Source organism: Topomyia yanbarensis, chromosome 2 (genome assembly GCF_030247195.1).
Source record: "Topomyia yanbarensis strain Yona2022 chromosome 2, ASM3024719v1, whole genome shotgun sequence".
Lineage (NCBI taxonomy): Eukaryota > Metazoa > Arthropoda > Insecta > Diptera > Culicidae > Topomyia > Topomyia yanbarensis.
In genome coordinates, this window is record NC_080671.1 from 462364225 (window position 1) to 462498510 (window position 134286).

At 40.4% G+C, this 134286-nt stretch overlaps 4 protein-coding genes, 1 long non-coding RNA gene and 1 pseudogene across 10 annotated transcripts in view; 4 read left to right on the top strand and 2 right to left on the bottom strand.

Moving 5' to 3' along the window:
* The first annotated feature begins 44163 nt into the window (after positions 1-44163).
* LOC131686034 (uncharacterized) lies at positions 44164-46404 on the top strand. The gene is made up of 3 exons (XM_058970151.1): positions 44164-44432; positions 44489-44575; positions 44642-46404. The coding sequence occupies exons 1-3, from the start codon at positions 44231-44233 to the stop codon at positions 45916-45918; spliced, it is 1566 nt and encodes a 521-aa protein (XP_058826134.1). The 5' UTR covers positions 44164-44230; the 3' UTR covers positions 45919-46404.
* LOC131686035 (uncharacterized) lies at positions 46391-47565 on the bottom strand. Its single transcript, XM_058970152.1, has one exon. The coding sequence runs from the start codon at positions 47496-47498 to the stop codon at positions 46464-46466; it is 1035 nt and encodes a 344-aa protein (XP_058826135.1). The 5' UTR covers positions 47499-47565; the 3' UTR covers positions 46391-46463.
* A 2850-nt stretch (positions 47566-50415) lies between these two features.
* On the top strand, positions 50416-113313 carry LOC131686033 (protein tramtrack, beta isoform). Of its 5 annotated transcripts, XM_058970146.1 has the most exons (6): positions 51213-51763; positions 51848-52020; positions 95687-95847; positions 95923-96240; positions 110016-111295; positions 111731-113313. In XM_058970146.1, exons 3-6 carry the CDS (start codon positions 95752-95754, stop codon positions 112326-112328), a joined length of 2292 nt encoding a protein of 763 aa, XP_058826129.1. In that variant the 5' UTR covers positions 51213-51763; positions 51848-52020; positions 95687-95751; the 3' UTR covers positions 112329-113313. The 5 variants fall into 5 exon arrangements, with proteins under 5 accessions (XP_058826128.1, XP_058826129.1, XP_058826132.1 ...); XM_058970145.1 differs by lacking the exons at positions 51213-51763; positions 51848-52020 and adding an exon at positions 50416-51144; XM_058970149.1 differs by lacking the exon at positions 51848-52020.
* A 4612-nt stretch (positions 113314-117925) lies between these two features.
* LOC131681186 (large ribosomal subunit protein uL1-like) lies at positions 117926-118941 on the top strand (annotated as a pseudogene).
* A 6444-nt stretch (positions 118942-125385) lies between these two features.
* LOC131686036 (probable DNA mismatch repair protein Msh6) lies at positions 125386-129183 on the top strand. The gene is made up of 4 exons (XM_058970153.1): positions 125386-126112; positions 126166-128640; positions 128708-128863; positions 128927-129183. The coding sequence occupies exons 1-4, from the start codon at positions 125504-125506 to the stop codon at positions 129044-129046; spliced, it is 3360 nt and encodes a 1119-aa protein (XP_058826136.1). The 5' UTR covers positions 125386-125503; the 3' UTR covers positions 129047-129183.
* Positions 129184-132892: 3709 nt separating this feature from the next.
* Positions 132893-134286, bottom strand: part of LOC131686037 (uncharacterized) — a 2657-nt gene continuing 1263 nt past the window's right edge. For both annotated transcript variants that reach the window (XR_009304913.1, XR_009304912.1), the window contains one exon: positions 132893-134286. This exon is cut by the window's right edge and continues 453 nt beyond it. This is a non-coding gene — a long non-coding RNA (uncharacterized LOC131686037).

Below are 134286 nucleotides of genomic sequence, written 5' to 3' on the forward strand. Positions count from 1 at the left end.
AACATCGTGTAACTGTCGTCTGCGTATTCCCTTCCAAAGATTAGAATGTAACGCCATGTATGTATTCGACGCGAACTAGTTTTTTGGAAACACAAATAGTTTCATGAATACGAAGTTTATTATTCATAATTTCAGCAACTTGATCACGGTTTTCGTAAATCCTTCAGTTCACGAAATCGTGATTTTGTTTTCATGAATTTATTAACGGATCTTTTTTCGTGTACCCTCAGGATGAGAATGCGCCAAATATCGCAGCAGTTAACCTTGAGTACACCAGGAGTACACAGTATGTCCGATATTCCAGGGTTCACAAATTTGCATGGTAGCGAAGTTTGAGTTCCCAAGGGTAACAAGAACGTTATTTTATATTCAAGTGCGGAGATAACCAACAGTACGATGGGCAATTAGATTCATCATACCAATTCGGACCGGTTTGATAGCCTCTCGAAGACCCCAGCTGGAAAAGAAGTTGTTCTAATGTGGAGAGATGCCAACGGAGATTAATTACAACTCAAGATGGACGTTGAACAAGGCCCCAGCGGTATCGCTGGCTAGCTAACGGTTATCAAGGGCGATGTGCACCAAGAACAAAAACCTAAAATTTGCACAATGCCATTTTTCTTCTTAGTGGAGAATAAATTAGGAAAAAACTACAAGGGGCAGCCCTATGGGGTTGCACGAACTGTAGACGTAGGACTATACTACTTAATGTAAAATATTTATTTTCTTAGTACTTAGTGTGTGGGAAAAAAAACACCCGGACCGGTGAAGAAAAATCAAATTTTAGACAATATAATCATATCTCATGTATAGAACAAGCTTTCTAGTTGCTCTCAAACAGATCCTAAAAGTTCAAACACCCATGGATAACCCCAAGCTTGTAGATGTGTTTCGATGCCACAGGATTGTAAAATGGTTAATATTACGTCATGAAAATTCGATTCTTCCGTGACAATTTTTTTTGCCTGCAAAATGACCTGTGTGTATACAAAGCTCATGATTTGTTGGGATATTAGCAATGATCGGAAAATGCTTTCCAACGCTGCGCATTGCATACATACAGGACATTTTGCAGGTCACCAGAAGCTGTTCATTTTAACACCGCCACATGTTCATTTTACCCACTCGCTATAAACATGAGTCAACGCTGATGATGATGGGTAGAACGAAAGAGACAACTAGTACCACCACTATTAGCGCATTTCACCAAAATTCTACGCGGCCTTTCCCGATTGAAAGGAACGGCCACGCTTAGCCCATCTGTCATAATATCGTAATTTTGCATAGCGAAGGGCTGAATGATAACACATAATTTTGTTCCAAAAAACAGCCTACGTTACGCAACACTTTGTGCAGGTTGATTATACCAGTTGCAAGTGGGGCCAAATTCACCAAGTTCCGTAAAATTCCTTTTAAATTACAGAAAAAAAAAATTGCTTAAAATTGCTTAGATGAACTAAACTAATTAATCAAATCCTGTTTTAAAAACTGTCCTTGCGTTTAAACCAAAATAGGAAGCTTATTACTACCACTACATTACTTAATTTCAAGCGCAAATAGCAAATACATGTGCTAGTTAAACCAAAAATTTACTGGCAACATTACAGCGGGATTTAGGAAGCAGTTTGAGCGGTCGCCTGTTGGACGACACAGGGTAGCGTCCTCCATACTAGACTTCTAGCTCAGCTACACTGGCTATAAAAAACACAGCGCAGTTATCTGCTTCGCCAGCTGTTCAACAAGGAACTGAGCGTGCCTGGCCAAGTCCGTTCTTTAAATAGTCGATGATGACGTCATTCATAGAAGCGTTGCGCGCTAGGTATACCAATCCGTCGTACAGGGCTTGGGAAGCGCTATCTTCTGTGTGTTGATGCGCGATATTTTGACAAGGTTGTATATTATTTAATTTTTTAATGCTATGATATCGAAAATCTTTGGGTTTATCTATTGGAATCTATTCTTAGAAGTATTTCGGGGCTATTTGTGCAAAAAAATTGAAAATTTATCGTGGGATGGCTGAATTATATGCGTTTAAAATTGGACCACTTTTCGTTACATACCATTTTTGTAGAATTTGCAGAGTGCACCCCCATATCGAAAACAAAGACGTAGTCCTACGTCAAAACTATTTTTTTTTCCAATAGTTAGGAGAAAATTGTTTAAAACCATCTTTGCGCGTTAAGAGCATAAAACCTATAACTAAATTAGTTATGGAATTTACGTTTCGACTTCGTCTCAGCAGAATCCGATACTAGCTTAGCGCCGGATTGATGCTAGCTCCAAAAAACGAAAACACTATTTGTGTTTCTGAGCAAACCCGTATCTTGCGTGATGTTCCGCAAAAAAAGGAGTTCTCATTAAGCAGATAAGAATTAATTAAATCGAAACTTGGTTTGGCTTAACAAGCCAATGCAACATGCACTATATCTTCTTAGCGGAGAAAAAATGGGTAAAAACTATTCCATAACTAATTTAGTTATAGGTTTTGTGCTCTTCACGCATAACGATGTTTTAGCGACAATCCGGCGCTAGCTTAGTCCTGCCACTAAGTTAGTGTCGAATTCTTCTAAGACGAAGTCGAAACGAAAATTTTATAACTAATTCTAAAACTTCCACTTTTCTGATTTTAGTTTTATTCATATGTAATTATAGTGTGCAACAAATATTATTCACAACAGAAACTTAATGGAACCTACTATTACAGATCCGTAAGCGAATGCAGCGCTCATCATAACCTAAAGATCAAAAGGCTGTTTCACGTTGCTCCGGTCACGGTCCGGTTAAACACATCAAGACCTTCACATTCCTCGAATATGGGTCGTTACTAACTTTAGTCGTCGTTACCGCATGAGCTGGAAACTGGAACCGTTATACCTCAAATGGATAGGTGGTGGATGGAAAGTGACTATGAAGCTGGACATCGAAGTTTTTGGAACAGTAGAGATGTAGAAGAAGCAATATTTGAAATTTTCGCACTAGTGAGTAGAAATTGGCGATTCCCACCTACTTCGACCAGCAAAAGAAAAGCAAGCATGTGACACAACGTTTTTTACTGTCTAACATTTGCGTTAAGGTGGCATCCGACCTCATCTTTTAGCGGTACAATATGAGAAAATATTTTCGAGACCAACACGGAACTACCAATGCTTGCGCATAAAACCACATAAATGCGTTTCAGTATTTATTCTCAGAATTAAAATACTGTTGAAATGTTGAAAAATAATTTCTATTATACAGTAAATTAATTGCTTTCCATGCATTTATTTGATCACACGATTTGGAGCCGCGAAATTATTACGCTCTAATACAGCATTGTCAGTAACATTTCGCAATTTCTTAAATAACGAAAAGTTGGGTCCCTGAGAATAAAAAAGTGCGATAAACTGTTTGTCGTTGAAATGAGTGTATATTTCAACCTTTGAGTAAAAGTATCACCTCACAGTAGCACTTAGGGACCATTCATAAATTACGTAACGCTTTTAGGAGGGGAGGTGGTTCGACAAGTTGTTACATATTGTGAGATAGGGGGGGGGGGGGGAATAAGCTGTATCGTTACGTAACATGTTTACACCGAAGAAAAAAAAATTTCAAGGAATTTGTTACGTAATAGGGGAGGGGGGGATAAAGAAATTTGTGACAATTTGTTACATGGGGGGAGGGGGAGTCAATTTTGGGCAATTTTTGCGTTACGTAATTTATGAATGGTCCCTTATTGCTGTCAGCTTGGATCTGTTTCATAAAACGGTGGACACGGAGTTGATGTGCGAAGAATATACTGATATACGAATTCCCATCCAAGCGTTCAGAAATGTGCAGTCTCTGATCCTGATCTGAATCAATAACTGGAACTGGATAGAACGGGAATTTATAAACCGACCTGAAACACGACTTTACTATATAGCATACAAGCATGCGCAGTCAGTGTCGCAGGTTGATATAGAGTAAGCCTGTTGTGAAAATTCGGCGCAAAAAACCGAAATTTTTACTCTCCGAAACATCCGGCGTTAACCCAAGAATGGCGAGCAAAGAACTAACAATATTGAAAGAAAGGGTATAACAGAAAACTGACGGACGAAATGCTGCAAGCTCCACAATAACGACTATGGTATCTCCCGTCGTATCCTGCATTTACCCCAAATTAACTCGGGAAGGTGACAATCGCGTGAGATGCGGCTACAGAATCCAACAGTGTATCGCTGAACTCGATGATGGTGACAGGGGCCATCCGAACTACGTGCTTTTCCGGTCCCGAGAGTTCCGAATGTGACTTAGTGCAAATGTCGCAAAAAGATCAGCACTGCCTCAGGGTGTGACAACACATCTGGAGAACCGAGCATCAACGTGCTGCAGGTTATGTCGTTCGCACAGTTTATCAAAAACTTTAACACAGGTGTGTTTGAAGGGCAGTATCCAGCAATCGCGCATGTCATAATCAAGCAAGACTTCGTAGGCGACAAACTGGTGAGTGTCTGAACAGGAGACAAATAGGCAAGCTACGAATGCGTAATTCTTGAACGCTCAGGATAGATCTGACGTACGATACTTTTTTTTGTTTCGATTATAGAGGTTTTAACCTTAAGGTCATTCGCCTCTTCGGGTTAGAAAAATCGCTTATGAAAAATTTCTACCCCTATGTGCGGGGTCGGGACTTAAACCCAGGTGCGCTGCGTACAAGGCAATCAATTTACCAACTACGCTACGCCCACCCCCACGTGCGATACTGGATTTCTAACAGTTATGAAAGCCACAACGAAAAAGAACACTGACTAGGATGGAGATAGCGTAGTTGGCAAATCGATTGCCTTGTACGCAGCACAACTTGGGTCTTATTTTTTGTTTTTAATAACGTAACTTTAAAGTAATTTTCATTAGTCACGTTCACCTAGGGTGACCATACGTCCTGGTTTCCCAGGACATGTCCTGGTTTTTCAATGACTGTCCTAATGTCCTGGGAAGTCGAGGAAAAAGCTTGATTTGTCCTGGTTTTTCTCCTGTAAGCCTAATAACAGGTGTTCAATAAAAATGAGAGTTTTTTCAGTCGTGTAGTTGAAAAACAAAAATCTTCAACGAATTCAGTATTTTTTATTATAAAACATAATGTTTATTCTTAAAAAAATGTCAATGAATATTAGAGAAGGGGCCCTGGTCAGCAGTACGACGCAACTTAGTCGCGATGTTCTCACAAGAGCACTGAACGGCACTGACGTCCATCTTCCGGATACAATTCCGGATCCTAGTAGTCAACTGCTTCGTATCCTCGCCAATTATTTTTATACACTAAAGCACTGAGGGAGCCGAAAAACCCCAATGGGACGGCACTGGGGCGAGTTAGTGGGGTTACTTTCTTTCGGCACGTACGGTATCTTTTTCTGCTCAAGATACTACAGAGTCTTCTTGGCGTAATGGGAAGACGTCTTGTCCGGCCAAAAGACGTACTTCCCAACCACATGATGCTCCTTTAAGAACGGCAGAAGAATACACTCAAGACACTCCTCCTGGTACACTTGTTGATTGATGGCCAGACCGCTCGACTTGAACCACGGTTTTGAAATTCCTCTGTCCGATATGGCGATGTACAGCACAACATTTCTTTTAAATTTATGGTTAAACTAATATTTTACTTCGGGGTGTGTGGCCAATTTGTCGCTGGAATAGTAGCTGTCATTTCCTGGAATGTGGGTGTTCGAGAGCGGCAATGTCTCGCGGTAGTTGTTCGTCATCCACCGGCACTACGATTTCCCGATCGCTATCTGCTCGTCCGTGTAGTCGGGGGACCGAGTCTTCTTCCGACAGATGATGTCCTCCATCTTGAGGACTCGGTGAATCAAGGCCGGCATCACGCAAACTCGTTTCGTCCTTATTGTCGAACAGCTTTTTCAACACTTCCTTCTTCTTCTTCGTCATTATCTTCGTTGGCGGCCGATACCGGCCTTTCGCTCCACGATCAGGGATGCCAGAATTTGGTAAACTGTGCTCATGGGCACGTTTTCGTCTCGAAAGTGGTCTACCGTAAACTTTTTTCCACAATGGCCAAGTGTTTCGTAAAACCGCACAACACGCTCGCGGAGTACTTGCTGTTTCGACGCCATCTTTGATTGAACTGACAGCACCCGAGCGAAGTGAACCATGTCTCCCATTTATACGAAGTTCAGAGAGTAATTGTCTTGGAGAGAAAAAAAATTACGCTCTTTTCTTTAATTACAGAAAGGTATTGAAATAATTCTCATTTTTTATTGAACACTCGTTATATTTCTAATTATTGAGTTTTCGCTTTATTCACTCTGCTCCAGAGTACGACAAACAAAACTTAATACACTCGAATCTCTCAATTGTACCATCCGATGCATTTTTTAATCTCTCGATAGTACCTCGTTGTTTCTTTTTCCAACTTACTTTTTACATGGAAATTGAAAAGAGAAAGAGGCGTTCGTATGTACGTACCATATGAATGAGCTGTAGACTGTTTGCAACAACATTTGGCAATCGAACAAATCGAACCGATTCCAGTTGTGGACTAAACTCTGGCCGCTAGCAATGTCGATGAAACAATGATTCCGGGATCCGAAAAATTTCCTCTAGTGCCTACCTCTAAGAAGACACATCGAAGTTTTGGCGATTCTGCTTCTTCTAGAGTTCTCTTGCAAGTGGCTGTTTTTCGTTTTACTGGAAATCCATTTCATAAAAAGGAAAATGGCGAAACAACAATAACTGTCGTGGAATAACCTTATTGAGCGCTCTCTCGAGCTGGTAATTATGGAATCCCTTTAGGATCAATATCAGTTCCTAATCAGTCTACTTTTCCATCTCAATCGGATCGGAAGCTACAATCGCTCTAAAAGTGCAGTGAATCATACGAATGCTTCTACATACAGTCTGCCGTCTATATGTACCGCGCCAGCAAAGCAATCGAAGAATAACAGTTGTCCCAAGCCAGTGTGGAAAATAATGCACCGTTACTTTCATTGATGCGGTATCGATCGTTTATTTAAAAATGATAGAAACTCAGCAGCAAAATTTGAACAATCTTCGACCCAATACAGTGGTCGTTTGTCCAATCCGCCCTTGTGTGCGCGAAGTGGAACAATTAATAAAGGCGCATACTCGTAATGCGGCACTGATAGCATTTAAAACTTTGGCCATGGCGAAAAGTTTGGCTATGGGAAACAACATGCAACACGTCGTTGCGCATGTCAATGTTAGAATCAAGATACCCGTTTAGATTGACGAAGATAAGACTGGTGTGAGTCTGCACGATCTATCCCCGCGTCCAACCAATAAATTCACTATTGATGTCGAAGTACGTAACGGTGAAAGTTTGAAACCGGGAGAAACTTTTTTCAAGGTATATCCAATGGTGTTCGTATCGTGAGAAGCAAATCTCAAATCACGCTGCGCACATATGAAGGACAGATCCCTATGTGCCAAACCATGTGTGAAAGCCTCTAATGAAACAACATCAACTGCGAGCAAACCCAACAACATTAAGTAAATCACCAACAACCGGAGTTGCAACTCAGCCACCAACGAATGCTGGAACAACAGAATCTACGCACAGCGTGTCCGATCATTGTGATACTGCTTACCAATGATTGTCATTCGAGATTGCCAGATATAGCGCAGGGAAGCTACTTGCGAACGTTGATGTTTCTGCTTTGCTTCAATGACGTGTATTTAGTGCTGAAAACTTCTCGTCTGTTCCTGCACAGACGATCTCATAATAATTCGTCTCATTTGCTCAATTCAGGATTTCCGATTTCTCCAACAACAGCATGAAACTCTCGCTGGTGGTGGTGTAGCAAGAACTTCGCGTGTGTATGTATATAAATCCTAAAAAGCACGGTGATCGAATTCTCACTAAAAATTGTCTGGTAGAGCTCTTCCTTTCACACCAACAGAACTTTTTTACCACCGAAGCTCTGCCCGACCCAAGATCTTTGTAACTGCCGAAAACCTGTGGAGAAAGCACGGTCGATTGATAGGTAACGGGGGAAGGCAGTCCCCTTTCGACGGTCCTGGTTTTTTACTAGCCTCATATGGTCACCCTACGTTCACCTGGGTTCGTTTCCCAACTTCGCCCAAAGGGTTAGAGATTTTTCTAACCAGAATAAAGCAGATGTCATAAGATTAAAACCTCTATAATAGAAAAGGAACACTGGCGAGACCATTTTCAACATCGGAGTACGACCGAGAAGGTTTTAGGAATGTGATGTTCGCCTACAAACTTCCAACAAAATATGATCGGAAGTTATTTGATAGAAAACGGAAACCTGCGAAGCGAGCTGCTGTTGTCGATCCTTTGGAATTGATATTCCTAGCAAAAACACCTGCACCGCAAAATATGGCACTCCGACATCGTCTCAACGAAAAGTGGAAGAAATAACTGGAGCTTCTACCCAAGGTGCAGAACAATATACCTCACTGTTATTAATTTGCCACGCGGTTGGGCCCGCAAAAGAACATTCAGCGATTCTGTCTGATTTCGTAACGGTTGTCAACCAACACTTTAAACAGGCCTGCACTATGAGGCTCCAGTCCAGATCCAGATCCAGAACCACTTTGATCTGGTCCACGTCGAGTGAACTTAAACTTTATGCAGTCATTTCGGTTACTACAAGCAAGCTGCAAACACACACGTAGCCAGAAAAAAAGTTTCGAGAGGGGCCCAAGAGTTTAGAAAATAATACTAGTTTTCAAAACATATGCCAGAAATGAGGTATCGATATACACGGAAATTGTTTATGCGACTTTTTATGCTGATTTTTCAAGTAATCTGTTTTTTATGCGGAATCATGTTGTTACCATCATTTGCAGCTAGCGTTTTGGATGTAACAGAGTTTTTACTCCGGAGCTATACTGCAAGACCGTTATTATAGGAAGACAGTATTGTGAGCTGTGTCCAGGTTGTATTGTATCCAAACCAGTAGCAGACTGAATTTGTAGGTGCTTGTTCCAACAGAATGAAATAGAAAGTAGCGAGCAAGCAAGCATGTGAAAATTTTTTAACTCCTGCGGCAGCTGCTAACTCTTAATCACAAAGCAGTCCAGTGCTCATTGATGCACCATGAATCTAATTTAATTTAGTTTTTATTAAAATTATGTTATTGGCGAAGTGCAGTAGAGGCAGCTCATACTAGGAACGCGATATAATGTTAGAATAACAGCACGAATATAAAAAAAAGTTTAAGGCTACAAATAATACTAGCAATTTCACGCGTGCGTCGTTTATTATTATCCTAACTACTAGAAAGAGAAGCACACAGCTTTTTTCGCATATATAAGAGGGATAATAAGAAATATACTAATTTAATACACAAAATTAAAAAAAAGTCTAAGACGCTTCTTACGACATGGGAGCAGAATCAAGCAAGATAATAGTGAAATCAATTTCCTAGTTGAAACAAGTTCCCCCTACGCTTATCGGATATTTATTGAACGATTATCCAAGTATGTATTGTATAGCGTGAAAATGATATCAAAATAGAATTGCTTGATGCAACATCGATGCAAACCACAAGCCATTCGAGAAGGGACATCCATGCTGCGAAGAGATTTGAACAAAAACTTACGTTTTCATTTGCTGTTGTGCCTTTGGCTCGGATTCTTGGGTTGTGCCAGGTTAATTTACTTCATTTTCTATGCAAGCAGAATGCTTCATAGGTAAGAAAGCTTTCTTTTAAATGGCAAACGGACCGTTCGAGATGATATTTTTCCATACCTGCGAGTATCGATAATGTTCCATCAATTCTCGAGTGTACACGAGAAGAAACGACTGGATTATTCTAACAGAACTGAGATTCGAGAGATTAACAAGTAGAATAAAACTCTATTAAAAGCCCGCAACTGCACTTTCCGAAGAGCCTAAGGTCATTCTGAAAATGAAGGTTGATCCCAACATCTTTGATAATAACTTGACTAAAAAACTGAATACTAACCGCTGCATGGTTGGCGAATCCGTCTCTGAAAAGTCTCCACATGTTATCGAGAACATAAACAACACAGCGAAAGAACATCTTGTAACTTTACATCTTGCCAGATGCAAATAAAAAGAGCGTCCGAGTTTACATAAATTTACATTTAATTACATGTAAAAATGTAAGTTGTTCGACTTTTCCTAGGTCATTCAGCCTGAATTTTACATCAAAAGAGTCACAATATTTAATTTTATATATCAGAACATGTAAAATCCTATTATCAGACAGAAAAATACATCGCTACGTTATTTACGTCAAATGTAATTTTTATTTTTTTCTGAGAGTGAACCCAATCAAAGCATCAAACAACAAATAGCGGTCAAAATCCTAACCTGTATGGTGAACGACCAGGTGCTGATAAAACTCAATAGATGTGTCTTGATCGACGATGAAAGCCAAGTTTAATCAAATGCTATTGCTCAAATTCTACAAGGCTCCTGCTCGCAGTAAGTTTCCTGGTAGATTCAAGTCCTATTCAAGAAAAAGAATTATGGTTTGGCAAGGTATCTGTTCATCGGACAATAAAACTAGCGTTTTTGTGACTGATAAGACTACGAATTTGGAAGCGTTAAATATGGGCTGCTATAACAAACAGATTTTATCCTTAATTAAGACCCTTACGTTTTGGACAAATCTGGCCAGTGATCATTGTAGCAAAAAATGAGTCGGGATACTTGTACATTAGAGTGGCTCGACATATGACATTTTTCAGCACAGTACTTTTTAAATTCCTTTTGTGGTCCCAAATGCAAAATTTGGGAGCGGTCGGTTGCTTCCCGGGTTTGCGAATTGCGTACAAAGTTTGTATGGGATTTTGTATGGGGAAATCAATTATTTTGCATTTACGTTAATATAGGTCACTATTTCACTCAATATGAAAAACCAGCTTTATAAAACTATAGTTTAAACCTTTGGTTAACAACTTTGTCGAAGACGGTAACTAGCTACGAGTTTTCAAAAAAAATAGTTATAACGATTTTAAAACTTATGGTTCAATCCAAATGCAGAAATTTATTATTTTTTCCAACACTGCCAGTGCACTTCCGACATAGACATTTAAAACTTAAATAAATGAGAATACACTCAGGTTTTTTTACGCGGGGGATACAGGCCGCGTAAATGAAAACCGCGTAAATGAAAACCACGTAAATTTCAAAATCCGCGTAAATGAAAACCGCGTAAATTTCAAAATCCGCGTAAAAAACCGCGTAAAAAATACCGCGCAAAAAACCGCGTAAAAAAACTTGAGTATTCATCGCAGAGACTTGGTAGCTTTGAATGAAATGTTCAGAATGAATTGCTGAATAATATACGCGTAGTCAGAAAATGAAAAGAAGAGGTGGGGGGCTTGTGTACTTTCCAGACCCCTTTTTAAATAGTTTAGTATATCATAAGGTATACATCTACAACGCAGGTTTATACCACCGAATTAAAAATTAATCTTATGTGTTTGAGTGCTACTATTTAAGGGCTCTACTGTTATCTCATTTAAAATGGTACAGCGATTTTTAAGTTTTACATATTTTAAAACCCTATTTTGTAGCCGTTCAGAGTCAGAATTTTTAAAAATGCATATTCTTTGATTCCTTGAAGTCTCGGAATTGTTTCTACTCACCTTTTCGTTTGAGAATCTAGCGATTTTTATTAACGTAAATGGAAAAATAATTGATTTTCCCACATAAAAACTTTGAACGCAATGCGCGAACCCGGGAAGCAACCGACCGCTCCCAAACTTTGCACAGGCATTTGGGACCACAAAAGGAACTCAAAAAGTGCTGTGTTGAAAAATGTCATTTTCGAGCCACTCTACTATATATTAGGATGCCAATGGCAAGGACGGGGAACAGGTGATCGTCGAATTTAATAACCGGCCGCACCACAACAGCACCTCGAAAAAATTCTCTTTGCAAAAGTTTAGTTTATTCGGACACTATTAAGAGGTTGCGCAAAACGGCCAAAGAGCAAAAAATTTCCCCAGTGAAAGAACACAAAAGGACCCTTATAATATACAAAAATTAAATTTTTGATGCTAATTGGCTTAGGATGTAGCTTTATGGAACTTGTAAAATTTTGGATTTGAGTAGATACTGGTATTTTGCTGCTTTTAATTTATTTTCTATACCAACTGTCTTAGAAATGCAAGAACGGATCCGCTATCTTCCCGTTAAAAATTGTTTTAACAAAAGTTACCTCACTGGTACTTTTAATCTTTAAACTGAGATTTTCAAATGAAATTTTTCGTTTTTTTCGAATTGACACCAGATTTTGACATTTCATGGATTTCTAAAACATTTGGCATACAAAAAAAAAATAAAAGATACATTTCCAAACTCAAGTCGCATCTTAATTCAAGAATTTTCTTTGTACCACAAATGCTTTTTTCCAACATTTCACCAGATCTCACCGCTTCAATGTTTTTCGATTGCGCTCAAATTTTGCATGGGGTCTTTTTTTTCGAGGTACCAATACTTTTGAAGTGTCTCCGGTTTCAAATTTCCATAAATGTGTGCACTCTGCCGTAAATCAAGTATACTGCGAAGACAATTTTAGGAACTTTGAACTGATTGGTGGATGTTTAATTACGGTGCACATTATTGGATTTGATTTACGAGTCCAAGGACCGTTACGGTGTTCTGGTTATATTCCTCACAGCACCCACCCATCGTTTTGTACAAGCACAAGGTGCTTTTATGATCTATTGTTGATTAAGTTTTTCACGTATGTTTCGTTCCAGTTTCTAATAAAATAGGTTGTATCCAGCCATATATCGTATGAAGATGGATAACCACGTAATTCCTTTACTATCAAATTCAGATTTATCTTTCGAATTATATTCATCAGTTTTCACTTTGCATCTAGATCCAGGTCCGCGCATAAATAAATTCTCCTGAATTGACCCAAGTGACCATAAAATAGACTCGTTTAACTAGATTCGTCGCCAAAGACAAAGGTTCCATCTAAAATCCAACAAATTAACCATATCCGAGTTTCTTTCGGGTCAAAGATAGTCCGCGACGGATTTTAATATTCCACAAGACGCAGAAATATTCAGCTGTACCGCATATCTCGAATGTTCGCCTAGATAAGCTCAGAATTGTGATGTTTTGTCTAAAGCATACAAATGACGTTACTGGCGACAAGACATTCAGGAAAAACTAACGCATTTACATGCTCGCTCACGAAGTTGAGATCGATGGTGTAGTTATCGATTCGCACTTGGCTTGCGTGGGTCTACTGAAGCACGGAAGTGGCTGTTTCAATGATCCCTTGCTGCAATGAACAAAGATTTGGAGTGACAATCGCACCGTATGGGAAAAAATGGTGTATCCCTTGAAACTAGTGTCGGGTGACCTTTGGCGAGACTACTTTGCGTCTTCTTCGACAAGGATCGTCTGCATGCTCGGTTGTTTGTGCCGCGCACCATGCATGCAGTATTGCACTAATTACAAGCAATTGGGTCATTGTAACCATATTTTTTTTCTCTCTTGAAAGGTTGCCAAATATATCAGCAAAGAGAAACCTCTGCCACAAATCTGAAGCAAACAACACCTGGTCTTAGACAATTGAGAAAAACAAAGAGTTATTTTATAAAGCACATCAAAATGTTAGCCCCCCGTGATGCCGGTTATGTCGATCGTAATGTTAATGCATAATTCTTGAACGCTCCGGATGGATCTGACATGCGATAGTGCATTTCTAACTCCTCTATTTACAGTTGTGATAGCCACAAAGAAGAATAACACTGACGAAATCATCCTCAACATTGAATGACGACCGAGAAGGTTTTAGGAATGTGATGACACACGGCTTCCTTCACCTACCAACTGTCAGCGAAATATGACCGTGTTATTGATCTGCGACGCAGTTGGGTCCGAAATAGAACAACCAGTTGGCCTGTCTGATTTGGAGGTAGTCATCTACTTACGCTGTGAACAGGTCAGCACTATGGAGCTGCAGTTCTGATAACGAACCACTTTCTTCCTGTTAATCAAGTGGACAGTCATTACGGTTACCACAAACAACCCAAGTAACCATAAGCATTAAGCCATTGCACTATATTGGCTATATATTTGAACTAATGTTGCATTGAAACTCCATTACAGCATTAACAATGTAATGAAGGTTTATATTAGCATCAATAATGCATAACTGCACAGCCGGCAAATAGCATTATCGCTTGCTCTATATGCGTATATAAAGCTGATATAACGCGTACATGCTTCAAGGATCTTTAAAGCAGGTAAGCTTTACAAGTGCATTTAGTGCTATTATAGAGCAAATAAAAATCCGATATAATGCTATTGTAATGCTGTGGGTTTATTTGTTATGCAACTCTTTTTGAAGATTATATTCGGCATATTTCATTTCAATCGAACATGTGCAATATAGTCTAGGGAGGATGAGGCAAGCTACCTCAGCTTGAGACTGACTAAAGGTAATTTTCGTAAAACATTCATATTATGTGAGAACGAAAACCGATTAAAGATATACATTACAATGCATTAGAAGAGAGACAATTACGGTTATAAACAGAACATCTTATTTTAAAATTTTTCCTTTTAATAGCATTAGTATTGCCAATATAAGGCTTTCAAATTTGACATTTGTGCGCTGGTGCTATATAATAGCATTAGTACTGTAGAAACGAGCTGTCAATCTCTGCACAGTAATTGCACTATATGTCGCCTTTTCTGGCATAATATCAGCATTATATCAGTATTTAGGGCTTCACGGCTCTTTAAGACAGCTTTATATATGGATCTAAAGTAGATATTAGGCTACGTTATAATGCTTATTGGTTCCTTGGGAAGGACACACAGGTAAGATCAGCTGCTGTCCAGACCCAAGCTGGAATCTCTGAGCGACCAGCGACAGGGTTCTAGATGTTTGATGCGATAAACAATATACCAGGGATGTGTTGCATCCGGGAACAGTGTTTCGACCCCTCGGTCGGTGCATCCTTCTTTTTTTAAACCGTTCGTTCAGTGACGTCTAGCTAGCTACGGCCTAACCTTAAAAACAAAATAGATTGTAAGCACGTTGGAAATGAGTCTAGTTCCAGAACACCATTCGCAGTTGGCAGAAAAAATCGAAAAGGGATTGCGAAGGAAACTAGGAATAATCATAAGGATTAGGGATAATAAACGTAAGTGGGATCCCGTATAAATAAATACCATTCCCGAAATCTTCGGAACGATTTCCAAACTATTCATATAATACTCACCATATTGGGAATACTACTGATATATTCCACCATTATAATTGAACTGTTATGCTACCATACCCATTATAGTTACCATTTGTTATACCTTCCGTGTATCCTATATTGGAGATTTGTATACTACATTGTACTTTTGTGCCAGAGGTTAATATTGCTCTGCTGGTCTTTGTTATCCGCATATCTGTTCACGCTGCTCTAAAAACCTGTAGCTTAACATGATCAAAAATCCTCGTCTTACAATATCACGGCGATAGCTCAATTGGATAAAGCGACAGTCCACTTAGCCTCAACGAAGCTCTCATCAGAAGATTGCGTGTAACAAAATAAAATTTCATCAATTGATAGAATTGAAATGTGGAATGGGAAGACGTTTTTTTTCTCCATCAATATTTTATGCATCGCTAGATCTAAAATATGCATGTCACCATAATCTGTATAGTTCTTGAATGGTATGTTGTCAAAATATATATGGAAAACCGCATATTTTGGTATGGTGACTGTTCTTAACTACCCGTTGTTTGTGTGGTCGAGCATGGAAAAACGACACTGGTTATGTTCGATATTATACCAGGCAATGGTTAATCTATTGTTGAACGTACCATATTGAAAATGGTTTTTCGACGTTTGATGCAATGGTTGGAATATGGTACAGATTTATGCGGGATAATGCCTTTAATAATGAAATAATTAAACAGACAATTGATACACTTATCTGGAAAATAGTAAGAAATTCTAGTCTAGTCTAGTCTACACATACACAGCCAATACATGCAGGGATCCTGGAAAATTGCAGACGTTCGTCCATAATTTTTCTTGTCATTATTAACCCTCAAAAAGGCAACCGGGTCCCAGAGGCCCGGCACGTTACAATTTTTTAGTTACAAAAAAATGTGTATGCAGTATAAGCTTGGGCATGGAAATTTTGATAAGTAGCTTTGAAATCTATAACAAAAATAAAGAATTGATAAATTTTCATCGATGGAGTGATGCGCAGCTATGTTTGAATTTTTTACATGCACAAAAAGGCAAGCCGGGCCTGGCAGGCCCGGTGTGCATGCAACATTTACTAGGAATACCACGGGTTTTATACATTAATATTTATCTGATAAAAACATTTTGATGAGTTCATCTTCATATAAGCAGGAATTTTTTTTATGTTTTGATTGATTTTATCTTTTTACCTTTTCTTATAAGAAAAAAATCTTGAAAGTTTGAGCGAATTCTATACATTTCTTTTATAAAAAATGTAAAAATAGCATACTGTAATGACGAGTGTCATATTTTTTTGGGTAAATACTTTTATGTCACCCGCTGTGGTCTACTTGACAATTATTTGGATACAACATAACCTAACTCTGCCGTTATTGTCTATTTTTGTTGTCTATTCTTTGTGTTATAGTTGTCGTAATTATTCAAATTGTAGGATCTAAAAGCAATAAAAAATTGAAATGGCTATAAGACGATATGCCCATGTTTTCAATCGTCTCAAAGAATCTGAAATAATGGAAGAAATTCGAGCAAATTCAACAGCAGACGATGCCGAAGCTGATATGCTAAGCGAGGAAGAAGATGCAAATGATATTGCTTTCGACAATGAATCTGATGCAGATTGGGAAGAAGAATCTAAGTATGTACTCCGGTTATGCATCAGAAGAAATTAATAGCAACACAGAAACATTTACTGGTCGTGTTCCAACGAAATGGAGCTCAGAACCAATCGACAGTCGACGTGATCTTCCGAGTACTCACCTTTTGGAAAAAAATTGACCTTTTTACATCCATCGCCTTATACGCTGAAATCGGGATTTGCTGCGTGTTCGTACTCATCATCCTGTAATTCCGGAACCGGAAGTCGGATCAATTAGAAATTCAACAGCAGCCAATGGGAATGCTGTACGTTTCATTTGAAACCAAGTTTGTAAAATTCGGTAAAGAATTCGCTGAGAAATAGGTATGACATTATCTTAGGAACTTGGTAAGTTCCCCCGGGGCATCAAGAACCGCCATAGCTGGCCAATGTGGTCGAAGTGCCTTCGGTGGGTCATTAATGATCTAGACATGCAAAGCCAAGGATTGTTGCACATATTTTAATATATATTGCATCATTTGGACATCATGGTAGTATCAGCTTCTATGGAAATTTGCTGTGTGATTGTACTCTTCAACACGTAACTCCAGAACCGAAAGTCGGATCAATAAAAAAATCAATAGCGACCGATGGGAAGGCTGCACCTTTCATTTGAGACTAAATTTGTACGAATCGGTCCAGCCACCTCAGAGAAAAATCGGTGAGATTGTTTGCCACATACATACATCCATACATACATACATACATACACACACACACACACACACATACAGACATTTTACGATCTCGACGAACTGAGTCGAATGGTATAAGAGATTTGGCCCTGCGGGTCTCGGTTAAAAAGTCGAAATTTCGACCGATTGCATAACCTTTCTATATGAGAACGGCAAAAAGGAGCTTGAATTTAGACGGGCCTGAGAGGCCCGGCTTGCCCTTTAATGTTAGGATTTTAGCTTGCCTTCACAAGGGTTAATGTTTGTGGCACATATTGAATATGACACAAGCATTAAAGCGGCCAGGCCAACTGTGCAGCGTACAAAATAAAGATGATTCAAAATTATACGGCAATCAAATTATTCATTCAATGAATAAGTTAATCAATGGATTATTTTGAACCTTGAATAAGGAAGAAACGTGGACAACCGTACACAACCGTTTCAATTTGATGGGGGTTTGATAAATCGTTGGGAGTGACTTTGCTAAGAGGGTTAATGTCACTCCTTTGGTCCTAGGTTCCTGGGATGGGACAGAAGTATTTAGCCCTGCCCTGGCTAATGAGCCAAGCGTATAGCGCCCTTACTCGCTCTATCTGAAAAATAGTAAGAAATTATATAAAAATGATAAATTTACAACAAAATCCCAAAGCCACTGCATCTCACGGTCCTAAGTGAAATATGCTTCCATTATTCCACCCGAGGTGTCAAAGAAGCTTGGTTCCTTGCTATGGGCTAATGTTTCCGAGTGCCAATTGCTTTCGACTTGAGGTACATTGCGAATGCATACCTCCATACTCCGTTGATTCTGGTGAAGACAAAAGTGCAACCCCTTTAGGACAAGTGACGTTTGCCTGAATGTTTCATTGTGTAAATACTTATCGGTGCGAGAGATGGTGGAATCTCTGTATCGAAGCTTTTCCTACCCCGATTCAACAGATGGTGGAGGGAGGTTGGCATTACCGATCCTGCCAGTTATAATAAGTGCAAATTTACATCCCATGAAAATCGTCCGTCGGAAACCGTTTTTTTTCTTCTTCTCTCGCTTGGCTATAGAAAATTTGGAAAACCCGGAAAGTCAATTGGTTCAGAGCCAGCTGCCAGTGTTGTTGGATTTTCATAGGAAAAGGGGTATAATTTATGCATAGCATTTCTAGACACTAGATGGTAGAATGTCAGTTTCCACATCTGTCAGCTTATATCCACACAATAATTTATTTAATTATGCAGCCCAGTTTTTCACCTGGACAAAAAATAACACGGAAACTGCATCAAGAGCCGGGTAGTACTTTAGGAATCAGGATCAGAACATCCACAGCATCCGGTCACCGTTTCGTCTTCGATATGCATGTCGAATGAACTAAATTGATATCATTCAAGCAATGGCGAGAAGGCAAACTCGACATGTCACTATTATCTGGCTATATATCTCCTATTCGTAGTACAGCATCCATCAGAAGCATAGATGCAAATCGGAAAACCGAAATGTGTCAAAAGGTTAGAGTGCAGGGTTGCGGAAGTGCAAGTGTTGAAAACGGTGCCGACAGGCGGTTCTCTAATTATACATTCAGAGTGGAAGTGGCTTTTAGTGGATAATTTGTGACATGACAGGGCAAATTTCGACAGTTGCATCATAAATCGAACCGTCTCAATGCATTGGTTGGATATGATATGATTCTAGGCGGGAACAATCATAACAACGTTTGGCAATCAGCGCAAATGGGTTAATTTTGTTCAATTAACTGGCATGATTGTACGCTGAAGTGGCACAAGTGGCACGTGTTTTTCTTCGATTTTTCATCGATATTCAAAGTAAATAATTAGTGATAAGCTCTAATGAAAATTTGTAAAGAATTGTCCATGATGATTAGAGCAGTGACAACAAATAAAGTCTTATGAACAGGAATATAAAAAATAAGTAAGCAATCTCAATTTAGGGTTGCCACCGCTCTGGGTTTTTGCGGGTATGGTGGGACGATGGCTAATTTTAACTTTTATGAATTTACTTTGCTTCCTTTGTTAGAACCTCCCTGGAACTCCTGGTGGTAAGAAGACACCGCAAAGTGCCTCTCAAGTGATGCCCCTGTGCGGCCTCATTCGCTCTCCTTCTCCTGTTAATCGCGGAGGAGAGTAATGCTTGTTCGACGTATCCTCCACAGCGAGAGTGGTTGGTGCTTTTGTTTTCCTTACACTTAGCTGGGGAAGAGAAATTATATACTTACAATCAAAAGGTGATTGTAGGATAATTTTAGTAATTTTTCGATCAACCAGTGCTAAATCACCTGACCAATTACAGAAGGAATGGAACACTACTCTTTTTAACTCATTCGGTAATAAAAAGCGGTTAAAGTTCTCTAAAAGAATGGATAATCGCTTTGATTCCAATTTACGTCTGGTTTCTCTTGAAGTCTACCCCCAGGTCAATAAAAATCTACGAGGCGAAGCCTCGCCAGGGGTGGTAACCCTAGCAACCAAAAATTCACAAAAATCGTAGCGTGCTATAAAACTTCAATTGTTACTTAACTATATATGGCCTACAATTTAATGTTTCGAAATAATTTCAGATGAATGTGTACCGTGACTACATTTTAAAAACCCCATTCGGTCAGTCCAATTTTGATCGGTTTTGGTACGCAACTGGTAAAATTTTGCTAGTTCATAGCCTATGACGACAAATCACCCCTATCAACATCATCGTTTTTCGACAGCATTCGTCCAGCGAACATCGTCTTCAATAAATCGATCCACTGGTGTAGCCAGGGGGGAGGCTTTGCAGCTTAATACTAAGAAAAATTCCTAAATGTCGTTTTACATCATGATATGGTGCATACATTTAGCCTTCGTATTTTTAACAAATTACAGTTTTCATGACATTTTCAACAACTTTACTGAAGACACCAAGTCTGTTACTATATTTTGAAGAGTTAATTCTCCATAATTACTGCTAGGATAATTAATCAATAAAATTATTATATGAAAAGATGCGCTGTTATACGTTGTAAAACTTCTTGAATTGTTAGTTGAAGTTGTTAAATCTTCAGAGCTGATGGTTTCGAAGTTATGTTATCTTCACCGTAAGCAAAGTTTTCGGGTATTCATTCCACTTTAAAAGTACATATTCATTAAAATACTTGTACTTGTTGAGATTCATACAAATCTTTCCAACCTTTATCCTGTTTTGTCTTGATGCAATAAAATTAAACGAGTTTAGGCTAGCAGGCCTTGGTTGCTGTGGCTTACAATCAAGCTTCAGTTTTTGGAAGGAAATAGATGAGAGCAGACGCAAAAGTCACGACAAGCAACTAATAGCGACAATCAAAGCTCCAGCGACGAAGACATGGACGCAAACACGAGCGAGGGAGAGGGCAGACAGAATGATCTGCAAGCAACAGAAGGTAAACCTGATTATTGCTCACCACCAAGAAAGAAAATCATTACAAGAGGCGGACAGCTAATTGCGAAAAGTTTGCTTGACCGAACTATCATTTTTGATTGAAAATCCCAATATTTGAAGCGTAAATTTTTGGTACGTTAAAACTGTAAAGAAAACAGGATAAATCAAAAAATTAAGTTGAAATGTCAACTTAGTCATCAATAAAAATTGCAATCGAAAAAAAATGCAGAAAAGCTCTCTTTATATCTGTTACTATGTTTTAATTGCCACAAAGTTCTACTGTATTGGTTTTGTTGACAATTTTCGGCAAATAATAGAGACGAAAGCAATAAAATTGAAAGACAAATAGGTATTCTAGAGCGCATCAGTTATAAACTTAGCACGGAAAACTAAGGCTAAGAGAGGCTCATATAGACATGGTTGAAAGGAGTTGTGAAGAAACTTTTGCCTTCTACTGGTAGCAGTTGGGCGTTCCACACACGTCGGCGATAGAGCGTAACAGTTAGAATTGTATGTATTTATTCTAATCAATCAGTAAACTGTTCATACATAAGTGAATTCTGACTAAATGCCTACCCACTACCCAATCCGTGGTACTTATGAGAGTGTCACTGATTTGGGGCCCTCCGTCAAGTAAATACCACATCAACACTTCCTTTCTAATATTCCAAGTTGCGCTAATGTTCTCGTTTGGACTGGGACAATTGGCGTTCTCACAAATTGTTTCGTAAGTAGTCTTTGTGGTAGTGAGAGTACTGTGCTTACACAACGCAACGCAACAAGTGCAACACATTCGTACCGTGACTCTCAGATAGTTCGAGTGTTTTTTTAGTCTCGGTGCGGTGTGTGATTAGACGCTTTGTCTTTGTTCGTTTTTTTTTCAAAACTACACTCCTCAGCCTTTTGTTCGTGTAGTGAGGATCAAACAATAGCCAGCAATATAAGCTGGAGCTGGATGCACGGGCGCTGACCCCGAGCGATGACGGTGTCGATGGCTTCCTCTCCTAATGGCGAAATGAAAATCAAATCGACTTCCAAGGCTCTCTCCCCCAGAAACCAAACAATATCCAGATCTCTCGACCGGTCACTTTGTGGTCTTCTTTCGGCCCAAAATGCTGAACCTCTTACAGATTTTGAATCTGAACGGTTCTAGGCTGTGACCGAGGCATCAAAGATCCGCTCAGACAAGATCGTGTCGTGTTGACTAATTCAAAGCAGGCAAGCAATATTGCTTGCTGCTAGCAGGACTATTATGTATATATTCCAGCAGTAAGGGTACAGATTGAAGGCGTCGCCAACGATAAGAGTTTGACATGCGAGGATCTGCTACAGTACGAGGTTGGATGTTATAGAGACTACTTAATTACAAGCGTTTCCATTCAGTATTAGTCGCGGGGGATGGTAAGAAAACATATCCCCAATGAAATTCCTATGGGATGACTTTCGCTAGAACCGTCTTACTGAACTACATCCTCTTGCAAAAGGTCCGTTTGCCTGTCCGTCTGCTAGTAACGCTGGCCATGAATTGCACTAAGTTTAAACAACTTGGTCACACAGCCGCCAATTATAATTTATAGCAATAAGGCCCGCTGTGAAAAATGCGGCGAAAATTATGTGGATGATTCGTGCAGTACGAATGCTGAAAAATGTCTCTACCATGCAGAGAGATCGTGGTATAACCGCGTACAAGCTACGCGGAGATAAACTAAAACGTTCCCTTGCGTAATGCCCGGACATTCTGGTATTACTGGGAATGAATGGGCTGACGTATTGGCCAGGGCAGGCTCAGCTATTCATTTCCTTGGTCCTGAGCCCGCCGTGCCAATTTCGACAAGTTGGATATAGGAAAAATACTGTTCTGGGCTTCGTCCGAGCACCGTAATTATTGGAGAAATCTACAAACGTGTCGCAAACAAAGGCGTTTCTAGAACAACCGTGCCCAGTGATTTCGAAAAATCTCCTACCCCGATCAGAAACACATAACTCATTCGTTATCGAGCACTCAGTCGAGATAGAAGACTTTTGTCATCGGTCCGTACACTCTATAGCGACAAATAGTGTTAATCCGCGTTCAAGGTTATTTACACACTCTGCGCCTATTTGAGGTTTCAGTATTTTTTCCCTTCTTTTGTGTTTCTGTTTCTGAGTACCGTTAGCCGGTCAGTGAAGTGAAACAGTGTTCTTCTAGTAAGCCGTCTGGATACCGTTACATACACAAGCTAAGTATTAGTTTTCGTTTCCCCTTCTTGGTTGTCTTAATAACGTGCACTGGGCAATAGGCCCGTGCAAAAATGACTTCCCCTGACGGCGGTTCATCTCAAGGTGAGATGGACGTCGAAATAAAATCGGCTCCCCGGCTCAAGGTATATCCGAGCTCGGCCACCGGGCCATTTGTGATCTTCTTTCGGACCAAAGAAAAAAAGTGTTTGAATTTGTTGCAGATTTCTCGAGTTCTGACGGATCGGTATTCGGCCGTGACAGAAATATCGAAAATTCGGCCTGATAAGCTTCGGGTGGTGGTTAACAGTTCAACTCAGGCAAACGATATTGCTGGCTACGAGCCCTTTACGAGGGAGTACAGGGTGTATATTCCAGCTAGCAGGGTTGAAGTCAGTGGGGTCGTTTCCGATTCGAGTCTGAATTGCGAGGACCTGCTAAAATATGGGACTGGCTGTTTCAAAGACCCCATGCTTAAGCCAGTGAAGATACTGGAATGCAAACGTTTGCATTCAGCATCAGTCGCAGCTGACGGGAAGAAAACATACGTCAACTCAGACTCTTATCGGGTGACCTTCGCCGGCTCTGCCCTGCCTAATTACCTCCTTTTTGACAAGGTTCGTCTACCTGTTCGCCTCTTTGTGCCGCGGGTCATGAACTGTACTAATTGCAAACAATTGGGACACACAGCCTCCCATTGTAGCAATAAAGCCCGCTGTGGGAAATGCGGTGGGAATCATGCGGATGATTCCTGTGGTAGAGATGTCGAAAAGTGCCTCTACTGTGGGGGAAACCCACATGATCTCCCTTCATGTCCCGCGTACAAACAGCGCGAGGAAAATCTTAAGCGTTCCCTTCAGGGACGCTCTAAGCGATCTTTTGCAGAAATGCTTAAGATAGCTACGCCACCTATCTCTACGAACATCTTTACCAACTTGTCTACTGACGAAGGCGACTGTGATGAACCCCAGGAGGGAACATCTTCTGCTGTGCCTAGAAGTAGTAGAAAAAGGAAGAACATTTCCTCTTCCAAGCTTCGTCGTAAAGGCCAGAAGGTGTCTCTTCATGGTCCCCCTAAAATAACTACTCAAGGAAGTACTGGTGCAAAACCGAAGCAAGTCGCTCCCGGTCTCAGTAACCTGAGCTCAGAAAAGGAGTTCCCAGCACTTCCAGGAACATCAAAAACCCCAAGTGTTCCCATATCTCAGCCAGAGAAAGAAAACAGTGCTGGCTTAATAAATTTCTCTGACATTGTGGACCGTATTCTTACAGCGTTAAACATTTCTGACCCCCTTAAAAGTATCTTGATAAGCTTTCTCCCCGCAGTAAAAACATTCTTGATGCAGTTTACTGCGAAATGGCCCCTCCTTTCAGCGATTGTATCCTTCGATGGCTAATTCATCGAACGAGGTCAAGGATTTAATCACTGTTCTACAGTGGAATTGCAGAAGCATTATCCCGAAAATCGATTCGTTTAAAATCTTATTAAATAATTTGAAATGCGATGCATTTGCCCTATGCGAGACATGGCTCACTTCAGAAATAACCCTACACTTCCACGATTTTAATATTATTCGCTTGGATCGAGAAGACTCTTACGGAGGAGTACTTTTGGGGATCAAAAAGTGCTATTCTTTCAATCGGATCGACCTCCCCTCGACACCAGGCATTGAAGTTGTCGCTTGCCAAACCAGAATTAAAGGCAAAGAACTTTGCATTGCTTCCACCTACATCCCCCCTAGAGCCTCAGTTAGCCACCGACGGCTTTGCGATATTGCGGAACTCCTCCCCGCACCGAGGCTAGTTTTAGGTGACTTTAACTCCCACGGCACGGCATGGGGTTGCCTTCATGACGATAATCGATCTACCCTACTCCATGAGCTTTGCGACAACTTCAATATGACCATTTTGAATACGGGTGAAATGACACGGATTCCTGTCCCTCCAGCGCGACCGAGCGCCTTAGATCTGTCCCTCTGCTCGACATCGCTGCGGTTAGATTGCATGTGGAAGGTAGTCTCTGATCCCCACGGCAGCGACCATCTGCCAATCGTAATTAATATTGCTAACGGTTCAGGGCCACCGAATACAATCAATGTTTCGTATGACCTCACACGAAATATTGATTGGAAGAGCTACGCGTCCGCGATATCCGAAAAAGTAGAATCGACACAAGAGCTTCCTCCGGAGGAAGAGTACGGGTTCCTGGCTGGCTTGATTCTCGATACCGCGATTCAAGCTCAGACTAAACGCGTACCAGACGCGAATTCACGCGGGCGTCCTCCCAATCCATGGTGGGACAAAGAGTGCTCAGACGTGTACGCGGAGAAGGCCGCTGCGTATAAGACCTTCCGGGACGACGGGCTGCCAGCTAGCTACCGACAGTACGCGATGGCGGAAACGCGCATGAAGAGTTTGATAAAAGCCAAAAAACGTAGCTACTGGCGCCGGTTCGTCGACGGACTAACGAGAGAAACATCGATGAGCACTCTTTGGAGTACGGCCCGGCGCTTACGAAACCGAAACAGTACCAATGAGAGCGTGGAATATTCAAACCGTTGGATATTCGATTTTGCCAAAAAGGTTTGTCCGGATTCCGTCCCGGCACAGAAGATCTACCGCGCCGCGTCCCCTCACAATAACGCGAACGAAACACCGTTTTCGATGGTGGAGTTCTCACTTGCTCTCTTATCATGTAACAATAAAGCCCCAGGGCCAGACAGAATCAAATTTAACTTGTTAAAGAATCTGCCAGACTCTGCCAAGAGACGCTTGTTGAATTTATTTAATAAGTTTCTTGAGGGTAATATTGTCCCTCATGACTGGAGGCAAGTGAAGGTCATTGCCATTCAAAAACCAGGAAAACCAGCCTCCGACCACAACTCGTATCGACCGATTGCGATGCTGTCCTGTATCCGAAAGTTGTTCGAGAAAATGATCTTGTTTCGCCTCGATAATTGGGTTGAAGCAAATGGCTTACTGTCAGATACACAATTTGGTTTCCGCAAAGGCAAAGGGACGAACGATTGTCTTGCGTTGCTCTCAACAGAAATTCAAATGGCTTATGCTAGCAAAGAGCAGATGGCATCAGTTTTCCTAGATATAAAGGGGGCTTTTGATTCAGTTTCTATCAAAATTCTTTCTGAGAAGCTGCACCAGCATGGTCTTTCACCGACTCTAAACAACTTTTTGCTAAACTTGCTGTCTGAAAAACATATGCATTTTTCGCATGGTGATTTATCGACATCACGAATTAGCTACATGGGTCTTCCCCAGGGCTCATGTCTAAGCCCCCTACTCTATAACTTTTACGTGAATGACATTGACGAATGTCTTGTCAATTCCTGCACGCTAAGGCAGCTTGCAGATGACGGTGTGGTCTCTATTACAGGTCCCAAAGCCGTCGATCTGCAAGGACCATTGCAAGATACCTTGGACAATTTGTCTGCTTGGGCCCTCCAGCTAGGTATCGAGTTCTCCACGGAGAAAACTGAGCTAGTCGTATTTTCAAGAAAGCGTGAACCAGCGCAACTACAGCTTCAATTAATGGGTCAAACTATTGCTCAGGTTTCAACTTTCAAATATCTCGGGGTCTGGTTCGACTCTAAAGGAACCTGGGGATGTCACATTAGGTATCTGAAACAGAAGTGCCAACAAAGGATCAACTTTCTCCGTACAATAACCGGAACATGGTGGGGTGCCCACCCAGGAGACCTGATCAGGCTGTACCAAACAACAATATTGTCGGTGATGGAGTACGGGAGTTTCTGTTTCCGCTCCGCTGCGAACATACATTTCATCAAACTAGAGCGAATCCAATATTGTTGTTTGCGTATTGCTTTGGGTTGCATGCACTCGACACATACGATGAGTTTAGAAGTGCTGGCGGGCGTCCTTCCGCTGAAAAATCGATTTTGGAAACTCTCATATCGATTGCTCATCCGATGCGATATCTTGAACCCGTTAGTAATTGCAAATTTCGAAAGGCTTATCGAGTTCAATTCTCAAACCCGATTTATGTCCTTGTACTTCGATTACATGGCACAAAATATCAATCCTTCTTCATACTATCCCAACCGTGTCAATCTCTTTCATGCTTCTGATTCAACTGTATTCTTCGACACATCCATGAAAGACGAGATTCGTGGAATCCCGGATCACATACGCCCGCAAGTGATCCCAAGCATCTTTCATAGTAAATTTCGAGAAGTCGACTGCAACAAGATGTTTTACACCGACGGGTCAAGCCTCGACGGCTCCACTGGCTTCGGTATATTCAATCAAAACCTCACCGCCTCATTCAAACTCAATGATCCTGCTTCAGTTTACGTCGCAGAACTTGCTGCTATTCAGTATACCCTTGGGATCATTGATACTTTGCCCACCGATCATTATTTTATTGTCTCGGATAGCCTCAGCTCAATCGAGGCTCTCCGTTCAATGAAACCTAGAAAGCACATTCCATATTTTCTGGGGAAAATCTGGGAGCGCCTGCGTGCTTTGTCTGCAAGATCGTACAAGATTACCTTAGTTTGGGTTCCCTCGCATTGCTCCATTCCAGGTAATGAAGAAGCGGACTCTTTAGCTAAGGCGGGCGCTTTGCAAGGTGACATATATGAAAGACCAATTAGCTTCAGCGAATTTTTCAGTATTACTCATCAGAGAACCCTCGAAAGTTGGCAAACATCATGGAGCAATGGTGAACTGGGAAGGTGGCTACATTCGATAATCCCTAAGGTATCGACGAAACCTTGGTTCAGAGGGATGGATGTGGGTCGGGATTTCATTCGCGTGATGTCTCGGCTCATGTCCAATCACTACACGCTGGACGCACATCTCCGGCGTATTGGGCTCGTGGATAGCGGTATCTGCGCTTGTGGCAACGGTTATCACGAAATCGAACATGTTGTCTGGGCATGCGCCGAGTACTGTTCTGCCAGATCTCAACTATTCGATTCCCTTCGGGCCCGAGGAAGATCACCCAATGTCCCGGTTCGAGATGTACTAGCAAGCCGCGATATTCTCTACATGTCCCTTATATACACGTTCCTTTTTTTTTTTTTTTTTTTTTTTTATTTCGATTATAGAGGTTTTAACCTTAAGGTCATTCGCCTCTTCGGGTTAGAAAAATCTCTTATGAAAAATTTCTAACCCTATGTGCGGGGTCGGGACTCGAACCCAGGTGCGCTGCGTACAAGGCAATCGATTTACCAATACGCTACGCCCACCCCCTACACGTTCCTCAAAACCATCAATATCCAAATTTAAATGCCCCTATCTTTTCTCTTATCATTCCCAGAAGTGCCCTCTTCCGCCTACCGTACCCCAACGATGGTTTGATACGACTCCAAGACGAGACAAAACATCTGTCGAATGAACCAACAACACGAGATCTACAGTACAACATCACACGCGCAGCGCGGTGTGTTCCCGATCCGTATCTGAGCCGTACTACGAAATCGTCTGGAGGAACCCCTGCCGGCTCGAGGAAAACCGCCCGGCGTCCCAATACTTGATACATCCGTTCGAATCTGTAATCCTGGCCGTTGATTCCTGATGCCGGAAACTGAAGTTTATATCCCCCCCCGTTCAGTCTTGTCCACCCTCTCTCCCATGTCTCTGATACACAGATGTATGTCTTCACCCCCTTCTCCCCTTGAATATCTTCCCAAAACTTATGTGCCCCCTATCTTCTAGTGTTAGTTGATCAATCCATTCGAATCTGTAATCCTGGCCGTTAATTCCTGATGCCGGAAACTGAAAGTTTATATCTCACCCCCCCCCCTTCAGCCTTGTCCACCCACCCTCCCATGTCTCTGATACACAGATGTATGACCTCACCCCCTTCTCCCCTTGAATATCCTCCCAAAATTTATGTGCCCCCCTATCTTCTAGTTTTAGTTGAACAATATTTAATCTCGTTAAGAAATGCGCAACAGTACCACTACTTTAAAATAGTCCTAATTAATTCCCCTTAATCTTGAACCACTCTTTCTAGTTATCTCTAGTTAATAAGCTTGTAAAATGTTCCGCTTAGTTAATAATTATTTTTTCTACAATCTCCCTTCTAAAAATCATAAAGTGAATTACTATACAAAGAACACACAAATGACCCGTCCCCCAAATCTTACGAATATTATATTATACCCTCTTTTATATGTATAAGTTAGCTGTAGTTTTTTTTTAGTTTTATTATATAAAACAAAATAATATTGAAATGTGTATCCCCCTAGTTTTAAGAAATTCAAAATGTAAAACAATGAAAAAATGGCACCTTTAAGCTAACGCATACGTGCCTTATCAAATAAACAAATTGAAAAAAAAAAAGAAACACATAACAAGAATATTTCAAAACTATATCTCCCGTTGTTACTTGTTATAATTTTCTGTTATTTTAACTACTAACGAGACCAAATTTATAACACGATATGTTACGAAAATTGCATTCTGTTATAATTTTGTTATTTCATTCTGATCGGGACACTTTTCGAAGCTCCACTGCGGCATGCTGACCAGGGCTTTAACCGGCCACTGCAAACTCAATTATCACATGGCAACTATTCAGCGCGCTGAGTTTTTTCATGTGATCTTTATGTATCCGACTATGGAACCTCGAGTTTTCGGCCGTCCTTACATAAACGACACCATGTTTGGACGACTGCAATTCAGAGACATACTAAAGTTTCTTATCCAATGTGGTAAAGAGCTTTAGGCTTACTCGCAGGCGAGTTGACCTACTTGTGAGATTAACTTTCCTGCTGTTTTTGTTTTTGGGCTGTTATTTTTCCCACCCTTCCCATTATATTTCCCCACACCTCCTTCTCCTATCCTCCGCTCGGGAAATGATGAAAACACACGGCAAGGTACAAATCCCCGACTACATACGGGGAACGTGCCATTTAAGCCAATATATTCTGATTCCTGATTCGCCCTTAGCAGGCAAATGATATTGCTAGTACGAAAGAGTACAGAGCTTACGTACCAACAAACAAGGTCGAAATCGAATGCGTGGTTTCTGATTCGAGTTTGTAAAGATACTTGCAAACGGATGCATTCAACATCAGTCACAGTTGACAGGAAGGGGACCTATGTCAACTCAGACTCATATCGGGCGATCTATGCTAGGTCTGCTTTACCGAACTATCTCCTCTTTGACAAGATGCGTCTATCTGTTCGCTTTTTAGTGCCACGAATCGTGAACTGCATTAATTGCAAAATTTGGGACACACAGTCACCCATTGGTAAGGCTCGTTGTGGAAAATGTGGCTGGAATCACGGGAATGTTTCCTGTAGAAGAGATGCGGAAAAGTGCTTCTATCATGAGGGAGTGATCTCTCAACATACCGTATATACTAACTTGTCTACTGACGAATGCGATTCTGATAACCCCCAGGACGAAATATTTCCTACTGTGATTAGAAACAATAGAAAGAGGAGGAACATTTCCTCCTTTAATTTTCTTATTGCGTTTCAAGTATTTTTAGCACTGCCCAATATGCAAAAACAAAATCAATTCCATTTTTAGATTCAAATGAGACTATTGACAGTCCTAGCGGCGAACGGAATCTATATCTGAGTGCAGGTTCACCTATAAACCCGTTTTTACACTGTAATTTCCAAAAAAAACAGAAATTCCTATATGCAAAAGCCTTAAGGGTCAAACAGAATGCTCCATCCCTGCCGCATCATCAAGCTCAATTTGAAAACTTTCAAAATTGTCGTAACAACAACGCCCCATCCGCAACAGAAAACAACCCATATTTCAAACATACGTCAGTAACGCGGCATTCTGTTTAGCTCGTTACGCGACGCGAATGTAAAGGCATGGATAACTAGATTTATGTAAACAATGTAATCAGTGCAATATATAAAGTTGACTTGTTACTATCAATAGCAATATGCTCACAAAATTGCAGTATCAATAACGCGCAACATCACATTAATCAAAGCTCGTTCTTTTCCATGTGCAGATTATTGTAGGCGGACCTCCAGCCAATCTGAAAGTGACGGAACCGGCATGCAGCGAAAAGGGACAAACAACCCCTTCCCCCTCCCGCAAATGCATTCCAGTAAGAATTGAGACGATTGTTGGTGGTCGGGCAGCGTTGCAGCGCTATATTACAACCCTCGTCCAAAAGCGGAAAAGAAAGGAGCAAGAACACGTGGCACAAATACTCCGCGAGACGAGCAAAATCTATGGCAGATTTGCACTTCTCGCGCAATACAATCACAATCACTACACAGGTAACTAACTGTCACTGTGCAACATGCGCCAACTTCTTGTGCTGTGCATCGTTTGACCATTTACCTATCTTATTTTTTTAGCGGCTGGATCAACTTGCTTGCAGTCAAAGCTGCAGCGCGATCGGTGAGCTTTTTCCTGTTTCCGGCTCGATGCAATCAGTTTGTGATCAGCTGTGATTGCGGAAGGGTTGCTTTCCGCGAATGTGGTGCGTCTCGGCAGTGGACGTCGTTTGTTTGACGATGAAGTGTGAAGAGTGCGTGCTGGTAGAGAGCGTGATGTCTGGACTTGGTGAGTAGTCGAAAGCTTAGTTGCATTAAATAATTGTTTGGTCTGAGGGCTTTTGTTATACCTTTTAATATTTGTGTCATGTGATCAAACTTTTGGAATGCTGCCTTTTTCCAATTTTATTGTAATCGGTACGTAAACCAAAATTTCATTTAAATGGAAGTATTTATCAATCCAGAAGGACTTCAATACATTGTCCTTACAGTGTACTAGTTGTTCGATACACGTTATTTTTTATTGCATTCGTAACATTTGGCACTATAAAACGATTAGTAGGTAAAAAAGGAAATGTATTTGATTCGTTAATATTTATGATAGTTTTTAGATTCATCTACTAAGATTCAAAATGATTCGTTAATTAAATTGTTCATTAAATGAATATGAATATGAAATATATGAATAAATTATAATTTTGAAACATCTTCAAACCCAACTCAGCACAGTAGGCCGTTTCAATATTTGCGTCTTATTAATATTGACAAAAGAAACACTATATAATAACTGTATTGTTTTCCAGGATGCTTTTCAATACAGGATGTGTAAAGGTTAGAATAAATATAGAATAGAATAGCTGAGAATACATGTCTCTCTAGTCATTTATAATGAATCGATATTATATTGGGTTTTTTTTTTATCGGAGTAAACGTGTGTTTACAATTAGACATTAAACATTGAGTACACGAGTTGAGTAGCACATTTTCAAAATAAATATACTTGCATTTTAGAGAGTAATATAAGTTGATAAATCCATACCACATTTGCAAATTACTGTAACGAATTCTACTACTCCGTATTGCGGTATGCATTTGCAATTTGCTCAGGAAGGGTACGTTGTGATAGATTATGCAGCGTTTCCTCTACATTGTAATTTCCCATTGCACGGGAATCTTAATTCCAAAGCTGCCATGTTCAACCACGCGTTTTAAGTTTTTCCTCTAAACTAAACTTTCTGTTTGGACTAAGATTTTGAATGATATCAGTGCTGCATAGCGGAAGTGATGATACTGAAGTTAGGTTACTTCCGTCCAAAGTCCCATTTTCACATTCATAAAATATTCTACCTCACGAAGACTCGGTCGTGTAGAACAAAACTTAAATAAATAAATGAAAAGTATAAAGAAATAAGTAAAAACCCGGCCTAAGCCTCAAGCATCAAACAGTGGCCATTATCCGGGACCGTAAGCTGAACGACCAGGTACTGACTAAAGGCACAAGTCTCCGAACATCATGGAGAACGTGCCAATCGAGCCAATATATTCTAATTGCTGATTCTTGAAGTACCGACGACGGATGGACGATGAATCCTATGCGAAAGTCGATTTCAAACAAGTCTCGGAGTTCAAATTCTACAAGGTTCTGGCTCGCGGCGAGGTTCCTGGCAGATTTAAATCTGTTCTTTGGCAAGGGATCATACCTTGACGAAGTCTGAAAAAGGTGGGACCCGGCTAATAAGGGGCGTCAACAGAAATGTTCAAGAATTTCTACGACATGATTTGAATGAACGAGTTGTAAAAGATATTTTCGTGAAATAAATTATTATTGTTGTTTCATCCTTAGAAAATTATTGGAACGAAAAAAAAGTGCCCTATTTCTCAATAATCTAACTTTTATACAATATAATTTTCCCTTAAAAATACGGTTCAATGTTTTTAAATCATATTGTGTACTTGTTGTTATTAATACTTAACTTGTCTACGCTGGAAGTCCTCGGCTGTTTTCGCTGCTAATAACTAAAAATTAGGAAAATGCCATTTTTCTTTCTCCAATTCTTCCAACTGTTATCTTTTGGTACGTCAAGAACTTTTCAATGGGAAAATCTTCAGCGATTACATATTTGATTCTTGAACGAAACATAGCAAACGTTCGAAACGACGTTAGGAAAATGTCTAAACCCCATGTGCTGGGTTGCGAATCGAACACAGGTTAACTGTATACAAGGTAATCGATTTCAGCGCTCTACTAAAGTTGGCGGAAGTCAGGTAGGTGTATTTTTTGGGGAAACTTTGTGAAATCAATTGTTCGGAGAGACTTACATGTAGATCGGTACTCGCTTCTATCATACAACAATCCCAAGAATGTATTCGAATTTAGGAAATGGTGAGTGAAGCTAAGCAATCATGTGAAAAAAATTCCCCCCCAGAGTCGAGATTCGAACTCGCAACCTTTGAGACTCCGGCCCAATGCACTAACCCTTATGCTATCCCTGGGTATGGTGACATCCCAGAAAGAACATATGATTATCCCACTGGCGACGGTGATCGTACCCTGCCTGCAAAGCGAGAATCACACACAACGGCAGCTGATCACCCCAACACATTTGATCTATTTAATTTCCCTGTTGTGTGTGATTCTCGCTTTGCAGGCAGGGTACGATCACCGTCGCCAGTGGGATAATCATATGTTCTTTCTGGGATGTCACCATACCCAGGGATAGCATAAGGGTTAGTGCATTGGGCCGGAGTCTCAAAGGTTGCGAGTTCGAATCTCGCCTCTGGGGGGAATTTTTTGCACATGATTGCTTAGCTTCGCTCACCATTTCCGATCGTTTTTCCCCGTTGGATACCACCAGTCCTAAATAAGGTATTGGCACTAAAGTCAAAAGACCAAAAATTGAATTATTAATTGTATTCTAATATTTGTTCTTGCACCAACCGTTATATCCGATGATTTAAAACGAAGATTCGACCGAAGTTCATTCAAGTTAGATAGTCGCTCATTTCTTGTAAATTCCTGTCATTAATCTTGAGTTTCATATTCGTGAAATCAGTTTACGCTTGGTATTTGAAGGCGACGGAGGTATCATCTATTCAGGAGACCGTGTACTAAAACCAGTATATTGAGGGTTGTTGATTACAGTGCATATCGTTAGATTAGAATTTTCAGTCCAACTTCCGTCACGATATTTTGGATCATATATTTTGCACATACGAATGAAACAAAGATGATTTTATGATTTATTGATTATCAAGATTTTTACACATTTTTCGTGCTAGTTCTATTTCTTCCTTCGCATTCCTGAAATTTTTATCTTGCGCTGGGTTCTGGCCCATGTATAAATAAATTCTCCTTAAAAAAATTAAACTGATGGGAAAAGGGTTATCGAACAAGAAACGTTGTCACAGATTCCGACTTCCCGTTTAAAGTCATACACATGGAACCTGATCTTCTTTGGGATCAAATAAAGTTTTCGAAATATTCAGAATTATGAATTATGATATTCTGTCCAAAGCAAGCAAATGACGTTGCTGGCGACAAGTCTTTTATGAAGAACAACCGCGTTCACATACCCGCTAGGATTGCCACCTCTGGAGAGGCTTTGACCCGGAGATTTTCACTGACCTGGGGGGTGGTGAATTTTGAGTGGAACGAGACAGAAATTGGAATCAAAGCGATTGCTCGGCATATTAGAACACTTTAACCGCTTTTTATAACTACGTTAAAGTAAAGCTGTAAATTTTTCACGTTTGAGAATGGTTTAGATGTCAAGAATACAAAAGCACCACCTAATCTCCCTGTGGAGGATAAGTCGCACGAGCATCGCTCTCCTCCACAACTAACAGGAAAATGAGAGCAAAGGAGGCAGGGCTGCGGCATCACATGGCACTATGTGGTGTCGGTTATTCATTACCAGAAGTCGCAACAAAAGGACAAAACGGGGGGCAACCCCCCTACATAGCACACAAGGGTCGTTGCAGGAGTAGCAACAACACCGGAATAACTCGTTTGATGCTGACCTAGTCAGTTGGATTAGAAGAAATTTGCCATACCTTGGTGCAGCTGGTTATTAGCACCACTAACCGGGAAGTGATTAGGTAAAATTTGCAGCAACATAACTTCTTTACACCATTTTAGGTGACTTAGTAGAATGGAACATTTCAGAATATAGCGAAATATTGCTTTCCTTAATTTGTAATAAATTTTATTTGTTTTTCATTTTCATTGCAATATTTGGTGAACTCATCTTCGCCACCTTGAAACGAAGGTTTAGTCGAGAAAAATAATTCTGAACCAGAGAATAGTTAACTTAGAATTTTTAAATATTTTGTAAAGAATCAATTAATTCCAAAAAAATGATACTATGCTTCTTCCCACCAAACTCGGAGAAATTGATGTAAAACCCGGAGGCCCGGAGATCGCTCCAGAAAACCGGAGTCTCCGGGTTAAACCCGGAAGGGTGGCAAAGCTAATACCCGCTCACAAAGTTGAGAGCGATGGTGTTGCTATTGATTCGAATTCATCATACGTAGATCTACTGAAGGACGGAATTGATTGTTGCAAGGACCCATTGCGAAGATTCTGAATTACTTGCATATTGAACGGGACTAAATTGTGAGTGTGTAAATGTTTGTAAAACCTATCCTATCTCCCACTGGCTGGCAGAGACTGACAGAAAAAATATGTTTGCATGCATTTATATACATGCATGCAAATAACTTGATTCCAATATTTAGGTAGATGCTAGAAGTAGCTAGATTGAATGGTAGTATGTCTTGCTAATCACGCTCACAGACGCTAAACCAGTTTTTCAACGGGACTAAATTTCCCTTAAAACTAGCGTTCGGTGACCTTTCAAGGGAAGTTCACGCTTGTCCAGGAGGGGGGGGGGGGGGGTTGGAAAATGTCCGCGTGCACTTTTCATTATATTGTTGTCTTTTAAAAATTAAAATGAAACAAATTTTTATTGTCATTGGTGTAAGCGTTTACCTTTATTTTTTCCAAGATTTTGAAATAGTCAAAGTGCTTATAATATCATAGTGTGTGAGTGTACATGGATCTGTGAAAATTGAAAACATCTATGGCAACTATCATTTTAAAAAATCAAAGGAAATGTACGAAACAAATTTTGAGAAACAAATTTCTGCCTAAATCACTTGATTCGTTTTTCTGTAACTTGGTCAAATCTCATTAATTTTGGATTTGAAAGCTTGAGTGAAAACTTATAATTTCAAACAAGCCAGTTCAAGAATCCATAGGTTACTTCAATTTTGTGTGTTTATGATGTGTTTGTGAAACGAATATAAAATATCATGATGTCGTTCAGAAATGAGATATTTCCATGGAAATTGCAGTAAATAACATTCTGTGGTTGAAGTTTGAACGATTGTCATTAAATCCGTCAGCACCATAGTAGTCAAATTGGAAAATTTTCTAAAAACCAATTTTTATGACCCTAGCCGACAAAAAATCTTAGTAAGTCCACATGGACATAATAGAGAGTTTCCCGGTGGACCGTACGAACAGTTTCAGAACGAGAAAAGAATGCAGTCACGTAGCCTGAGGGGGGTAGGAGGGTAAAGACCCTCCCGAAATTTTTCAGAAATAAATTTAAGAAAAAACATGACGCATGAAGCATTCGTGATGTGAAACATTTGCTGAAGGTGAAAATGGAAATTATGCTCATGGAAGTCGCCTTTATCGAGTTTTACCGTGTCAGGCATTCAGTGCTGATACAATTCAACACATTAGCCTAGGCGAAACCAATCATTTTGCATAATAACTTGTAACACGGGATTGATCCACATATATATGGACGATGAGAAAATCAATGTTCGGCTACAAGATCTGATACCACTCAGTTGCGCCGTGGCCATTAAAAGATTCATGTCATGTTTGGAAAAAACGGAATTCATTATAAAGGCCACATCTGCGAAGTAATCGAACAATGAGCAAGGGAAACGTGTAAAAGTAAACAAGCCATACGAACAGGCAAGGAGAGCGTCTAAAATGGTGTAACTGGTTGAATCTATAAATCAATAAGTTGGGATTATTGTTTCGATTTCATGTTTTCAGTATGAGACAGTCTTTCGTTCTATTTTTTTTTTTCGTTATGGAATAAAATGAGAGAGATGATCAAAAATCTCGGACAAAAAAGAAAAAAAGAGTCAATTGAAATCGACTGTGGGAACTGTGGAAAAAACCTGTTTAATCCACCTAGCGGTGCCTTTCTCAATCATGAACAGGAGAATTTTTGAGTTGTTCATATTCATTAAAAACTTTCAAATGTATATATTACATTTTTATTATACACGACATGACAACTATATACAAGAAAAAAAATCATTATTGGAGTTCTAAAATTTTGTAAAAAAAACCAGTCAAGGCAATATTAAATTGAAATATTGAGAAAGGCAAAAGGGTACAAAATCGACAAAGTCCCAAAAAGTCGATTTTTTATAAAATTTGTTTTTTTTCGAGATAACATAAAATCTCGACGTTTCATGCATTTTAAAGATGTTTGGCGTCAAAAATACGAATTCGATTTCTGAAATTTCATGGGGCCTCCCCTCTGAAAAAAATTTAAGTTCCGGCTTATATGGGAATTTCATATGTGTCCAGACGGTTCAGTCTATATTTCCGGAACCATATAAGCGTGCGAAAGACATCTGTGGGGATAATAGTTTGTGAAAATCGGCCCAACCATTTCCGAGAAACTGATATGAGTTTGCTAGTTTTGAAAAATGGCCGCTTTCAGGGTTCCACTTTTGTCCCGAGTGGGTAGTAAGATTCGAAGTGATTTCTACCCGTACTGACGAAAATTCAGACATGGCGTGTGTAAGTAAAAAAGAAAATTTTCTGATAATAGCTGGTGGCTATTTGAAAACATCCTTTGTTGTATGACCGACGGCGCAGCGAAAAAATGTTTGTCGATTACTAATACTACAAATGTTCTACAGCTAAGAACTAATTACTCCATTCTTTTAAACTTCGTTCCATTGCGATAAAACTTTCTTTTCGCGGGTACTGAAGCCTGTATGATAGTGTTGGATAATGGGAAGGTATCTTCGACGACCGACATCCTTTCAAGCTTAATGGAGGTCCGAAGGCTAAAATAATACCGATAAGTCTCCTTCTCGATACTAACTTTATCCATCTAATATAACCAGCCCTTGGATAGTCTACTTCCGGGCCGAAGATAAGCCATTTAACATCATCGATATATTTATCGCATGATCTAATTAAACAACACTCGATTATGTACGAAGAAGTATTTTGTCTACGTACCCGCTCGGGAAGTAGAGATTGATGGTGTAGTATCCAAGAGGGGCCTTCAGTACGAAATATGGAGTTGGCTTCTTCCAGGACCCTTTCCTTCAGCCAGTGAAAGTTATAGTATGCAAGAAATTACGTTAAGCAAAAATCGAGGAGTATAAGAAAACAATTTATTTTTCATCAGCCTCATTTCGAGCCTTTCGAAGGATCTGTTCTTCAAAACTTTGTTCTTTTGAACGGGTCCTTTCTACCAGTTTGCCTTTTTGTGCTGGGGGGCAAGAACTGTCGTCGCTGCAATCATTGAGCCACGGAATTACCCATTGTAGAAACAAGACATGGTATGGAAAATACGGAGAAAATCATGAAAAATTCTCCTTCTGTGGAGAGACTCCTAATGAACTGTCTACATATCCCTCATATAAATTATACAGGTAATAAGAAAAACATTATTTTTAAGATAACCTCCGAGAAGAAATACTGAAGAAGGCTACGCCACCTAATGTGCCTATAAATTTTCGAAAGAGGAGAATCATTTCCTCTCCTAAACTTCCTTGTAAAGGCTTGAGAGTGTCCCTTGATGGATGCTTTTACAAAACCGAAATAAGTTGCTTCTTGTCTCGGAAAGTCCACATGGGACATTCAAAACTCCAAGTGTCTTTATATTTCAGTCATATTATTGTCCTAGGACGAATATCTTCCACAATTTTAACATTATTCGCCAGGGTCGAGAAAACACGTTTTGGAGATCAAAATGTGCTATTATTTCAATCGGATTAGTCTTTGAAAAAAAGAAGATCGGATTAGCTTTTGCTCGGTACCAGGTATGGAAGTTGTCGCTTGTTAAATCCGAATCAAAGACACTGTTCCGATATACATCGCACCTCAGCTAGTTCTAGAAGACTTCAACTCCGTATTCCGTCGGGTTGTCTTCACGATGATCTATCTTACTGCATGATATTCGCGACAATTTCAATATAATCATCTGGAATACGGTGGAAATGACACAAATGCCTACTCCACTAGCGCGGTCAAATGCGTTAGATTTATCCTTATACTCGACCTCGCTACAATTAGTGTGCCTATTGATTGAAAAAGCTATGCGTCCAGTACATCCGAAACAATTGAATCAAAACAAGAAATTTCTCCAGGGGAAGCGCATAAGGTTTCGACTGGCTTGATTCTCTACACTGCGATTAAAGATCAGATGAAACGAGTACCCGGCGCAAACAACCGTGGACAGTCTCCCACTCCATGGTGGGCAAAGAGTGCTCAGAATTGTATGCGAAAAGGTCCAATTTAAACGTCAGATCGCCTGAATTTTTCCCGCTATATGCGACGTTAGAAACGCAAATGAAAAACTTGATGAAAGCTGAAAAACGCGGTTATTGGCACCGGTTTGTCGACGGATAACGAGAAAAACAACATTTCTTCTGTTGGCAGCCCTATGTTGTGTACTTGATTCAACCTTTGATTGGAATACACGGAACCAGGAATACTTTTTCGGCTACAAAAGATTCACATTCAAGCGTTAGACGTTCGCGATGAAATGATAATACTATATATAAACATCAGGGTTGTTCTTTAACCAAACAAATTTATCTGACAGCAAAGATGCTCATCCTAAGCATTGTAGTGCGAATATCACCGTAACGTTCGTCAGATGATGAGAGCTATGAATAGATCCTATGATAACTGTTATGACTGTTATATTTACTTGAGGATGCCTGTCATGCGGCACATTAACGATGATCTATAAGCAATGCAGACATGTAAAGTCATCCGGACACACGGGGAAACTTTACAATCAATTCTGTGAATCCGGATTCCTTTTCAACGGACGAAATTTTAAGTGAATATTCCTGTCACGCGGCACATCAAGGTACACCAGCTCGGTTTTCTACGAACAATGCTATCACATGTAAAATCACCCGGGATGAAACATTTTCGTTAAACATTTCTGTCATGCGACATATCAAATAATATCAACCCTACAATTTATGGACAATGCAAATTCAATGTCAAATATGGACACTTTATTATCAATTATGAAATATCAATGATGAATATGAAAGTTCGGACCCAACAATTCTAGTAATTATTTCTGTCATGTGGAACACCAAATTCTGTGTTCTGTGAAAAATACAATTTGAAGGTATTTTGATACAGTGTGCCACTTAACGACTGGTCCCGGTAATTACGGTTTCCCGCTTCTTTGGTAATTATTTTAGTGAATATTCCTGTTACACGGCACATTAAAATACATCATATCGGTTGTCTACAAACTATTCAAGCTCATTTGAAGTCTTCCTAGTATATTCTGGAGTTGGTTGTAATCTGCCCCGTGTGATCTGATGACTACATCTGATTGCATTTTTAGTAGATCGAATGTGTCGAATAACAGGTGTATTCAGGTACAAACGTTTCAAAGGTATCGGTTACTCATTATGAATCCACAACGTCTCTCAGATGGTTTTAAAATTGACTTAGAGCCTTTACAATTTATTAATGTTCATGTTATATTACTATCTTCATATTATACTTTGAAAAATTAATAAAACTTGCTTAAAATTGCCTCGGACTGACCCCATGAAATTTTCTTATAAATTTGGAGTCGGATACAGTTCTACTCATGGTTTATGAAACTTGAATAAATTCCAGATCATTTGCAGGTGTTTTGGCTGGAATTGGTTTTGAAATTAATTGATTCACGTTGAAAAAGGCTAAGCACGCTGCTTTAAAGAAGCATTCTAACTTGCACAGGAGACATCGTTATAAAAAAAATAAATGGTTCCAAAAAAAATATCGTGCTAATAAAAAGCTAATTTGAATACCACCCTAGCCTAATTATAATACCACCCTAGCCATTTACATCACAAAATGGCGCTTGTCTAGCTCCCAAGATTACTTATGATGCAACAGCTTAAGAATAAATGGTTTTACCTTGTTAAATTCACCTTCAATACTATATTGCACCGGTACGTCACTTTGGTAAAAAATGGCGCCTACGTCACTTTGTTTTTCTCGTTTTAAAAGGCCATTTTGCATAATTTTTTAAAGACAATTACACTGAAAGACGTGGATTTTTGTGGAGAACTCAGAAATATGAAAAAAATAAAATTTGATCAAAGTGGCGCTTACGTCACTTTTGCATATAAGGGCAGTATGATACCGTTCCACTTCATACCACCCTGAGACACTTCCACAAGCAAATGTCGTTGCCGATGTCCAAATGTCGTCATGGACTTATTAGCTGCGTTATAGCATTCTCAGACGGTGTAATCTGACCTTCATAGTTGGAAGGCGTCGTTTGAGAATGAAGGGTGACTTTAAAAAGAAGGAGAAATGGTGGTATAGGGTGTGTTGAACGTACATTATTGGAACGTTATCCAGTGCAGCAAAAATTTCATCATACATACTCCATAATGTGCAACCATGACGAAGCACACTGCGGTTAATAATTTCTGAATTACTTTATGTAGCTCGCACACGTTCAGTTGCATTGATTCGTGTGGTGTAGTTGCTGGTATGATAGCTTCTTGATGTTACTGATGTAATGAAACAAAGCGGAGTCGACTTCCGATTTTGGACAAAAGCCACATTTTGGAAACCGCGTGAATCGTCTTAGGATTTGCATTTCTTTCTGTCGAAATGAAAATATCAGTTCTTTGAAAAATTGTCTCTTTTTGCATGCTCACTATTCGATATAAGAAGTGTTCAATACCTTAGTTGTAACATAAAGTTTGTTTAAAATTGCTTTCAAAACGACTCAAAAGATTACTCGAATCTATCGATATGATCGGTACAATTCATTTCAATATCAGCAATGTAAAACGGTCGAAATATAAGATGCCGAGTGCACGTGGCCAGGACGCCTTTTGTCCAAAAACTGAGGTTTTGAATTTAGCTAGAAGAACTGCTTGTAGGAGGCACCATACAAGAATATTTATAAAAAAAATACGCTACCAAATGTCCGAAGTTCTTCAAATATCCTCAAACGCACGCACACTTGCCCTGACTCATTCATTGAAATCTAGGGGAAAGCCAGGGTTGATATGTGTAAACACTTCCAAAAGAGCATTTTTTGGATTTCATGACGTTTGTCTTCATGATGGTTTAAATTTTTTAGATAAGGTGGATACATTACAGAACAACATTACTGGTATTGTCTCAGTCCAAGACTGACCAGGCAAAATGAAACATGCCAAATCCGACCAAAAAGTGTCGATTGCTGTAGTTAAAAATAAATTGAAACTAAATTTGAATCGAAATGTTGGATTGATGTGGTTCGGTATAACTGGTTCAATAGTCATACAGTGCCTCGTTTTCTATCGCTCTCATGGCATTTATACAGCTTGATCACATGGGATACGGTGCAATATGCGATTCCAAGCTGCTACAGATTTATAGTTACCCCCACGCTAAAAAGTTACGAACAATTTTTTTTTTGAAAATTAGTGCATTTAATGGTTTTATATTCATCCTAAGTGCGGGGCCCCCAAAATCCCGGGCCCCCTTGCCCTGGCCCAGTGTGCCCATGCGTAAAGACGGTACTGCACAACCCGTAACCGTAATCGGGATAAAATTTAATAGCCATTTACGGGGACGCAACATATTTCATTTGAGACTAAGTTTGGTTTAATCGGTCTAGCCATCTCCGAGAAACTGATGTGACTGTTATTCTGAATTTGGATACTTCCGCCGGGGCTTCCGGAACCGATGATGGTGGTCAATGTGACCAAAGAGACTTTTAATGGCTGTTAGTGACCTAGTACTACAAATCGAAGCAGTTGTGGTCACATTTTGGTAAAAATGTCACCATTATACATTCATTGCAGAATTTATTAAAATCGACTGTAATTCCGGAACCGGAAGTTGGATCCATTACAAATTCAGTAGCAGCCTATGGGAACGTTGCACCTTTCATTTGGGACTAAGTTTGTGAAATTCGGTCAGCCATCTCTGAGAAAAGTGAGTGAGATTGTGTTCGCGTACACACACAGACGCACATACATACACACAGACATTTGCCGAACTCGACGAGCTGAATCAAATGGTATATGTCCCTCGGCCTCCGTTAAAAAGTCGGTTTTCAGAGCCATTGCAATAGGGATCTTTAATTTGGAAAAATTGTGCCAGTTTTTCATAAGTGTCCTTACAAGTGCACTCATATCATTCATAAACCTTAAATATTCTTTTCTGATTTTTAAATTTAAAAAACCAAATTAAATTCAACCAACAAACTGACAGTTGTCCCACTAAATGACGTATCTGCAAATATCTCGTTCGCCTCATTGTTAACCGGGACAGCACCCCACACAGCATGATCTGGTACTTTGTCAATCCGCTAGCAGCCTGCCATCCCAAGTTTCATCTGCAAACTATGGTAGATCTGATAAGGCAACCTATTCAGCTTTTTGTTGGTGGCTGCGTTCTCAAATGCGCACCCCACTTTGACAATTCCCTCGTCCACTGTCAATTTTATCAATCCTAGTATGCCCTGCTTAGATCTGTTTTCACGCCAAACAATTTACGTCATTTTTATTGATTTCACTGCGTTTTTTGTCGTTGTGAGTGGAGTGATTTTTTTTTAAATTGCTTTAAAAAACATGAGGCGGATACAAATGCCAAGACGTTGCATTGTGAATGGATGTGGTGCAGTGTATGGAAAGGTTAAAACGGGATTTCATCGTTTTCCTATGGGTAACATTGCGCGTGAGGAATTTCGGCGAACGCAGTGGCTCGTAGCTCTAAGCATGAATCCTCAAAATGTGGATAATTGCTACGTGTGTGGACAGCATTTTCATGGAGGTATGTTTCCAGTCGAAAACACAAAATGTTTAGTTCCAGTGAACATCCTCTTTCAGGAAAACCTGCTGCACCAAATGCTATGCAACATCCAGATTGGATCCCCACACTGAACATTATGCGAAATGACGACAATGATCAATCTAGTGAGTGACGGAACATAACATTATTTTAAATAATTATGAGGTTGTTCATTTTTTTTGTGTCGTCAGACTATTTCACATTATGCAATAATTTACCTGACATGAATAACAATGGAGATTGTGAACCTGCTGAGAATCAGATGTGCGACCCTTCAGAAGAAACAGTCCAAATTCTGACGACCCCTGAAGACTACGAAGAGGAATGGTTGGATAACCCCACCGAAAACATTACTGACGTACCCAACATAAATTTTACAGATGAGAGTATTTCAACTTGCACTTCAGAACACCCTTCTGTTCAGCGGAATGATAATGCAACGGATACAACAATATCACTTCACGAAAAAATACGTCGGTACGAGGAGGTAATGAGACAGCAGGCTGACGAAATAAATCAATTGAAGAGAATAATTTCTAAACAACAAACAATTCTCCAGTGCTTCAATTATGATCTAGATTCTTTCAAAAATAACGACAGCAAAGTTAAACATCTCACCGGCTTTACGAGTTTTGAGACTTTGGAATTGGTATTTCAATTTGTTGAACCGGGAATTTTGGTATTTTCCGATGTGTTGAGCAAAGCACAGGTGTTCATAATGGTGTTGATGTACCTACGGCTAGGGCTATGCTTCCAAACTCTAGCATATTTATTTAGAGTGTGTCCATCAACTATTGCTAAATACTTCTATTCAGGCATTTACTCATTGTTTAAACAACTAAAAGGATTAGTTAGATGGCCAACTGGAGAAATTATCAATTCCAACACTCCTCCAAAGTTTCACAAATTGTACAATGCTCCAATCGCTGTGATTCTGGATTGTTTTGAGGTGTTTACTGAGAAACCAGGTGTTAAAGATTCAATAGTTAAAATGTATAGCTCATACAAGCATCACTACACAGTCAAAGAAATGATTGGTATTACATCTTTTGGATCTATATCATTCATATCCAAACCATATTCAGGAAGATCTTCAGATAAATATATAACAGAAAATTGTGGTTTTCTTGACAAACTCATGGAGAATGACATAGTATTAGCTGATCGTGGATTTACTATAAGAGAGGCAGTAGAGCAGAGAGGAGCTGTTCTCAAGGTACCAGATTCTGCTAGCAAAAAGCAGCAAATGAGCTCAACTGCAGTTGAAAGGACAAGAGCTTTAGCCGCTGTTCGAATCGAAATTGAGCGTACAATTGGAGCTCTAAGACAGAAAACTGGAATACTAAGCACTCGGCTCCCAATAACACTTCTAAATCACGAACACAATGGAGAAAATGTATTGAACATGATTGTAACGGTTGCTTGTGCGATTTTTAATCTTTGCCCTTCAATTGTTTCGCAAAACTAGTGTATGTTTCCCATTTTTGTAGATCTAGTTCTTATCAATAAGTTATTTTTTTTATTTATGGAATAATTTGTAACTACCTTCAATATAGAGTACATAAACTAAACTATTCGACCATTTTAAGTTTTCGCATTTCTCCTATATAACGCCAAAACAAGACGCGGAGGGCTGAGTCTCAGATACGAAGATGTCAGTATGTGTATGTAACTAAAAGATCGTACCATTTTTTATGACCGAGTTATCTTCAGAAGAAAAGTTGGGAGTAGCCGTCGAATTCAGATCACACCGCGCGTTCGCTGGCTGTGTGCAATCGAGGAAGATGTGTAGGTGGCGGGCGTACAAGGAGACATTAGAATGGCGGCCCAAGATCGAACAAGCTAGAACTAAATTCGGTCATGATTCGGATCACCCGGATTACTCGACCACGAAAACGATGTTATCGAGCTTTATTGGAATTAAAAATCTGATTTCGGAGAAATGGGTTGATAATGCGTTATGTTGTTCCTTATATAATTAAATATCAGTGAAAGAAAAACCAACACTACATACTAAAACCGTGTAGAGTAGTATCGCCCAATAATTTCTGGTGCCAACACTTCTAGGAAAAAGGATTGTGCTTTAGGGACTTGAATATTCCAAAACTCTTCATTTCTGTCCACTTTCACAAAAACTGAAAATCTTGGTGCCCAAACTAGGAAAATCCCATAAGATGCTCCTGTTAAAAAAGTTTGCATCTGGACCTGGTAGTAGTATGGATGACTGTGGCACATTTCAAGATTTCCATTATTGTCCCGACGTATATAAGGCTGCTGTCGATGTAGTAGCATATTAATACCTTCTTCCTTGTTCAATAGATCAAAATTAAATGGACATTTAACTTCCACGACAACTACTCCACAGCAGTCACATTGAACAATTTGATCCGGCGAAGCAGCAAAATACGGATACTTTGGAGCAATGACTAATCCGCTTTTTCTGTTGGTAACATTGGTATGGCCTTGAAATTTGAAGATCCTGATGGCCTCGATAACACCCTTAGCCTCATTACGCCTTCCGTGAAGTAGTGCTGGTACGTTTTGTACTTGGTTTTCACCGAATATGGTTTTAAGTAGTGATTTTGATGGGTTCTCTATTGTGGTCCGTACACAACGAGCGAAGTTCGATGCTGTTATTCTTCCAAATCTTAGTTTAAACCACATCGGATCAGATGACTGCTCACGAGTCATACTCTCTATCAAGTCACAATCAGCTTGGCTTATATTCCAGTTGATTGTTTTCCCAATAACTCGCAGTTCACTTAGCGTTTTTCCCTTAAAACTTTCTTCATAATGGGTCATCATAGAAATCTTTTCAAGACGCTCTATACTTTCTAATGACTCTTGATTTACAATTCTATCACCAGGATTCAAGAAAAAAGCTCTACTTGCAGCAACATCCTGTCCTGTATCGAGAATGCTTTTTATAAGCATTTTATACTCCTCCTCTGTCCGTTCGAGATAAAAGTTTCTCAACTCACAGAACGTTTCTCTCTTTCTCCCAAAACTCATCTCATCAATCGTAGTATATAGATTTTGAGTGGCCATAGTACCTCCTGGCTGTGCCCAATAGGAAGGTAACTCAGTAACTGAAAGCTAAAATTTGGAAATGAAACAATGAATTGGGTAGAATTATTTCATTAACCTGTTTCCCAAGACAAATTTCTCTGACGTAGGAAAGAGCATATAGAACTGCTGCAACGTGAGTGCAAGTTTCGCCAGCACCTGCTGTACAGTTACAATGAGCAACTAAGATAGAACCGAGCTCTTCTTCGATCGATTCTTCGTTGTTGATTATAATCCAACAATCAGCTGGGGGATTATTTACGCTCATACTATGAAGCACCTAAAAAAAATGTTAGTAGTAGCATGACAAACAAAAGTTCGGCATACCTTTCCGGAAATAACGAAAACCTTGCCATGTATGCATCCTTTAACTTCCTTAACAAATCCAGTTTGAAAAGATTTGTAGGCATCGAGCGATTTGATATTTCGATGAGGTAATCCCGTTTGAAATGAATGCTTGTTGATCAAGTGGGTGTAAATTTTGTCATAATCTACTGTCAGCGGCAGAATAGTAGAATCATATTTCATTAAATATGGGTCTACTCCGTCTGTTATTAATATCTTCTGTTTGTATCTGAGATACAAATTAATATGTTAGAAATCAAAAACAATATTTAATAAAAGTGTTAAAATTTACCTAATGAGATCATCCGAACTCAACTTTTCAACCTTCGATGACAAAGATCGACAAGTGCAGGACTGTTCGCTCATTGCTATTGCAATAGTTCTGATATATGGTCCTGATCTCAGCTTTATGGACATAGATACTCACAGCTGCTTTAATGTGACCGGAAATACGATCATGCACCGATTAATTAGCACTTAAATTGATCTGCGAAGACTTGGAAAAGGCAAGCATAAGCAAACGTATCTACAGTTAACAATTTTGGAGCTTATTGTCACAATAACAGATCTAAGCAGAGCATGCTAGGATTGATAAAATTGACAGTGGACGAGGGAATTGTCAAAGTGGGGTGCGCATTTGAGAACGCAGCCACCAACAAAAAGCTGAATAGAGTCGTGCAAGTCGCATGGGTTTGGATGTGTTATTGCCCTAAAAGGAAACAAATTAAAAAATGTTTTTTTCAATAGTTTCGGGCCTAAAAATTGAAAAAGGACTGAGACATTAACTCACGTACTAATCTGTATCAGAATATGCCTTAACCCGCACACCCCTAAATATCCCTATACCTTTCTATTGAGAAAGGTAAAAAATAGAGCATATGAATTTTTATTAAAAACAAAACAATTTCTGATCAGATTAGTGTCAATCTATTTGTTTAACGAAGTGACGAATTGAGGAAGAAAGTGCACCCAAAATCTTCGTAGAAAGTTGGCCTTACAGCTATCCTACTCTTCGGCAAAGCAGAAGTAAGTGCGATGTATTCCTTTCCACCTGTCGTAAGCATTAAATGCTGAAGCTATTCAGCTTATTCATATTTATGGTTTCTAGTTTTTTTTGGTTGTGTCATCAATGGTACATTTAACAAATTTTACGTAAATTAGAAGATTAACTTAACTTAACTGATTTTCTTTCGATTTCTGGACATTTTCTAAGACAACCGGGCTATTTTCTTTAACATATTAAATTCTGGGCAATTTCCTTTTGAAATATGTACTTTGATCCTAATGATCACCAAGAATCCTGTTAAATATTCAAATATTAGAACTTTTAAATATGCGTTGCGTTGCGTTACGTTGTGACTATGATTTTGGCGGATTGCACACTGACTTCATCATGTTTGACTGCTGATTATCTAATAAGAGTTGCTTAGGAAGTGGTAAGTAGGAATTCATACCAATCCGACCCATATTAAAACCTCAGCAACATGATAGCCATCATTGCCGGCCGCCCTCATCTCCATCGTTCACGGCGAAGGATAAAGTATACGGGAAGTGTTGATGTTCCATCTACTTAACGGAAGGTAGACGACTCATCCGGCTCTTCCATAGGTATTACGGAGTTGGTCGTTTGGATGGGTATAGGGTCTAGGATTCGCTCCAAGCAAGCGATGTGACCTGTAAAGCATAGTTTATTAGGTAGTAGTTTAGTTGGTTTTCGAGTACACGATCACTCGAAAAAGAAAAGATTTTATTTAGTTTTTGGTTCTTTTTAAACTCTGGGTAGTCGGCTACCGAACCCGGTTGCAGGAATATTTAGCCGTTCCGGTCGAAGAATATGTAGCGACTATCAAGCTCTCTCTTCAAACATTGTGGCGCACCATGGATGTCTTATTCTTTTCTAAACCCAGGCAACTGGAGATAGCATAATGAGTAATAACATACTATTTCTATCCATGTTGTCTTTCTTAAAATGATTATTTTGCAATCTCACTTGAGCTTGCTCAACAACGGAACAGCAATACACGGGGGATCTAACACGGTTATGTTGAATTCTCCTCGTTTTTTCGAAATTTCATCCGTATCGATTCATTAGTTTAGTGGACCCAAAATTACTTCAAGCATTGATTTACACATGCTGCTCGCTTCGTACGTCTATTAAATCTCTTATTAAGTGTTGCATTAAAATCTCTACCAAGGAAAAACTGTAATAACACAATTAAAAGTGCAAACGCAAAGTGCATGTAAACACGACCACACAAAGTGTTTCTATAAAATTTTGATTGTTGCTCAGAAAGCCGTGCATTTGAAAGGACTCGCTTTCGTGCAGTAATCAAAGTCAAATAAAACACCGAGTCGACATGTGGTCTCACGGTCCAGGGTTGAATCATCTGCAATAGAGACAGCAACACAGTACATGCAGTGCAACATGTGTCCATTCTCGGCCGTATACCCACCCAGAAACGCGTTCTCTCTTCGCTAGTCGCGATTTTTCGGAATTTCTCAAAAGTCCGATCGCAGCAAACCTAGAGGAAAATCGTCAGTCAGTCTCGGTCAGTCGGCGAAGCTTGATCGTGTGTGAATCGCGTCGACTCCGTAAGTCATCATCCCGGTCTCTTGTGCAATAGTTGGTGGAAAACGCCACCCCGTGAGCGAGAAAAACTGCTGAACGCGACGAGGATCAAGCATGGCAAAATTGGAACGTGGGTGAGCGCGAAGCGTAAACAGCATCGTCATCACCATCATCATCTGTTGGCTATTTCTTCTTTTGTCAACGGCAACTACGACCACGATGAGAATGGTGTGGAAAAGCACTCTTGGATCGCGGTTTTAGTGTACGGTGTGGCGAGTTTCAGAACTTTTCGGCGGCGATTACGGAGCAGCGCGCAGATCTTCTTCTTCCGCGTCGTGCACAACTACACACCATTCGGCTTGGCAGATGAGCACGCGCGCGTTTCCACTGGCACTAGCAACAGCAGCAGCAAAAGCAGCGCCAACCATCGTAGTAGTGGTAGTAGTTCTCCAGGCCATCAGGGACTAAAAATAGTACAATACGGCCTGGATTTTTGGGAGATGTCATCGTAGCTCAGCGCGGTAGCGGTGTTTGGCGACTCAGCAGCAGTAGTAGCATTGGCACTTTTTCGGCAGATCTATTTATTGCAGAACGTGGTGATCGTCGCGACGGACCTACTTTGCTCGTAGAGCATTCCAAGGAAATTAATCTTCAATCAACTTGTACCCGTACATAATCACGTTTATTGGATCAGCTCCCGGATTTACAAAACAGGTGAAAAAAGGGTGCAAATAATCACTCAAGTGTTGCTACTATCAGCCCTATCCACATTCATTTTCGCTAGCTTCTGTCGCGTTTAATCCTCGTAGTGTGTTTCGTGTGTGAATCAAGATCCTCTTCAAAGTGAGAAACCGATCGTGTAGATTGACGAGTGCGAGGGAAGAAACGAAGCATGTGGATCCTGAGCTCATTGGTTAATTAGTCACCGAATAACTATGCTGTGATAAGTGCGTGTGTCTCACGTTGTGTTAAATTTCTCTCTTGCTTTTGATGGTCTTGTACCGATTCGAATCGTCAGTAAGCGCATTAAGTGAACAAACTACAAATTGATTTCCACCGAACAAAATACGGAACGAGCCAAGTAATTTTGTACCACCTCAAACCACCTTTCAAGTAACGTTTGTGGACCGAACAGGAAAAGGGTGAGAAATGTCAGATCTGCTCACGCCGTTCCAATCTCCAATCGAATCACAGTAGCCAGAGACAGAGTGTTTCGCGAACGCGTAACCATAGGTGCCAGCGTGCACGGTGCGGGGACCAACGAACGATAATCGAATTTCCCAGCCACGACCGGAGTGATTTGTTCGTGCTGGCCAGTCAAGAACAAGACGAGGTGACACTAGATTTTTGCTTTTAATCTTTCGATTCAATACGGGTTTATAAATAAATTTCTCCTTTACTCAATCAAAACTGACAGCGACAAGTCGCATCGTCATGCATCGCGAGTCGCAAAAGTACATTCCATCGGTGGAAAATAATAGTAAGAATAATAATATCAACAATATCTGTGGCCGAAGAAAAATAGCCATCAGAGTCGCAGGAGAGGTGGAAAATATCGCGCTGGCGAAGGAATCTTCGTATGTGTGTACAGTAGGTACCCTCTTATAGCTGGCGGTTGGATATTTTTGGGAACAATTGAAATTTCCTCCCATCAGGCAGCACAGTGGACAACGGTGTGAAGAGTGGACACCGCGGCAGAAGCGCTGCTTGGGTAGTATATCCACAGACACACGCAAACACGTTGGACACTGGACACCGTGGGGTGTGATTCTCTGGACAAAAGAAAAACGTATTTTCATTAACGGGATGCATGGAAGTTCAAACAAAGCATGCCATGTGGTATTCTTCTAGCGTTAGGGTAGTATGGTTGATGAATGTAAATGCGATGGAGAAGAACCGTTGTTTTTAACAAGTTTGATATATTTCAGAACAATCAGGTTAAGGAAAAATTGTGATTTTCGAAAAATAGTTTGGAAATTAACTTCGATTATCTTACATTGAAGGATTACCGGGAAGTTAAGGTGAAGAGTACAAAAACTCATTTGCGTAAAATGTAATTTGTTAAATTTGATAGTATCTGACCTAGGGCATTATTATTACTGCGCAAATGACAGCTCCACCAGGCACGTAGCTGGAAAGGCAGACAAGGGTCCTAAAATACGTGTAAAATCAAATAGAGCAAAACGTGAGAATGTACCGGCTTTACTAAGCTGCGGTTTCACTTAATTGTGAATTCAAATAGACACTTGTGTTTACTTTGCTGATATGATGTAATGTAATCGGTTCCGACAGCTTAAAGATTTTACGCTTGTCAAGGCATACCGTGGTGTCAGAAGATTCGCATTCGATCAAAATGCCAAAAACATACTGATTGCTGAGGTAGAATACAAAGAGTTAAGCCATCGGGAAACTCTAAGCTTGCTCATACGACCCTATTCCACGCTTTTCTAAACCTTCCTAATTCATCTCCTTGCCCTTCCTTGAGTACTATGGCTCTCAATATAAAAAAATACTTAATATCTGCCAGCCCCTTGTCCATGTCCATGTGTACACGCGGCATAACAAAACAGCAGAAGGATAAGAACAGGTAATCGTGGAGAGCAACTAACATGTTGCGACTGGTTGCATCTTCAAGATAGTAAGATAGTAAGAAATCAAAATTCAGTTCGTTTCAAATTAGTGAATGAATTGACTTCGAGTCAATTTCTTCAATAAAATCTACAGAATTGAACAAAACAAAGCAAAATCAGAACTCTCCATTTCATTTATTGGACCTATTTTCTAAGTTGTTGCGCAAATACCTGAACAGTTTAATCAAATCCCTATCTTTACTAACGATTAATTTGCTCCCATCACACTTTTTGAGTACACAGTAGTACAAACGGTCATCAATAGGTCGATATCCTGAATAAATAGTCAGATTTTGCACTGTGAGGAAGTTACGCATAAAACTCCATAAAACTATAATCAGATAATAACTAGAACCCCGAACGGATTCAATAATTCCACAAAAAAAAATAAAAATAAGAAAATTTTCAGATCATATGGCCTATAATGCGGTGAAAAGGTCAAGAGAAATTAACTTCACCTAAATATTAAAAACGATTCACATATTCTCTCGCTGAAGCCGGGCGTATGCTAAAATTGTATTTATTATAAGCATTGCACTACAAGCGACAACCCAATGGGGTTGTACGAACTGTTGACGTAGAACTACACTTCTGGTTTACTCAATGGGTCAGTCGTTTAGAACAATGTGCCATACACACTATATTAGCGGCAATAACACGAAACTACACTAATATACAATCATTTCACTCTTCACACAATGTGTGGAACATTGGAGCACACTTCTGTCCACTCAAAAACAGTCAACAAAGAGCAACAATAATCATAGCAACCCCTGAGTTTTTTTGTTGAACTATGAGCCACTTCGTGGCACATTGCAGTACAGTTTATTACGCCGCTTTTTTGCAAGCACAACCCGATTTGTGTAATATAGAATACTTTGACTTGTTAGTATATTTGTATGTATGATAATAATCGAAATTTTGTTCGTTTATTCCCTTGGCGCACACGGTCGGGTTATTCAACGCCAATGAAACGCATGCTGATTTTATGTGCTTTCACTTATACCTTGATGGAATGAGAATGTGTGCGTATAGAAAACTAAAGCCAAATCTAACTTCTACCGTCACTCTAACACAAGCACACATGGAGTGATTTCTACACGTACTGACGAAAGTTCAGACATGGCGTGCATAAGAAAAATTGAAAATTTCCTGGTAATAGCTGGTGACTATTTGGAAATCCCCTTTGTTGATGGGTTGCATGGCCGAAGGCTCAGCGAAAATGTGTTTATTACTGATACTACAAAGGTTCCACGAATAGTGATCAATACTTTTAAATTTCGTCGCATTAATTTTCATTTCCTTGCGATAAAACTTTTTTTTCACGGATAGTGTTGACTAATAGGATAGTATTTCTGACGACCGACATCCTTTCAAGCTTAATGGATGCCGTTTTAAATATTTCTCCGATGGCAAAAATAATGCCAATAAGTATCCTTTTCTATTCAAATTAAATCCATCTAATACAAACGGTCCCTGGATGGTCCACTTCCGGACTAAAGATAAGCCATTTAACATCATCGATATATCGCGTGATCTAACGAAACAACACTCGACTGAATACGAAAAAATATTTTGCCTATGTACTCGCTCGGGCAGTAGAGAATGATGGTGTAGTTTCCGAGAGGATATATGTGGTTGGCTCCTTCCAGAACCTATATATATATATATATATATATATATATATATATATATATATATATATATATATATATATATATATATATATATATATATATATATATATATATATATATATATATATATATATATATATATATATATATATATATATATATATATATATATATATATATATATATATATATATATATATATATATATATATATATATATATATATATACAGGGTGTTTGGTTCATGGTTAAGAACCTCTCGAGGGATGATTGACTGTCATATTTGGAGAAAAAAATCGTTCTACACATACCATTAAATCTCAACCGTTACTAAGTTATTGAACTTTTTGTGTTAAAAACTTAATTGTCTGAAAATAGCTCTAACTCAAAAAATATACTTTGTATTTCAAATCTTCTAGATCCAATTTTCCACTGAAAAATGTCCTCAAATGTTTCAGCTAATGAGGTTAAGTAAGTTCACAGTAATTTATTTAAAATTTAACAATTTTGATCGATTTTTCGTTCACTTCGCGAAAATCTTAATAGTTAACATCACTATTTTAATAATTCAAATTGTTAGTCTTGAACAGTTGTATAATTTGTTCTTTGACATGATACACTTATCTTGTCTTGTTTTCATGTGTTTGGGTTATTGAGCTTGGATATTTTTATCTCATATTCACTAATACTAGCTCTTATTGAAAAAATATGGCACTAATTGTACCTTTTCTTATTTTTATTAGAAAGCCAGGAAAATTTTGCAGAGAAAAATGTTTTAATACCTTACACTTAAGTGAAGTTAGTATTCTTTTAGAAGTTAATTAGTTTAAAGTTAGTGTTATTATTTGCATTTTCGTTATTTTCTTAAAATAGTAAATAATAAACTTCACCATTATTATCATGGAATTAATGCATCTCAGAAAGTTCTACAGTTCTTCCTTTGACTCCATTCAATTATCTCTTTTAGTTTCGAAGCAAAATCATTTTTACTCGTTTCATATGCAAAACAACAATTTCGAACCCACTGCATTTGTGATGAGGCCATGCTGTGTTAACTATTAAATTGCAGCGAAATGAAAAGCGATAGGGATAAAGTGTCAAATAACAAGTTGTAGAGAATATCAAGGGGAACCAAATGAACAATAGTGACGATAAATATAGTTGATTAATAATTAGAATAATTACAAAAATCACCAAAAAACGCAAATTTTGAGTTATTTTACTAGTAAAAAGTCATGTAGTACACTTAACTAAAAGATATCTGTACATAAATCGAAAGGAAATTTTCTCAGCTTTTCAATGAAGCCCTGATAATAGTGATATAAAGCATATTTTTTTTAGATTAGAGTCATTTAAGAACTTGGAAGTCAATTAAAGGAATAGTTTAGAAGTCAAATTACAAGGAAACGAGAAAAGATAGGAATATTATGCTGAAGAACAAATTATGAATCGTCCTCAAACCCAACTTTTGGATTATAAATATTGCTATAATCATAATTCATTATTTTGAGAAAATTAACAAAAACCTCATCAAAAACACTAACTTTTAACTACTTTACAACTAAAAGGTAACTTAAACTAATTATCTGAGAGATATGAGAACATTATTCAATAGAAAATTTTCTCACCTTTCCAATGGCACTAAAAGATTTAAAATACGAGATATACTTTTAGAGTTAGAGGTGTTTTAAGACAAACCAGTTTGTTACACAAAAAGTTCAATAACTCTGTAACGGTTGAGATTTGATGGTATGTATAGAACGATTTTTTGCTCCAATTATGACAGTAAATCAGTAAATCACCCCTCGAGAGACTTTTACTCATGAACCAAACACGCTGTATATATATATATATATATATATATATATATATATATATATATATATATATATATATATATATATATATATATATATATATATATATATATATATATATATATATATATATATATATATATATATATATATATATATATATATATATATATATATATATATATATATATATATATATATATATATATATATATATATATATATATATATATATATATATATATATATATATATATATATATATATATATATATATATACATCGTTCTCATCCGAAGATTATTCTTCGGAACTATTTCCACTCTCAGACTCCGAAACTTCTTTCAGTTCCTTCATTTTTCTACTGCTACTACTGCCCCATCTTCCTTGGGACTTCCGGGTGACCAAAGGGCGTTTCATTTTTGTCTCGACCGATCAGGAAACTTTCCGGTAGCGTCGGTGGACCTCCAACTAGCTTTCTTATATGCTTGTCTTCCACTTTCGGTGTTGAATGCTTACCGTACGCTCCACGAATATCAGCAAGAGTCGCGACTGCCAGATCTGCACCTCCAGGCTTTCCTTTTCCCGACTTTTTCTTCTCAGGCTCTGTTTTCCCTGGTTGTATGCTTTCCGACTTCGTCTTCTTTTGCTTCTTCTCCTTTGAGTCATTCTTATCCACACCTTGAGCATCGACTTCCGGCATTCTACTGCTACCGGTATCCTTGTTCCGCTTCAGCTTCAACTGCAGCAGCTTATCCTCCATTTCCGTCCAACCGAGGGCTTCAGTCATCTTTCGCATGATGCCTGTTACACTGTATAATAGAAATTGCACAGTGGATACGATCGCATTTTTGGATGAAGGATCATCGTACACGCTGGTGGAGAAATCACTAATGAACGTCGTGGGAGTTCAGGGTGTGACTCAACCGCTTCGCGTAACATGGACAGCCGGAGTTTCACGACTCGAGAAGGACTCGCAAAGAGTAGACCTTTGCATCTCGGCACGAGGATCAAAGCAACGTTTTCCGCTGAAAGGTGCACACACCGTGGAAAGTCTAAAGCTTCCACAACACACGTTAAATGTTTCGGAGCTGGTAAAGGAGTACTCTCAGCTTCGTGGCCTACCAGTGGCCGAATTTCAGCAAGCAGCTGCTAAGATTCTAATCGGGCTCAGGGATATACACTTGTATGCACCGATCGAATCACGAATAGGTCGATCAGAAGAACCAATAGCAGTTAGGTTGAAGCTTAGCTGGACTGTCTACGGGCCGACGGGCATACACCACTCGGACGCAGGATTAATCGGACATCATGAATGCAGTGCCGTGTCGAATTAAGAGCTTCATGACCTCCTGAAGAGCCACTATACGATGGAGGAGTCAGGGATCTCCGTAGCCTTGCTTCCTGAATCGGAAGAAGACAGGAGTGCGAACGAGATCTTGAAGAGTACGACGGTGAGGATAGGTGATCGTTTCGAAACGGGTCTTCTGTGGAAGGAGGATGACCCAAGCTTTCCCGACAGCTTCCCTATGGCGATGAAACGGTTACAGTGTTTGGTGAAGCGCCTGACTAGGAACCCCGAACTGTACGACAAAGTTCGTGGTATGATTGCCGAGTATTTATGGAAGGGATACACACATAAAGCTACGTCGGCGGAATTGCACGCGTTCGACAGCAGTAAGGTTTGGTACGTGCCTTTGAACATCGTGTACAATCCGAGGAAGAAGAAGTTTGTTTTTTTTTGTTTAGGAAGAAGAAGCATCGCTTGGTTTGGGACGCCAGAGCAGAAGTGAAAGGAGTATCGTTGTACTCGAAGCTGCTGAAGGGTCCGGATATGTTAACCGCATTACCGGCGGTGGTTTGTAGATTCCGCGAGAGAGTCATCGGATTTGGTACAGATATAAAGGAAATGTACCATCAGCTGAGGATCCGCGAGGCGGATAAGCGCGTGCAAAGATTCCTGTTCCGGAATACTCCCGAAGTGATCCCAGATGTCTACGTGATGGACGCAGCGACCTTCGGCTCTGTCAGCTTGCCGTGCTCTACACAATACGTGAAAAACGTGAACGCGAAGGAGTTCGCAAGGCAGTTTCCGTAAAAAACCACTACGTCGACGACTACTTCGATAGCGCAGATACAGTCGATGAAGCTGTAGGGCGAGCGAAAGAAGTTCGGTTCGTTCATTCCAAAGGCGTATTCGAACTGCGAAACTGGGTGTCGAACTCCGAAGAGTTCCTTCAGGCCATGGGGAAGCAGCAAACAGACCAGTGCGTACGTTTCAGTGAGGACAAGGAAACGGGTCTTGAGCGAGTACTAGGCATTATCTGGAGCTGTGCCAGCGACGAGTTCTCGTTTTCCATCGAGCTGAGAGATGATCTTCTGCCGTACATGTCAGGCAAGCAGTTGCCCACAAAGAGAATCGTGATGAGCTGCGTCATGAGCTTCTTCGATCCGCTAGGACTACTGTCTATTTTCACCTTTTACGGTAATCTTTTAATCCAGGAGCTGTGGCGCAGTGGATGCGATTGGGACCAACAAATAGCTGGAGAGACTGCGGAGAAATGGAATCAGTGGATTGCAAGGCTTCCGGAGGTTGAAAATGTCCGCATTCCCCGGTATTACTTTCGCGGCGGACGTGACTTGGACTTCAGTAGCGTTCAACTTCATGTCTTCGTCGATGCCAGCGAAGGCTGCAGCGTATCTGCGGATTGAGACAGTTGATGGTCCGATATTAGGATTTTTAAGAAATGAACGAAACATCGTTTAAAATTGTTTAATTTTCAAAAATCACTTAGAAAAGGATACTTAAACTCATTAGCTGAAACATGTGAGGGCATCCCTCAATGCTAAATTTTCTAATGGAACTAAAACATTTAAAATACAAAGTATACTTTTAAAGTTAGAGGCATTTTAAGACAAATAAGTTTTTTACACAAAAAGTTCAATAACTCTGTAACGGTTGAGATTTGATGATATGTGTAGAACAATTTTTTCTCTCCAAATATGGCAGTCTATGACCTCCCGAGAGATTCTTAACCATGAACCAAACACTCTATATATATATATATATATATATATATATATATATATATATATATATATATATATATATATATATATATATATATATATATATATATATATATATATATATATATATATATATATATATATATATATATATATATATATATATATATATATATATATATATATATATATATATATATATATATATATATATATATATATATATATATATATATATATATATATATATCTTTGCTGGCTACTTGGAAATTTGTTCCGTTGTCCGAAAATAACTCCAGCGGTTTGCCTCTGCGGCACACGAAACAGCGTATGGCCATCAAGCACGCTTGAGTCGTCAGGCTATGAGCAACTTCAAGGTGTATGGCTCTCGTTGTCAGGCAGATGAACAAAGAGACGTACCTCTTCTCTGATCTACGACCAACGGTTACGGTAAACGGTCCACAAAAATCTACGCCGGTATAACTGAACGGTGGCTGATTTGGCGTGATGCGTGACACTGGTAGTGGTGCCATTCTAGGGTTTTGCGGCTTGCACTTTTTTACTTTGCACCAGATGCACGGTTTCGCTATCCTTCTCATCTCCTCCCGCAGATGTTGTACGCGAAAACGTTGCCAAATTTCGTTAACGGCAGTTTCTATGTTGCCGTGTGCTTCTTGCTGATCGTAGTATTCGAGCAGTTTGTCGGTTACCGGATGCCTTTTTGGCAGAATGATCGGAAACTTAGTTTCGAATGGCAACTATGATCCTCGAGCGGCTCTTCCTTCCATCCTGAGCACATTCTGTTCGTCTAGAAAAGGACTCATGCTGTATAGATAGCTATCTTTATCCAGCCGATACCACTCTTCATACGGTAGCTCTCGGTTCTTCTTCAGCACCTTTATCTCGTCAGGAAATCTGTCTGCTTGCGCTGATCTCCAGAGGTACGCCTCCGCTGCCTGGTACTCCTCTCGAGTCAGCGACGACGTATTTGCCGGTACATTTCCCTTCACGTGCCTCTTCACTTTCGCGGTCGTCGGAATCGCTTCGATCTTCAGACCCTCTCGTTTTCTTCTGCAGTTTGACACAAATCTGTAGATGCACGCCACTGTCCGAACTAAAACCTTCCATCGAGAAAACCGCTGAGGGTCTACGACTTGTTCTGTTATTCTGATGTCGTGGAAAAGGAAGCATGCCCGCAATTCTTCCTGGTCGTTTGGCGTAATCTCACCATGCTCTGGCCATTTTTCTTCCGAAAAATACAAGAAACCTTGGCCTCGAAATCATGGCCCATCAGAACACACAGAGTGCTTTTTGTTCCACTTCGTCATAGTGTCTGCTACGTTGAGCTTAGTCGGAACCCATCGCCACTCCCTCAGCTTTGAAAGGCTGAGGATTTCTCCAATCCGGAAGGCGACGAATTGCTTGGTGGTCCGAATGAATCCACGACAGCACAGTCTTCGAATCGCACCAGAAATATCGCTGCTTTACGTCAAAGCACAACATTTCAACGACAGAATTTGCCAGTTTGGCTCCCAACACTGCTGCTTGCAGCTCCAGACGAGGAATTGAGAGATGCTTCAGTGGTGCGACCTTCGATTGACGGATGCCCTCACATGTTTCAGCTAATGAGTTTAAGTAGCCTTTTCAAAGTGATTTATTGAAAATTAAACAATTTTAAACGATTTTTCGTTCATTTCTTAAAAATCCTAATAGTTAACCTCATCATTTTAATAATTCAGATTGTTAGTCTTGATGAGCTGCTTAATTCGTTCTTTGACATGATACATTTACCTTTTCTTATTTTCACGATTTTGGGTTATTCAACTTGGATATTTTTATCTCATTTTCACTAGTACCAGCTCTAATTGAAAAATTATGGCACTTATTGTACTTTTTTTCTTTTTATTCGAAAGCCAGGAAAATTTTACAGTGAAAAATGTATTAATACCTTTCAGTTAAGTGAATTTAGTATTCTTTAAAAAGTAAATTAGTTTAAAGTTAGTGCTATTATTAGCATTTTCGTTAATTTTCTTTAAATAGTAAATAATAAACATCACCATTATTATCATGGAAATAATGCATCTCAGCAAGTTCTACAGTTCTTTCTTTGACTTCATTCAATTATTTCTTTTGGTTTCGACGCAAAATCGTTTTTATCACATCGTTTCATATGCAAAAATAACGATTTTGAACCCACTACATTTGTGACGAGCTCATGCTATGTTAACTGTTAAATAGCAGCAAAATGAAAAGAGATACAGACAAAATGTCAAATAAAAAGTTATAGAGAACATTAAGGGCATCAAATGAACAATAGTAACGATAAATTTTGTTGATTAATAATTGGAATGATTAAAAAACTCTCCAAAAAACACAAATTTTGAATTATTTCGTTAGTAAAAAATCATTTAGTACACTTAACTAAAAGATATTTGTACATACATGATAGAACATTTTCTCAGCTTTCCAATGAAATTTTGTAAATAACGATATAAAGCACATTTTTCAGAATTAGAGTCTTTTAAGCACTTGCAAGACGGTTACAGGAAAAGTATAGTAATGAAATTACAAAGAAATGAGAAGAGATAGAAATATGACGTTCAAGAACAAATTATGGATTGTCCTAAAACCAACTTTTGGATAATGGATATAATCATACTTCATTATTTCGAGAAAATTAGAAAAAACCTCCTCAAAACACTAACTTTTAACTACTTTACAGCTAAAAGGTAATTAAAACTAATTACTTAAAAGATACGAAAACACCATTCAATAGGAAATTTTCTCGCCTTTCGAATGAAACTGAAATACAAGTATACTTTTAAAGTTAGAGGTATTTTAAGACAAACAATTTTTTACACAAAAAGTTCAATAACTCTGTAACGGTTGAATTTGATGGTATGTGTAGAACAATTTTTTTCTACAAATATGGCAGTCTATCACCTCCCGAGAGATTCTTAACCATGAACCAAACACCCTGTATATATATATATATTATATATATATATATATATATATATATATATATATATATATATATATATATATATATATATATATAATATATATATATATATATATATATATATATATATATATATATATATATATACAGGGTGTTTGGTTCATGGTTAAGAATCTCTCGGGGGGTGATAGACTGCCATATTTGAGAAAAAAATTGTTGTATATATATATATATATATATATATTATATATATATATATATATATATATATATATATATATAATATATATTATATATATATAATATATATATATATATATATATATATATATATATATATATATATATATATATTATATATATATATATATATATATATATATATATATATATATATATATATACAGGGTGTTTGGTTCATGGTTAAGAATCTCTCGGGGGGTGATAGACTGCCATATTTGGAGAAAAAAATTGTTCTACACATACCATCAAATCTCAACCGTTACAGAGTTATTGAACTTTTAGTGCAAAAAACTTATTTGTCTTAAAATACCTTTAACTTTAAAAGTATACTTTGTATTTTAAATGTTTTAGTTCCATTCGAAAAGTGAGAAAATTTCGCATTGAGTGATGCCCTCACATGTTTCAGCTAATGAGTTTAAATAGCCTTTTCAAAGTAATTTATTGAAAATAAACAATTTCAGACGATTTTTCGTTCATTTCTTGAAAATTATAATAGTTAACCTCATCATTTTAATAATTCAGATTGTTAGTCTTGATGAGCTGCTTAATTTGTTCTTTGACATGATACACTTACCTTTTCTTATTTTCATGATTTTGGGTTATTCAACTTACTTATTTTTATGTTATTTTCACTAGTACCAGCTCTAATTGAAAATAACGGCACTTATTGTACTTTTTTTCTTTTAATTCGAAAGCCAGGAAAATTTTACAGTGAAAAATGTATTAATACCTTTCAGTTAAGTGAATTTAGTATTCTTTTAAAAGTAAATTAGTTTAAAGTTAGTGCTATTATTAGCATTTTCGTTAATTTTCTTTAAAATAGTAAATTATAAACATCACCATTATTATCATGAAATAATGCATCTCAGCAAGCTCTACAGTTCTTTCTTGACTCCATTCAATTATCTCTTTTGGTTATCGACGCAAAATCGTTTTTATCACATCGTTTCATATGCAAAAATAACGATTTCGAACCCACTACATTTGTGGCGAGCTCATGCTGTGTTAACTATTAAATAGCAGCAAAATGAAAAGAGATGTAGACAAAGTGTCAAATTAAAAGTTATAGAGAACATTAAGGGGCATCAAATGAACAATAGTAACCATTAAATTTTGTTGATTAATAATTAGAACAATTAAAAAACTCTCCAAAAAAAAACAAATTTTGAGTTATTTCATTAGTAAAAAATCATTTAGTACACTTAACTAAAAGACATTTGTACATACATTGATAGGAATTTTCTCAGCTTTCCAATGAAATCTTGTAAATAATGATATAAAGCATATTTTTTAGATTAGAGTCTTTTAAGCACTTGCAAGTCGGTTACGGGAAAAGTATAGTAATGAAATTACTAAGAAATGAGAAGAGATAGAAATATGACGTCCAAGAACAAATTATGAATCGTCCCAAAACTCTACTTTTGGATACTGGATATTGCTATAATCATACTTCATTATTTCGAGAAAATTAGCAAAAACCTCCTCAAAAACACTAACTTTTAACTACTTTACAGTTAAAAGGTAATTAAAACTAATTACTTAAAAGATATGAGAACACCATTCAATAGGAAATTTTCTCACCTTTCAAATGGAACTGAAACATTTAAAATACAAAGTATACTTTTAAAGTTAGAGGTATTTTAAGACAAATAAGTTTTTTACACAAAAAGTTCAATAACTCTGTAACGGTTGAGATTTGATGGCATGTGTAGAACAATTTTTTTCTCCAAATATGGCAGTCTATCACCCTCGAGAGATTCTTAACCATGAACCAAACACCCTGTATATATATATATATATATATAATATATATATATATATATATATATATATATATATATATATATATATATATATATATATATATATATATATATATATATATATATATATATATATATATATATATATAGCAATTGCGTAAAGCAAAAATCGAGGAGTGTAAGAAGACAATTTATTTTTCATCAGCCTCATTTCAAGCCTTTCGCCGGATCTGCTCTTCCAAACTTGGTGGTGGACAATGCCGAGAAAATCATAAAAAGTTTTCATTCTGTGGAGATCTTCTAATGTGCCTATAAATTTTCGAATGATGAAAATCAAGCTTCCTAATAATGCTCTGATAGTGTCCCTTGATAAATGCTTTTTCAAAACCGAAATAAGTGGCTCCTTGTCTCGGAAAGTCCACATGGGACATTCTGAACCCCAAGTGTTTCAGTTCTATTATTTTCCCAGGTTTTACACAATGAATTTGCATTGTGTAAAACCTGTTTTTTTCGACGTAAGTCTTCCACAATTTTAAGATTATTCGCCAGGGCTGAAAAAACACGATTATTTCAATCGGATTAGCCTTTGCTCGCTTTTCAAGTCCGAATCAAAGGGCAAAGGTTTATTGCCATTGTTTCCACATACATCACACTTCAGTTGGTTCTATAAGACTTCAACTCCCACGGTATGTCATGGGTTGTTTTCACGAAGATAACCTATCTATCTAAAAGCATGATATTCGCGACAATTTCAATATGATCATCTGGGATACGGTAGAAATGACACAAATGCCTACTCCACTAAATAGGCCAAACGCGTTAGATTTATCGTTGTACTCGAACTCGCTACAATAAGTGTGCTTATAGATTGAAAGAGCTACGCGTCCAGTATACCGAAACAATCGAATCAAAACAAGAAATTCCTTCAGTTTTGACGTGCTTGATTCTCTACGCTGCGATTAAAGATCAGACCAATCGGGTACTCGGCACAAACAACCCTTCATGGTAGCCAATCAGTGCTCAGAATTGTACGCGAAAAGGTCCTATAAGAAATTTTTAAACACCAAATCGCCTGAACTTTTCCAAATATACTTGACGTTAGAAACGTAAATGAAAAACTTGATGAAATCTGAAAAAACACGATTATTGGCAGTCCGTAAGGCATAATGGACGTTAGGCATAATGGACGATTGGCATAATATACGCTAGGCATAATGGACGATAGGCATAATTCACAAAAATATAAAAAATCGCAAGGCTTTCGTTAGAGATTTCGCTTGTTTTTGAGGTTAGGAAAAAATAACGCTTTGTTATACCATACCTTCGCATAACTCTAAAGAGAGACTCCAAAATGAAAAATACCATGCGAGATATTTAACCCTTAAAAGTTTAGAGCTTTTTTCTTTTTTTCTGTAGACGATATGAAGAAAATATCCCTTTAGTTTTGATACAAGCAAATTTTTAGTCTTTTGGATGTATTACCAATACAGTTGCATCCAAATATTTAAAAAAAGCTAAATAATGAATAGACTGTTGTAACGGCTTTTAATTGGGAGAGACTGGAAGGTGAAGCATATTTTTCAATATTAAGAGCCATAGTACTCAAGGAAGAGCAAGGAGTTGACGATCGGTTCCGACAGCATGAAATACAAAGTTACTTTACGCTCGTCCGGACATGCCGCAGACTCAGGTGATTCGCATTTCCAATGCCAAAAGATCCTGACTCCTGCGGTAGCAGACAAAGGGTTAAGTCGCCGGAAAACTCTAAGCTTGCTCATTTACTCTTTCCACGCTTTTCTAAACTTTCTTCCTTCAACTCCTTGCTCTCCCTACAACATTTAACAAATTGACTCAATATGTTAACAAAAAATGGGGAAAAAAATAAACAGACATTAAGTTTTGGATCCAATGGGAACTGGCAGTGTTATGTACAGGATCCACAATTGGCTACAGATTCTACGTTTGTGACGATACCTTTTTCGTTTCGGTAACTCATCACAGTACAGGAATAAACTCTCTCTCTCACACATCAAAGAGTTTCCGTAGTTATACTTGTGATGGCCTCGAGAATACACTGCTTAAGAATATGGGAGAAAATCAATATGGAACCAGCAATATTCGTATATTCGTTGAATGAATAAAAAAATGCATCATTCTTTCTTTCATGAGCTGTTTTTCTAGGTTATATATTTTCTTACACCTTGCATGCATGAAAAACTAATCTAAGTTAATCCTTACATGCCCAACTTTTTTCTAGCGTTCATAGGGTTCAGGAAACAGGAAAAACTTGCTTTGAAAGTTGCTTCTTTCGTAGTGCTGGAAGCTGCGCAATATTTACCTTTCAGTGCTCAACACAATTCTTTTCAATAATAATGGAAAATAATGAGGATATATCAAAGTTTTATTTATCAACGCCAACTGTCAATATCTCTAGTGGTACTGCTTCAGCAGAGTTATATCAGCAATAACCTCAGTTCTTAGTTCTAATAGTCCCAGTTATTGGTCTTTCTTATTTTTGGGAGTAAATTCTGCCTAAATCAAAAGTTTTAGCAGTTTAAAAACGTTGTTGTTTACAAACAACATGGGCATGAAGGGGTTGATGTGCTTTATTCATACCTTAATTCAAAATAGACTGATTTTAAACAAAAGTATTTAGCCTATTTTACAGATGTGCAATTCGTTCAATCGATGTTCATTCGTTCTGCATCTTTTATTTGAGTGAAGATTTCTTGAGGTATACATAATAGAATAAAATGTTGATCGAGTTTAATCATCTTCTAGAGTAATTCAAAAAATTTCAAACATTTGCGCTCTTACCACCCGAGGCTGTCACCACCAAAAAGTTATTTCCTTAAATGATTCTTCAATATGATAATTTATGCCTAACATCCATTATACCAATCGTCCATTATGCCTAATGTCCATTATGCCTAACGTATTTATGCCTAATGGGGTACACCCCGATTATCATATTGCCTATAGGTAATTCAACTCATCTTGCTTGTGATCGGGAATGAACTTTATCTCTTTTGAGTTCTGTAAGCCAATAACGCGATAAGGGACCATTCATAAATTACATAACGCAAAAATTGCACAAAATTGACTTCCCTCATGTAACAAATTGTCACAAATGTTTCTATCCCCCTCCCCTATTACGTAACAAATTCTAGATAAAAAACTTTCTTCAGTAAAAACATGTTACGTTCTAGCTTACATCACTCCCCCCCCCACCCACTTGTGACAATATGTCACAACTTGTTGAACTCCCCCCCCCCCCCCTAAACGCGTTGCGTAACTTATGAATGGTCTCTAATCGTCATTGCCGGCCACAACCATCTTCACCGCTAGTAAGGATAGGGCAGGAAATGTTTATGTAATACCTACTTAAAGAAGGCCACCGACTCATCGACGCTTCCATAGGCATTACCGAGAGCTGGATTGAAGGATAGGCATAGGTCTAGGATTCACCACAGGCAGGCAATGCGACCACGAAATTAATATGTTTTTATGCAGTGGGATGGTTAGTCTCCGAGTACATGTACACTGAGAGCAAAGAGATATTTAGTGGTATATTTTTCTTGTGTTTAAACTCTCGATAGCCGGCCATCGAGAGTGATTTACTTTTTCCCAAAACTACAGAAATTTGAACTCCGAATAGCCGACCGTGGGAGCATTGATAAAATTGTGAGCTAGTGCAATATCTATAATCGTTTGAGAAGAGAGTAGCAGGACCACAAGATAAGAGTATTTTTTAACACTCTCCAATCAACTCGCAACTTAGTGTTTCCATACTCGATAAACCATCTGTTCTCTGCGCAATAAGAAAAAAAAAATCGCTTTGCGTACGATACGAATTAACTTTATCCAGAACTAAAGAATGTTGGAAACGGTCTCACCGGCTTCCAGTATGATGAGTTTGTATATCCTCCGGTGCAGTCAAACCTTTACTGGGGACGGTCTCATATAAAATTTTCAATAAAAACGATTTATTTTGCTCGATTACGTATACATTCAAAAGTATGTGTGTGAACTTTGAACTTGAAATTGGGTAAAATAACGGAAGATATAATTATTGCATCTTATAGTGCGTGTTAGCGGAATATATTTTACTCGGGTTCCCACTGTGAAATGAAGGAAGATGAAATGAAATGTCATTATGGTTATTGGTTACGTATAGGAGAAAGAAGAAGTTAGTAATGTAAGAAAGCATTGAAAGGTTTACACGTGAATTTCTAAATTGAAATTAAATTAAGGTTTGAATATTAATAACTATGTTGAATTTCAGATCTTAAATTGGAATTGTTGTCAATAGAGTTGTTGTCGATAGGAAAGGGAATTTGGAGACTTAAATGTAGGGATATAAAATTGAAACCAGAATGAAATAATAAAATTTACTCCTTACAGCTTTGAGCTGACTCAATCGTTAAAGCTGAGTTTGCTATCCAGGACTCCGAAAGACTATTGGCAACAAACTCAAAGATTTAACAGACGTAAGGAGGTTGAAACACATCAGTTGATAGGATTCAGCAATCGTTAAGTATGTTGCAAGGATTGAACACCCGTCAGACACGTTCCAGGACGAGAGCGCTCGCAGCAACCGTAAAACCTAACCTACAAATGTCGGACGGTGTAGAGGTTAGAGGCATACCAGCGGATGCGGTTTTTAAACCGTCGGAGATTGATACAACTGGAGGCGAGCAAAATGATTGCGGTGCATGTGGTCGGCCAAACAAAGCTGAACCTTATATGGTACAGTGCGAGAAGTGTGAAATTTGGTACCACTTCTCGTGTGCAAATGTAAGCTTTACAACGGTTCAGGAAGCAGCATACACATGTGCAAAATGCATCACAACTGTTCCATTTCACCTTGGTTCTAGAAGCGACAGGTCAAGCACGGCTAGCTCACGACAAGCACGAGTCGCTTTAGAGCTGCAGCGGCTAGAAGAAGAAATGAACCTTCAGAAACAGCGACAGCAGGAACGTCTGGCGAAAGAGAAAGCCCTGATGGAGAAGTCCCAACGTGATCAGTTGGAACTAGATAAAATATACATGGACAAGAAATACGAACTGCTAAACCAGCAGAACGAAGAGATGATGAGTGTACGAAGCCATCGTAGTAACCGTATAAGCAACAGAGTCAAGGAGTGGGTCGAGAAATCGATAGGAGAGACTGGAAATGTCGGTCCAGGCGTCGTTGAAAAGATGTCCGACTTCGAAAATTCGAGTCCTGCTCAGCTGCCAGTTGTGATTCCGGTCGAGAAGCTTGGTACGAAGGTCACATCGACACCGTTGACAAAGCAGCATATTTCTACGGACATGAGTATGATTTCTATGCAGAAGATAGCCGGAAGTATTACTATCGGCGAACCTGCGGAAGAGGAGTTAAATGATCCAGCAGGAGCAGGTGCTGTGATAAATTCACCCCAGAAACTAATTTCGCCAACCATTCCGCCTGTCAACGTTCAAAAGTTTATTGATCTGCTTAACGTGTCTGTGCCAACCAATGAAGCGAAGTTAGTACGAAGTGTGCCTTACGATCAATGACAAAAGGAAACATTGGCAGTTCGTAGACAACGTGAGATCGAACAACAGCATCAAAGGGAAGCCGTGGTAAGACGGAATCGTGAATTAGAGCTTGTAAATCTGGTGAAGCGAATGGAAATCCAGCGAGAAGAAGAATTGCAGAAGCAACATCAGAGAGAAAATGAGATCAAGATTCGAACAGAAATGCAACTAGCAGAAAGAGATGATGAGCTCAAACGTCTGCGCAGTTTAGAACACGAATTGAGGGCGCAATTGGCAATAAGCAGTTCGCACGAAAGGGTGCGGTTGGTTGGTTTAAGGCAGGAACTGGAGCAAACACAAAGCCGTCCGCCGGATATTTTGACACAGAGACAACAGTCTGAAGGCGAAATAAGGAACCAATCTTGCAATGCGGTTGATCATGGAAGCATGTCGTCTAGAGTAAGTTTGCAAGGCCCACAGGAGCTTGTAGGCCAAAAGAACTATAAACAACAGTTCGTCGGAGAGATAGACATAAATAACTGGCTTCGAAATAGTTGTGCGCTGCTGCCACCGAATATTCAACCGCATAACTGCGATTCTAATATGCAGAGGTCTCAGATCAGCAGTCATGACCCATATCAATTCACTACAGGTTCTACCAGCAGGAATTCTTTCGGAAATACGGAAAAGGAACCCCAACCAGCAATGAGTTTTCCGGAAAATTGCAGGGCTTCCAGGAACCTTTTAGTGAACAGTGCACCACCTATATCTTACGTTGGTCCAACTTCCCAGCAGGTAGCGGCTAGACAGGTTGTTTCAAAGGAACTACCAATATTCACGGGTGATCCAGTTGATTGGCCGATATTCAGTAGTAGCTACTTCCATTCAACTGAGATTTGCGGTTATTCTGATTCAGAAAATTTGTTACGTTTACAACGAAGTCTCAGAGGCAGTGCAAGGGAATCAGTGAGCAGTTTTCTTTTACATCCAGCGACGGTGCCCCAAGTTGTGGCTACATTGCAAATGCTATATGGTAGGCCAGAGCAGATCGTCCATTCCATGATAAACAAAATCCGAACAATCGTGCCTCCGAAGGCCGAGAAATTGGATACATTGGTGACATTCGGCTTGACGGTACAAAACTTGTGTGGACATTTGAAGGCAGTGGGTATGGTATCACACTTATCTAATCCTATTCTACTTCAGGAGCTCGTTGATAAACTGCCACCAACCGTAAAGTTTAATTGGGCGTTGTACCAACAACAGCTACCTATTGTCGATCTCGACAGTTTTGGAAATTACATGGCGAAGGTAGCTTCTGCTACTGTAGGTGTCACAGCTTGTGCGGTAGTCCCAACAAAAATGGTCAAAGAAGAGCGAGCCAAGGGTAAGGAGAAAGTTTTTGTAAATACACACGCTGCTTCCGGGGAAGCCGAGTTGAAAAACAGGTGTGACATTGCTACGGGGAAGAACGGAGAAAATTACAGGCAATATAATGCAACAGGAGAGCAGAAAACAGAAGTGCGTAGTTCTTGTCCTGCATGTAATTTCGTTGGGCATCAGACTGGAAGCTGCCAGAAGTTCAAAAGACTTTGTGTGGACGATCGCTGGAAGCTGGTTAAGGAGCGTAAACTGTGTCGGCGATGTTTAACACCGCACACTCGATGGCCGTGCAAAGGGGAAATTTGTGGAGTAAATGGTTGTCAACGACGTCATCACCGTCTTCTACATTATGATCATCCCCCATCCGACCGAAAAATGGGCGAACCGACGACATCAGCCACGGTAACCATTCACAGGCAACCAACTTCCTCCACATTATTTAGAGTTCTTCCTGTCACGCTCTACGGGACCAAGGGAAAAGTGGATACCTATGCCTTCCTCGATGACGGTTCGTCAGTTACATTGGTAGAAAAGGAGATTGCAGAAGCAATTGGAGTGGCCGGAAAAGCGGAGTCGTTATGCATCCAATGGACCAGTGGCATAAATAAAACAATATGCAGCACACGTGTCTCGGAGCTGAAAATATCTGGAGCCAACAGTAATAGTAAGTTTGATGTATCCGACGCTTATACGGTCGACAGCCTTGGTTTACCCGAACAAACGTTGCGTTTTGTTGAGATGGAGAAAAGGTTTGCTCATCTACGGAAGTTACCAGTAAAAAGCTTCTCATCTGCGTGCCCAGGAATATTAATAGGTTTAAGCAATTCACATTTGCTAGCGTCATTGAAGCTTCGAGAAGGTCGTATACATGAGCCGATTGCCACGAAGACTCGAATTGGATGGGCTGTTTACGGAAGCGTACAAGGGGGAGACGCCCAATTTCAGCACAGACAAATGCATATCTGCGACACTCCAGCGGATGCAAGTCTGCATGAGTATGTACGGGAGTTTTTTTCCGTGGAAAGTCTTGGAGTTACTGTAGCTCCGAAGGTGGAAGGCACTGACGATAAACGAGCTCGCGAAATTCTGGATACGACGACAGTTCGCACGAGCTGTGGAAAATTTAAAACTGGACTTTTGTGGAAACATGACGTTATCAAATTTCCAGATAGCCGCCCGATGGCAGAAAAGCGACTGAAATGTCTGGAAAGACGGTTAGTCAAGGAACCAGCATTATACGAGAACGTCCGAATGCAGATAGCAGATTTTGAACGCAAAGGATATGCACACCGTGCCACGACCGAAGAAATTGTTAAGTTTCAACCAGAGCGAACCTGGTATTTACCTCTTGGAATAGTATTGAACCCCAAGAAGCCTGGTAAAGTGAGAGTTATCTGGGATGCGGCTACCAAAGTCAACGGTATATCATTAAATACAATGTTAATGAAAGGTCCAGACTTGCTGACTCCGCTACTATCCGTACTATTCCAGTATCGCGAAAGGTCTGTGGCAATATGCGCTGACATTCAGGAAATGTTCCATCAGGTCTTGATACAGGAAAAGGACAGAAGCGCTCAACTATTTCTTTGGCGAGATTCACCAGAGAGGCCGATGGTTACAATGGTGACAGATGTAGCAATCTTCGGAGCCACATGCTCACCTGCTCATTCCCAGTACGTAAAAAACCTCAATGCGACGGAGAATGAAGCAGATAGTCCCAGAGCAGCGTTGGCTATAAAAAATAAACACTACGTTGATGACTACTTAGACAGTGTTGATACTGTAGAGGAAGCTGTCGATATTGCAATGGATGTAGCAAAGATACATGCCAAAGCAGGATTTCACATTCGTAATTGGCAATCAAATAGTACAAGGGTATTGGAAAAAATTGGCGGAACAAACCTGAGTAAGGAAAAGCGATTCGTGTTGGACAAAGAGAGTTGCTATGAGCGCCTGTTAGGGATGATATGGCTACCAGAAGAAGACATGTTCTCATTCTCAGTGATATTCAGCAATGACGTGCAACAAATAGTCGAAGGTGATAGTATACCTACGAAAAGGGAATTGCTGAAAGTGGTGATGAGCATCTACGATCCGCTCGGTTTAGTCACGGCGTTTATTATTCATGGAAAAATTCTTGTCCAAGATGTATGGCGTACAAATACTGGTTGGGACGAGAAGATACCGCATGACCTAATACACCGATGGACTGAATGGTTGACGATGCTTCAAAAGCTGAACACTGTTATGATCCCTCGGTGTTACTTTCCTGGTTACAACCCCGCAAGCTATGATTCCTTGGAGCTGCACATTTTCGTGGATGCCAGTGAGCAAGCATTTGCAGCAGTAGCGTACTTCCGTATTGTTGATCATGGATGTACAAGATGTGTTTTGGTTTCTTCTAAAACAAAGGTTGCTCCACTCCAACCACTCACTATACCCCGTTTAGAACTACAGGCTGCGGTGCTAGGAGCTCGCCTAAGGAAAACTGTCGAGGAAGGACATTCACTGCAAATTAAACGAACGTATTTCTGGAGTGATTCAAGCACAGTGAATTCTTGGATCAAGTCTGACCTACGCCGTTATCGTCAGTACGTAGCGTTTCGCGTTAACGAAATTCTAAGTTTGTCAAATCCAACAGAGTGGCGTTGGCTGCCTTCCAAACTTAATGTCGCTGACGAGGCAACTAAGGTCCATCATTTGACTCAAACAGTCGTTGGTATCAAGGCCCCGCGTTCCTGGGTGATGAAAAGGAAGAGTGGCCGAAAGATTGTCGAGTAACTGTAGTGGAAACAACCGAAGAACTGCGTCCAGCATTCGTCTGCAACCACTTTGTTGTAAAACCCGCCATACAAATCGATAGATTCTCGAAGTGGGAGCGGCTGTTGCGGTGTATCGCTTATGTCCATCGTTTCATTGATGTTCAGACCCGACGAGATAAAGAGGATGTTTTGCCAGCAGGAGGACTTACTAGAGAGGAGTTACGAAAAGCTGAACGGAGTCTATGGCGATTGGCGCAGTCCGAAGCATACCCGGATGAAGTAGTTATACTGAAAACCAACTTGCTTGTCCCCCCAGAGAAACAAAGAAACTTGGAAAGGTCAAGTGAGATTGCCAACTTACCACCAGCACTAGATGAATTTGGAGTTCTCAGAGTTGATAGCCGCAGTGCAAAATCCGACTTTCTTTCATTTGATACAAAATTCCCTATTATTCTACCCAAAAAACATCGAATTACGGAGTTGTTAATTGACTGGTACCATAGAGAATGGCGACATGCCAACGACGAAACTGTGGTAAACGAGATAAAGCAACGATTCTACATTTTTAGATTACGGGTCTTAGTACGTTTAGCGAGAAGAAATTGTATGTGGTGCCGTGTTTACAAGTCTATTCCACTAGCACCGAAGATGGGACCTCTGCCGAAAATAAGGTTGACACCATTTCTCCGTCCATTTACCTTTGTAGGAATCGATTATTTCGGACCGTATTTCATTAAAATCGGACGAACGACTGTGAAGCGTTGGGTGGCTCTTTTTACCTGCCTTACAATCAGAGCTGTTCATCTCGAGGTTGTGTCTAGTTTGTCCACGGATTCCTGTAAAAAAGCTATACGCCGTTTCATTGCTCGGCGTGGTGCTCCTCAGGAGATCTACAGTGATAATGGTACGAACTTCCTTGGTGCGAGCAGAGAGTTGGCGGCTGAAATTACGAGAATAAACAGTACATTGAGCAGCACATTTACGGATGCTCATACGAGGTGGCGTTTCAATCCTCCAGGAGCACCTCATATGGGTGGCTGTTGGGAAAGGATGGTCCGATCGGTGAAGACTGCATTAGGATTTTTGCCAAATGAACGGAAGTTAGATGAAGAATCTCTGGTGACGTTGTTAACTGAAGCTGAACATATAGTTAACTCCCGTCCTCTGACTTTCGTACCATTAGAAAACGCAGATCAGGAGTCGTTGTGCCCAAATCATTTCTTGATAATGAGTTCAACTGGGGTCAGGCAGCCTATCAAAGATCCAGTAGATGAACGCGCTGCACTAAGAGGAAGCTGGAATATGATCCAGCATATTTTGGATAAATTCTGGCATAGATGGATCAAAGAATATTTACCGACAATCACGAGACGGACGAAATGGTTTCACAGCATCCAACCGATCAGGGAAGGCGAGCTCGTGATGATAGCCGATGAGAAAATAAGGAACAGATGGTTAAGGGGACGGGTGGTTCGAACGTACCCGGGCAGCGATGGCACTGTTCGGCGAGCAGATGTGCTAACTGCCAGCGGAATTCTTCAGAGACCTGCCGTAAAGTTAGCGGTGTTAGATGTGGGAAGCGATGACACCGAAGGAGAGGTTCTAGTGTCATAAGGGGGAGAATGTTAGCGGAATATATTTTACTCGGGTTCCCACTGTGAAATGAAGGAAGATGAAATGAAATGTCATTATGGTTATTGGTTACGTATAGGAGAAAGAAGAAGTTAGTAATGTAAGAAAGCATTGAAAGGTTTACACGTGAATTTCTAAATTGAAATTAAATTAAGGTTTGAATATTAATAACTATGTTGAATTTCAGATCTTAAATTGGAATTGTTGTCAATAGAGTTGTTGTCGATAGGAAAGGGAATTTGGAGACTTAAATGTAGGGATATAAAATTGAAACCAGAATGAAATAATAAAATTTACTCCTTACAGCTTTGAGCTGACTCAATCGTTAAAGCTGAGTTTGCTATCCAGGACTCCGAAAGACTATTGGCAACAGTGCGAGACAATACCTCGTTAACCCCTTAAGAGTTCATGCGGGCAGGTTTTTAATTTGGAAAAAAATTGATAACTCAGCCATTTTTCAACCGATTTTGATCATAAATAGGTCATTGGATGCGGAATTAAATGTTCTCCTTAAAATTTTAATAAACCAAAGACTTTTCCTAACAAAAATGTTGAGCAATTTTCATATCTTTAATAAAAAAAATAGCAAAATAATGGTAACTTTCATATCGTTGTCCCAAAACCAAACTTTTAATAGAAGAACATAACATAGCATACTAATGGAAAGGTAATTAAACAGATTTCTGATTTTATAAGAAATTTTATAGGAAATTTATCAAGGAAACAAAGTCTAGAAGACCGCAAAATGATCTGATGCTTCTGGCAAAAGTTATTAAGAAAAAACCGATTGATGCCCTGAAGATTGATGAAAATTTCGCAGCATCACTGCTGCTGACGGTCGAATTATAAATAAAATTTATAACTTTCTGGTATTATGTACAAATGAAGCCTCAATTTATCCCTCAAAACTCTTGCGAAGTGGCCAAACAGTATAGATAATTGATTTAGACACAATAAGAGAAGATAAAAACAAAATTTCGTATAATTTGACAACCAACAGCAGTGGTGCTAGAAAAAATGAATATTTTATCAATCGTCAGAGCATCAATTGGTTTCTGCTTAATAACTTTTTTCTCAAGCGTCAGATCGTTTCGTAGTTTTCGAAACTTTGTTTCTTTGTTAAATTTCCTATAAAAGCTACTTAACGATTTATTTTTAGGAAGTAATGGGCGACTCCTGGAGGAATTATTTTGTTAAAGTATATTTCCCCATACAAAACCCCATGTAAACTTTAAACAGTGTGCGCAAAAATATAGTTTCAGGGATCGAGCTAAGAATTTGCACAGTTGTTCTAGGACCCAAATGGTACCTAAAAAGTTGCTCGTATATACAAAAACCTAGCTTTACTTCGCTGCCAGACGAAAGCGGGATTGAACTCAGACCCACTGGATTCACACTTTGTCGGAAAATGATACATTTCCGTATATCTTTATGTATTCCCGCATTTGCTGGATTTCATGGCAAATTAATGTTTGTTTGCCAAAACATAACTAAACTCTTAGAAATTCTTGTTCTAAGAAACATTCTTCTCGCAAGAGAATGTAAAAAAAATCTCTTCAAAGTCAGCCAAAGTGTCAAAATCTAGAGCACCTAGTGAGATGATAAACTCGTTGTTTCCATTTATACGAAGAGCAGCTGTTAGTAAGAAGAACTTTTTTTTCGTCCGGATCAAAAATTGCATTGAACAGTTACATACTAGTTATACCACATGTCCAAAGAATTGTAACCCACGGTGCGTCCATACAACACTCCTCCGTTGCCAATTAGAAATGGTCCCCCGCTGAATGCTGGTCAAACTACTACGCTTATTTTGTCCACCTCGTTCTTATTCTAAAATTCCCAGTACAGTCCAAGCGACGCTAACCGCACCGCGGAACGGAGATTTCCGACACAATATCTGACACCGCTTTTCATTGTGTAAATCCCATCGCCTCCACTTTGTACGATCATCAATCTTCGCCGTTTAAAGCGAAAAATAAAACCAAAGTGTCGAAGTTGATCACCTTTTCCTGCACTACTGGCTAGCGAGTGGTTGCGATTGGAAGTCCCTAAAAATACCAGCCAAGAAAGACAACTTCCTCGATTGTGGAGAGCTCGGTGTATCTGTATTCTATAGAACCGGGAGCTCGGCGGACCATCCACATACCATCAGTTATCACCATCTTTTGTCTGAAATGGTTTATTTTAAGAAATTCTATCAGCAGTGGTACCGATGGTTTTTACAGTAACCAGCAGTGAGAGTATGGAAAATTTAAAAATACTATTCGCGCTATACTGGTGAGCGACACAGCAGAGCCAAGGAGAGATACCGAATGTTTTCGTTCCGCTGTCCGTGTTTTTTCGTCAACTGGTCGTCGTTGTCTCACCACTGTCACAAAACGGTGCTGTGTGCCTATCGTAAAGGGAAAAGCAACACATTACATACACCAAACACCACAGACACAATATGCCATCAGCGGTGTAGCGATCGTTAACATACTTTTGGCCAGCAGCTAAGTTATTTGATCCACTAGTTGGGTGACTAAATTGTGCGCATCGGTACTGTGGCCGACTATCATCGTCGCCCTGTCCGAAAGAGCAGTCACATGACACATGATCGAGGATCGCCATTGCCACAGTCGATGGATCATTAGCAAATCACATTTTCCACGATCGAGTCGCCGCCGCCGACGTTGCGAGGAGACAACACACGAACAAAATGACTCTGAGATGATCTGGACGCCTTACTGCAGGATGAGCTTAACGCGATATATTCATTCACATTTCAACAACCAACACGAGACCTGCTCGCAATCACCGCGAAAAATACGAACACATTCACACTCACACACTGTCGGTGCGATCGACGAGAGAGGTATGTTTTTATTTACACTTGTTTAGTCGGCTTGAATTGAGTAGAAAAAAAACCTATCGGAAGCCGCAAACACCCACTACAAACATCAACACAACAAATCCCAGAAACGCGTTTACACGACCCCCTCCTTCTCACAGAAAAAAACTTTGACTGAATGACGACGAAGACGCGAGTTTTCCACCGACTTCCTTCTTCCTAAACAACCGCATGTAGTCAGCGCTCGAACGAAACATGGGTATCCTATAACATAACTCAATGACACCACCTCCCATAACCAAAACGACAAAATTGTAAACAGAAAGGTGTGACACTTGTTAGATGCCATATAGTTTATTTATTCATTGTATACCTACGTATAAATAGCAGGCCTCCTTCCTCTAATCAGGCGCGGTGCATTGATCTTGAATATGAAGCGGGTCACCGTGCGTCTCCACCATGGCATGACGCGTTGCTGCGCTAGATGACTGACTAACTGAATGACAGATTGCGTGCATCTAGTTGGCTGTTGTGAAATTAGTCGATCGCATGAATGTTTAACATGTTGTGATTGTTATCGTGTCCACTTGTTGAACACGGGTCCTTCATTTCTCTCATGTCAAATGTGGGGAACTTGTTCGCTCGCGATTATGTGAAGGATCTAAACTTCGAGTGATTTATCGATTTCTTCTTGCTTCTAACTTTAAATTTTTTAAACAAACATTATTTACCACGATCCACCAATTGGTGTGATTAGGTCATTTCCATTTAATGTATAATAACCTAGAACCTTCCATTGTTTTTCTCGCAAATGGTATCTATTCTGGCAACTTAGCAGTCATAACGGATGAAAAATATGAATAATTTTTTTAGCCCTATTTTCGGCTTTGGTACGAATTGTCCTACATTACTTAACAAAAAGTTATTCGATCAGCTCTTTTTATTATATATCCAAAAAGCCTCTCGGAAGTGAAACAATCGGTCGGACTGGCGTTGATCTTGAGAGAGTTATGTACGCTTCAAACAGGTTACACATCTCTTTATCTAAACCTTTTAATTCTACAGTCCAATGAAAAATTACGTTGCAGTGCTATATACGCCACCTGTAATATTATTTATTTGAAGCGTGCAATTAAAGTTTTTCACTCTAGGTGTTGCTTTAGACTGTTGAACTACACTAAAAGTAAAAATCTAACTCACAATTTCATTGTCTTAAACTTTATTAAAAACAATAAATCGATCCAGAAAAGCTAGCAAAATAGTATTTATTTTTTGCGTTAAGAATGTTTTTGAAAGTGGAAATATAGAGAATGGTCAAAATTTCAACGAAACTAGAAATCTTTTTCAGAACACTGGATAATTAAATACGCGAAAATAGTTTTTCCTTTTCTTCTCCCTTTTTTTCTCTTGTTCTCCAGGAAGGATAATAATCAAATTTTGGATGACCTTAATTCCCCTTCATCTCCTATCTTGTAAAATACTTTTGTCATAGATAGGTTGGACCTATTTATTTTTTTTATGACACGACTCAATGTTGATGACCTTACCTTAAATTTCTACTGTATTGAAAATACACGAAAACTTTATAGTTGTCAAAACAAATCATGGCATCCTTTGCCGAGCGCCTCGCATCGAAAGTATACCCGGGCATACACTTTTTTCATAGATTTCATAGTCATCTAAGCGTAAAACATCGCCCCTATTGGTTGGTTCTGTCCATAATCAGTATTCTAATAGTGAAGTCTTAAAAAATACCACGATCTCAAACTTCTAGGGGCACATTTACTTGGTAGTTGTTTGAGAGCATAACGAAGACACCTTGCTTGTATAGATTCAATCCTGTTAATCCAGATTCCCACATAAGGACACTAGATGACTGCTGAAGTTTCGCTCCGGTCCGTCGTACTTAAACAAATTTAAGCCCCTATGGTGCTTGCAATAGTTTGCATGCACAATGTGAACTCGGATAAAATATGGTCAAAAGCAAATATCGAATTTTTTAAAACGCACAAATTAGAATATAATCGCATATCCATATAAAATAAGCTACAAACAGTGTGTTTCATAGTGATTATCAATATTGATATGCATTTTTGGCATGTTATAATGAAGAAAGTTATGAAAACGTGGCCATACATAGTGGTATATTTGTTACATTGTGAAAACATTTTGCATAAAATGATATTCCATGGCCAACTAGCTTCAGTTTGACTTGACTCAAATGACATGACTTCCATTGACGTCAATCTTTTTATCTAGCATGCTAATTGAAAAGGGTTTAAGAAAACCAATGCTGCGAATAATAAATGCGAGTTCTACTTATGAATCAGCTCAGACAGGTATATAAGCAAAAAAAAAAATCCGTAAAACCTGTGTGAGCATTTGAATAAAAATTCGTTCCATATCACCAACTCCCTCAATTTCGCATATGTACTAGAATAATCATTGTATGCATCCTTGCATACTACCCAGCAAACAACGAAAGCTGAACGCGCTAATATAACGAGGGAATGAGCTGAACAAAAACCACTATACAGCTAAATTGTTTATTGGGAAGGTCCATATACCGACTGCTGAAAGTTTGCTAGCCAACCATAGCGCCTGTTAGTGGTATGTTGATACTTACTGATGTCATTCAAAAACGACAGATATATTTGTTACACATGTTGAAATCTTGACACAGATGTCAGTTATCAGTATTTCAGGTATCTGGTCCCGGATTTACACTGAAATGCTGTGGGGTTTGTGTCCAAGCGTCTCTTGAGCCATATTAGTGTTTTTTTTCCAACGTAGGCACTTAGTGAAATTATAACATGATTATAATCAAATCTTATATGTAAACATTCTGATTTCATTTAGAGCCATATTGACCAGTTTCCAACAATCTAGAACCAGTTTTGGAGCCCTTGTAGAATACATGCATTCAGCTGAGCGCTCACTACTCCGTGGAAAATGGTAAATTTCACTGCCGTGAAAATCTCAAGCTGTGAATGCCAACGTATATACACCATGGCATTGCAGATAAATAACAGTAAAAAACTACATGAGCAGGAGACCAGGAAGTGGTGGTGTATCAGCAGATAAATTTCAATGCAATTTAACATACATTGCCTAAGAAAACAACGATTTCGTATTCAGTGGTGTGAACGAAACTCGAAATAATATTCATTCATATCACGTAAACTGATACAATCAGTCACGATTCACCATTCGTATTCGTAAATCAAATCACAAAATCAGAAAATTCGTTTTCACTTTCATGATATAGTTAATAAAATATGTAGTTTTGTGCATGATATTGCCATTTTCACGTGAGCAATTTCACACAACTCAAATTTGCTCATGGATCCGTGAACTGGTGCTTGCATGCTGGTGAATAAGTTCACAAATTTAGAAGATCATTTTCACTTTCATGCAACTCTGCACATAGCCTTGAAATTTTCACGCGAACTAAAATTTTAATATACTATTTCATTTCATTTCGTGAACTGTTCATGAAAAATTACATAGTTGTATCCAGCTGCTAGTGACCAGTCAGAGGTACAAGTAGATCTAAGAAAACTATAAGGTTCTCGAACGTCGTTATTTATTTGATAAGGTTCAGTGTGATGACCGATAAGAAAACGAAAACTACGCTGAGCTCCAAAAATACATCACAGAGTCACAATTTGTGTCACTGAACCCCCCCGAAATATTTTGGAGAAATTTGAAAAAATTGAATATGTTAAACAAAAATATGCCTAATATTTTAAATGAAATTGTCAAAGTTTCATTTGCAATTTCATCTTGTGAAAATATTTCCTTGTAGTGAAAATTGGCTGCAGACTCGACACCTACCTGTGGGCACGTTATGGAGGCTAGCTCAACCGCCAAGGACTATAACGAGTAGATCGCGGCGAAGCGAGGAGCTAGGAGCTTAATGGTTCACGAAACGGATATTGGTACCGAGAGAAATTTCGCCACATTCTGTAGTCCTTGACTGATGGCGAACATGGACTGGAGAGTGTGAGAGAAGTATCCCCATAGAGACCACCAGGCGATTCGCTACCGCATCGGCCAATGGAACCCTGTTGCAGCACGAAGAAGGACGGGCGACAAGCTAAAGTGGAAGACGAAAGCCTTTATCGAAAACCTCTTTGTTGCGTTACTTCGGCGATCAACGGAATCAAGTACGTTGAAACGGATGACGGCTAACAAGAAGGATTGTGACGGCTTGTGACGTTACAATGTCACGAAAAATAGGGCCATGCAGTAGACGGCGTGCAGCTTACTGGTTAAATCTTGAGCGTTTTTTTTCAAAAAGTCATATCTGCAATAAATTACTCTCTTTGTTTACTTTCTCTTTCGATTTTTACGGCGTCACTTGTAACCCGTCAGGGTAACAATTTAGCACTGGGTGAAAATATACCTATTTGTACGTACTCTCTCCGTAGAGTGCATTGTTTATGTAACATAATGCTCACCACTGTTCCTTATGATCGTTCACTTTTTCTCGTAAATTTTGTTTGTTTTAGCTTTTGTGAACGATTCTGTTGGTCTAGATAGGTGTAGAAAATTTTGTTTCATATTTATGTATAAATAACATAGGGCTTAGATAGGCCACCGCTCTCCTGCTGCTGAAATAAGGGTACTGGCTATGCTGCGCATAGGTGATGACAGCTATGCGGCGGTACGTTTTTTTGGTGCTGGTTTTGGTGTTTGTTTTGGGTCGAATGAGGAAGGCGGCCATCGAGTTTTTTTGAGAAAGTGACGGACCACGGCAACGAAAAGACGTCCAGAAAATTATTGTTTTTATTTCGGGACAGTTTCCCGCCACCGTAACGAACGTTCAGTGCGCGTGTGCGACGGTCGATTTCCGTCGAAAGTGCCGGTCCGTGGTCCGGGTGCTCAATTGTTTAGTGGTGCTGGATCGCCGTCGGGGGAAGCTAATTCCCAAGGAGCTTTCGCTTCCCCGGCTAACCGTTAAGGATCCGACGCACCCGCCCCTCTCGCTGCAGAGGATAAGTCGAACGAGCCTTGCTCTCCTCTGCAGCTAACAGCCAAGGAGAGGGAAGCAGGTAGGACAACGGCTCCACCTGGGAAGAACACTGCGGTGTCTTCTGGGATTCCTTGCTGGGAGCAAGTGAATCCGGTGATTAGTCACCAACGTCGCTAGGGAGGTTCCGACAAAGGAGCCAAGCTCACCTCCCTAGCTAAACGCCAAGGACCGCTGCCGGAGCAGCCAACGCCATTCCGGGAGAACTCGGCCGTTGTAGTCCCGGTCGGTCGGAAGAAACCGCCCGTCTTTCCCGCCAACAGCAGTAGCAGATCACCAGCAGCAGCAGCAGTTGAGAGAGTAGCGGAGAATAAAAATCGGTAAATTTAATAATTTATTTTGTTTGTTTACACTTTTTTTCTTGTGAAACGAAAATCCGAAATTCTGTAGAAGCACTTAGGCCGCCCTGAAAAGAAGGGTACGCCGGGCAAACAAGAACCCGAGTAGTGGGCAAACCCCTACTTACACACTATAACACTTTTCACTTATTTTATAGTACAGATCGAAAGACAGTGGTTTCAACTAGCATATTATGTAAAGAGTTGAGGGATAAATGTTAAATTGACCGAATTATTAACAGAAGAGAAAGTAAACAAAGAGAGTAACTCATTGCAGATATGACGTTTTGAAAAAACGCTCAAGAAATGAGTAACTCAGTACGCTACACGCTGCTTGTCTTAGAGCCATAAGGCGGGCTCAGAGCGTAAGATCGGAGAGTGAGAGAGGAGCGCAAGCGACGTATCTAGAAGGTAGGGACTCTTTAAAACGGGGGATCAAGCTTAGCAAGCCAATTGCCATAAGTAGCTGTGCTGAGAAATAAACGCCAATCCCTGGGGGACGCGTACTGAGTCGTCATGACGAAGACGAGGGTCCGTCGACACCAGCTGAAATATGCCCAGGTAAGCTAAAGATAATCGTTGAGGGTCTCTTCCCGAATCACGATTCAACTACCTGGTCACCGACACCGTACGGCGAAGAAGAAGGAGGTAACACAGTCAAGTGGCAAGTGACTAACGACGAGCTCAAAGACGCGTCGATGTGACTAAAATCAAAGAAAACCCCCGGTCCGGATGGAATACCAACCGCGATCCTGGCATATCCGGACATATTCAGGATGCTACTGCTGAAGTCTTTAGACGATGGTAATCCCCGAAATGAGGAAGGTGCAGAAACTGATGTTGCTGCCAAAGTCAGGGAAGTCAACGGGCCATCCAGCCTCGAATAGACCAATGCCGCAGCGGCGCATAAAAGAATGAGCCGGATCCTGAAGAGCTACTTCCAGAGTACAGCACTGCTGTACCAGACCAACAAAAGGGCAGAAGCCAATGCGAGTCGCAGCGGGCGTTACTCAGGGCTCCATTCTCTGTCCAACACTTTGGAATGGGAGGTACGATGCACTGATAATATAAATTCGTGAATATAATGAATCATGCAATGCACGAATTCATTCGTCGTTTTCTGCAACGAAGTATTTTCGTGCATTGTGAATAGTAAGTTTCGTTCATTTCATTAACAAGAATGGCCGTATGGTGTACGAAAGCTTTCGTAAATTTTACACATTTAATGTACACTGCACCCAATGTTATCGTTGATAACGTCATTATTTTTCGTGAATGAAATGAAATGTTTTGTTTATTTTAATAAACGTTTGTGTATATTACGAACGATTTCGTTGGTCGCACAAAATCTTTTCGTTTATCTTAGAAAAGTTTTCGTATTTATTAGCCTCTTATTGTTTTCAGTCGATCTTTTGGGATCGATGTTTGACAACATCGTTTTTTTTATTTAAAAAAAATCGATGTGGCCAAATCGATTTTATTGTGGTACGAAGAAATGGCCGCTTGATGAATGAAAGTTTTCGTAAACTTTACTTATTTAGTTTACATTGCACGAAAGTTATCGACATTATTTTTCGTGAAAGAAACGAAATGTTTCGTTTATTTTAATAAACGTTTATGTATATTACAAACGATTTCGTTGGTCGCATTCGATCTTTTAGGATCGATGTTTGACAGAGAAAAACTCAAAATTATTCATACAAAATCAACGAGCAGTTCGCGACGGCTCAACTGATTCTGTACTGTTCCAGATTCTGAATCAACTGGAAGCGAAAGAGGTTCAGGAAATCTTCCTGCAACCAGCGGACACGGATACGACTACTAAATAGTCAGACAACAACAATTATCTGACGAACAGCAACAATGGCTCCATATTGCTCTTTTGACGTGGATGGTTTGACGAATGGTGCTCGTAAATATTATAAAGATATTCGTATATAACAGCGAACGACTCGTTTGCTGAATTGTTGTTTGCTGTTTCGTAATAAGCCAACGACTAATAAGCCAATAACTTCATTTTGTGGTTTTCACGAAAAACTCGTAATAAAAAATAAAAGTGTTTCGATAGAACTACAAACGATTCATCATATGTACGAAAAATTCGTATATGTTATGAACGTTGTTTGTACGAAATTAATTCCTAGCGATTTACGAATATATTCTATCAGTGTGGGGTCTTAATCAGTGTAGGGTCTTGCGGCTGCCCAGGAAAGTGAAAATCGTTGGTTTCGTGGACTATGTGTCAATAACGGTGAGACGCTTGAAGAAATGGAGGTGTCGGTGACGGAGACAATAGATACGATCGAGAGCTGGATGAACGGGTCAAGCTGCAAATAGCTCACTACAAGACGGATTTGTTGTTGGACAGCAACTGCAAAGCGGTTCAGCGGATACAGATCACCATCGAGTGATAATCGACGACTGATTGAGCTTAAACAACCACCTTGATTACACATGTGAAATGTCGAGTCTTTATCTAGTGTTTCGTTATCGTTATCGTTACTGCGATATGGGGCTCCTGCTTGGGGTGCGGCGCTGAAAACCAAGTGAAACCGCGAAAAGCTGAACAGGACGCTTCGACTGCTGGTCGTACGAGTTGCGATTGCGTGCCTTGACGCCGAGATGATTCCCATCTGCATTACCCTGACGGAGGATATCAAGTGATACAATCAATGAAACGTGAGGAAGATGATGATAATCGATTCGATGGTGACGTAGCAGCAGGAATGGGATAATGCGGAGAAAGGAAAGTGGACCTACCGAGTCATCTAAACCTGTCGCGTGGGTCAATAGAAACCACGGAGAGATGACCTTCCACCTGAAACAGCTCCTACCGAGCCACGGCTGCTTAAGGAGTATTTTCATCGGTGTGGGTACGCAACGTCAACACTATGCCTGGAGCGTCTTTGAATGTCCGAGGTTTGAAGTCTTTGAATGTCCGAGGAAAGTCTTTGAATGTCCGAGGTTTGAAGTGACGTGCAGGGGGCTACTTAAAACGGGAGGATCGGACATCAACCCGGATAATGTAGCCTACAGAATGACAAGCGACGTAGAGACGTGGAACGCAGTAAACAGAGATATGATGTAGACCAGTGATTCTCAACCTGGGGTCCGCGGGCCCCTAGGGGGCCGCGAAGTCATTGCTGGGAGTCCGCGAAGAAAAATATATTTTCCAAGTGCATATTGAAATTTCAAATCTTGTTTCCTAATAAATTGAAAATAACATATTGATAGCATACAAAATTGATGTTTATTATTATGGGGGTCCGCAGCAACCCAGTGTGATATCGAAGGGGTCCGTGGTACGAAAAAGGTTGAGAACCGCTTATGTAGATCATGAACGTCTTACATCGGAAAAGACATCGAACAACGCAATCCCCGCCAGGGAACTCTCCGCAGGTATAAGCTAGATCCACCGCCGAGGACTAGTCAAATAGATTGCAACAGAGCAGCGAGTATGAGTCGTCGAAACGCCAGCGAACCGGACGTCACGCTCCATGCGGATTCGCCAGACCGACCACTGCACCCCACCGGTTGTTCCGATAGAAAAATAGCGAAAACCAAAGAAGAATCGATATTGGGAAAACTTTTTTCGCCAGGGGCCTCTCCGTTAGCGTAAGCTAGATTCACCGCTGGGGACAAGACTGAGTAGACAGCGACGAGACACCACTATTCGCGGGTCATCGGCGCACCAGTGCATCGGATACACTACTTCACCATAATCGCCTTGAAATTCTCTGTCGGAGTAGGTCAGGTCCATCGTCGGGGACTAGACCAAGTTGTTCAGGAACAAGTCGAGGACTGAATGGACCATCAAGGAAGTAGTGCTAAATGGTCCAAGAAGAGAACTAAATGGCTTAAAGGAGTTGCGGTGCTAAATGGCACCGGTTACGGAGTCAAATGGCTCAAGAAGTTGTGGTACTGAAACCAAATAAGAATCGGTATCGGGAGAACTTCTTTCGTCTGGGACCTCTCCGTCAGCTTACAGTCAGATTTACCGCCGGGAACGAGACCGCGTAGACCGCGACGATACACCACCAGTCGCGCCGGGGCACCGCAGCACCTGGCTGGTTGGCTCGAGCTTCTCTCGCCGGGGAACTTTTCGTCGGAGTAGGCTAGATCTATCGTTGATGACTAGACCGAATAGTTCGCGCACCAGTCGGAAGCTCAACGACGAAGTGGTACTGAATGGCGCAAGGGAACTGAAGGGCTCAGTAAATTAGACAGTCTGAAGTTTGCCGCCCAGATTGTCTTCGTAGGGGAAGAGCATTTATTCTATACCAACAGCTAGCTTTCCTTCCTTGACTATCCAAACTCATTCCCTGAGTTGTTGGTTTTTGAACATTTTTTTCCTGCTCAGAATGTGTTTTTTCATCTAAATAAAAAAAATTTCATATCCCCCCCCCCCGAAAAATTTTCTTACTACGCCACTGAACAAAACAAATGTAATTAGAAATTGCGAAAATCGTGACTAACCTCCTGGCACCACTTCGTTCAATTCTTGGTTCTTTTAGTGGATTTGGTTAATACAAACCAATGTTTCTTCAAATTACACTCGACATTCGAGTGTAACACCCTGTGGTATTTCGCGTAATTTTATGAATTTTGTGATTTTTTTCCCTAGGGTAGAAAAATATACAGTTCGAAACAGATGTCAAAGTAGTTATAAAATAGAGATTACATTCCTTAGAGAAAACAAAACGTCATTTGTCTCTATGCATTCATTGATTGCATCATCTGTCTCACGGCAGTATACTGTTAACCATTTCATTGACGTGTTTATGCTCGTAAAAATTACTAATTGCACCAGTTGATGCTTCGACAAGTGCTAGCGATGCTGTACTCTCTGTCTGTAGAGGTTGTGGTCTTTTTTACAAACCATGTTTTTGTAGCACATAATATAATAAATTGTAGAAAGCGACTTTTTGAAATGACGCGCTAGATTTTTGCTTGGCATGTCTTGTCAAAACCATCAAAGTAACTAACAGTGTTCCTAGAATATTTTCGCTGTCAACGTATTTTTTTACATTGAAGTGGTCCCTTAAGCCAAACTGACTTTTTTATTTTAATTTTCTTTTTGATTATCTATGCTTTTTTTAAATGGGATTTTATTTTTAAATATCAATCATTGGATATATACTTTGGGGTTGATTTTCTAGTGAACGGTATATTCTGAGAAATTTTTTCCGGATATTGATATTATAATTAGAATGGTTTTGTTTGGTAATTGTATTTTCTAGGGAAAGTTTAGCTAAAATTTATAGAACCCCGTTGGACTCCATCTGATTGCAGTTAACAACTAGTGGGTATTTATATTTTATTTCGGGAATGATTGCTACAAAAGCAATAATCTAATCATCAATTGCTTAGGTATTAATTTTTTTAAGGACTTCGCGGATTCGTTTATTCGTCTGAGCGTATTCATTCCTCTGTGCGGCTTTTCCTCCAACAAGGAACACATTCGCCCACACACTACCAGCTTTCTGTTCGAAACGAAGCTCGCCAATCGTCTTCCATGTTCCCACATGTGGTGCTCCAACATGTTTCGACAACTGGCTACGCCACGATTCGACCTGGTTTGTTGTTCTTGGTCATTCACTTCATTGGAAAATACAGATCAAAAAGTCGGAAGGAACATAGGAAGACTGCGCTGCGGAGACTAACTGGCTAACGATCAGAGATTAATCGAGACTACCAACTCACGAAGAAGTACTCCAATTTCCATGGTACATCGTAGACTAGATCTTTTGAGTTAAAGAAAAAGAACGGTTCCTTCAGTTTTGGCGACCTTGAATACGTATTGATATCCTCAATCAACAAATTTAGAAAAAAAATTTCTAAATATAATACATATAAATAAACCCATCACAACCGATGTTTAGGAATATACAACACACTCCAAAGAAAAGCAAAGCACCTTCGATTATCAACGCGTTTTCTGTTTGACATTTCGAGGGACCCTCTAGTACAACATGAGTTAGTAACTTTCGAGCCATGGGAAACTCGAATTGATTAAAAACATAGTCTCTGTAACGATGTTTTTAATCAATTAACATTCAGCGCAATGGTACATACGGTCTAATGAGCCATTCGGCCCTACTGCTCCATTCAGCATAATGACCCGTTCGGCCTAATGACCCATTTGACCTAATAACATTCGGCTTTATGACCCATTCGGCCTAATGGCGTTCGGCCTTGCAGCATTCGGCCTAACGGCTTTCGGCCTAATGGCCCGACATCGTTTGAACCATTCCTCTTTCATGGTACTGATTTGTATAGGACTAATTAATCCATATCTCCGGATCGAGAAATCCAAACGAAACAATTTGCGGGCTATAGGTAGCTCTGGAAAGAGACTTCACGGCCATTGTGGTATCGACAACAATATAATCGCCAACATAGCCGAGACACTACACATTTTATTCATTTTTTACAGTTCATACATGGTCGGTGTTAAGTCAGACCGGACTAAGTCGCAAAACATCAAAAAATGAGGTAACGATAACCCCGGATAAAGAATTTCTTCAGCCACATTCGACTTTTGCCAAATTTGAAATTTGTAACCATAAACAAAATCTATTGCAAAAAATAATTTTCAATTATAACGTAGAGGATGCTACGATTCAAACTTTAAACCCGTTTTTCTCGAAATCAATATTTTGTCACTTAGTCCGGTCTGACTTAACACCGACCACATTTTATTCAATTTATTCATTGTAATAATCTGACAAATATTTTCGGTCATTCATTTTTTTCATTTCATTCTTTTTTGGCACCGTTTAAAGTTTTAGTTTATTTTTTTGACGTAGGACTACGTCTTTGTTTTCGATATGGGGGTGCACTCTGCAAATTCTACAAAAATGGTATGTAACGAAAAGTGGTCCAATTTTAAACGCATATAATTCAGCCATCTCACGATAAATTTTCAATTTTTTTGCACAAATCGCCCCGAAATACTTCTAAGAATAGATTCCAATAGATAAACCCAAAGATTTTTGATATCATAGCATTAAAAAATTAAATAATATACAACCTTGTCAAAATATCGCTCATTAACATACAGAAGATAGCGCTTCCCAAGCCCTGTACGACGGATTGGTGTACCTAGCGCGCAACGGTTCTATGAATGACGTCATCATCGACTATTTAAAGAACGGACTTGGCCAGACACGCTCAGTTCCCTGTTGAACGGCTGGCGAAGCAGATCACTGCGTTGTGTTTTTTACAGCCAGTGTAGCTGAGTTTGAAGTCCGTTACACTGGCTGTGGAGGGACGCTACCCTGTGTCGTCCAACAGGCGACCGCTCAAACTGCTTCCTAAATGCCGCTGTAATGTTGCCAGTAAATTTTTGGTTTAACTAGCACATGTATTTGCTCGCTTGAAATTCAGTAATGTAGTGGTAGTAATAAGCTTCCCATTTTGGTTTAAACGCAAGGACAGTTTTTAAAACAGGATTTGATTAATTAGTTTAGCTCATCTAAGCAATTTTATCAATTTTGTAATTTAAAAGAAATTTTACGGAACTTGGTGAATTTGGCCCCACTTGCAACTGGTATAATCAACCTGCACAAAGTGTTGCATAACGCAGGGCTGTTTTTTGGAACAAAATCATTCAGCCCTTTGTTATGCAAAATCACGATATTATGACAGAGGTAAAGGCCGCGTGGAATTTTGGTGAAACGCGCTAATAGTGTCGTGGTGGTACTAGTTGTCTTTTTCGCTCTACCCATCATCATCAGCGTTGACTCATTTTGCATTGTACGCTTGGGTTTAATGTTTGGGGCGAATGTGTTGGTAGGTAGGGGAACTGGCGGTAAAATGAACACGTTAAGCAAAGTCATTATTTTCTAACTAATAAGTGAATGAGATATTACAATCACCTTATATTTCTTGTTAGACATGTTTGTACATATCTGGTAAAAATACTTCGTCACAAACACATTTTTTCAAACATGATTCTTGATTTCTAAGCATGTCCAAAAATGAGACATGTTTATAGCGAGTGGGTAAAATGAACATGTGGCGGTGATAAAATGAACAACTTCTGGTGACCTGCAAAATATCCTGTATGTATGCAATGCGCAGCGTTGGAAAGCATTTTCCGATCAATGCTTATATCCCAACAAATCCTGAGCTTTGCATACACACAGAGCATTTTGCAGGCAAAGAAAATTGTCACGGAAGAATTGAATTTTCATGACGAAACACATCTACAAACTTGGGGTTATCCATGGGTGTTTGAACTTTTAGGATCTGTTTGAGAGCAACTAGAAAGCTTGTTCTATACATGAGATGTGATTATATTGTCTAAAATTTGATTTTTCTTCACCGGTCCGGGTGTTTTTTCCCACACACTAAGTACTAAGAAAATAAATATTTTACATTAAGTAGTATAGTCCTACGTCTACAGTTCGTGCGACCTCATAGGGCTGCCCCTTGTAGTTTTTAGGATTTTCGGCTTTTGCGGTCTGAATTATTAGAACGGGTGATTCATGCTGCCCGATGTTTCGGCCACTGCTTATGGCGTTTTTCAAGGGAAACTGTAATTTATTCACGGTTACAAATAACATGTTTAAAAAAACGGAAATACAATTAATTACTCACTACGTTATCGTTTTTCGTTTGAGCGTCGTTTTCCGACGATCGGAGGTTTTTTTTAAATATGCTTCAAATATGCCGTTACTAAGCAATTGCAAGTTAGTGGGTTAAAATTGAAATAAATGAATATTATTTTGCTAAACATACTGGTGGGTAGAATTGTTCAGTTATCCCATTATTCTTTTTTAACCATTGTGCACTACTTAAAGACACTTTACAAGATGGTTGGGGTAATCAATTTTGGCTGAGTACGTTTAGGAGTGAGCTTTGAGATGTCGGCTTGTCTGTGTGTTGTCTCTGCAATCTGACGGATTTTTAGGCTTTGGCTGTGTGGAGCATTCCAGCGTAAGTAGTACTCAAGCCATCTACATCTCTGCGGTAGCTTACGGTGTTGGATATGTTGGTAATATGACACATCTCCAACATTGGTAGAGCCGTGGTACGATAGCTACGATCAATAATTTTCGTTTTGGTCAGATCGAAGTTATGTTGTTTCTGTATGCTGTGATCAATGAGAGCTATTTTTTCACCTGAGTGTGTTGTTGGAATATTTTCCCTGTCGAATCCTGTGCTGGATATTTTGTTGATGTTGGATTTGTGTTCATTGAGCCGTATTTGTAACGGGTTATTTGTCATCCCAATGTAAACCATTGGACATCCCTTACACGGAATGCTGTAGACGACCCGTGACTGTTGGAGCGGTGGTACAAGGTCCTTGATTGATCGGAGCAGGCTGTTGGTGGATAGAAGAGATTTTTGTGCCAGTTTTATGGATGGATAGTCTTCTTTCAAAATCCCGATTATTGCGGGAGTAAGCCTTTGGAATGTGAGGAAAATACCTGTACATGATGCTGTTGCGTGATGGACTGGAGCTAGTGGTTTGTGTTGAATGTTAGACTATGTTTGACAATGTATCAGGATCATCGTTGTGCGGGTTTTCGCTAGGTGTTATACTGGTGGGCGGCTTTGATACATTGGAGTGTATTCGGTTTATCAAGCGGTTAATTAGAGCTGATGGGTAATTATTTTGACGAAGATGCTGGAATGCTGGTTTCTGTTGGTCTATTGGTTTGTGGGTGGTAATTTGCGTAACTCGGTTGATGAAGTTTGCTGCTACGTTTATTTTCATTGACAACGGGTGGAAGGAATGATAATTTAGAAGTCGTCCGGATGATATAGGTTTTGAGTACCATTGTGTGGTGATTGGTTGGTTTGCGTTTCGAATGACAAGTGTGTCCAGGAAGGGTAACTTGTCGGTTCCCACGGTAAAGCTGGACAAGTCTGTCTATGTCAGGGGACATGCTGGTGAACTCGAGTGATTCGTAATTATGCTGCATATGCTCGACCCTCATAAGCAGAAGAGAAAAGTTAACCCCGTAAGCTATTAAGTCTGCTCTAATGACCCTGCCACTTCTAGTTTTCCGTTTATTTTGATCATTTGATTATTTTATTCGGCTTATATGAAAAATTTCTATGTAACCGTAGTAACTCCGGAACCAAAATTCAGATCTGAATGAAATTCAATAGCAGTTCATGGATGTATTGTATCGTTCATTTAAAATAGGTTTGTAAAAATCGGTCAAGGCTTAGAAAATATGTTTGACAATAACTTTGGAACTTGGCAAGTATCCCAGGGGCATCAAGGACTGTCATAGGTGGCCAATGTAGTCAAAGCGACTTTGATTGGCCATTACTGATCTAAACCCGCAAATCCAAGAAATGATACTATACCGTTCATTTGAGCCAACAATAAAATACTACAATATTCACGCAAGTAAATATTTGAAAAAGATTAGCTTTCATCGCTGTTGTCCCAGAATCGGCCAATCCAATGGTACAGTATTTGTCAAATTTGTAAAACCGGCGGAACGATTAACACTACTCTCTGCCAGACATTTCATAACCCATCAAAAGAGAATAAAAATTTCCTCGCTTCATTACCGTCTCGAATGATCGTTAGCTCTATCATCATTTTCCGGCATATTTCACTCGGTGGTGTCATCCTTCTCACCTGGTCTAATTGTTTTGCTTCTCGTATCGTAATTTCTCCTAGTGTCCAATTGACCGCACGATCGTCGGAGCTCTCCTTTTTAGACTGCGATGGCCTCAACTAGTACATATAATTAAATCTTCTAATAATAGCGCAATCCGCGCTTACAGTACAATGCGTATAAAATATAATGCCTTGGTTTTAGCTTGGATCGACTTTCTCTATTTTCTAGTTGCTTTTCTCCGCCCTGGCATAGGGCGCTTAATACTACTAGTTAGCGATCGCTATTTTTCCACCAGCAGTGAAGCGCGCACTTTCTAAATTTTCTCTCTGATCGCGGCCAAAGTGGTTGCCGCCGCCACCTCTGATGAACACCAAGGCAAGCATAGAGGGAAAAAAACGATAGCCGGCAGTGGTATTGTGTCGCTCACACTTTCCTTCCCGATGACGATTCTGTACGTGTGACAACAATTTTCCGTCGTTCGTGTGGAGAATTTTCATTGCTTCTTATTATTGTTTGCTCAATCGCGCTCGATCTTCCTTTTGTCTTTGGTCTGGCCTAGCCAGGCCTGGCCAGCTTTGACCGGGGATAAGATCAGACTACTAGATATGCGTTTATTTTTATTTTTCCTGAAACCCAATTCGTCGTCGTCGTCGTCTTCGTCTTCGTCGTTCCTACTGATGGATGGATTGGCAACGACACGACGCGGAGGAAAACCACTCGATCAAACCCAAATGCCTCTGACCTCACTCTCTCTCTCACCTCAGTCAACGGCAGCAGATCACTTCGCCAGAAAACCGATCGCTATAATGATGATGGGTGTGTAACAAGTGGTCGGACTGATTTTATTGCTTTTCTTATTTCTCTTCCTCGCGGATCTCGGAAACGGACTGCATGTGCAAAGATAAATAAGTACCTCTGCTGTAAAGTGATGGTTGATCTTTTGCGCGGTGCGTGTGGGTGGTGTGGAAATAGTGGGCAGGACGCTCGGCTCCCATTTGTTTTCTACAGCCGGATCAAGGACGAAGGATCATGATCGAAAACGGATAAAAATGTGTTTTTTTTGCGCACATCAATTGGTTCTCTTTTCTATTTCAGTTTGACCCGAAGACAACCGCTGTCCCAGTCAGTCGAGCAGCACCAGCAGCAGTAGCATCATCAACATGGACACACATTCGCACGGTGGTGGAACGACGACCAATGGCGGTACTGGCGGTAGTAGTAGTCAGCAATTTTGTCTTCGATGGCATAATCATCAGGTGAGAAAATGGATTAAATCAAAATTCCACACTTGATCGTCCAAATGATTCATTTGTTTGTTTCTTCTCACGCAGGCAAGTTTGTTAAGCTCGTTACCGATTCTGTTGGACCAGTCACACCTGACCGATGTGACGCTTATTGCGGAAGGTCGCAACATAAAAGCACACCGAGTGGTACTCAGTGCTTGTAGTACCTTCTTCTCGGAACTTTTTCGAACCCTTGATGGGCCACTGTATCCGGTGGTTGTACTGCCGGGCGCATCCTTCCACGCCGTCGTAGCGCTGCTCACCTTCATGTACTCCGGGGAAGTCAACGTGTACGAGGAGCAAATCTCAACATTACTCTCGCTGGCCGAGACACTAGGCATTAAGGGATTAGCCGACTTTAGTGGAGTAAGTATGAGCGTGAATCATTTGTTGTTTGGCTTGCTACAGTGTAGAGAAAAAGTTCGAAAATATTAGCAGGTTTTGGGTTTTCTCGTTGGAACATTGGCAAAATGCGAAAGGTTGAAGAAGAAATCATATTTAGTTATTGCGCTAATCATAGAGATTTTTTTCGAGAGTTGTCCTACTGGAGCTGTATAGTTAGGTTCTCGGGCTCCCCGTCAGAATCAATGTCGCCCACTAAAACACTGCTTAAGGTCAATTGCAGCGGGCCGTGATTCTGAATGTGATATTCACACCGTACAGGTTCAGATATGTGCGGAGGTAGAGACTTCGCAATTGCATGTATCATCGCGAAGGGCTCGAGCATTTGTACATTAATGTGTTCGGTCTCGTGTGCGTTTGTGTGTCATCTGTGTTAATGTGTATGTAACTTCGCGTGTATAACTTCTATTTTATAACCGTGTGCCTTTCGCATATTCGCGTGTGTTCTTGGATGATCGCGCGCAGACCGTGGATCTAATACTCAATTTTTGCCATACGGCTCAGATACTAGAAGTGAAGTGAGATCTTCTATATAGAATTCCCGATCATGTCGCCATGGAACGTGCTGTCCTGTGGATATGAGAGCTTTCTTTTTTTAATTGGTCCAATTGAAAGAATGTACCTAGTCTGCTGATACCAAGGATAGAGGCTTCCGGAAGTGACCGATTCATGATCGTGCGAACGCGGGAGTTTTTAGGTTCACGCTCGCTTGAGACCGCGTTTAAAAATTTATATGCGCTAAGATCATATTTGCGAGATCGCGGGTATGAGTGCCGTGGACGGTCGCGAAGGGATCACCCATTTGTATGTTAACGTGTTTGTCACCTGTATGTGACTTCGCGTGTATAATTTTGATTTGATAATCATGTGGTGTGTATTCTTGAATGATCTCGCGCGGACCGTGAATCTGATGCTTAATTTTTAGTTAATGGTACAAATGGTAGATGAGAGTCAGTTTCCTCATATCACCAGAGTTCCAGATCATGTCGCCATGGAACGTGTTGTCTAGTGAATATGAGCGCCTTTTTTATTGGTCCAACTGAAAGCATTAGTCTTGGCTGCTAGAACCGAAGTTAGACTTCCGACCGTGACAATTTCATGATCGCGCGAGTGGTGGGTTAATGCTTGAGACCGCGTTTGAAAGTTTATAGTTGCTACGTTTACTTGAGTCTAGTAGTTAACTACCGGGGTGTTTTAATGTTGGTGAAATCGCGTACGTAAGTATGTGTAGATGATTGCAATCGCATGGTCGCGCCTGTGGCCAGGTTTGTGTTATCGCGAAGGCCACGAGCGTTTGTACGTTTGCGCCTATATGAGTATAGATAGAGTATAGTATGGAGATATACTGCCGTTACACGAACATCTGTCCCATGTTCTATGGGATTCCCTATATACATGGGACAATCATGCGTATAACGGCAGTATAGTATTAAAAGGAAACATGATATGCAAAATGATGTAAAGAGATTGATTAGAAGTGTAGAAATTGACCGATACTATTTTGGTAAACATGAGTAATAGTAGAATTGAAAGACAAATGCAATCAAACTACTTTAACTCGTCTAAATGCAGCAAATGTTGTTTATTTACCATTAACGACAATTGCATTCTGTTAGACTTTCATCATGCTATGCTGACCGGGATGGATGATTCACGTGCGTCGGTAACTTAAATGTACCTAAAATTATCCAATCCGATCTTCCCGAACGAATAGAATCGAATTCACAAATTGAGCACCGGAAGTATTAGCCACTATCCTATCATATACGCCAGCTCTGCATCCATTCCCTGACCCAACTGTCACAAATACTCAGACGAACACATACACAGATAGACATACGACTAGCACATAACAATGATACACTAGTACTAAAAGCTACAATTATTACAAAAAGACAACTAATTATGTATTTATTACATTAATTTAATTATTAAATTAATTTAATTAGCCTGTGTACGATGACGAAGTTGACCGATAAATGAACACACAATGACCCCTACTGTGTGCCCCATCTACCTACCATGGCCCACTGCAAACGTCAATCCACGTCGATCCACCAGCCGGCCACTCCAGTGCGCACAGCATGCACTAGTATGGGCAGTAGACTGGCAACAATTTTGGCTTTGTTTTCTGAACACTCTTAAATCAAACGGTAATTGGCATCACATGTCATTTATCAAATATGAGCTTTTTCCGAAAACTCTAATTCAATCACAAGAGTATGAAAAATATATGAAAAATAGGCCATAGAAACAATAAATTCAGTACAAAACGCCAGTGTCATCTTGTGTATCTCAAAATCTGGAGATATATAGCTTAAGGTGCAAGAATCAACATTGCCGAAGACTGCAAATTGATCTGATTTTGCAGTGAAAAGATATTATCATATAAAGGTATGTGTTGCCTTTCTCTCTCGCACGTGCTCAGAATCGGAATTTTCAAAAAAAAAATCGGTCTTCAAAGTTAAATAACTTTGTCGGGGAACCTCCAATCCAATATGCAATCTTCAACAAAGCTGGTCGTTATAAAGTAGGGCTACGCGATCATAAGTTTTAAGGTATGCAGAGTTACTGTGAATTTTTTATTGCATTTTAAGCTTTTATTTCCATATATATTACTAAAGAAATATACTAAAGGATATCGCTTTTTTAAAAAAAAACCTCAATCAAAAGTGCAACTTCACTTCACCGACGTTACAGACTGAATGAAATTTATTTTATTAATCGATAACTTGAAGGCCCTGGCTTAGTCCCTAAAACTGCTGCTCTTACACGTGGTGACGGTGGCTCACACGATGGTCCGATGTCCGGGCGTTCGCGACGCTAGCTCAGCGATTCCAGAACTTACATTTGTGTCTTCCGTGGGTTTGTTCAAGTCATCATTTTTGCTGCTAGAGGCGGGCTCATATTTAGCATATGATCTGTGCATCTAATTACCATTCGAATTAACAGTGTTCCGAAAAAAGTCAAAATTGTTGCCGGTCTAAATGGGCAGGTGCAGAGTATGAAAAAAAACACAAAACATAAAAAGGTCCATAAGCCCTCTCGGTCTCCTCGATGCACCACTATCGAGGCGTAATGCAATAACCATCTGAAAGCAATTGTCTGTCAAAGGTTCTTTAGCACTGATGCACGCAATATGCTTTATGATGTTTGCATTACCGTCAAACCCCTCAACCTCGGGGAGGGTTATTGCAAATCGTTTCAACGGTAAACATATCACTGAAAATTAGTTAACGGTTTGTAAGGGGAAAGCAGTCGTTGGAAATACTCGAAACATTTTTACATAGTTTGTCGATACCTAGAAATATTTGTTTTTTCGTTAAATTTCATTTGGAACTAAGTTTGAGAATATCGGTTCCGCCATCTCTGAGAAAAGTGAGTGATATTTTTGGTAACGTGCACGCACAGACACACATACACGCACATACATACAGGGGAAAGCAGCGACAAGAAGGACAGGAGTTCGGGGGCTTAACGATCCCCCCTCCTTCGGACTTTCTCAAACATACCGAGTTGAGTTGAAGTTTCTTGCTAGGATATGGTGGGTTTTACCCAAATAACCATAAGCATTAAGCCTATGCACTATATTGGCTATACATTTGCACTAATGTTGCATTGAAACTTCATTTCAGCATTAAAAATGCAATAAAACTCTATATTAGCTTCAATGATGCATAAATTCACAGCCGAAATATAGCATTATCGCTTGCTCTATATGCGTATATAAAGCTGATATAAGGCGTACAAGTATCTTCAAAGCATGTAAGCTTTACATTAGGGTGTCCCAAAATGGCATCATGTTAAAAAAAAGTCATCGGGTTCACTTCTTAAAGGAAAGGTTAGGGTATTAGGGCCACTTTCTTCTTCGGAGTGAATTTGCTAAAACGCTTCCTACTGGTAGCGAATTTTGATTTTTTGAAAAATGGACCGATTTTGGACAAAATTTCCAATTTATGCCTATTGAAGTGGTCCTGAACTGTCTTAGATTTTTTTCAGCATTTTTTAATTTTATGGAGATCCAAATGAAGAAGTTTGGTTAGTTAGTTTGCACAAATCAAATTTTGAATCGTAAGAGCGGCAGAGCCATTAAAACTTAGTAAAAAGTGAAATTTTTGGTGTTTTTCAGTATTTTTTCTTCAAAACTGGGTATCAAAATTTTAAAAGTATAGAAAACACTTTATATAGTTGAGCCGAATACAGGGGCATAATTTTGGTGAAGAATGTATATAGCTACGGCTAATGGGGTATGAGTTATTTAAGTTTTTGTTAGATAACCTTTGACATTTTTAGCAATTCATCAAAAATAACGCTGTTCCAAAAAGTAAATCAGTTCAAATGTGCTTTGACCACACATTGTTTTTCGGAAAATAGAAGAAAAATGATGAAAAATGACGTTTTCTGTACGTCTTTAGTATATCAGGACGAGGTTTAATGAGCATCTGATGTTTTTTTGTAGCTTAAATTTTTAAAAATAATGATAACTTTGCTAATGACGCCAAGTCTCTAATTATTTTTGAAGAGTTGATTCTCCATAATTACTTCTAGGAGACATCTTCAACAAAATAATTGTGTCAGAAGATACGCTGTATTCTATTTTGGAATTATGTGATCTAAACAGTAAATATCAGTTTTTCAACACTCACCTCACTCTTCTGCATTTTTCTCCACTTTAAAGTTCCTGACATGGAAATAAGACCTTATATACAAAATGTGAATACGCCAATCAATTCAGCCTACAAATATGCGCCATAATTTGCCATTAATTCGACATATTTGTTTAATTTTAGTGATTTTCAAACCCGCTAGGTGGCTATTAGTATACAAAATAATTTTAAAAAAATCGTCAAATGCTCATAAAAACCGATTCTGATGTACTAGAGACAAGCGAAAAAAGCCATTTTTCATAATTTTCCTTCTATTTTACGAAACATAATATGCGGACTAAGCACACTTAAGTTGTTTTATTTTGTAGAACAGTGTTACTTTCGATGAATATCATAAAATGTCAAAAGGTTATCTAACAAAAACTTAAATAAATCATACCCCATTGGCCGCAGCTATACATTTTCTTCAGCAAAATTACACCCCTGTATTCGACTCAACTATAAAAAGTGTTTTCTTTACTTTTAAAATTTTGTAGATACCCAGTTTTGAAGAAAAACTACTGAAAAAGACCAAAAATTTCACTTTTTACTCAGTTTTAATGGCTCTGCCGCTCTTACGATTCAAAATTTGTACAAACTAACTAACCAAACTTCTCCATTAGGACCTTCAGAAAATAAAAAAAATGCTGAAAAAAATCTAAGGTCGTTCAGGAGCACTTCAAGAGGCATGCATTTGAAACTTTACCCAAAATCGGCCAATTTTTCAAAAAATCAAAATTTGCCACCAGTAGGGAGCATTTTAGCAAGTTCACTCCGAAGAAGAAAGTGCTCCTAATACCCTAACCTTTCATTTAAGAAGTGAGCCCGATGACTTTTTTCACATGATGTCATTTTGGGACACCCTGCTTTACATGTGTATTTAGTGCCATTATAGAGCAAATAGAAGCCGATGTGATGCTATTGTAATGCTGTAAGTTTATTCGTTATGCAACTCATCTTGAAGATTCTATTCGGCGTATTTCATTTCAATCGAACAAGGTTTCTGCGAGCAAAAAAAAACAATTCTTTTCGGTTTTTTTAGAAGTTTGCGTGAAGCAAAGGCAGAATTTTTCGTGAAAAATAGTAATTTTTATTTAAAATGAGTAGAAAACCCCCTTAATTGAAAATTTATCTCAAAAACTCGACGTAGGGGTTAGGTATTTTTTACATAGAATATGTATGCAAACTTTGAAATAAATCGGTTGAGTAGTTTTGGAATGGCAGGAAACAGCGCAAATCATGTTTTCTAGAGATGTTCTACAAAAAGCTTCGTCGCCGAGTCGTTCGTCGATATTTTTGCATAGAAAAATTACAGAATGTTGTCGAAATGCTATACTATAATGTACAAAAGTTTTGATTAATTCACTTCACGCAAAACTAAAAAAATCGCAAAAAGTGTTTTTTTCACGCTGAAACCCTTAATCTCCCTTAAGACTGCCCTATATGTGAATCTAAAGCAGATATTAGGCTACGTTATAATGCTTATTGGTTACTTGGGTAGACAGCATTGGGCTCTGTAAAGCCTCTATAAACAGCCGTAATTCCTAAACCAGCTACGTCAATGTGAGTCTGTGCTGCGTCCGCTAAGATTCTATCAAAGATTTTAGTATAAAAGCACCCTTGCCCAACCGGAGTGCCAACCGGCACATCAGGATCGACGCCAATAACATCTTTATTACGGCTCACTGGCTATGGCGAATGTAAACTGACAGGCATGCTGTTGTACTTCCTGAGTAAGAAAGGATGACACCGACTTAAAACGGCGAGTGGGCTAACAGCACGACTACCTCCGTCCCAACAAAGCCTTGGCAGGTCTTCAGGTACGTTTAAAACTCGTCACCATTTAGTTGGTGGTACTAGCTTCAAATGGACCATTCCAGATTTCACGTCGATCCGGCTCTGAACACTACTCCCCATGAAGGATAGTGACCTCCCTTCTCGTATAAATAACTATGACATCACAAGAGGCATCTAGGTGCTATGAGTGCAGATAAAGCTAAATCAGCCGAAAAAGATTTGAACACGCGATGGCAGTAACTGAGGTGACGCCAAAGAATCACCACAATACTCGTTCGGAGAGAAGACTGAGTGACATGCCGGGAGAGCAAGAGAGCCCGAAAAAGCAGAAGAGCGAGTTAAAGGACACAAGCGAGCAGATGAACGTTGGGAAAGACCGTGGCTGGTGCATCGTGGGAAGCCATCAAGCGAAGCGTAGGGAACGAAAAGAAAAAAAAGAAAAGAAGAAGAACCAATAGTAGAAAGAGAAACGTAAACCTCCTCGTGAGAGGTACAAGGGCGATGTACTGCTCCTACGCCGCCCTCCTCAAGAAAATAAGAAGGAACCCAGAGCTGAAGGAGTTGACAGAGAATGTTGTTAAAACGAGGTGCACTCAGAAAGGCGAGATGATCTTTGAGCTGAAGAAGGACCCTTCCGTCAAAAGCTTGACCTACCGCGAGCGCGTTGCTAAATCCTTGGGCAGCGAAGCGAATGTAAGAACTCTGTCACAGGAAACTGTAGTCGAGTGCAAGGGTCTAAACGAGATAACGACCGTAGAAGAACTGAGGTTACCTACAAGCTGGCGGAGACCGGCAAGATACATAGAAAATACAGAGGAAAGGGGCACGTTGCTAGAGACTGCACGAAGCAACCAAAAGTGCATGATCTGCAAACCGGAGGACGGAAACGACCACCCGACGTGCGGCTTCAAATGCCCTGTATACAAAAAGGCGAAAGCAGGCCAACAATGATGGGGATAAGCCAGATCAATATCAATCAATCAATCATTGCGACATTACACGCAACTTTTTTTGCAGACGACAACAGACACGAAATGCGACGTTGCAATTATTGCAGAACCCTATCGTGTTCCTCCTGATAACGGTAACTGGATGGTGTATAATGCAAGTGATGGGCGGTTTCCGTATCCATGGAACGAAAGGTTCAGCATCCTCCGGACTGTCTAAAATCCAACGTCAAAGAGCAAGATCTGAGGCAGTCGGCGAAGATTGTAAGGTTGCATTACGGGCGGCTAGGGCAACTTTTAAACGCTAGATAGTGCCAAGTCCACCTGCTACAAGGAGCTGTGTTGAGAAGTAGATGCTAACTCCTGGGGTGTCGTGTTGGCCAGGATCAAGGGTCCAACGATGCCAGTCGAAATGTGCGCTGACAAAATGAAGATTATAGTGGAGGGTTCTTTCCCGAAGCACGACTCCACCGGATTGCCATCTACACCAGACGTCGATGTAGACGGTGGAAATACTGGTGACAAACGAGTCACCTTACAGTGGCGAAATGGCAGAAAGCTCCCGAAGCCAACGGTATCACCAACGTGGAACTGAATACCGCGCTCCTGGCGTTTCCGGACATGTTCAGGATAGTCCTACAAAAATGGCTAGACGATGGCTACTTCCCGGATAGATTGAATATCTAGAAGCTGGTGTTGCTGCTAAAACCAGGGAAACCACCAGTAGATCTCATCGTATTGGCCCATATGTCTGCTTTTGATAAACTTCTGGAAGGGATCATCCTTAACAGGTTAACGACCAACGCTGAAAGTGAGATTTTCGCAAAGGCAGTTTGGATCCCGGAAAGGAATCTCGAAGGTGGACGCCATCCGCACAGTCACCCCGCGCGGAGAAGGAATCGAAGCAAAAGAGAAAGGATAATCGCTACTGCACCATGGTAACGATCAAAGTAAAGATCGCGTGCTAGCTAGGTGGCGATCGCTGTGGCGCTGCACAGCATGCAGGTTCCGGACTATCTATGCAAGGTTTTGAAAAGTTACTTTCAGAACCGAGTACTGGTCTATGAAACGAATATGGGGCAGAGGTCGATTTGGATCACGTCGGGAGTACCTCAGGGCTGCACAGGCATTTTAACACAGGACCTACTCAAGGGAGTTGAGATCGTCGGCTTTATGGATGACCGGTGAGACCCTTGAGCAAGTGGACACTGGCAATAGATACTAGTGGAGTCGCTAAAACGTCGATGTGTCTTTTCAAAACTACTGAAGTGAAGTCATCGGGTCCCGGATTGAAAGACGATTTTAACCGAGAACAAGCTCTGGTAATCATCGTTTCATTGACATCGATAGCGCTTAGAGTTTGGCTCGCAACCGGAACTTGACTAACAGCGACTTCAATTTGATCTACTGTTAAGGCCCCATCTGTGAACACATTCGCGAATTTTTCCGAAAAAAGTCTGCACATATCTTGGGATGGGGTAGCTGTGCGGCCGTTGAAAATCATAGAAGACGGCAGTCCGGATTCCTTGCGCTGCTCATTCACATATTTCCAGAAACGTTTTGGGTGCGACTTAAGATTACGCTGAATGTTTTGCTGATATCGAAAGAAACAATCCTGGCTAGCTCGGTATAAGCCGCATCAACATCTTCGGGGTCCAGAATATTTAGCCAATCGAGAGTGGAGAGGAGGTCTGCGATACTGCGATGATCAGCTTTGTAAAAGTCATATGAGACGAGGACCGGAGGAACATAGTAATCGTGCGCCAGGGTGCGATCGATCGTGGCGATCAATGGTGGGTGATGTGCTACTGGTTTCACTAGAGTACAGGGAGCCATCACTAGTCTTCTCAACAACTCGTGCCTTCAAGCTACGATTAACTGCTACTAATACATCACCTCCGGTAGGTTTACGGCTATTTCTAGGGTTCCGGTCGCAACGAAAAACCTCATATCCAGTACCGAACACCTGACTGGAGAGCGTGTCATCGTTTAACCACGTTTCGACGAAGACGATGATATCAAAACTGTTATCGGAGACTGCAAGGCGATATTCCTCAACGGTTGAATTGATACCACCAACGTTTTGGTAGTATAGTAGCAGCTTGTCTCGTCGTTGTTCAAGGCTGGAAATCGAAGAGTTTTGAAGCAAAAAAGAGCTCACAGATGCTTCATACTTGCCTGCTGTAGGTTTGCGGAAGACCCCTCGTCCCAACTCCACCACAGGACCGGGACGGCTGCTGGTCGTTGGCTGGAGGGGCTCAACTGTGATGGGGGGACTAAAGGCTTCTTCAGGACTGGTGGCAAGTGTGCGTTCCGGTGACCGGTTGTACTCGATGCAGTTGGGCTAGGTACCACTCCTGGACGGCTGCGGATCGCTGGCATGAAAGGCGGCGACGGTGAGCTGGAATCGAAGAACATTTCGGTGCTAGAAAGCTTCGAAATAGATGGATACTTGCCGCAATATGAAGCTTGGAAGACCCTTTTTCCACTCCCGCACACAGGACCGGGACGACTGGTGAACGTTGGCTGCTATAGCTGGGCTGTGGAGGCGGGGATCGAGGGCTTCCATAGTACAAGCAGCGGTGCATCCCGGAGTCCGATGTAACCTATTGACGAAATCTATCCTGTTACTGCTGGTCGAAGTTAAATTCGCGAATCAGCGCTCCAGTTGGCCAAGTAGACGCTCTGAGTTCCACGTCCTTCAGTTCACTCGGAAGGAACAAAATTGAGCTTTGTCAGATCAGCATCCTTCTTAACCAACAAGATTGCTTTGGGTGTATTGCTTATTCCCAGGCATTCTTAGGTCATGGCGACGATATCATCCACTGTATGGCTCGGATCAAGGCGGCTAAGGTAGACCCAGAACTGTCCCCGCTCATCAGCAACTGTTCTGATTTCCCGCTGAATTTCTCGAGTACCACAGACAGCGGTTGTAGTGACGCGAATTTTAGCGTAATTCTCGCGACTTCTTTTTGGAGTAGGTAGATCCCCCGGAAGTCACTTGATAGACAGCCGAAATTAGCCGAAAAATGTGTCTCAATGCGATTGGAGAGATTAGACACGACTGCGTTCAGGTTATCTATTGCCTCGCACAATTTTTACAGCGGAATCGGTTTGCTCCATCCACTTGTTGAAACTGCAAGCACAATTGTCGCACAGCCAGTACAAGTTCTTATCAAATTCAGACAACAAGATCAGAGCAGATCGCTGCATACCAGGATTGCAAGTGCGGTGAAAAACCGATCCACAATTGTCACGACATGTACTCGATCTCATTAACATGTTTTGCAAGCAGAATTCATTGATACTTTCTATCCGCCTTTTTGACGTGTGGGAAGCACTTTTCGCTAGTCGCCTGCGTCGGGTATAAAATTTACTGGGTCAATCCACAGTGTTGTAAACAAAATCACGAGATAAACGAAGAATCAGTACAGAAAATCTTTGGTTTTTCGCTTCAAATACACAAACCAACACAAAACTATGCAGGAGATTGGCACGGTGAACAAATATTTTCGACTACAACGGTAATTTGATGAGTTATTCACACAAATAAAACACGATAAATTAAAACAGTACAGCACGTCTGCTTCGTACACTGTTAAAATAATGTCATTCACCTTTCACCCCCATCATACGATATTTTGATAGTGTGTGCAGGGTGGCCAGACCTACCGATTTATCGGTAGTCCTACCGATTTTGGTCTTCCCTACCGATTCACAGACGACCGAGGTAAAACTACCGATATTTTCTTGTCCCTACCGAAAACTACCGATTTTTATTGATTTTGGATACATCCTACTCAACATTCATTTTTGAGTTGGATTTGGTCTGAGATCTGTGTTTTCAGTATTTTACAATTCTATGTGATCACTACGTTTTTGGGACAATAACCCGGCCTACCGATAACTACCGATAAACTTTTAGTGACCCTACCGATATTAAGGAATTCTATCTGGCCACCCTGAGTGTTTGTAATGGGTTCAACCCGTGAAAAGACCATCAGAATTGTCCGCAGATCCCATGTAAAAATCATATTGTGGTGTATCTATGGGTTATTGAGACCATTTTATGGTGTTTTCATGGTTATGGAATTTGAAACCGATCATATTCATAGTCTTTTTGAGGTGTTCTATGGTGTTTGGACCCATAAGAATCTACTCGGGCTGAGCTGCTGCGCTGAACTCAAAGCGGAACCGGCCGAAGTTGACAAGCACGTTTCGCCTAATGGCTGTTCGTGTTGCGAGTGCGTACAGAACGATATCGTCGGAGGCGGTATGCGTAATTGCCGGGATGATTCCCATCTGCATCACTCTGGCTGAGGACGTGTACTGCTACCAGCGGAGAAATGCACGTAATGCAAGGAGACTGGTCAGAGCGGACTCGTTGGCTAAGTGGCAGCAAAAGTGGACCAGGGCGGAGAATTAAAGGTGGACCCATCAACTCATCCCAAGCGTGTCGGTGTGAGTGCATAGGAACCATGGAGAGGTGAACTTCCATTTGACGCAGTTTTTGTCCGGGCACGGATGCTAACGGAAGTACTTGCATCAGTTTGGACATGCTTCGTCGCTCCTTTTTCCGGAGTCTGCAAACGACGAGCATATCTGGGACGCAGAGTGGTTACGAGCATACTCTTCGAGCTGCAGAGGAAGTTACGAAGGGACCAACAAAGTAACGCCATTGGCTAGAAAGTCGCTGTGAAGCCACATATCGGGTTTCGAGAGAAATTCCGTCACCGAGGAACTCTCCAACGGTGTAGACCACGTCCACCGCCGGGAACCAGTTGAGTAGTACGTGACGTAGCACTGGATTTGGGTTGTCGGGGCGCCAGTGAACCGGACATCAGGCTTAACCGGAATCGCCAGACCGACCTCGACACCCTACCGAGTATCTCGTGAGTAGGCTAGATCCACCGCAGGAGATTATACCGAGTAGACCGTGTCGAATAGCCAGCAGTGGGTTGTTGTGGCACCAGTGAACCGGAAGCTACGCTCCACCCGGTACCGCTAGATGGACTTCAGCACCTACTGGCTGGCCCGTTGAAGAGGCTAGGTCCACCGCAGGGGACTAGATCGAATATATCGGGAGCAAATGGGGAGCTAAATGGCTCACGGAAACGCAACATCGGTATCAGGAGCAATCTACCGCTCGGTTTCGGGAGAACCTCTCTCGCTGGGGAATTCTCCATCGGAGTAGACTAGATCCATACCCGAGGACTAGACCGAGTAGTTCGCGAACAATTAAGGGCAGAAGCTGGATGGATCATCGGGGAAGTGGAGCGAAATAGAACGAGAGGGGAACCAAAAGGCTCAAAGGAGTTGCGGTGCGAAATGGCACCGGACAGGGAGCCAAAAGGCTGAAGAAGTTTAAGAATCGGTATCGGGAGAACTTCCTTCGCCGGGGAACTCTCCGTCGGCGTAAGCTAGATTCACCTCCGGGGACTAGACTGAGTAGACCGCGACGAGACACCACCAGTCGCGGGTCGTCGAGGCACCAGCGAACCGGACGCCCTTCTCTATCGGTATCGCCGAACTGACCTCGACACCTGGTTGGTTGGTTCAGTTTCGGAGGAACTTCTCTCGCCTGGGAATTCTCTGTCGGAGAAGGCTAGGTCCATCGTCGGTTTTTTTACTGAATTTTTTGTTTGCATTGCCAATTTTCATATATTTTCGAATACAAACTTAAAAATTCTTTTGAATAAACTTTCGAATAAGCGGTGTTCGCCGTAAACGATCCCGGCAGTCACCGCAGTTCTCATTGACAATTAGCTATAGAGGAGAGCTTGGCTCGTTTGACCTATCCTCTATAGCGAGAACGGCCGATGTCGTGGTTCTTTATTGTTTAGCCGGGGAAGCGAAAGCACTCCTTTACACTTTGCTTACCCCTATTGGCGAACCGACACCGTACACCTCACTAGTGCTTAAACCACGGGCCGGCACTTTTGTCGGTTTTAGCTTGCCGTCACAGGCGCATGAAATAATTTCCTAGTGGCGGAAAACTGTCCCGAGAAAACTTATTCACGGACGTCTGTTGATCAAAATCTGTGTAGGATAGGTTCTTTCCATTATTTTGAATTCAATGGTTTGAAAAGACGATAATGGAACCAGTGCATTATCATAAAAGTAGGTAATTTAAAAAAAAGGAATTTTCTATCTCTTCACTTTACATCGCAACTGCAATTTTTTTGATCGAATTTTACCGGCTGATTAAATAGAAATCGAGGTCTCTAGTGGTTTTAGACAAATCGCATTATTTACATGAACACTTTGAACCATACAATTTTCGAATTTATTATCTACAATTGCACCAAAACAAATTCCGCAATCTTCTAAAATATGCATATATTTGCAGAACTCACACAAATCCAGCACCCCAACGACTGAGGCTTCTTCGCGGGAATCGGAAATTCCATCACCCTACCAAGGCATCAAGATGGAATCCCCGGGAGAACAGTTTTTTCCGCGTCCGTTTAATTTTCACTCGCCACTTTTCCCACAGGCGCTCAATCTAGCGACAAATAACAATTGCAACAATAGTGGCAACAACAGCAACAACAATAACAGCACCTGCTCAAGCGCAAATAAATCGACAGACCTTTTCTCGAGATTCCTTCCGCAAAAGTGTGATATGATGCCAAACGAAACACTTTGGAAGATGAATGAGGAAAGTGAGGCTATAAATAGAGACAACAAAAGTGTCAACAGCAGCAACAACGGTCCCAGCGGCCTCGGCTCGGAGGATCGACAGTCTGTCAATGCTAATAATAAGAATGTTGCTGCCGGCCACCAGCAGCCGATTGAGAAACAAAGCCCAGTCCGAAACGACACGGAAGCTATCACTGGGGGGATATCTAAATTTAATCTCGACAGTAACCATCTTCATCACCACTTACAGCAACCACAGCAGCACCATGATTCCGCACCGTCGACACCCTCCAGCAATCCCGACGAGCAGCTTCGACCAATGTCCCAGAACACTTGTTCTGCAAAGAAATCAATCAGTCAGGAAAACAAACGGAAAAAAATCGACAAGATAGCGGAGAACCTTCGAACACAGAACACAGCAACGGCAGCTGCAGCGGCGGCCGCTGTTGCTGCAGCATCCTTCAACAAGCACTTGCTGCAGTCACTGAAATTCCCACCGAACTCTCAATCTCTCTCACCGCTGCATCTCTTCAGCAAGCCACCCACCGTCACCCCGGTTAGCAACCAGCAGCCGTCCTTTCTGTCGCACCACTTTCTCACCAATGAAACTGCATCTAAAACACCGGAAAATCTGATCCTCGAATCATCCCACCCGAGTCCGGGAGCGGGAGCTCTGAACCACTCCAACTCATCACCGACACCGTCAACTGCTGCTTGTAGCTCGTCCGCATCACAACTGACATCCTCGATGGCAATGGACATGGCATCGTCGTTCAGTGCCAACAGTATGCTAAAAGCAGCCGCGGCAGCACATTACCTCAGTCCATGCGGCCCCATTGGATCACAACAGCAGCAACAACAGCAACAGCAGCAGCAGTCGCTACAGAAGCCACCGACGAAACTTTTTGCTACATGTTCCATATGCAACAAACAGCTCAGCAATCAGTACAATCTGCGGGTACACCTGGAAACGCATCAGAATGTTCGGTAAGATTTTTCACTTTATACTTATTTCAATGGAGACGCTTGGTTTTCCTCACTCGGTTGGGGAATCAATCAATCATGTGGGTTCGAAAATCCATGTCTCGTTTTTGGTCTATCCTCGTATATTTTGTTTCACTGATATCGGCGATATAGCTTTCGAAATTCGTAAGAACTACGTGTTTTGAAGTTTGACACTTTTGTTCATATTATTTCCCTTTTTCAAGGAGCACTAGACCAAACGTCGTGTGCTATATCAATGATTAATATATTGAAATAGTTACTGTCAACTATATGTCACGAGTCCTTTTCTCAGTACCGATTTTCACCGCTAGCTTAGATTTTATTGACGTGTTGCAAGATTTTTATACTTTTGAATGGTTTTCCCGTGGAGATTTCTACTAGTGAAAACAATAAAACAAAACATATTTTTTTCCTCAGATACGCATGCACCGTCTGTTCGCACGTGTCCCGCAGCAAAGACGCCCTGAGGAAACACGTCTCGTATCGTCACCCGGGAACACCCAGCCCATGCGATCCGGACACCAAGCGGAAACGTTCCAAGGCGAACCTGGGCCAAATGATCAAGCAAGAGCTGTTCGGGGACCAAGCTGCTATAAGCCACATGATCAAACAGGAAAATCTCAATGATCAACAGTCACCATCGATTATGAGCCCCCAGCAGCAGCATCAACTTCTAGTCAATCTAACTTCTCAGGCAAACTCGATAGTGTCGATTCCTAGTTTCCTTCAGCAAGCGGCATCGATGCAATCGGCCTTTTCAACTAAGTCAATGCTTTTCAACACATCACCGATTCCCACCTCCTTGGCAACATCCCTGTCTCAACATCCAGCGATCACGGAGACCAACTCGTTTCGTCAACCGAAAGAGGTATCGTTAGCTGATCCAGACAATACCAATGCCAGAAGTCCTTCACCGATGGAAACATGCACCGCCAAAGTGAACAACGGTTCCTCGGAGACTGTTGGCGGGGAACATTCGAACTCTAATGACGCGCCCAAACCAGTCATGCCTTAAATCGTGACAGAAATGCTTTACTAGTCATGTTCTTGGAATACCATCTTTAACGTCACTGTTTTAGCCATAAGTAGCGGAAAGATTTTTTGAAGCAATACCAATTTTATAAAAGACATTAATTTAAAGTAAACGTTTAAGCTATTTACACACAGATAAACCAGGTGAAGATAACTGAGCCCCTCATATGACATTTTTGTGTTTCTACCCTATTTTTTACATTAATCTACTTCCCTAGCTGTGATAGTCAATCAATCGTACAGACTTGAATTGAACCAACAACTTCAAAGCAGATTCATACCAATCCTTGGATTCTATATCTTCTCCTACAAACCGTTTAAAAGATTTCAACAAATTGAGATTATTTCCACTGTTAACACTTGACTGCTTTCGGAATTATGATTCAAAATTACAGCACCCATCAACAAATATACCTGTTTTAGACCAAAAACTTGTAAAAGACACAAACTGTCCCCATCTATTCGACTAAGCAAAGTGCCTTAAGAATGAGGATAACCCCTAGCAGATAAAAATTTTCGTGTACCAGTGCCTTTCTATTTGCTGATAATAATGATAGCACAAAAAGAGAGTTATTTCTTAACTTTAGTAAACAAAAATAACGTACTATACTATCGTGAAAAAAAGAGATGTGAAACTTGAAAAAGACAGTACCGAGTAGGACATTTGAATGTTTTCGTTGTTTCTTTTTTTTATTAAATTATTAAACAATATTCTATTCATCTTTAAAAATAGTGTGTTAAGTGGTCAAATATGATAGAGTAAGTATGAAGGTTTACGGATGTTACAGAGCCACTCTTTTTTCACACTGTGTTAGTGAAATTAACCGACATTGAACGCAACGTTATCTTATAAATGACACACATTTAACCTTACTCCAGCGTTTATCTGTAAGGAATGTTTGGATTTTTATATAGAGATTATGGAATTAAACATGAAATAAACGTAAAACTTTGGGCTTTGAAATCAACACGTCATTTGTTATTATTTGTTGTTGGAAAACTGTTTGCTGAAAGTGTTAGAACACTTATAACCAGACTAGTAATTTACCACAGGCACGAATAAAACATACGCATCTTATACCCAAGCATCCAGAAGTTCGGATAATACTTAAAAAGCACTATTTAAAGTTTATATAAAGTTCCTAGCAAACATCCAAGCTGTTTAAGCTTTAATGGAAGCCGCTATTAGAACAAAAAACGTATAGCAATATTTCTTAAATCGAGAAGCGTATTCAGCTCCCTTATACGAGCTTTTGGTTGCTTAGGTATTGTCTTCACAATATCGCTTTAGTGTATCCTCGCGTAGATTGTACGCGAGACTTGTCAAGATGTCATGCCGATTGAATACACAGCAAGGAGACTTTCCAGCATTCATCATCCACATGGCTCGCGGTACAAACAGATGGACTGGCAAACAAACTGTGCAAGGGCGGTTCCAGCGAAACACCCAATATGAATTTTATTGGGGTACATTTTTGAACCAACCTCCGCGACTAATACTAATTCTTGCAATCAAGCATATTCACCCATATGTCAAATTATCATCGTTGACTACACCATCAATCTCTACCCTTAGAGCGGGTATGTACACATTATAGCCCCGCCTAAAGTGCTTGCAGCAAGCTATTTCGTTGGCCTGCTTTGAGTAGGTAGACACAACTCGGACTTTATCTGAGCAGACAATTGATATTTCGGTCGCAACCAAGAACCGTTCTGGTTTTAGAAATCTGTAAAAGATCCAGCAGTTTAGTTTTGGGCCGAAATAAAATCGTTTAAAGTTCCAAATATCGTTTGAATCGGGAGGAATGTTGAAAGCCGTTCCTGATTCGAACTCCATTTGGTCATCCACAGAAGGAACCATCGACACCGCCAACGCACGGGGTTAGCGCCCGCGCACTCCGAAAAAAGCAAGAGATGTGTTTAGAAATATAAAAATCACTTTTCTCCAGAAACCGAAATCCCGTTTTTCTCTTTCGTTTATTTTTTCTCCCGTCTAACTTACGCTCCTTCACAGTCACCCTCGCAAGGTTTTCTCACTGATTTGGTACTACTCGCCCGCATATCATGATCATTTCTGTACGATTACCGGAATGGTATTTCGACCTTAAGCTATGGAAATACAAAAATGCCAAATTACAACAATTAATTATGCAAAAATTCATAAATTCGAAAATACAAAAATGCAAAAATACAAGAATACCATAATACAAGATTGTAAAGTACAGAAATACAAAAACACAACTATGTATTTATAATTACAAAAATATAAAAGATACAAAAACTCAAAAGTGCAAGAAGACGAATAAAAAAAAATATAGAAATACAATACTATAAAAATAATAAAGTACAAAAATTCAAGCAATAAAAATTTAAAAATTCGAAGACTCAAATGTACTAACTACAAATATTCAAAAATACGCAAATAACTAGAAAATCTCCAAAATTCAACAGATCAAAAAAAGCTCGAAGCATCAGAAATTATATGAAAAATTCCGCAATCAAAAAATTTCAATTTTTTTTTTAATTTTCAAATGTTTAAATTTTCAAACTATTAAATTCTTAAACCATTCATCTTTTAACTTTTTTTTTAAATGTTTATATTTTAAATTTTTAAAATTTTAAAATATGAATGAAAATATAAACTTTAAAAATATAAATCTGAATTTTTTAAATGTTTATATTTTAAAGTTTAAAAATAATTGAATTTTTAAATTTTTGATTTCTTAAATTATTAAATCTTTAAATATTGAAATTTAAGAATGTTTGTTTTTTTTTATTTTTTGAATTCTCAATTCTTAGATTTATAAATTCCTTATTGGATTTTTTTTTTGAAGTAGAATACTTCTAACGTTTCAATATAGGGGCCCTTTCACAAATTTCGGCCGGAATTTTACCCGAGCTTTTCATTGTACTGAATGAAAAATAAGATTTTTGAGCTATCTCATTTGAAATATACTCAACAATTTTGTGTCAAATTCCGTAGTATGTACAAATACTAGAAATGATGGAAATAATGGATTTTGTAAAAGCAGTAATTATATACTCCAGGATTGGCCCGTACAATTCTACCAGGCAGCGAGCATTGCTGGGACTGCCTCTTTGTCATCCAATGAAATGCGACACACATATAAAAGCAGAACACATGAAACAATCGTCAGTTTGATTTCTGACCTCGTAGTAAGCAAACGTTGTATGCTAGATCAAACTCTTCGGGGCAATATGCGTATTCAATGACTGCCGCCAGCAATCATTCCAATGATGCACAGGCGCGCCAGTTTCATGCATACAATGATCACGTACCCCATCAAAAGCAGAAAGCTCTTTTCTTTGCACTGGAGATGGGGTAGCTGGGCGCGAGAGACCCCACCCTCTTGCTCTTTAAATTATGGGTGGCGTGTTCAGATAAATTCACCACGGCCCGCGCTCCAAAGTAAACTGCATTGTATAGACTTATCCAGCTGGGTTAGTATTGTTCCGCTTTGACATTTAAATATAATTTCACTGTCACAGAACTTCGGTATTGAAAAATCACGGTGACTTCTAGTCAAAACTCTATTTTATTGCTCGACTGATTTATTGAGTAAATCTAGTTTGATGCAGTTTCAACAACGGGTGTATTTCGACTAACTCATTTTACTATATTGAACGATAGCGATCTCGAGTGGTGAATATAATAAACGATCATATCCGAAAGCTGCTGGTTACTACCTGCTGATAACGATCGGGTGATGTGAAATAGTTATAAGCGCTGATACGGGATAAAAAGAGAGATGACAATTATAGGTTTGTGGATCACGTTTGGTTGCCAGAATCTACCTTTTTCTTCGGCTTGAACAACCGCGCTTAGCCAATTTGTCTTAATGTTGCAAATTTGAATAACGAAGGGCTGAATGAGTAAACAAGTTGTTCCAAAAATCAGCCCTTCGTTATGCATTGTTTGTGAAGGTTGAGTATACAAGATGCAAGTGGTGTCAAATTCATCACGTTCAGTAAAATTCAAAAATTCTCCTTAGATTACAGAATAGAGGTTTCTTGTCAAAAATTTTATTTGCTGAAATGCTTCCTTTTTTATCCCTGAGTCGAAATTACATATTGCCGCGATATTTAAGAGCCTCTAACTATTAAAAAATAAAAAAATCTGCGAACTGCTCATTTCACCCCATATGCTGATGATTTATCTTGCCTCATTTCCCCATATTTTTTCACCACTCGGATGAATTTCAGGTGGGGAATGAAAATAAGATGCCAGATCTCCAAATTTATCAGCAAATCTGCAGATTTTTCAACTATGCTGCAGATTTTTTGCAGACTTCAGATATTTCGTAATACAAAGCCTATATCATTAAATTTCAACAAGTATTTAACATTTTGTATTATTTAAAAAAACATTGCACTACTTCCCACCCTCAAATATCTTGCAGTAGTTTGCAGACTTTTCAGCTTCATACTGCATGCTATTGCAAAAATCGATTTGGCAACCTCGATACAATAATTCATTCAATACTGTCAAAAACATCAGTGCTCAAAGTGCAGAGGTAGACGGTAAACACCAACACAGAGCAACAAGATTTCAAGAGTGCTGATTCAAATGGTCCTTAGTGACAAATGTAAACAAACTGAGTTATTTGCAGCGCAGCACGTGATTACAACATAGCTAACGAATACCGAAAATCCGGATTCATTATACCCAGTATTTATCAAAATAACAAGCATTATATAAAAAGTCGCAAAGTTTTCATGATCATATTTTGAAATTTTGCACTTGAGACCTTTTAAATTGAAAGGACCTATGCGTGAAACATTTCAAAACCTCTGCAACTGCTCATAAGCGCCATGCAAAAACGACGCATGAATCATTTCATTCTATGTTTTTCCCACTGCACATAGGTACCTAGTAAAAACGTCCTAAGCATCAAAATAAAAGAAATTATTTTCTTCTGTTCATTCGACTTATTTTCGAAGTTGAATTAAGAAAGTATAATAAATTAATTGATAATTGGAAAGCTTAGTTATTCTAAAGTAACATGCCATTCGTTGGTTTTAACCACTTCCAGCCAATGGTTTGTTAATATAAACTAAAGTTTCCCGCAATTTTTTTCTGCAAGACTTCTGTTAAATCCAGTGCAACTATTTACCATAGTAATGAAGAACACTCGTATTCCGGTGCTCATTTTGTCGAAAACTTTGAAGATATTCAATATTCGTCGTAAGAGCTACCTTTGCTGAAAAAAGCCTTGTGTGCAGCGTCGTATGATTCTTAGGTCCGAAAAAAGACGTATGTGAAAGGTCCTATAATTTTCAAAAGGACGCATCATTTTAAAGCGCTTAAAAACTACGTTAGCACTAAACATTTCATGTTTTTAGTATTATTTACCTAAAGAGCATAGTCCATAGACTATATTGGCATAATTGTTTCATCAAAACACATATTTGTTCTCTAATAGGGATTTGTTTTAGGTCCATGAAACTTCAGCCTCGTTTTTCTCAGTTCGAGCTCAATGTCACTTAGGACCTTTTGAATAAGTACTCTTGATTTGTTCTCTTTTCTCGCGCAGTGACGACTGAGTGCGCTGTAGCAAAATGACGTGAGTATTTCTTCAATTTCAGTGCTCTGTTTATTGGCATGATTTTTGTTTATAACATTAGTTTTTTATCCTGCATATCAATTTCACATGCCATATTCCATAATTTGCATTTTAAGTTTATGATTAACTTTTTCCTTCGTTTCTCATTTCAGTTCCAAAGTGTCGAATAACATTCTGTATGAGTGCGTCAATGAGGTGTTGAAGAGTGAACCATCTTCGCTTTCTGCAAACGGTGCAACTCGAGATTGGTCTGAAGAGCTAGGATCCCCAAAAGGACAAACTTTTCTCCGGTAGTCAAGTAGGTTCATACTTCATACCTAATATCGGACACTGGAAGTGATACGCTTGTCATTCACTCGGATTGCTTATGGGTACTGATATCAGGAAGTCGCCTTGTTTTGAGGGAACGGATTTGCGCTCAGGTTGTTAAAACCGGTATCGGAGGTGAGTTGGTGTTGGACAGATTTTCGCCGATGAGACCAGTTCTATTTTTACTGTCCAAAAGACTAATGGAAGATTTGGTTTCTCTCTTTCCAGGCTAAAGTACATTATGCGTCTGAAGATGTAGGTTTATGTTTTTGGTGATCAGCAGCACTGTCATGAAGTAAAAGCCACGTTTCATGCATGATACCAAGGCTCTTAAGAAGATTAAGAAGAACATAATGCTGGCAAAGAAGCAAGCTAAGAAGTACGATGCCTTCCTATCATCCAAATCACTGGTTTAGCAGATTCCCTGTCTGCTCGGCCCGGGTCTTAACAAGGCTGGCAAGTTCCCCGGTCTGTTGGCGCACAGCGAATCGATGACGTAGAAGATCGACGAAGTCAACCATCAAATTCCAGATGAAAAAGGTCTTGTGCCTGTCGGCTGCTGTTGGACACGTCAAAATGACTTCGGTCGAGCTGGATCTGAATGTACTCTGTCCATCAATTTCGCTGCTGAAAAAGCACTGGCAGAACGTTCGCTTGCTGCACAATAAATCCACAATAGGAATTTTCCAGCGGCTGTACTAGAGGCAGCAGCAAAGGTTGCTTTTTTGTACGTAAATTGTAACAAATTTGATTCATTATTCGTGATCATGTTAATCAATTTTTATTCAACATCAATATTGAAAGAAAGCCTTCATTTTTGTCCAATCAGTAAAGACTATGCCGTTTGATTTTTTTGTTTCTAATTCCCAGAGAAATAAAAACAAATACACAGCAACATTGCTTTATTTTGATGATTCCTTAATCCATTATAACCCAGCTATGTTAACACTTTTGGTTATTTATACATTAATTCGTGATCCCTCATATGCTGGTGGTTGGGTTTTCTTTACCAGCTTTGGCACAGTGCTGGTAATCTAAACAGGCCCTCTAAGAACGGTTGGTTTCAAAATCGTCCAATGAAGGACGTTCGTTGGATCAATTTGGACAATGTCCAAATAACCGTTCAACAAACGTCCATAGCTGGACCCGTGTTGAACGATTTTGAAACATTTTTTTGGACGCCTCAGTGGGGGCTTTCAACAGGTTAAAGTTTATCTGAAGCTCCAACTCTACCCAGTTATGTTCAGCCGGAAATGAGCCGAAACGCTGGCTGGTTCCACTTAGTATTGCGGCACCAGCGACACAACCGATTCATGTTGGAATCGGTTGTGTCACTGGTATACTAACTAGAACCAGCCAGCGTTTCGGTTCATTTTCGGTTGAAACTCGACCTCGTTCTTTGATTTGCTGCAATAGTTGACAACGGTGAACGGCCAGTGTTTGACGTCAGCTTGAATCATGAAATCGTCCAATTCGCAGCCAACCTATCACTTAGAGTAGAACATTATGTTTCGTAGGTTCATCTAAAAAGGACTTAGCTGGGTTTTGTCCGTTTGGCTAGGTTGGCTTGGTCGACGGCAATGGAATATTACAAAGTCATCTGAGTAAAAATGCTCAAAAAATGAGTCGGCGAGCTTGTTTACATAGTATGAGAATCTAAAAGCAATTCGAACCGAGTTCCTAGTGCTGAGTGGAATCAGTCCATGGAAACAAGCTCTGGCAACAACAACAAGCTATCAGAAAAGTGAGGTTAAACATTTTAATGCAGACTTTGTTTACAAAAAGCCATTTTGACAGAGCGAAGTTTACTCAGTTATGAATGAATGTAGTATTGACCATTGTATGAAATGCCTTAACCTCACAAATTTGACAAATGCTGGTACTTTTGTTTACAGTTTGGACTTAACAAATTTGAATTCCATTGAAATAAGCTTAGTCCTAATAATTAATTACCAAGAAATTTAACCGCAAAACTAGTTACCGATTCAAAGAACACTAGAAGTAATTGATAAACAAATAATTAGTTCACTAATTAGATCTTTCATATACATTTTCGCACAGTAGGGAATAGCACAATTTAATTGTAAGGCGCTCATGAGAACATTTGTACTTCTAAAAACATGATTCCCAATATATTTTAAATGCTTAATTTTGAGAATACGAATAATCTCTAAGTTCAAAATGTAATCAACAGGACCACCACCTGTCACATTTAGAGCATGACGTCACTGTGCAGTGACCAATCGCGATTCATCACTTCATTTACAGTGTTCCCGATAAAATTATACAAAATATACTGAACAGTGCTGCCAAAACGGAAATGTTTATAAAAATATGAAAACTATCGATAAAAAATAAGAAAAAGGGGGGTGAGGTCTGACAAGAAAGGTCTATTGATAAAATTGGTTTAATGAGCTATAGTTATCAATCAAATTCTGTTTTAAAAAATGTCTTTGCGCTTAAACCAAAATTGGAGGCTTATTATTACTGCACATAGCAAATACAAGTACTAGTTAGGCAAAAAACTTGCTGGCAACCTTAGAGCGACGTTTAGTAAGCACCCTAACAAACGTCTTATGATCCAAGAGCCTAACGACCTGTTCAGGGTATCATCCAAACAATATGTGGAATCGATTGACTATATGGGGTAAAGTTCGTGTATAATTTTTTTTATTAGGGCTGTTGGTGCGGCGTGTACGTTTTGGTGAATGTCTCAATAATAAGTGCGAAAACGACGCAAAACTTAAAACTACCTAAATTTAAGTTAAAAGAACTTGTTCTGTGCGTTGTTTTATTTTTCCGTACATGCGATGTCAGCTTTATTTTTTTATTCTTCTTTATTTTCAACTCACTCTACCTAAACTTTCCTAAAGCAATTAATAACGTATTACATATTTTTTTAATTTCAGAAATTAAATAACTCACATCTCAAATATATTGTGTTTTAAACTCACTCACGACTTTTTAAAAGATTGATCACGAAAAGAAACTCGGAAATTATTAAATATAAACTATCAAAGAGAAGACTTTTTTAAATAAACGATTATCTCTTACTTCGGGCTAAATAACTAGCTTATCTCACTGCACTTTTTTCAGTACAAAAAAAAATTACTATTGTTCACTCAGCGGTTCGCAAGGGAAAGAGCCGATCTTTCATGAACGATGATCTACCAGCTAAATTTCTCTTCGATTTTCCCCCTAAACCAGATGTCCGGTTTGATTGTATTTCCGGTTGCTTGATTTTATTCCTCTACTTGATATTTTGTTGTAAAAACAAGGTTTCCGGTACAACTGGTTGATATTAGTTTTCCTCCCTTTCTCCCACATTACACTTACGCGAAAATTTATATTTGCGATTGGAGCACTGTCCTCCAAGTTGCATACGTGCAGGCTAAATCTACTTAAAACTATTGCTTCTATGAAACGACTATGAACTCGTTTCACATTCACGCAACGCAATTCGGCGCAACTGAAAAAGGTCAAACGAACCAGCTGCCCATTCATTCAATGCAGATTTTCATACATCTCCGATTATTGCATGAAGCGAACGTGCAACAACGAATCAAACGCATCAGGCCTTGGCACAATGTATGCGATGACAATTAATATTTTATATGTTTTAGCATCATTTGAAAACATTTACTTGGAGAATAAGTGAAATGAATATTATTGTATACTCAGCCAAAGCATACATCGAGATTCATAAGAATTATCTTATGATGTATAGAAAAGTAACAAAACTATGTTTTCATAAGATGACTATGAAAAAATACGACTTTATTGGGTATTGCATAGGTTACTCGCTTGAGTTTTTTTTACGAGCATCTTATGATTCACATAAACATAAAAGAAAAATATAAGTTTGCCTTATGAAAAATCGAAGATGCGTTATGGAAAATCAAATCCTAGCAAACAGATTTGACGAAATAAATGCCGCTTCATAAGATGAGTGACCGAAAAAAGTCGCAAGGATAGAACAACACCTGAACGGCGATGCAGCAGACGACGAGGATGGCACGGTAACGCACCTGGGAGCACGCGCGGAAGACATTACACGACCGGCTCCGGATCTCCAAGAAATCCAGGAGGAGATTAGCCGGCTCAAAAATAATAAAGCCGCTGGGGTTGACCAAATACCAAGCGAGCTACTAAAACACGGTGGCGAGCCACTGGCTAAAGCGCTGCACTGGGTGATTACCAAGATTTGGGAGGAGGAGATTCTACCGGAGGAGTGGATGGAAGGTGTCGTGTGTTCTATCTACAAAAAGGGCGACAAGCTGGATTGCTGTAATTACCGAGCAATCACCCTGCTGAACGCCGCCTACAAGGTACTCTCCCAAATACTATGCCGTCGACTATCACCAATTGCAAGAGAGTTCGTGGGGCAGTACCAGGCGGGTTTCATGAGCGAACGATCTACCACGGACCAGGTGTTCGCTCTTCGTCAAGTACTGCAGGAATGCCGCGAGTGCAATGTGCCCACACATCATTTGTTCATCGACTTCAAAGCCGCATACGACACTATCGATCGAGATCAGCTATGGCAGATTATGCACGAGTACGGATTCCCGGACAAACTGACGCGATTAGTGAAGGCGACGATGGATCGGGTGATGTGCGTAGTACGTGACTCAGGGACGCTCTCGAGTCCCTTCGAATCACGCAGAGGGTTACGGCAAGGTGATGGTCTCTCGTGTCTGTTATTCAACATCGCGCTGGAAGGTGTAATAAGAAGAGCAGGGATCGACACGAGTGGTACGATTTTCACAAAGTCCGTTCAGCTTGGCTTCGCCGATGACGTTGATATTATTGCACGAAACTTTGAGAAGATGGAGGAAGCCTACATTAGACTGAAAAGAGAAGCCAAGCGCGTCGGACTTGCCATCAACACGTCGAAGACAAAGTACATGATAGGAAGAGGTTCACGAGAAGAGAATGAGAACCGCCCGCTTCGAGTTTGCATCGGTGGCGACGAAATCGAGGTGGTTGAAGAGTTCGTGTACTTGGGCTCACTGGTGACCGCCGACAATGATACCAGCAGAAAGATTCGTAGACGCATCGTGGCAGGAAATCGTGCTTACTTTGGCCTCCGCAAGACACTTCGGTCGAACAGAGTTCGCCGTCGCACGAAGTTGACCATCTACAAGACGCTGATTAGACCGGTAGTTCTCTACGGGCACGAGACCTGGACCATGCTCGTGGAGGACCAACGCGCACTTGGTGTCTTCGAACGGAAAGTGCTGCGTACCATCTACGGTGGGGTGCAGATGGAAGACGGCACATGGAGACGGCGAATGAACCATGAGTTGCATCAGCTGTTGGGGGAGCCGCCCATCTGTCATACCGCGAAAATCGGACGACTATGGTGGGCCGGGCACGTAGCCAGAATGTCGGACAATAGCCCAGTGAAAACGGTTCTCAATTGCAATCCGACCGGTACAAGAAGACGTGGCGCGCAGCGAGCACGATGGATCGACCAGGTGGAAGACGATTTGCGGACCCTCCGCAGACTGCGTGGCTGGCGACGCGCGGCCATGGACCGAGTGGAATGGAGGAATCTTTTGTATACGGCACAGGCCACTTCGGCCTTAATCTGTTAATAATAATAATAATAATAAAGGATAGAACATGCTTTGAAAAACCCGTTTCATTCATATTAGAATTTAAAAATCGGAAATAAACTTCAAGCATAAAAATCTGACAGACAACCTTCGGCATAAGAATCGCTTAAAAAGTTCTCACCCGTAAAACTGGGCAAGAATGAACCTCCAGTATAAAAATCGTTAAAAAAATAAATAAATCGTTCGTAGTAGCATCCGTATATCTTGATGTTCAGGATTAAAAGTCGGCTAACAAAAACTACTTTGTAGGAATCGGGTGAATTTCTTTCCGGTTTTTTTTTACTGAAAGATTTTTTACCCGACTTATATCCGTTTATATCCGGTTTTTATATTCTAAAATATATGAAACGGGTTTTACGAAGCATGTTCTGCCCTTCCATAATAAACATCGCATGATCACAGATAACAGACGTTTGGGCTCGATTTGAATCGTGTGTAAATACCCGCTACTGAAACTCCGAATAAATAAGACGCCTGAAACACGTTTGGCAAACGTTTGTAGATGTCGCAGTGATTGATACAATGCAGTTAGAGTGCAGCTGTCAAACATGTGTAGCAAACAGTTGCGCAGATGGCAATAGTGAAACACGGATTTCCAACGTTTATCAATTTGAAAATTTACACAGGTTTTTGAAGAAATTTTGTTCTAGCCTAAACGTCTGTTATCTGTGGTATGATTAAAGAGCCTAACGACCTATTTGGGATATCATCCAAACAATATGTGGAATCGTTGCACTATATCCCGGTCAAACCATTCGGAATTTGATTCGGAATCCTGAATGGAATCAGTATGGATTCCAAATCAAATGCAACAACCGATTCCGAGTCGGAATCGGTTGATGCATTTGATTTGGAATCCATAATGACTCCATTCAGAAATCCGAACCGGTTCCGGAATGAGTTTAACTGGGAGGGGTCAAGTTTGTGTATAATTTATTTTTATTAGGATTGCGACTCTTTATTTTCAGTCGCTCAGACCCAGTTAAACTCATTCCGGAACCGGTTCGGATTTCTGAATAGAGTCATTATGGATTCCAAATCAAATGCAAGAACCGATTCCGACTCAGAATCGGTTGTTGCATTTGATTTGGATTCCATACTAACTCCATTCAGGATTCCGAATCAAATTCCGAATGGTTTGACCGGGGATAATCTTATTATTTACATACGTCCTGCTTGTGGCTAAAAAGTATCCGATATAGGTACTTATGAAGTTCACTGTATATTTTGGCTGAGTGTACGATATTCAACTTAATGAATAACACGTATTTTTGAATGAATATTTTTTCTATTCATCACAAGCCGCATCAGGTTCATTTTCAGCAGGTCATAAAAGAGTTTCGATTATTTTTAATTCTGCTCGGGATAGACAATATTTGTTAAAGTAAAATAAAAAGTTTTTCGGTGCACTCATGAATACCGTTTCATACCGTTGCACGACGATATTGCAGCACGCAGCCATCGACGTTCGTCTGTCAAGCAAACATTGCGCGCGCGTGTTTGTTTTTAAATACATTTCGACGATACTGAACGCTATGTTTCATTCATAATTTTTGCCTTCGGTAATCTCGAAGTGTCAATAGATTTTACTGTTAATTAGTGATTATTTTCGTTTGAAGTTTGTTCGTTACATTGCTACTATCATGAATAAAAACAAGGACAAATTGAACAGCTCGAACACGCTGCTAAATTATTTCGCCAAATCACCGGGAACTCCAAAACTTGCAAAACTTTTGCCTTCATCGAGCCCGGCTAGAACGCCGGTCGGTGTGGGAAACGGCAATAAAACTCCGAAACCAGAAAAACCAACGTCGTCTTCCGCATCAGCGAAGGCCAAAAAGGAGCCGGTTAGTGACGATGAAGAAATTCAACCAATGAAACGGCGCCGGATTGTAATGAACGACACTTCGGACGATTCGGATAGCGAAAATCAAGCTAAGAACGAAAGAACACCTCCCAAGGCTGTGGATCTGGCTTCTTTCAAACGGGTCGAGAAGGAGGAGGCTGCTTCGCCGGCGCAGAAAAAAATTAGGCTTGAGACGGAAAGTTTGGAGGAAAAGAATGATAACCTGGCGGAGAAAGAGGAAACCAGTGCACCGGCTTTAGACGAACCGACAATTTGGACTCACCAAAAACTGGATTTTCTGAAGCCTGAGAAAATTAAGGACATTCATGGAAACAAATTGGGAAGCGAAAAATACGATCCGAGAACTTTGTACGTACCGGAATCATACCTGAATACATTGACACCAGTGAGTATTTTTAACGAATTTTTTTTTCTGGATTTTAAAATATGTTGTTTTAGGGAATGCGACAATGGTGGGAGCTCAAATCTCGCCACATGGATTGTATACTGTTCTTCAAGGTGGGTAAGTTTTACGAGCTGTACCACATGGACGCGATGATCGGAGCTGCCGAGCTGGGATTTTCCTACATGAAAGGTGATTTTGCCCATTCCGGTTTTCCGGAAACCGGGTACGACCGAATGGCCACTTCGTTAATCGAGAAGGGCTACACGGTGGCGCGGGTCGAACAAACCGAAACGCCGGAGATGATGCAGGAACGATGCAAGCGAACCAAATCCAACAGCAAATACGATAAAGTGGTAAAACGGGAGATTTGTCAGGTGACGCTCAAGGGAACGGAGGTGTTTGGTCAACAGGTACAGATGACGGTACATCATCAACCGAAATACATGCTGGCTATAACGGAGCGTGCCAAAACTGGTGTAGGTAGCCGGTTCGGTGTTTGTTTTATAGACACTTCATTGGGTCAGTTTCATCTGGGGGAATTCGAGGATGATATTCAAGCATCGCGGCTGCTAACTCTTCTGTCCCATTATGGACCGGCTTTAGTACTGCACGAGCGCTGCGCATCGTCACCAGGAACTCAGCAAATTTTTAAAACCGTTCTCGCAGCTATTCGAAAGGAACCTCTTACCAGTGGCTCTCAGTTTTGGCCAGCGGAAAAAACTCTCAAGTACTTGGCGGAGAACTACTACGGAAACTTCAGCGATGAAAAGTGGCCATCGATTTTTCGATCGTTGGTCGACAAAAATGATCATCTCGGTCTTACGCCGGACGATAACTTTCAGCTGGCACTGAAAGCCCTCGGAGGCTGTATTTGGTACTTGAAGCGATGTCTGTTGGATCAACAGATTATTTCGTTGGCAAGCTTTGAACTGTACATTCCACCAGATAATGTCGAAATGCGAAAGGATTTGAAAATTGCTAACGTGAACCGATTTATGGTTTTGGATTCGGTCACACTGAACAATCTACGAATTTCGGAAGGGGAACAATCGTTGGTCGACCGGTTGGACCATTGCTGTACTAAGTTTGGTAAGCGATTGCTTCATCACTGGGTATGTTCACCAAGCTGCGAGCTGGAGGTAATTGTCCAACGGCAGGACGCGATAACGGAACTGCTGGAGGATGTTAGTCTGCTTCAAGATGTGCGGCAAATCCTCGGCCAGTTACCAGATTTAGAACGAATGCTGGCACAAATCCATACCTTCGGGAACGCCGAACGACTCAAGGATCACCCTGACGGAAGGGCAATTCTGTACGAGGAGAACGCCTACGGTAAAAAGAAGATACATGATTTTATCAATACGCTGAAAGGGTTCAAATCGTTAACCAGCCTGTCGGATCTGTTCTCCAAAGTATCGTCCAAACTTCTGATCAGGTTGACTCAAACCGAAAAACAAGGCGGAGCATTTCCCGATATGAAGCAGAAAATTCGCTTTTTCGAAGAAGCTTTCGATCATGATGAAGCTCTGAAAGAAGGATTGATTGCTCCAGGTAAGGGTCTGGATGCCGAGTACGATGCCATCGAACAAGAAATTAAGGACATCCAGGAAGAGCTGGAGGAGTACAAGCACGATCAGGAAAAGTATTTTGGCTGTAAAGTAAATTACTTCGGAACGGATAAGAAACGTTTTCAGCTGGAAATCCCGGAAGAATCTGCGAAGAAGGCCAACAGCGGATATACTTTGGAAGGACAGAAGAAGGGTAAAAATGGAACGAAACGGTACCACACAGAAGAAACGCGAGATTTTCTGAAACGAATGATGCAAGCTGAAGACAAGCGTAAATTGGTTTTGAAGGATTTAGCTCGGAGAATTTTTGAGAAGTTTTCCAAACGTTACGATATGTGGAAAACTTGTATCGAATTAACTGCGACGCTGGATGTGCTGACAGCCCTAACAGAATATGCCCGCAGTGAGGGCAATACGTGTGTACCGGAGATTCTCAGTGACGAACACGGTCAAATTCTGGAAATTGAAGATGGAATTCACCCCTGTGCCAGTGACTTGGAAAACTACATTCCAAACGGTGTCAGTCTTGGCGCAAATGGAGCACGCCTGGTTCTTTTGACCGGTCCCAACATGGGTGGTAAAAGCACGCTCATGAGACAGGTTGGCATTCTGGCGGTAATGGCCCAAATCGGATCCAGGATTCCAGCGACAAGCTGCCGCATGACACTAATCGATCGAATCTTTACCCGTTTGGGAGCGAATGACGACATCATGGCAGGACATAGTACTTTCCTGGTGGAACTGAACGAAACATCGACCATTTTGAAACACGCTACCGAGAAGAGTTTAGTTCTGTTGGATGAACTTGGCCGAGGAACTGCCACCTATGATGGCACATCGATCGCAGGAGCTGTCGTTAATTTTCTAGCGGATCTGAAATGTCGGTCCATGTTTTCCACTCACTATCACAACCTGGTAGACAATTTTAATGAAGACAAACGAATCAGTTTGGGTCACATGGTAAGTTGAATTATTTTCTCTCTAAAAATAAAACATAATTTTTTTCGTGGTTTAAAAATTCCGATAGGCTTGTATGGTAGAAAACGAAGACGATGAAGATCCCACCCAGGAAACGGTCACATTCCTTTACAAATACGCGGACGGAGCTTGCCCCAAATCGTACGGTTTCAACGCAGCCAAATTAGCCGACATGCCAGCTTGCATTATCAAACGAGCTCATGAGGTAAGTATGCGCGGGGTACTGTTTCTTTAAAGTTAATCTAGCAAATTGCATTTTACCCTACAGCTCTCCAAAACGGTCGAAGCGGAAGCATTGAAAAGAAAAATTTTCACCAAATCGCTCCAGCAAGCCGATCCCGGGGAGGTGAAGGAAATGTTACGGAAGCTCAAAGCGTGCCGCTTCTAGTGTCTGCCTGAGTAGACGATAAATTTCATAAAAATCTTTTGGTGTTGCTCTTACTAGCGATCTGTATACGGTATTACTCTCTTTCTGCGGCCAAATAATAAACCTAGTATTGACGTTCATGTTGTCAATGTATTGGATCGTCATCATTTTTATCATGGCCGAACAATCCGGATGTTCCGAATCATAACCAAATGTATTTCATACTTCCATATTGCTCGATCTTGGAAAGCCAGTCTGCCAGTTTCCTTGTACGCTGCTTTGGGATCATCTCCAATGATGTCAGTGTCATTCGGGAAACCAAGCGGCATATTTGTATTGCATCTACGAGTGCTATGTTGAATAACGAGGTAGAAAATGCTTTAATCTATTTAACTTCATAAACGGAGCGGTCTCTTCGGCTTTTCTAATGCTTGATTTTGATCCATTCATTGTCAGTTTTGTCGGAAAGCCATGTTCAAGCAATATCTGCCACAGTTCGTTTCGTTGCACTGAATCGCACGCTGCCTTGAAATCCACAACCAGAAGGTGAGGTCGCAAGTTGTATGCCAACCAATTATTCCAGGAGCTGTCGCAGGGTAAACATCTGGTCCGCCGTTGATAGTGTTGGGCCATTGCCGAACTCTCCGGCACCGGAAGAAAGTGGCAAAGGGACAATTGCTGGTTTTATTTGGTGCATCACGGAAGAGGGTGGGTGGGGCTGCCAGTGGGTCTTGGATTGCGGTTCCTTTTGTTTGGTCTTATTGAGCCATGGAAGATACCTTCAGACCGGGTGAGGGCCCATTGCTAGTGCGGTCGTGATGGATTCCTGCTTTAGATGTCGAAGACCGGCATCTTTAAAGAAGCTTAGGACAATTTCCTCCCTTACGGGATCGTTGGCCAAGGCGTCGTGAATTGAGGGCGGGGTATCGTGTCTTACACGGAGGTCCTGGAGCTTGTAACCCGTCAGGGTAACAATTTGGCACTGGGTGGAAATACACCTATTCGTGCGTACTCTCTCCGTAGAGTGTATTGTTTACGTAATATTATGCTCACCGCTGTTTTGTACCGTTCACGCTTAATTTGTAAATTTTTATATAGCTTCGCACTTGTGAACGGTTTTGGTTGTACAGATAGGTGTAGTAATTTTTGTTGAAGATTTGTGTATAAATAACATAGGGCTTAGATAGGCCACCGCTCTCTTTCTGCTGCAAAAAGTGTGTGGACTATGCTGCAGATCGGAAAGGCAGTTATGAGGCGAAGTGTTTAAACGTCTTTTTTGGTCGTGAGGAAGGCAACCATCGAGGAGTTAGATAGTGACGGACCACGGTAGTAGGAAGACGCCGAGAATAAACAATCTTTTTTTCGGGACAGTTTTCCGTCACAGTAACCGAGTGTGAAGTCCGCGTGAGAGACGGCCAATTAAGCCCGGCGAAAGTGCCGGCCCATGGTCCGGTTACAAGTGTGGTGTAGGATCGCCGTACTGGAACGCTAATCGTGAAGGAGCCACTTGCCTTCTCGGCTAATTGTTAAAGATCCGCAGCATCGTCCGTTCTCACTGTGGAGAATCAGTCAAACGAGCCAAGCTCCTCCACAGTTAATTGCCAAGGAGAATGAAACAAGGCGGACAAAGGTTTCTCTAGCTAAACCGGAAGGAGACCTCCCGCCCTCCTCTCACCACCAGCATTGGGATCCCGCATCAGCAGCAGTGGAGAGTAGGAGTGAAATAAACACGGTAAAATTTATTTGTTTTATACGAAAATCCGAAATTTTGTAGAGGCACCTAGGCCGCCCTGAAAAGAAGGGTCCGCCGGGCACTTACAAGCTCGAGATAGTTGGAGAGGATACGTTACACTGTTGTCCTGGTCGCGCATTGTGGCGCAGATAGGAAGTGATACATTCGATATTGTGTGGAAGTGCATGATTTTCGTGTGTCCGGTACACAATAGGCGCAGGACTTTCTGTTCCTTCCAATCCGGGTGGTCGTCCCAGTTTACGAGTATACCTTTAATTTTCTACATATGTTCCTGGGACGCTTGCCAGTGGTCGATCAAGTTATTGTTAAAGACTTCGACGAAGTGCCGAATGGCTGGTTCTTCCTTTGTTAGAGTCCTCCTGCTTCTTCGACCCAGCACTGGCAGGTGGTATGATTTGATGTTCCTCTGTATGCCGAAGTGAGCGAAGGCTGCGGCTTCGGCGAAAAGACCAAGCACTGCCGGGAGGCGGAGGAATGACCCGAGTAGCAATTTTTGTTTCGGCCACCACCTCATAACCAGTTTGCAACAAGAATTGTATAGAACATTTGTTGCGAACTAGTTATGAAGTAGTTTCGGCAACAAAGATTGCTACTCGGGGAGCCTATCCCGCCGTCGCGGACTTCGACTCCGACATCACCATCCGTCCTGGATCTGTCGGTGTAGATCCATAAGAGTATGATTCGAGAATCACCGCTCCACTAGTTAATTGTAAGCTGAACTCATGATTTCAGGGGCTCCTTCAGCCCGGATCGTCTGGTACAGGCTTGTGTCTTTCTGGAGGGATCTGGCGTTCCTTGGTCGAGACCATACCCGGTGCAGTCTGGCTGGAGATAGTAGGGTGTAAGTTAGGGTTCTCTTACTTATAAGAGCTTGCTGACTCACCTTCGACTCTCTCGAGGGCTCCCTAAACTACTGCCTTAGAGAGGTTTACTGCCATTGGACGCGCGGATCTCTGTTCTCTCCGAGCACGCAATCACACTCGGACACTCACGGTCGCTCTTCTTCGGTGAATTCCGGAAGGACGGGTTGGCGACGGGTGTGGCTTGATTGAAAGTTGATGCGAAATAGAACGAGTCTATCCCGCAAACTGATCTCGAGCCTCCAATATGATCAACTGCGATCTTTGCGAGCGTTTTGTGTTTACCGGTTAAAATGCGCATTCACCGTTTACGCGCATTACTATTTACAGCCACCGTATAATCCGGAACTTGTGATAAATCGATAAATAGTTAATTCAATCAAATAGGTGAGTAATGCTCCTTGGCGTCGGGTCAGACCAAATTAACGTGCCCTCCGGAGGGCCACCATGGCGGTCTTGCACTGAAATCGAAGGACGCCGGCCTCAAAGCAGGCGATTTAGGCTGGTGTACTGGGTAGTACTTTAGTTGCCGTCCTAATGGACGCGTGGTACAGAGGGTCCGATATGCTGTTCGTTCCTGCGAGGCTCCGTTCTGTGATCTCTATGCCGTAAGAAAGCCGACTATGAATTAGCGGCTGGCTGATGGTGAGTACCATATTCCGGTTGCACCTCGGGTTCCGGGCGCATATCGTCTGGCCTTTTCTGGTCGACGCAGTTGGTCTTTAGATACCGGAAGTGAGGGGCGAAGGAGGATTTCCTGTCCACTGTGACCCCGATTATCTTCGGCTCCTTTTTGCAGTAGATTCAGGTGTCCGCTATCCGGATGGGCCGATCGGTGGCTTAAAGGTTGTTGTTTGGAAGCCGACGAAGGTTGTCCATCTGCTTACGGCGTTAACTGCAGTTTTCAACTTTATGCGGGTACAGCATTTGGTCCTCCCAGTTGCATGCACGGTAATAAATATGAGTAAGGGTTATCGCTAGAATAGATCCCTAGGGTACTCTGTTTTCCTATGAGAATATTCCGGATTCCGAGAAAACGTTGTATGTTATGACCGAGGTTTCCACGGATGCCCCAAAGGTCGAGCTGCCGGTGCACGTTCTCTCGCCATACGGTGTTGTATACCTTGTCTATCGGCCCTATTCTGCGCGGCGAGTGAGGTGACTCGCGGAGAGTCACTTGAGTCGTGCTATTCTGACAGGCGAATGCAGTGAGCGAAGTCACTTCGGATGAACACCGATGAACTCTCACCTTATTCTTGCAGTCGCAACTGAGTGACAAGAGTCGATGCGCCGTGACTTTTCGAGTCGCTACCTATGAGTCAAGTGACACAAGTGCCGGGGTGAAGAAAAATTTAAATTTGTTTGTCGAAGTTGTTTTGCAATTTTTAATTTTATTAGTGTAGAACCTGGTAGTAAAAATGTTTTTCAGGCCTAGGAATAATAAAGGAAGTTGTTACTTTATCGGTCGGGATAGCAGATGGCATAATGGAGGCGAAAAGGTTGGCAAATTATTTTCGTTTTCTAAATATAAAGTTATATTTTTCTATTACATTCCAGGTCGAAATTTACGAACCAGAAACAGTTGGAATATTTGTTGACGCTTTTGCTGCTTCATCCGTGGTGCATATCAGCAGGAACTTCCGGACTACCTTCTCCAGAATCTACAGTGAGGACAAATGATGGCTCCAGTTTTTTAACTAATCCACCACACACCAGCGTTATGCGGAAGAGCGTGCTGATATACAACGCATCTCTGTAGGATGCCCTCCCGCTCTCGATTAAAATGAAACCAACCATTTCTTCCTTTAAAGCTGCCTTAAGCAAACTAAACAATGCAATGCACTGGATTTGTGATTTTGAGATTCTCCACCTGTTAGCATTAAAACATGTAACTTTTTTGACCTAAATTATACACATGTAACAGGTAACAGGAAAAAACGCTCAAGATTTAACTTTGTTCATCACCATGCCGGCTGTGGGGTGGTGGGGCGTTGGTAAAAGCTACGTTATATACAAGGGGGAGGTTTCTATTTTGTGACCAAGTGCTACGAAGGGGGAGGGAGGGGTCGAAAATAGCTGCATCATTTGTGTACGGTCCCTTTGCGAAGAAACCATTTTTCCTCGCCCCAGTTGGTCTGGGTTCAATCCCGGCCAAGGTCGTTGAGATTTTTCTGATGTGAAAAAAATCTGTGGTGACGCTTTCCTTCGGAAGGGAAATAAAGCCGTTGGTCGCCGGTCATGAGTTGATGGGTCGATATCTAGTCCAGATAGTGGAGTCACCTCTTGTTACCTCGAGCTGCTCAGGGTAGGAGAAATTATGCTTGTCGGTGGTGAATATAAATGTCACCCACCATCATATGCACTCATTTAGAGGGTGACCCATTTGCCTTCGGTAATATCACAGACAATGCAACCAGACGAGGACCAGCAAACGGGTGTACTTACGTAGGGGATGCTCAAAAGCTACGACCTGATAAGACTTACTGGACGACAACCAACGACGAGGGCTGGCGACTCCTTTTGAGTCCGAAATTCGAGCAAAATCGAAACGTGATGCAAGTTCACTAAACCAAGGCTCAGTTAAGTTACAATATCACTAATCTTCATCATTAAACATCTTAACTCTATTTATTACTTATAAATAACCT

Excerpts from the sequence above, each read along its gene's own strand:
- LOC131686034 (XM_058970151.1), top strand. The coding sequence starts at position 44,231 with ATGAGGCGGATACAAATGCCAAGACGTTGCATTGTGAATGGATGTGGT. Across the intron at positions 44,433-44,488 it reads TGGACAGCATTTTCATGGAG|GAAAACCTGCTGCACCAAAT; the intron begins GTATGTTTCCAG and ends ATCCTCTTTCAG. Across the intron at positions 44,576-44,641 it reads TGACGACAATGATCAATCTA|ACTATTTCACATTATGCAAT; the intron begins GTGAGTGACGGA and ends TTGTGTCGTCAG.
- LOC131686035 (XM_058970152.1), bottom strand. The coding sequence starts at position 47,498 with ATGGCCACTCAAAATCTATATACTACGATTGATGAGATGAGTTTTGGG.
- LOC131686033 (XM_058970145.1), top strand. The coding sequence starts at position 95,752 with ATGGACACACATTCGCACGGTGGTGGAACGACGACCAATGGCGGTACT. Across the intron at positions 95,848-95,922 it reads TTCGATGGCATAATCATCAG|GCAAGTTTGTTAAGCTCGTT; the intron begins GTGAGAAAATGG and ends CTTCTCACGCAG. Across the intron at positions 96,241-110,015 it reads GATTAGCCGACTTTAGTGGA|AACTCACACAAATCCAGCAC; the intron begins GTAAGTATGAGC and ends ATATATTTGCAG.
- LOC131686036 (XM_058970153.1), top strand. The coding sequence starts at position 125,504 with ATGAATAAAAACAAGGACAAATTGAACAGCTCGAACACGCTGCTAAAT. Across the intron at positions 126,113-126,165 it reads ACCTGAATACATTGACACCA|GGAATGCGACAATGGTGGGA; the intron begins GTGAGTATTTTT and ends ATGTTGTTTTAG. Across the intron at positions 128,641-128,707 it reads GAATCAGTTTGGGTCACATG|GCTTGTATGGTAGAAAACGA; the intron begins GTAAGTTGAATT and ends AAATTCCGATAG.